Source organism: Somniosus microcephalus, chromosome 4, assembly GCF_052327205.1.
Source record: "Somniosus microcephalus isolate GS21.2 chromosome 4, FLI_Smic_1.0, whole genome shotgun sequence".
Classification (NCBI taxonomy): domain Eukaryota; kingdom Metazoa; phylum Chordata; class Chondrichthyes; order Squaliformes; family Somniosidae; genus Somniosus; species Somniosus microcephalus.
Genome location: NC_140990.1, coordinates 58,346,824 through 58,476,514, shown reverse-complemented (window position 1 = coordinate 58,476,514; position 129,691 = coordinate 58,346,824). Strand labels below are relative to the sequence as shown.

Genomic DNA, 129,691 nt, shown 5'->3' with positions numbered 1-129,691 from the left:
TGCCTGAAGGGGTGGAGGAAGCAGATTCAAGAGTAACTTTGAACAGAGAATTGGATAAATATTTGAAGGGACTTTGTGCGGTCTTGGGCCAGGGATTCCCAGGTGTCGGTGGGGATGGTGCACTTTTTCAAGGAGGCTTTGAGGGTGTTGTCGAAGTCTCGACTCCCGAGTAAGACTCTTAAACACAAAGTATCGTCAAAGACAGGCTTTATTTGCTTGCAAGGGAAGGGTTGTGTAGTCAAAGGCTACATCAGACCTCTTCAAAGTAATACAGAATTTGTAACATATTTATACAGTACAGAAACAAAACAGGCTTTCTATGCCACATGACATAGTATTGAATCATACCTGATTACAAAGGCACAGACCTTGCGAATTATTGGAACAACGTATTCCAGGCTTCGTTAGAATAACGAACAGAAATACCTTGAGATAAGATTAATTAATCCTTTATTATGGGATCCTTCTGTTCTCCCACTGTACCAACTGAGCCTGTGGGCCGATGTTTACCTTATCCTGTCCTTGGCTATTTGTTTGGTGAATGAGGCTCTTTGTAAGCTTATTACAGATAAGGAGTACGTATGTAGCATTCCCGAATTGTCTAATTCCCTAGAGACTGGTTAGTGAATCATGCTGTCGGCCATTTAAGTTTTTATTCTATGCCCAGGAAGCCATTTTGTGTTTAAGTGAGAAACTGTACTTCCACATTCTTCCCTTTTGTCCTTACAAGGACAACATAACTGAAATTAACCCCTTCCTATCGGTCCTCATACCAAATTTAGATTTTAGCCAAGGATACCGACTTCTTTGCCGTTTTGAACCATCCCCGGGATTTACCTGTATTGATGGTTGACCTTGTCTAAGATCGTCTTTCTTCTGTTTATTTTTAGTGTTTGGGCGTGTTTTCTTGTAGGGGTTTAATTGTGTTTGATTTGATTTCAGGTTTATGTCTTTGTATATTTCTGCAGCTTATATTAGCCTGCAGTGTTCTAATTTTCCCTGCAGCTTATATTAGCCTGCAGTTCTAATTTTCCCTGCAGCTTATATTAGCCTGCAGTGCGGGTGCCACTATGCACTTTCTAAAAGATAGGGAACAGCAGCTTATAGAGGAGGACTAATTCATGGCCCACACAGTTTATAACTAACCTGTGGGGTTCTCCTAAGCACAAGTGCTTCTATGTAAGCCCCCAAAGTGCGGACCAAGTGATATACAAGGTCGACGACACTGGCTTGTTGTTGAAAGGAGTCCTCTCTCTTTTTCCTAGCCTGCAGTTCCCATTTGAGTGGAAAATATGTTTTGCAGAAAGAGGAGAGCATGTGGAGTATATATATGTATATATTTGTGTCTAAGTTTTCTAATCCCTACAATTGTATTTTATTCAATCGTCTCAGTTCCTCATCCAGGGGACCATTCTTTTCCTCTACTGACTTTACTTCTCTCTGTATCATCATATTCATTGCAGGCAAGACTGCCTTGCCTAACCTATTGCAACAACACTTAATCGCTGTGACAAACAGAGCAATGCGTACAATCAGGGCTATCACTATTACTAGTCCATGCAATAATATTTGTCCTACTGATCCCAGCCATCCTCCCAATATCCAGTCAGCCCAGCCTTGGTTCTTTGGGTTTTCATACTGACTGCGTCTAGCATATTCATAAGACATGTACAAAAAGTATTCACGTGTAATTCTCGTTTCTTTCGGGATCTTTCCCCATCTCCTTGGCATATTAGACTCAGTAGTCCGATTAGTATACAAAATATAAGTAACGTCTTCATTGTTAGAGTCTTTCAAAATTCAATTGTCTCTATTCGGTGCCTTCTTGCAGTGGGATGCGTGAATCCAGGAAGATCTTTCCTTGACTTTTACGGCTGTGTTTGTTGTCAGGAGCACTTGATATGGTCCTTCGAAGCGTGGTTGCAGACCGTTCTTCCTTTTAAAAACCTTCACGTAGACGTCGTCTCCAGGTTCCAAGTCGTGGCACTTTCCCTCTGCTGGACTCGTTTGAGCTTCCTTTACCTGTTGGTGAAAGCTGGAAATACATTTAGTTAATGCGATGCAATAGTTTAGCATAGCCTCGTCCATTTTATGAATGTCCATTTGTTTCACCGTAAATGGTGCTGAGAATGGCAGTCTTAGGGGTCGTCCCATAACAATCTCATGTGGAGACAGTCCATTGGTCCTGTTAGTTGCTGCTCGCATTATCATCAATGCTAAGGGTAATAGTTCGACCCATTTAAGTCCAGTTTCATTGCAAAGTTTAGAAAGTTTATTCTTCAGCACTCCATTATGTCTTTCCACCAGTCCTGCAGATTGTGGATGATAACTGCAGTGAAAATGCTGGTTAATCTGCAAAGCTTTACATAGTTCTTTTATAATTGCTCCAGTGAAGTGCGATCCTCTGTCGCTTGAAAGCTGCTTAGGTATTCTAAACCTTGGTATGATTTCTTTTAACAAGCACTTTGCTACTGTTACAGCATCATTCTTTTTACATGGGAAAGCTTCGACCCATCTTGAAAACATATCTATAATTACTAACACATATTTAAATCCTAAACATGGAGGTAATTCAATAAAATTCATTTGTAAATGTACGAAAGGGCCTGATGGATTTGGGTGGGAGGCAGCCTGTACTTTCTCTGTCTTGCCTGGATTCATTTCCTGGCAAATGGTGCACCTTTCACTAATTTGTTTTGCAATTGCCGAAATACCTGGTGCATACCATGTTTGATTAATATAGTCTGCCATCCCCCCTTTGCCCACATGCGTGAACACATGAACGCATCGGGCAATCCATGGGAGTAAAGATTTAGGCGCCACCATGCGGCCGTCATGGTGAACCCATACTCCTTCAGGCGTTTTAAAGCAAAAATCCCTTGCCCAAGCTAACACTTCGTCCGGGTTAGCCTGTGACTGAAAGGCTAAAACATCATTAATAGAAGGTGGGTCATTATCTGATTTTTGTTGACGCAAAACAAAGGCTGAGACCAGTGGCCCTGTGCCCGACAGAGCGGCTGATTTAGCAGCTCTATCTGATCACTCGTTACCCAAGGATATCTGATCCTGACTACCTGTATGAGCCTGACATTTAATAACTGAAATCTTAGTGGGGCACACTAGAGCCTTTAAAAGATTATTGATTTGCTCAGCATTCTTAATAGTTGATCCTGAGGAAGTTAGAAACGCCCTTAATTTCCAGATCTGTCCATAATCGTGAGCAACTCCAAAAGCATACCTGGAGTCGGTATAAATGTTAACAGTTTGATCAGTAGCCAATATACAAGCTCTGGTAAGAGCGAAGAGTTCTGCTTGTTGCGCTGAAAATGACTGAGGTAGTGAGAGCGCTTCCATAACTGAATGATCATCTGAAACGGCATACACAGCCCTAGGTGATCCCTTGTCATCCCTAAGGGCCGATCCATCTACGTAGAATACCAAGTCACTATTAGGAACAGGAGTTTCAGATCGATCTGTTCGGGCCTTGGTAGCTAATTGGGTAACCGTGTCACAGCAGTGCGGGATTCCGTCTTCTTCTGTTGGTAGCAGCGTGGCTGGATTCAAAACTGAACATCTTTGAATTAGGAGATTGGAGTTGGATAACAGTGCAACCTCATATTTGCTGCTACGGGCTGATGTTAGATGCTGAGTGGCGTATTTTGATAACAGAACTTCCACTGAATGTGGTACAAACAAAACAGTTCGGTGATTAAGCGTGATGCCTTGAGCCTGTTGTACAGCGTAATAGGCAGCAGCTAGAATTGGCAGGCATCCAGGCAACCCACGTGCAACGGGATCCAATTGAGTAACTGTCTTTTATAGTCGTGTCTTTTCCCGTGCCTTCATAAAAGGCAGTGCAATGTAGATTCATGTGCCAGCTGTTCTTGTAAAAGGCACATTGTACATCTATCGGTCGGAACGTGTATCTGCAGTCCCTTTTCTGAACAAATTATTGTTGCCTGCATTTTGCACAACAAGTCTCTCCCTAAAAGGTTCATGGGGGCGTCGTCTGATAACAAAAAAGCATGTTGGCCAGAAAAATTATCTGCTCGTATTTGTAACGGTTGTGACCATGTCAGAGTCTGTGAGACACCAGAAAGTCCTATGCAGGTAACATCCTTGTCAGTGCATGGAATTCCTGTAGCGTATTGTTTTGTCAATAGTGAGGTTGTGGGTATTGTTCGGGGCCGTTTCTCCGTGTCATGCTGAATAATTTTGCCCTGGGTATCCGAATTGTCCTTCCGTATTTTGACCTCCCCAAGGATTCCCTGTTGTAAAACCTGCCTGCGGACGAGTGTGAACCTGGGCTTGGGTATTTACATTGTTTGGGGCACCTCCCCATCCTTGATTCTGCTGCTTGGGTAATGGGCAGTCGGACTTCCAGTGTCCGATCTGACCACAGTTAAAACACGGAGAGTTTGCGCCTCTTCCGTTCCACTGGCCTCTGCCAATCCCTCCTCTACTATTTCCTCTAAATCCGCCTCTGTTATACCCTCTGCCTCGTCCTCTGTAGTGGCCCTGATAATAAATGGTAGTCTGGGCGGTCGGGGCTGGAGAAGCTGCTGTATTGATTTCTTTGTGGGTTCAATGATGAGACATTTATGAAAGAAGATGTCTTTTAATCTAAGTCTGTTCAACTCTTTATACAGCATTTACAGGAGACACGATGCTAGTGATGCATCTAGAACGAAACTGAAACTAAACCAAACTGCTTGTCTCTCACATGACCTCTGCTGGTCAGGCATAAGTAATCAATACCTGCAAACATGCTGGTAAGGCATCATAATCAAACAGGCAAATAACATCACTATTTGCTGATATCATTACAGCTGCCTGCTCCATTAACAAAGAAATTTTACTCTGATCTTTATTCCTTTCCTGTATTCCTTTCAAGATTTGTGTCAATTCAGGAATGGTTTTATGTCTCCAGTCAAGGCAAACTAAAGTCAACGGTTCCTTAAGTTCTGTTCTGAGGCCGTTTACAAGGGCGTTAATTAAAGGGATTTGGTAATTTTCTTTTGTCATACCCGAATGCTGTCCCATAACTGTTTCCATTCTTTCTATATAATCCTCAACGTCTTCATCCCTTTTCTGAGTTGTCTCAATTATCTTATCTAGTGTTGATTATATTCTCCTGACTTACAGCACTGGGGTCGGGTGATTCACCACCCGCTGCGCCTTGTTGTTGCACTTCGTATTCAGGAGGCGGGGCTGGTCTTCTGAACCATCCCTGATCCTCGTCATCACTGGAATGAGTCGTGGGCATGGGAGGATATTCACAGGGAGGAGCGGTAGGCTTCGGGTTTTGTCTTAAAGGCATTAGCGTAACCTTTTCTTGTTTAATCAATTTATTCATTAGATCTCTTCTTATTTTTGTTCTCAATTTTACTAGCTAATATGCTGCGTTCCTTACGTTTTTCTGCTTCCCTTTTCCAATCTGAGAAGGCAGACCAATTTACTGACTTTGCACCCCTTCTCCTTGGGTCTCTGCCTGCTAGGCAGTTTTCTAGACACGTGATTCTATCTAGATTAAATGTACCATCCACGGGGAAAGGGTGTCTGTCTTTCTTGGTCCATCTAGCCCACTTAGGTAAATCATTTATGGATATCTGACCATAGTAGGTAAAGACATAAGAAGCGGGAGTTCCCTTTTCTGGGATCTTGCTCTGTGCAGCTCCCATCTTAGTTTGTTTGGTGTTTTTTTTTAAACTAGGCTCTTTTCTTCTAGATCGCAAGTTTCACCCCTTACCCCCTTACGACTGTTACTGACTGTCCAAAGGACCATAAGTGATGAAAAATAACAAGTAATAACAACAGTCAAAGAAATGACAAGTAATGCAGCCACCCAAACAGGCAAACAGACCAAATATTCAGACATTTATCTTATACTCTAAACTAAACAAATAGTCAATTCTCAGTTTGCGTTGTACGCCACTACAAGCTGAGTCCTTAACATTTAACTTATACTTTATGTGAGTGTCTTCTGTCTTAATGTTGTCAATAATCAACGAACAAAATGGAAAACAATGGTTGTGATAATTCTTAACCTCTATGTTCATATAAAATCCTTATGCTTTAATGCGAGGGGCTTGAACCCTCGTAGAAGGTATCTCAACGGAGAATAATCCTGGACCTGATAATACAGATCTTAAAAAAATTACAGTGACAATTCTCAAACGATACTTTCTGCCGCGGGACTCAGCCCCGGCTCAAGGGACCCACCCTTGATACTGCAGTTTTAACTTGGTACCTTATCTGTCTGGGACTCAGCCCTGTCGACTTTCTGTCTGGGACTCAGCCCTGTCGACTTTCCTCTTGCCTTCTTTGCCCGACACTTTCTGTTTTCAAAGACCTGAGTTGTCAGTCTTCCCCTCCTTTCAGTGGTCAACAATAAAAGAAGCAAAAGTTACAGGATTCAACTCAAGTCTGAAACATGAGTCTTAACTTGATCGCAGTACTCCCGTCGGAAGAAACAGACCACACCAATTCAATATCTAATGAGAAATCCTTTTATGTGATAAAACATCACTGTGGCCATTCAGGATCTGTCATTAGAGATTCACGATGCCCTTGTCCGTGACTTACCGAAAGGCAGCAAGCGATCTCGGTGGAACCTCCAAGTAATACTGTCGAAGTCTCGACTCCCGAGTAAGACTCTTAAACACAAAGTATCGTCAAAGACAGGCTTTATTTGCTTGCAAGGGAAGAGTTGTGTAGTCAAAGGCTACATCAGACCTCTTCAAAGTAATACAGAATTTGTAACATATTTATACAGTACAGAAACAAAACAGGCTTTCTATGCCACATGACATAGTATTGAATCATACCTGATTACAAAGGCACAGACCTTGCGAATTATTGGAACAACGTATTCCAGGCTGCGTTAGAATAACGAACAGAAATACCTTGAGATAAGATTAATTAATCCTTTATTATGGGATCCTTCTGTTCTCCCACTGTACCAACTGAGCCTGTGGGCCGATGTTTACCTTATCATGTCCTTGGCTATTTGTTTGGTGAATGAGGCTCTTTGTAAGCTTATTACAGATAAGGAGTACGTATGTAGCATTCCCAAATTGTCTAATTCCCTAGAGACTAGTTAGTGAATCATGCTGTCGGCCATTTAAGTTTTTATTCTATGCCCAGGAAGCCATTTTGTGTCTAAGTGAGAAACTGTACTTCCACAGTGTCCTTGAAGCGTTTCCTCTGCCCACCTGGTGCTCTCTTGCCGTGCCGGAGCTCCGAGTAGAGCGCTTGTTTTGGGAGTCTCGTATCGGGCATGTGGACAATGTGACTTGTCCATCGGAGCTGATCGACCGTAGTCAAAGTTTCGATGCTGGGGATGTTGGCCTGAGCGAGAACACTGACGTTGGTGCACCTATCCTGCCAATTCATTTGCAGGATCTTGTGGAGGCAGCGTTGGTGGTACCTCTCCAGTGCTTTGAGGTGCCTGCTGTACATGGTCCATGTCTCTGAGGCATACAGCAGGGCGGATATCACTGCTGCTCTGTAGACCACGAGCTTAGTGCCGGGTTTGAGGTCCTGGTCTTCAAACACTCTCTTCCTCAGGCAACCGAAGGCTGCACTGGCACACTGAAAGCGGTGTTAGACTTCGTCATCGATGTCTGCCCTTGTTGATAGTAGGCTCCTGAGGTATGGAAAGTGGTCCACGTTGTCCAAGGCCTTGTCGTGGATTTTGATAATCGGGGGGCAGTACTGTGTGGTGGGGGCAGGTTGGTAGAGGACCTTTGTCTTATGGAATGTTTAGTGTGAGGCCCATGCTCTTGTACGCTTCAGTGAAAGCATTGACGATGGTTTGGAGTTCGACCTCAGTATGCACAGACGCAAGCGTCATCTGCATACTGTAATTCGACAACAGAGGATGGGACAACCTTGGATCTGGACTGGAGGTGATGGAGGTTGAACAGTTTCCTGTTTGTTCTGTAAATTAGCTCCACTCCAGCGGGGAGCTCACTGAGGGTGAGATGGAGCATTGCAGCAAGGAAGATAGAGAAGAGCGTTGGTGCGATGACACAGCCTTGCTTGACCCCAGTCCGTACATGAATTGGGTCTGTGGTGGAACCGTTGGTCAGGATCACGGCTTGCATATTGTCGTAAAGCAGGTGGAGGATGGTGACAAACTTTTGAGGGCAGCCGAATTTGAGGAGGACACTCCATAATCCCTCACGGTTGACAGTGTCGAAGGCCTTTGTGAGATCAAAGAAGGCCATGTACAGCGGTTGGTGCTGTTCCCTGCATTTCTCTTGTAGTTGACGCGTGGTGAAGATCATGTCCATTGTGTCCCTTAGTGAGCGGAATCCGCATTGCGACTCTGGGAGGAGCTCTTTGGCCACTGGGAGAAGGCGATTGAGGAGGATTCTTGCGATGATTTTCCCTGTGGCAGACAGCAGGGAAACTCCTCTGTAATTACCGCAATCGGACTTGTCACTTTTCTTGAAGATGGTCACAATTACAGCGTCTCTGAGATCGCCTGGCATGCTCTCCTCCTTCCAGATAAGAAAAGTTACCATGTCCTGAATAATAGATTCTAGCATTTTCCCTTGCATTGATGATTTGGACTTAGGATTAACAAACTCAATTTGCAGATGATACCAAACTAGGGGGTACAGCTAACACTGAGGAAGAATGCAACAAAGTACAAGAAGATATTAAGAAACTTGCAGACTGGGCAGTTAAGTGGCAAATGAACTTTAACATCGATAAATGTGAGGTGATGCACTTTGGTTGGAAAAACAGAAAGATTACCGACACCTTAGAAAATACAAACTGAATGGGATAAAAGAGCAAAGGGATCGAGGGATACAGGTGAACAAATCATTTAAAAGCAGCATCGCAGGTCAGAAAAGCAATTAACAATGTTAACAAAGCAGTGGGATTTATTTCTAGGTGTATAGAATTCAAAAGGAGTGAAGTTATGTTAAACTTGTATAGGACCTGGTCAGGCCACACTTCCCACAGGCGTACTGTGCACAGTTCTGGTCTCCATACTATAAAAAAGAGATCGATAGACGGGAGAAAGTGCAAAAAAGATTTACAAGGATGGGACCAGAACTGAGAGATTACAGCTATCGGGAAAGATTAAACACGTTGGGACTTCCTGAGAAAACTGAAGATTTAGAGGTGACCTGATAGAAGTCTTTAAAATGATGAATGGGTTGGACAGGGTAGATGTGGAAAGAATATTTCCACTTGTGGGATAATCTAAAATTAGGGCCATAAATACAAGAGAGTTACTAATAAATCCAACAGGGAAAGAAGGTGAAATGTCTTTACTCAGGGAGCGGTTAGAATGTGGAAATCGCTGCCGCAGGAAGTGGTAAATAGCTCAGACGCTTTCAAAAAGAAATGAGACGAGTCCAGGAGAGTGAAGGGAATAGAAAGATATGCTGAAAGGCTGAGATGAGGTAGACAGAATGGGAGGAGACTCTTGTGGAGGATAAACAACAGCACCAGAAACTAGTGGGGCCGAATGGCCTGTATCTGGGCTGTATATTCCATGTAAGTCGATTAAAGTCAATGAAACTTCAACCCTGTGATTCCAAGCCCCAGACAGCTGGAGCCGCGCACGCTGGAATCCTCAGGAGCAACACTCGGATACACTCGCAGTGCAGGCCCACCATTACAATTATACACAGCTTCAGAAAATCAATACACTCACAGCGCAGGGCCACCATTACAATTTTACACAGCTTCAGAAAATCAATCCCAAACTGAAATAGTTTATTATTCAGTACAACAAATTGAGTGGCTGATTAGCACGGGCTAGATACAGAGTAAAGCTCCCTCTACACTGTCCCATCAAACACTCCCAGGGCAGGTACAGCACGGGTTAGATACAGAGTAAAGCTCCCTCTAAACTGTCCCATCAAACACTTCCAGGGCAGGTACAGCACGGGTTAGATACAGAGTAAAGCTCCCTCTACACTGTCCCAGCAAACACTTCCAGGGCAGGTACAGCACGGGTTAGATACAGAGTAAAGCTCGATCTACAGGGTACCTCTCCTCCCCTGGAGGTGCTGACTCTCGCTGGGTTCAGTTCTACACTCACTGGTCACCCTCCCTCTCCTCCCCTGAAGGTGCTGACTCTGGCTGGGTTCAGTTCTACACTCACTGGTTCCCCTCCCTCTCCTCCCCTGAAGGTGCTGACTCTGGCTGGGTTCAGTTCTACATTCACTGGTTCCCCACCCTCTCCTCCCCTGAAGGTGCTCACTCTGGCTGGGTTCAGTTCTACAATCACTGGTTCCCCACCCTCTCCTCCGCGGAAGGTGCTGACTCTGGCTGGGTTCAGTTCTACGCACACACGTTCCTCTCCCTCTCCTCCCCTGATGGTGCTGATTCTGGCTGGGTTCAGTTCTACACTCACTGGTTCCCCGCTCTCTCCACCCGTGAAGTTGCTGACTCTGGCTGGGTTCAGTTCTACACTCACAGGTTCCCCTCCCTCTCCTCCCCTGAAGGTGCCGACTATGGCTGGGTTCAGTTCTACATTCACTGGTTCGCCTCCCTCTCCTCCCCTGAAGGTGCTGACTCCGGCTGGGTTCAGTTCTACACTCACTGGTTCCCCTCTCTCTCCTCCCCAGAAGGTGCTCACTCTGGCTGGGTTCAGTTCTACATTCACTGGTTCCCCTCCCTCTCCTCCCCTGAAGGTGCTGACTCTGGCTGGGTTCAGTTCTACACTCACTGGTTCCTCTCTCTCTCCTCCCCTGAAGGTGCTGACTCCGATTGGCTTCAGTTCTACATTCACTGGTTCCCCTCCCTCTCCTCCCCTGAAGGTGCTGACTCCGGCTGGGTTCAGTTCTACACTCACTGGTTCCAGTTCAACACTCACTGGTTCCCCTCCCTCTCCTCCCCTGAAGGTGCTGACTCTGGCTGGGTTCAGTTCTATATACACTGGTTCCCCTCCCTCTCCTCCCCTGAAGGTGCTGACTCTGGCTGGGTTCAGCTCTACACCCATTGGTTCCCCTCTCCTCCGCGAAAGGTGCTGACTCTGGCTGGCTTCAGTTCTACACTCACTGGTTCCAGTTCAACACTCATTGGTTCCCCTCCCTCTCCACTCCTGAAGGTGCTGACTCTGGCAGGGTTCAGTTCTACACTCACTGGTTCCCCTCCCTCTCCACTCCTGAAGGTGCTGACTCTGGCAGGGTTCAGTTCTACACTCACTGGTTCCCCTTCCTTTCTTCCCCTGAAGGTACTGACTCTGGCTGGGTTCAGTTCTATATTCACTGGATCCGCTCCCTCGCCTCCCCTGAAGGTGCTGACTCTGGCTGGGTTCAGTTCTACACTCACTGGTTCCTCTCTCTCTCCTCCCCTGAAGGTACTGACTCTGGCTGGGTTCAGTTCTACACTCACTGGTTCCTCTCTCTCTCCTCCCCTGAATGTGCTGACTCTGGCTGGGTTCAGTTCTACATTCACTGGTTCCCCGCTCTCTCCTCCCCTGATGGTGCTGATTCTAGCTGGGTTCAGTTCTACACTCACTGGTTCCCCTCCTCTGAAGGCGCTGATCTGGCTGGCTTCAGTTCTACACTCAGTGGTTCCTCTCTCTCCCCTCCACTGAAGGTGCTGACACTGGCTGGGTTCAGTTCTACAATAAATGGTTCCCCTCCCTCTCCTCCCCTGAAGGTGCTGACTCTGGCTGGGTTCAGTTCTACACTCACGGGTTCCCCGCTCTCTCCACCCCTGAAGTTGCTGACACTGGCTGGGTTCAGTTCTACACTTAGTGGTTCCCCTCCCTCTCCTCCCCTGAAGGTACTGACTCTGGCTGGGTTCAGTTCTACACTCAGTGGTTCCTCTCTCTCCCCTCCACTGAAGGTGCTGACACTGGCTGGGTTCAGTTCTACAATAAATGGTTCCCCTCCCTCTCCTCCCCTGAAGGTGCTGACTCTGGCTGGGTTCAGTTCTACACTCACGGGTTCCCCGCTCTCTCCACCCCTGAAGTTGCTGACACTGGCTGGGTTCAGTTCTACACTTAGTGGTTCCCCTCCCTCTCCTCCCCTGAAGGTGCCGACTCTGGCTGGATTCAGTTCTACATTCACTGGTTTCCCTCCCTCTCCTCCCCTGAAGGTGCTCACTCTGGCTGGGTTCAGTTCTACATTCATGGGTTACCCTCTCTCTCCTCCCCTGAAGCTGCTGACACTGGCTGGGTTCAGTTCTACATTCACTGGTTCCCCTCCCTCTCCTCCCCTGAAGGTGCTGACTCTGGCTGGGTTCAGTTCTACACTCACTGGTTCCCCTCCCTCTCCTCCCCTGAAGGTGCTGACTCTGGCTGGGTTCAGTTCTACACTCACTGGTTACCCTCCCTCTCCTCCCCTGAAGGTGCTGACTCTGACTGGGTTCAGTTCTACACTCACTGGTTCCCCTCGCACTCTCCCCTCCCCTGAAGGTGCTGACTCTGGCTGGGTTCAGTTCTACATTCACTGGATCCCCTCCCTCTCCTCCCCTGAAGGTGCTGACTCTGGCTGGGTTAAGTTCTACACTCACTGGTTCCCCACCCTCTCCTCTGCGGAAGGTGCTGACTCTGGCTGGGTTCAGTTCTACACACACACTTTCCCCTCCCTCTCCTCCCCTGAAGGTGCTGACTCTGGCTGGGTTCAGTTCTACACTCACCGCTTCCTCTCCCTCTCCTCCCCTGAAGGTGCTGATCTAGCTGGGTTCAGTTCTACATACACTGGATCCCCTCCCTCTCCTCCCCTGAAGGTACTGACTCTGGCTGGGTTCAATTCTACATTCACTGGTTCCCCTCTCTCTCCTCCCCTGAAGGTGCTGCCTCTGGCTGGGTTCAGTTCTACACTCACTGGTTACCCTCCCTCTCCTCCCCTGAAGGTGCTGACTCTGGCTGGGTTCAGTTCTACACTCACTGGTTCTCCTCGCACTCTCTCCTCCACTGAAGGTGCTGACTCTGGCTGGGTTCAGTTCTGCACTCACTGGTTCCCCTCCCTCTCCTCCCCTGAAGGTGCTGACTCTGGCTGGGTTCAATTCTACATTCACTGGTTCCCCTCCCTCTCCTCCCCTGAAGGTGCTGACTCTGGCTGGGTTCAGTCCTACACTCACTGGTTACTCTCTCTCTCCTCCCCTGAAGGTGCTGACTCTGGCTGGGTTCAGTTCTACACTCAGTGGTTCCCCTCCCTCTCCTCCACTGAAGGTGCAGACTCTGGCTGGGTTCAGTTCTACACTCACTGGTTCCCCTCCCTCTCCTCCCCTGAAGCTGCTGACACTGGCTGGGTTCAGTTCTACATTCACTAGTTCCCCTCCCTCTCCTCCTCTGAAGGTGCTGACTCTGGCTGGGTTCAGTTCAACACTCACTGGTTTCCCTGCCTCGCCTCCCCTGAAAGTGCTGAATCTGGCTGGGTTCAGTTCAACACTCACTGGTGCCCCTCCCTCTCCTCCCCTGAAGGTGCTGACTCTGGCTAAGTTCAGCTCTACACTCACTGGATCCCCTCCCTCTCCTCCCCTGAAGGTGCTGACTCTGGCTGGGTTCAGTTCTACATTCACTGGTTCCAGTTCAACACTCATTGGTTCCCCTCCCTCTCCACTCCTGAAGGTGCTGACTCTGGCAGGGTTCAGTTCTGCACTCACTGGTTCCCCTCCCTCTCCTCCCCTGAAGGTGCTGACTCTGGCTGGGTTCAATTCTACATTCACTGCTTCCCCTCCCTCTCCTCCCCTGAAGGTGCTGACTCTGGCTGGGTTCAGTCCTACACTCACTGGTTACTCTCTCTCTCCTCCCCTGAAGGTGCTGACTCTGTCTGGGTTCGGTTCTACACTCAGTGGTTCCCCTCCCTTTCCTCCCCTGAAGCTGCTGACACTGGCTGGGTTCAGTTCTACATTCACTAGTTCCCCTCCCTCTCCTCCTCTGAAGGTGCTGACTCTGGCTGGGTTCAGTTCAACACTCACTGGTTTCCCTGCCTCGCCTCCCCTGAAAGTGCTGAATCTGGCTGGGTTCAGTTCAACACTCACTGGTGCCCCTCCCTCTCCTCCCCTGAAGGTGCTGACTCTGGCTAAGTTCAGCTCTACACTCACTGGATCCCCTCCCTCTCCTCCCCTGAAGGTGCTGACTCTGGCTGAGTTCAGTTCTACATTCACTGGTTCCAGTTCAACACTCATTGGTTCCCCTCCCTCTCCACTCCTGAAGGTGCTGACTCTGGCAGGGTTCAGTTCTGCACTCACTGGTTCCCCTCTCCTCCGCTAAAGGTGCTGACTCTGGCTGGATTCAATTCCACACTCACTGGTTCCCCTCCCTCTCCTCCCCTGAAGGTGCTGACTCTCGCTGGGTTCAGTTCTACATTCACTGGTTCCCCTCACTCTCATTCCCTGAAGGTGATGACTGTGGCTGGGTTCAGTTCTGCACTCACTGGTTCCAGTTGAACACTCTTTGGTTCCCCTCCCTCTCCACTCCTGAAGGTGCTGACTCTGGCAGGGTTCAGTTCTGCACTCACTGGTTCCCCTCCCTCTCCTCCCCTGAACGTGCTGTCTCTGGCTGTGTTTAGTTCTACACTCAATGGTTCTCCTCCCCTGAAGGTGCTGACTCTGGCTGGGTTCAGTTCTGCACTCACTGGTCCACCTCCTTCTCCTCCCCTGAAGGTACTGACTCTGGCTGGGTTCAGTTCTACACTCACTGGTTCCCCTTCCTTTCTTCCCCTGAAGGTACTGACTCTGGCTGGGTTCAGTTCTATATTCACTGGATCCGCTCCCTCGCATCCCCTTAAGGTGCTAACTCTGGCTGGGTTCAGTTCTACACTCACTGGTTCCTCTCTCTCTCCTCCCCTGAAGGTGCTGACTCTGGCTGGGTTCAGTTGCACACTCACTGGTTCCCCGCTCTCTCCTCCCCTAATGGTGCTGATTCTAGCTGGGTTCAGTTCTACACTCACTGGTTCCCCGCTCTCTCCACCCCTGAAGGTGCCGACTCTGGCTGGATTCAGTTCTACATTCACTGGTTTCCCTCCCGCTCCTCCCCTGGAGGTGCTGACTCCGGCTGGGTTCATTTCTACAATCATTGGTTCCCCTCCCTCTCCTCCCCTGAAGGTGCTCACTCTGGCTGGGTTCAGTTCTACATTCATGGGTTCCCCTCTCTCTCCTCCCCTGAAGCTGCTGACACTGGCTGGGTTCAGTTCTGCATTCACTGGTTCCCCTCCCTCTCCTCCTCTGAAGGTGCTGACTCTGGCTGTGTTCAGTTCTGCACTCACTGGTTCCCCTCCCTCTCCTCCCCTGAAGGTGCTGACTCTGGCTGGTTTCAGTTCTACACTCACTGGTTACCCTCGCTCTCCTCCCCTGAAGGTGGTGACTCTGACTGGGTTCAGTTCTACACTCACTGGCTCCCCTCGCACTCTCTCCTCCCCTGAAGGTGCTGACTCTGGCTGGGTTCAGTTCTACATTCACTGGTTCCCCTCCCTCTCCTCCCCTGAAGGTGCTGACTTTGGCTGGGTTCAGTTCTACACTCACTGGTTCCCCACACTCTCCTCCGCGGAAGGTGCTGACTCTGGCTGGGTTCAGTTCTACACTCATCGGTTCCTCTCCCTCTCCTCCCCTGAAGGTGCTGATCGAGCTGGGTTCAGTTCTACATACACTGGATCCCCTCCCTCTCCTCCCCTGAAGGTACTGACTCTGGCTGGGTTCAATTCTACATTCACTGGTTCCCCTCTCTCTCCTCCCCTGAAGGTGCTGCCTCTGGCTGGGTTCAGTTCCACACTCACTGGTTCCCCGCTCTCTCCTCCCCTGATGGTGCTGATTCTGGCTGGGTTCAGTTCTACATTCACTGGTTCCCCGCTCTCTCCACCCCAGAAGTTGCTGACTCTGGCTGGGTTCAGTTCTACACTCAGTAGTTCCTCTCTCTCCTCCCCTGAAGGTGCTAACTCTGGCTGGGTTTAGTTCTACATTCACTGGTTACCCTCCCTCTCCTCCCCTGAAGGTGCTCACTCTGGCTGGGTTCAGTTCCACACTAACTGGTTCCCCTCCTCTGAAGGCGCTGATCTGGCTGGCTTCAGTTCGACACTCACTGGTTCCTCTTTCTCCCCTCCCCTGAAGGTGCTGACTTTAGCTGGGTTCAGTCCTACACACACTGGTTTCCCTCCCTCTCCTCCCCTGAAGGTGCTGACTCTGGCTGGGTTCAGTTCTACACTCACTGGTTACCCTCCCTCTCCTCCCCTGAAGGTGCTGACTCTGGCTGGGTTCAGTTCTACACTTACTGGTTCCCCTCGCACTCTCTCCTCCCCTGAAGGTGCTGACTCTGGCTGGGTTCAGTTCTACACTCACTGGTTCCCCTCCCTCTCCTCCCCTGAAGGTCCTAACTCTGGCTGGGTTCAGTTCTACATTCACTGGTTCCCCTCCCTCTCCACCCCAGAAGGTGCTGATTCTGGCTGGGTTCAGTTCTGCACTCACTGGTTCCTCTCCCGCTCCTCCCCTGAAGGTGCTGATCGAGCTGGGTTCAGTTCTACATACACTGGATCCCCTCCCTCTCCTCCCCTGAAGCTACTGACTCTGGCTGGGTTCAATTCTACATTCACTGGTTCCCCTCTCTCTCCTCCCCTGAAGGTGCTGCCTCTGGCTGGGTTCAGTTCTACACTCACTGGTTACCCTCCCTCTCCTCCCCTGAAGGTGCTGACTCTGGCTGGGTTCAGTTCTACACTCACTGGTTCTCCTCGCACTCTCTCCTCCACTGAAGGTGCTGACTCTGGCTGGGTTCAGTTCTGCACTCACTGGTTCCCCTCCCTCTCCTCCCCTGAAGGTGCTGACTCTGGCTGGGTTCAATTGTACATTCACTGGTTCCCCTCCCTCTCCTCCCCTGAAGGTGCTGACTCTGGCTGGGTTCAGTCCTACACTCACTGGTTCCCCTCCCTCTCCTCCCCTGAAGGTGCTGACTCTGGCTGGGTTCAGTTCTACACACATATGTTCCTCTCCCTCTCCTCCCCTGAAGGTGCTGATCTAGCTGGGTTCAGTCCTACATTCACTGGTTCCCCTCCCTCTCCACCCCTGAAGGTACTGACTCTGGCTGGCTTCAGTTCTACATTCACTGGTTCCCTCTCTCTCCTCCCCTGAAGGTGCTGACTCTGGCTGGGTTCAGTTCTGCACTCACTGGTTCCCCTCCCTCTCCTCCCCTGAAGGTGCTGACTCTGGCTGGGTTCAGTTCTACACTCACTGGTTCCTCTCTCTCTCCGCCCCTGAAGGTGCTGACTCTGGCTGGGTTCAGTTCTACATTCACTGGTTCCCCTCCCTCTCCTCCCCTGAAGGTGCTGACTCTGGCTGGGTTCAGTTCTACACTCACTGGTTCCAGTTCAACACTCACTGGTTCCCCTCCCTCTCCTCCCCTGATGGTGTTGAATTTGGCTGGGTTCAGTTCCACACTCACTGGTTCCCCTCCCTCTCCTCCCCTGAAGGTGCTGACTCTGGCTGGGTTTAGTTCTATACTCTCTGGTTCCCCTCCCTCTCCTCCCCAGAAGGTGCTGACTCTGGCTGGGTTCAGTTCTACACTCACTGGTTCACCTCCCTCTCCTCCCCTGAAGGTGCTGACTCTGGCTGGGTTCAGTTCTACACTCACTGGTTCCCCTTCCTTTCTTCCCCTGAAGGTACTGACTCCGGCTGGGTTCAGTTCTATATTCACTGGATCCACTCCCTCGCCTCCCCTTAAGGTGCTGATTCTTGCTGGGTTCAGTTCTACACTCACTGGTTACTCTCTCTCTCCTCCCCTGAAGGTGCTGACTCTGGCTGGGTTCAGTTCTACACTCAGTGGTTCCCCTCCCTCTCCTCCACTGAAGGTGCAGACTCTGGCTGGGTTCAGTTCTACACTCACTGTTTCCCCTCCCTCTCCTCCCCTGAAGCTGCTGACACTGGCTGGGTTCAGTTCTACATTCACTAGTTCCCCTCCCTCTCCTCCTCTGAAGGTGCTGACTCTGGCTGGGTTCAGTTCAACACTCACTGGTTTCCCTGCCTCGCCTCCCCTGAAAGTGCTGAATCTGGCTGGGTTCAGTTCAACACTCACTGGTGCCCCTCCCTCTCCTCCCCTGAAGGTGCTGACTCTGGCTAAGTTCAGCTCTACACTCACTGGATCCCCTCCCTCTCCTCCCCTGAAGGTGCTGACTCTGGCAGGGTTCAGTTCAACACTCACTGGTGCCCCTCCCTCTCCTCCCCTGAAGGTGCTGACTCTGGCTAAGTTCAGCTCTACACTCACTGGATCCCCTCCCTCTCCTCCCCTGAAGGTGCTGACTCTGGCAGGGTTCAGTTCTGCACTCACTGGATCCCCTCCCTCTCCTCCCCTGAACGTGCTGTCTCTGGCTGTGTTTAGTTCTACACTCAATGGTTCTCCTCCCCTGAAGGTGCTGACTCTGGCTGGGTTCAGTTCTGCACTCACTGGTCCACCTCCTTCTCCTCCCCTGAAGGTACTGACTCTGGCTGGGTTCAGTTCTACACTCACTGGTTCCCCTTCCTTTCTTCCCCTGAAGGTACTGACTCTGGCTGGGTTCAGTTCTATATTCACTGGATCCGCTCCCTCGCATCCCCTTAAGGTGCTAACTCTGGCTGGGTTCAGTTCTACATTCACTGGTTCCCCGCTCTCTCCACCCCTGAAGGTGCCGACTCTGGCTGGATTCAGTTCTACATTCACTGGTTTCCCTCCCGCTCCTCCCCTGGAGGTGCTGACTCCGGCTGGGTTCATTTCTACAATCATTGGTTCCCCTCCCTCTCCTCCCCTGAAGGTGCTCACTCTGGCTGGGTTCAGTTCTACATTCATGGGTTCCCCTCTCTCTCCTCCCCTGAAGCTGCTGACACTGGCTGGGTTCAGTTCTGCATTCACTGGTTCCCCTCCCTCTCCTCCTCTGAAGGTGCTGACTCTGGCTGTGTTCAGTTCTGCACTCACTGGTTCCCCTCCCTCTCCTCCCCTGAAGGTGCTGACTCTGGCTGGTTTCAGTTCTACACTCACTGGTTACCCTCGCTCTCCTCCCCTGAAGGTGCTGACTCTGACTGGGTTCAGTTCTACACTCACTGGCTCCCCTCGCACTCTCTCCTCCCCTGAAGGTGCTGACTCTGGCTGGGTTCAGTTCTACATTCACTGGTTCCCCTCCCTCTCCTCCCCTGAAGGTGCTGACTTTGGCTGGGTTCAGTTCTACACTCAGTGGTTCCCCACCCTCTCCTCCGCGGAAGGTGCTGACTCTGGCTGGGTTCAGTTCTACACTCATCGGTTCCTCTCCCTCTCCTCCCCTGAAGGTGCTGATCGAGCTGGGTTCAGTTCTACATACACTGGATCCCCTCCCTCTCCTCCCCTGAAGGTGCTGCCTCTGGCTGGGTTCAGTTCCACACTCACTGGTTCCCCGCTCTCTCCTCCCCTGATGGTGCTGATTCTGGCTGGGTTCAGTTCTACACTCACTGGTTCCCCGCTCTCTCCACCCCAGAAGTTGCTGACTCTGGCTGGGTTCAGTTCTACACTCAGTAGTTCCTCTCTCTCCTCCCCTGAAGGTGCTGACTCTGGCTGGGTTTAGTTCTACATTCACTGGTTACCCTCCCTCTCCTCCCCTGAAGGTGCTCACTCTGGCTGGGTTCAGTTCCACACTAACTGGTTCCCCTCCTCTGAAGGCGCTGATCTGGCTGGCTTCAGTTCGACACTCACTGGTTTCCCTCCCTCTCCTCCCCTGAAGGTGCTGACTCTGGGTGGGTTCAGTTCTACACTCAGTGGTTCCCCTCCCTCTCCTCCCCTGAAGGTGTTGACTCTGGCTTGGTTCAGTTCTACATACACTGGTTCCCCTCCCTCTCCTCCCCTGAAGGTGCTGACTCTGGCTCGGTTCAGTTCGACACTCACTGGTTCCAGTTCTACACTCAATGGTTCCCCTCTCTCTCCTCCCCTGAAGCTGCTGACAGTGGCTGGGTTCAGTTCTACATTCACTGGTTCCCCTCCCTCTCCTCCACTGAAGGTGCTGACTCTGGCTGGGTTCAGTTGTACACTCACTGGTTACCCTCCCTCTCCTCCCCTGAAGGTGCTGACTCTGGCTGGGTTCAGTTCTACATTCATGGGTTCCCCTCCCTCTCCTCCCCTGAAGGTGCTGACTCTGGCTGGGTTCAGTTCTACACTCACTGGTTCCCCTCCCTCTCCTCCCCTGAAGCTGCTGACAGTGGCTGGGTTCAGTTCTACATTCACTGGTTCCCCTCCCTCTCCTCCTCTGAAGGTGCTGACTCTGGCTGTGTTCAGTTCTGCACTCACTGGTTCCCCTCCCTCTCCTCCCCTGAAGGTGCTGACTCTGGCTCGGTTCAGTGCTACACTCACTTGTTCCTCTCTCTCTCCTCCCCTGAAGGTGCTGACTCTGGCTGGGTCAAGTTCTACATTCACTGGTTCCCCTCCCTCTCCTCCCCTGAAGGTGCTGACACTGGCTGGGTTCAGTTCTACAATCACTGGTTACCCTCCCCCTCCTCCCCTGAAGGTGCTGACTCTGGCTGGGTTCAGTTCTACACTCACTGGTTCCCCTCCCTCTCCTCCCCTGAAGGTGCTGACTCTGGCTGGGTGCAGTTCTACATTCACTGGTTCCCCTCCCTCTCCACCCCTGAAGGTACTGACTCTGGCTGGGTTTAGTTCTACACTCTCTGATTCCCCTCCCTCTCCTCCCCTGAAGGTGCTGACTCTGGCTGGGTGCAGTTCTACATTCACTGGTTCCCCTCCCTCTCCACCCCAGAAGGTGCTGACTCTGGCTGGGTTCAGTTCTACACTCATTGGTTCCTCTCTCTCTCCTCCCCTGAAGGTGCTGACTCTGGCTGGGTTCAGTTCTACACTCACTGGTTCCCCTCCCTCTCCTCCACTGAAGGTGCAGACTCTGGCTGGGTTCAGTTCTACACTCACTGGTTCCCCTCCCTCTCCTCCCCTGAAGATGCTGACTCTGGCTGGGTTCAGTTCTACACTCACTGGTTCCCCTCCCTCTCCTCCCCTGAAGATGCTGACTCTGGCTGGGTTCAGTTCTACACTCACTGGTTACCCTCCCTCTCCTCCCCTGAAGGTGCTGACTCTGGCTGGGTTCAGTTCTACACTTACTGGTTCCCCTCGCACTCTCTCCTCCCCTGAAGGTGCTGACTCTGGCTGGGTTCAGTTCTACACTCACTGGTTCCCCTCCCTCTCCTCCCCTGAAGGTCCTAACTCTGGCTGGGTTCAGTTCTACATTCACTGGTTCCCCTCCCTCTCCACCCCAGAAGGTACTGACTCTGGCTGGGTTCAGTTCTACATTCACTGGTTCCCCTCCCTCTACTCCCCTGAAGGTGCTGATTCTGGCTGGGTTCAGTTCTGCACTCACTGGTTCCCATCCCTCTCCACCCCAGAAGGTGCTGACTCTGGCTGGGTTCAGTTCTGCACTCACTGGTTCCTCTCCCGCTCCTCCCCTGAAGGTGCTGATCGAGCTGGGTTCAGTTCTACATACACTGGATCCCCTCCCTCTCCTCCCCTGAAGGTACTGACTCTGGCTGGGTTCAATTCTACATTCACTGGTTCCCCTCTCTCTCCTCCCCTGAAGGTGCTGCCTCTGGCTGGGTTCAGTTCTACACTCACTGGTTACCCTCCCTCTCCTCCCCTGAAGGTGCTGACTCTGGCTGGGTTCAGTTCTACACTCACTGGTTCTCCTCGCACTCTCTCCTCCACTGAAGGTGCTGACTCTGGCTGGGTTCAGTTCTGCACTCACTGGTTCCCCTCCCTCTCCTCCCCTGAAGGTGCTGACTCTGGCTGGGTTCAATTGTACATTCACTGGTTCCCCTCCCTCTCCTCCCCTGAAGGTGCTGACTCTGGCTGGGTTCAGTCCTACACTCACTGGTTCCCCTCCCTCTCCTCCCCTGAAGGTGCTGACTCTGGCTGGGTTCAGTTCTACACTCACTGTTTCCCCACCCTCTCCTCCGCGGAAGGTGCTGACTCTGGCTGGGTTCAGTTCTACACACATATGTTCCTCTCCCTCTCCTCCCCTGAAGGTGCTGATCTAGCTGGGTTCAGTCCTACATTCACTGGTTCCCCTCCCTCTCCACCCCTGAAGGTACTGACTCTGGCTGGCTTCAGTTCTACATTCACTGGTTCCCTCTCTCTCCTCCCCTGAAGGTGCTGACTCTGGCTGGGTTCAGTTCTGCACTCACTGGTTCCCCTCCCTCTCCTCCCCTGAAGGTGCTGACTCTGGCTGGGTTCAGTTCTACACTCACTGGTTCCTCTCTCTCTCCGCCCCTGAAGGTGCTGACTCTGGCTGGGTTCAGTTCTACATTCACTGGTTCCCCTCCCTCTCCTCCCCTGAAGGTGCTGACTCTGGCTGGGTTCAGTTCTACACTCACTGGTTCCAGTTCAACACTCACTGGTTCCCCTCCCTCTCCTCCCCTGATGGTGCTGAATTTGGCTGGGTTCAGTTCCACACTCACTGGTTCCCCTCCCTCTCCTCCCCTGAAGGTGCTGACTCTGGCTGGGTTTAGTTCTATACTCTCTGGTTCCCCTCCCTCTCCTCCCCAGAAGGTGCTGACTCTGGCTGGGTTCAGTTCTACACTCACTGGTTCACCTCCCTCTCCTCCCCTGAAGGTGCTGACTCTGGCTGGGTTCAGTTCTACACTCACTGGTTCCCCTTCCTTTCTTCCCCTGAAGGTACTGACTCCGGCTGGGTTCAGTTCTATATTCACTGGATCCACTCCCTCGCCTCCCCTTAAGGTGCTGATTCTTGCTGGGTTCAGTTCTACACTCACTGGTTACTCTCTCTCTCCTCCCCTGAAGGTGCTGACTCTGGCTGGGTTCAGTTCTACACTCAGTGGTTCCCCTCCCTCTCCTCCACTGAAGGTGCAGACTCTGGCTGGGTTCAGTTCTACACTCACTGTTTCCCCTCCCTCTCCTCCCCTGAAGCTGCTGACACTGGCTGGGTTCAGTTCTACATTCACTAGTTCCCCTCCCTCTCCTCCTCTGAAGGTGCTGACTCTGGCTGGGTTCAGTTCAACACTCACTGGTTTCCCTGCCTCGCCTCCCCTGAAAGTGCTGAATCTGGCTGGGTTCAGTTCAACACTCACTGGTGCCCCTCCCTCTCCTCCCCTGAAGGTGCTGACTCTGGCTAAGTTCAGCTCTACACTCACTGGATCCCCTCCCTCTCCTCCCCTGAAGGTGCTGACTCTGGCAGGGTTCAGTTCAACACTCACTGGTGCCCCTCCCTCTCCTCCCCTGAAGGTGCTGACTCTGGCTAAGTTCAGCTCTACACTCACTGGATCCCCTCCCTCTCCTCCCCTGAAGGTGCTGACTCTGGCAGGGTTCAGTTCTGCACTCACTGGATCCCCTCCCTCTCCTCCCCTGAAGGTGCTGACTCTGGCTGGGTTCAGTTCTACATTCACTGGTTCCAGTTCAACACTCATTGGTTCCCCTCCCTCTCCACTCCTGAAGGTGCTGACTCTGGCAGGGTTCAGTTCTGCACTCACTGGTTCCCCTCCCTCTCCTCCCCTGAACGTGCTGTCTCTGGCTGTGTTTATTTCTACACTCAATAGTTCTCCTCCCCTGAAGGTGCTGACTCTGGCTGGGTACAGTTCTACACTCACTGGTTCACCTCCTTCTCCTCCCCTGAAGGTGCTGACTCTGGCTGGGTTCAGTTCTACACTCACTGGTTCACCTCCTTCTCCTCCCCTGAAGGTACTGACTCTGGCTGGGTTCAGTTCCACACTCACTGGTTCCCCGCTCTCTCCTCCCCTGATGGTGCTGATTCTAGCTGGGTTCAGTTCAACACTCACTGGTTCCTCTCCCTCTCCTCCCCTGAAGGTGCTGACTCTGGCTGGCTTCAGTTCTACATTCACTGGTTCCCCTCCCCTGAAGGTGCTGACTCTGGCTGGGTTCAGTTCTACACACACTGGTTCCTCTCTCTCTCCTCCCCTGAAGGTGCTGACTCTGGCTGGGTCAAGTTCTACATTCACTGGTTCCCCACCCTCTCCTCCCCTGAAGGTGCTGACACTGGCTGGGTTCAGTTCTACAATCACTGGTTACCCTCCCCCTCCTCCCCTGAAGGTGCTGACTCTGGCTGGGTTTAGTTCTACACTCTCTGATTCCCCTCCCTCTCCTCCCCTGAAGGTGCTGACTCTGGCTGGGTTCAGTTCTACACTCACTGGTTCCCCTCCCTCTCCACCCCAGAAGGTGCTGACTCTGGCTGGGTTCAGTTCTACACTCACTGGTTCCCCTCCCTCTCCTCCACTGAAGGTGCAGACTCTGGCTGGGTTCAGTTCTACACTCACTGGTTCCCCTCCCTCTCCTCCCCTGAAGATGCTGACTCTGGCTGGGTTCAGTTCTACACTCACTGGTTCCCCTCCCTCTCCTCCCCTGAAGATGCTGACTCTGGCTGGGTTCAGTTCTACACTCACTGGTTACCCTCCCTCTCCTCCCCTGAAGGTGCTGACTCTGGCTGGGTTCAGTTCTACACTCACTGGTTCCCCTCGCACTCTCTCCTCCCCTGAAGGTGCTGACTCTGACTGGGTTCAGTTCTACACTCACTGGTTCCCCTCCCTCTCCTCCCCTGAAGGTCCTAACTCTGGCTGGGTTCAGTTCTACATTCACTGGTTCCACTCCCTCTCCACCCCAGAAGGTACTGACTCTGGCTGGCTTCAGTTCTACATTCACTGGTTCCCCTCCCTCTACTCCCCTGAAGGTGCTGATTCTGGCTGGGTTCAGTTCTGCACTCACTGGTTCCCATCCCTCTCCACCCCAGAAGGTGCTGACTCTGGCTGGGTTCAGTTCTGCACTCACTGGTTCCTCTCTCTCTCCTCCCCTGAAGGTGCTGACTCTGGCTGGGTTCAGTTCTGCACTCACTGGTTCCCCTCCCTCTCCTCCACTGAAGGTGCAGACTCTGGCTGGGTTCAGTTCTACACTCACTGGTTCCCCTCCCTCTCCTCCCCTGAAGGTGCTGACTCTGGCTGGGTTCAGTTCTACACTCACTGGTTCCCCTCCCTCTCCTCCCCTGAAGGTGCTAACTCTGGCTGGGTTCAGTTCTACACTCACTGGTTCCCCTCTCTCTCCTCCCCTGAAGGTGCTAACTCTGGCTGGGTTCAGTTCTACATTCACTGGTTCCCCTCCCTCTCCTCCCCTGAAGGTGCTGATTCTGGCTGGGTTCAGTTCTACACTCACTGGTTCCCCTCCCTCTCCTCCACTGAAGGTGCAGACTCTGGCTGGGTTCAGTTCTACATTCACTGGTTCCCCTCCCTCTCCTCCCCTGAAGGTGCTGACTCTGGCTGGGTTCAGTTGTACACTCACTGTTTCCCCTCCCTCTCCTCCCCTGAAGGTGCTGACTCTGGCTGTGTTCAGTTCTACACTCACTGGTTCCCCTCGCACTCTCTCCTCCCCTGAAGGTGCTGACTCTGGCTGGGTTCAGTTCTACACTTACCGGTTCCTCTCCCTCTCCTCCCCTGAAGGTGCTGATCTAGCTGGGTTCAGTTCTACATACAGTGGATCCCCTCCCTCTCCTCCCCTGAAGGTGCCAACTCTGGCTGGGTTCAGTTCTACATTCACTGGTTTCCCTCCCTCTCCTCCCCTGACGGTGCTGACTCTGGCTGGGTTCAGTTCTACACTCACTGGTTCCTCTCTCTCTCCTCCCCTGAAGGTGCTAACTCTGGCTCGGTTCAGTTCTACACTCACTGGTTCCTCTCTCTCTCCTCCCCTGAAGGTGCTAACTCTGGCTGGGTTCAGTTCTACACTCACTGGTTCCCCTCCCTCTACTCCCCTGAAGGTGCTGACTCTGGCTGGGTTCAGTTCTACACTCGCTAGTTCCCCTCCCTCTCCTCCACTGAAGGTGCAGACTCTGGCTGGTGTAGGGGGTTTCTCTTGCTCGTTCTGGTCTCCTGCCAGGTTTCGTGCAATAATTACCCTTGAGTGGTTCGACCCACTCCCCGTATGGTTCTGGACCTTGGACTTAGATGCAGAGAACAGTAGTGCAGAGAAAGAACTCAATAGACCAGGTTAAATAGCACGAAATGGATGCTTTTATTTTTAAACAGTTTGAAGCATTACAAAATACATGTCATAGGCACAGATTAAAGTTACTACAATCATACACAAATTTATGAACTTAACTCTATGGAAATGGGGAACACACGGCACATCGAAAAGGGGGAAACACATTACGATTACCCTTAACTCCCTCCCCTATACCTAAACTAAGTTTCAACCTGGGGAACTTGGGATCATGCTCACCACTCTCGAAATCGCGAAAAAGGGGTTTCGCAGCCTTTTGGCACCGCTTTCCGTCGTCACGTGGATTTGGAAGCTTCTGGCGCAGTCGATATTTTCTCTCCCTCGAGGCGGTGGGGTAGACACAGCCTTGATGAGCGCTCATCAAGGTTGAGATCCACTATTTGGGTTCATGGAGCAGACTTAGATGCAGGCTGCTGAAGAAGTGCATGCACATGGGAAAATCTTTTGGCCTGGATCTCCGGTCCTCCAGAGGGTTTCTTCTCCGTCGGCCTGGGTCGTCGATGATCTCCCGACCTCAGTACCCGGGCCACCCTCGTCGTCTTCTCGTCATGGCCGAGCCTTGTTTGGCTGAACACCGACCACGTTGTCTTTTCACCGAAACCGTCCGTCTTTAAAAAGACGAAAACATTTTCATCGATTCTGCATCTGCCGAAGTGGAAGAGGCGCCGATCCTGGCACCGTCCATCCTTCGTTCGTTCCTTGTAGGAGAAGTCCTTGAAGAAAAGTCAAATTCGAAGTTGTTCCGAGTAGAAGCGAAGTAACGTAGAAGTCGAAGAAGTAGCAACGTAGATGGACTTTCAATCCATAGTTATACTCTTTTGGGACAGTCTTATCTCCCGCCAAATCATAGTCCTGTCTTTGTATTAATTTTGGCGGGCAGAAATCTCTGCAGGGGCGCTTTGTCTTGTAACGGAGCCGGTGATAACTTAAACGGGCCTTCCTGGCCGATAATGTCTTTTAATGTCCTTTTCGTTGTCACCGCGGCTCGGTTCGCATATTGATCGGTCCGGAGATTTTCCTTGATGGCTGCTAAACGGTTTTTCCTTTGTACAATAAATGGGTATAAGTGTTTTTGCATTGTCCGCCCATATCTTGATGGGCCCCATCCTGTACTTAGAATCCATTGAATATGTATGCTGTTTCTCCGAGTTTCAGTTCCCAGATACTGGCTTTCGCGGGCTTACTGTCTTCAATCCACAAGCCTGTCTGGCTTGCAGGAACAGAAATAAAATGGTTCAGAAACTGATCACGGGGCCTGGCGGCCATTCTGTATGCCCTTTTATCAAAGGTTTTTCAGTGCAAGCTTACTTTGGTCAATAAACAGTCTTATTTTATCCAGTTTTCTTGCATGATTTTTGCTGAAAATTTCAAATCTTACAGGCCCCCCTGTGATACTGATAGCTTGCTTAAAGTATCAATAATCCTTGGTGAGCAAATTTTCCCTGATTCCCCACATCCAAACATTCCTGGCACTTAACTATCTATGACCCTCACTGTAAAGTCTGTGGGTTGTGCAGTTAATAAATACACAGACTTCAGAAGTAACAAACAAACAGGTCTTTACTATTCGAAGGTCCGGGCGAATCTGCCCCAGAAATCCTGCTACAACACTTATATACTGGTGTGGTCACTATCGGTATTACAGTATACAGAAGCCAAACAAATAGTGCCACACCTAAAGTAGTTCCCTTAAAGGGGAACGGTTACATTCAATAGTTCCCTTAAAGGTAGACGGGTACATACACTACAATCCTCCCTTTTTAGCTTATTACTTACAGAGTCCCCGTTAAACATACATATCTTCAACTTCCTATAAAACAAATTACAGCTATAATCTCGGTGGAGTCAATGTCATATAAAACAATTTACAAATATAATCTCGGTGGAAACAGTTCACAGGTTCCGTCTCTGCGGAAACAGTTCATAGATTCAGTCTCTGATCTTGACTCATTCCGAACAACATTTCTTTGGGGTAGCCGGTTCACCTGGCTAGCGTGACTCCTCCATAGCCTTTTTCTTGACGTAGCAGCTTGAACTTTCGTCCTGTTGAACCAGCAGTGCGGACTTTGACAACTAACTGGCTGTCTTGACATTTTCCAGTTTTTCAACTAATTTAGCTCCTTTCGTAATGTCCTGCCTGGAATGGTAGGTGCTAATATTTTAGACAGTTATTATCTTCTGCTTCTTCTTTTTCTTTTCTGCCTTTTTGAAACTCTCGGAGCTCCTTTCTCGGCTGCCAGCTGTAGCGCCACCATCTCTCTATGTTCCTTAGACCTTAAGTGCTTCATCCGGATTTCAGCACTTTGAGAGTTTTCATCACAAGCTGGGCAGACCACATCCTCATAATATTCAGTGTCACTCAACAGGTCATGGTAATATTCAGGTTCGTCCTGAGTTAGGCCAGCGAGAGAGACTTCTTCTTCCTCCTCACCTGTCTGGACGTTAGCTGACGGTGGTTCCTTCCCTAAACATCTTTCTTGAAAAGCCTTCTTCATGCATTCATATTCATCCCGCTCTTCCTGGGTTATCTGCCATTCCTTCACGACGGACCTCATTTGTGAGTTCAATACCTTCCTTTCCACCGGTAATTGCGTTATCAGGCTATTTAACCCTTCTACTGAAGTAACGGTTTCCACCTTCTTCTGTTCACCTTGACGTGATTCAACGTACTTTTGGCATCCTTGTAAAATTTGTGTTGCCACCTCAGCTATCTCCGTGACTTTTGAGAGCTCCGAACTCGTTCCCCCTGAAGATTGAAGCTCGTGTTCAGATTGTTCCCCTTGTAGAGTCTTGACCTTCAGCATATGAAGGAGTTGGCCGACCGTTAACTCTTCCCTGGGAACACGGTGGATCAGAGTCTTCTCCATTTCATCCACCTCTTTCTCCAATACTTCCACCTTACGTTCCTCTTGAACTTTGGCTTTCAGCGCTCGGAAAAGTTGCGCCCTGATGCTCTCTAGTTCATGTTCAGGGACCATTCTTACAGTGTCCTGTTCTTCCACTGCAAGGATTCCCAGTTGAATCTGTTCTTCAAGTTGTTGAACCTCAGACATTGCCGCCTCATATTTGTCTTGGGTGTCCTTCAATGTTTTTATAAGTTCTTGGACATCCTGTCTTTCATGCTCTGCCATGATTTTCACCTCTAATTGCTCATCTATGGATGGAGCTTCTATCGATGAGTTTGTCTTGGCCTTGAGCTCAGCAAGAATTTCCTGCAGCCTTTGGACTTCTTGCTCATGTTCATCCTTTAGTTGTTCATATGCTTCTACTGAAACTAGCTTTTCGGAGGCTGCCGAGTTAACCCCCTTCTGAATTGTAGCCTGGGCCTGTTCATACTGTTCTTTCAACTTCTCACACTCTGCTTGTAAGGAGTCGTAAAGAAGAACTGGAATAAAATCCTGGCTCCCTGAAGATTCCTCTTCCTTTGGTTCATTCTGTAAATATTCTAGTTCCTGAACAGCATCAGGGGAATGTGATTGGTATTTGACCATGATGGCTCTATGGTCGCTCTCTGCTTGAGCTAGCTGTCTCTGTAGTCTTTCCAGGTTCCCCCATTCGGTGTCCCAGAACTTTTCCATATTTTTCATCTCCTGTACGAGACGATCACTCAACTGTTCTAATTGTTGTCGTACTTTGACATAAGTTTGCGTCCGAGCTCGGTGTTCTTCCGTCATGGATGAATCCTTTGCTTGAACAGGCTCAGAATTCCCTGTCAACCTGGAGTTCTGCTCTGCAGCATTATTCTTCTTGGTACCATAAGTCCTTCGGCCTGTCTTCATTTTCGACTTGGTCTTATCATCATCCATTTCAGAATCTGAGCTAATAGCTTGCACCGGGTCCTCCCTCATTATGGCTTTTAGGTAATGCCATTCCATGTCTATTTTCTTAATCCACTCCCGTCCTAGAAGTGGTGGTCCTCCCTCAGGTAATACGTACAAGCTCATTCTTGGGTGTTCTTTACCCCTATCTCTCACCTTGACTCTTATTTTCCCCACGGGGTATACGTTATGCCCCGTGTATGTCTGTAATACGAACTTGGTATTTCTTAAAGGTATGTGAGAGAATAGCCGGTGGTAGTCCCTTCGGTTGATGACTGATAGAGCTGATCCAGTGTCCAGCTCCATTCTTATTTGGACTCCAGCTATTTTTAGTATGACCCAGATGGCCTGTAGATCCGTTTCTTTACCCACATTGTGGATTCTCAGACTACCCAGCTCCTGGTTGTTTGGGTCTGAGTCTGAATTCTGTTCGTCTGAACTCTTCTCAGCCACCTTGTGTACCTTGTTGTACTTTTCTGGTGGTGGCTTCCTTTGATTATTGATCTTTTTCCCGGACTGGCATACCTTCGCGATGTGACCCAGTTTGCCACATTTCCTACACTCTTGGTTCTTAAACCAGCATTGATTCTGGTCATGCGTTGTCTTCCCACAACGGTAGCATTTTGTTGTGCTTGAAGTAATTTGGTCCATCCCGAGTGCCGCCGCCTTTAGTTGCATTTCCGCCGTTCCTTTCGCTGCGGCTTCGTGTGATGCAGCTATAAGGACAGCCCTGTCCAGTGTGAGGTCATTCTCTTCCAGTAGTCGCTTCTGCGTCCCTTCTTTGGACAATCCGCATACGAACTTGTCCCGCAGCGCTTCTGTCAGATTCCCTCCGAACTGGCAGTATTTCGCTAGCCTACGCAGTTCAACCAAGTAGTCCGCATTGCTTTCGTCTTTCTTCTGCGTTCTTGCGTAGAATTTGAATCGTTCAGCCAGCATCAGCGGTGTGGGGTTCAAGTGGTCCTTCAGCACAGCCACAATCTCTTCGAAGGTCTGATCCGCTGGTTTATTTGGTGCTATTAGATGCTTCAAGAGCCCGTATGTTTTTGCCCCCATCGAGTTTAGCAATGTTATCGCCTTGTCGTCTTCCTCTATTTTGTTGGCTTCGCAATAGATCTCTATGCGTTCCACGTACGTGGCCCAGTCTTCTATTTCAGAATTAAAGTCGTTAATATTCCCTCGCTTAGGCATCTTTCTTCCCTTGGGAGCAGCACCAGTATTTCTTATTTATTTATTTGTTTCTAAGATGGCGGTTTTCCCGCGAAATCGGCGGTTTCCCGCTCTTTCCTTCTCTCCCCGCCCACTTCAATGGCGGTATGTCAATCAAGATGGCGGTTTTCCTGCGAAAATGGTGGTTTCCCGCTCTTCCTTTCTCGCCCCGCCCACTTCAATGGCGGTTTCCCGCTTCTGGCGTCTTCTCCGCCTAATGGCGGCTTCCCGCGTTTCTTCCCGGTGGAAGGGGTACGCTCCCCCCTCAGCGGACAGGTTCAGCCGCTGGCTGGCTACCGCACAGCTCCCCTTACTCGGCTATGTCTTTTCCTCCCGCCCGCACGGCTCTACCGGCGCTGGGTACACCCCGTTAGCGGAGGACAGTTCAGCCGCTGGACTGGCTCTCGCGCAGTCTCTCTCTCCATACCCGGCTCTGTCTCTCTCACCCACACGTTCGATGCTACCGGCCCTGGGTACCCTGTTGGTGGAGAACAGCTCACCGCTGGACTGGCTCTCGCACAGTCTCTCACCCCGTTTTCGGCTGTGTCTCTCACCCACTCCCGCACGTTCGGTTTTGCCGGCTCTGAGTACCCCGTTGGTGGAGAACAGCTCAGCCGCTGGACCGGCTCCTCGCAGTCTCTCTCTCCGCACCCGGCTCTCACCCGCACGGTTCCCGTTCGCCTCCCCAGCCCTCTCGCAGACCGGTGTTTCCCTCCCCGGCTGCGGCTGGGTATCTCTTCCCGCGCCTACTCGCAGGCTCAGCGCTTCGTGGCTGCGGTCGCTGCCCCGATTGTCCCGCCGATCGCGGTCCGGCTGTCACCCGACGCCGTTGGACCCGACTTTTGGCCGGCACATCTCCCCCTCGACCGAGGTCGAGTGCTCTGCCCTTATCCTCCGGATGCTTCTACACCTTCCCCTACTCACAGTCTCTTCGGCCGCCTTGTTTCTTGCTGGTCGGCTCACTCCGCACCGTGGCAGAAGGGTAGTCAGTGCCTGTTGCTGATACAGCTTTTGTTGTTAGTCTTCCTGCTTTCTGTTGTTGCAGCCTCGTGTTTTCTTTTCGTAGCACGACGAGGGCAGTTGTCTCTCTTCGACGCTCTTCGTTGCTTATGGTAATCTTGCCGCAGGGTACGATCGGACTCGTCGCCACTGTAAAGTCTGTGGGTTGTGCAGTTAATAAATACACAGACTTCAGAAGTAACAAACAAACAGGTCTTTACTATTCGAAGGTCCGGGCGAATCTGCCCCAGAAATCCTGCTACAACACTTATATACTGGTGTGGTCACTATCGGTATTACAGTATACAGAAGCCAAACAAATAGTGCCACACCTAAAGTAGTTCCCTTAAAGGTGAACGGTTACATTCAATAGTTCCCTTAAAGGTAGACGGGTACATACACTACACTCACGACACATGCAGTTCCCATTTCCGAAGAAAACGAAAATTACCTTTTGCACATTTGGACAATCATAGACAGCATATCTTAAACTATAACACATTCACCTGTCAGATGTGCAGGGGTTGATACCCTCTTGCGCCATCTGCATACACCTTTTATTAATCCAAAAAACTTAAGAACGACTAATAACATAACAATACTTATTTCCTTATAACCCAAAACAAACACAAAAAGAAAACGCGAATGGTCAAAAAGAGAAAAATTTTAAAATGGAGGGACGCTTAATCTTATACTAGCAGCTTAAAGTGGGGTGTCTTCTTCCCCCATTCGCACATAGCGTTCTCTCCATTTGCCCGCGTTCTCGTGCCTCTGGAGGCGTTTGCCTCTCTTGCAATGCACGAAGAGCAAAAATATCACAATTAAAACCTGACACACTACTAGGATATGGGATGCTATTCTAATCCAGGCTGGGACTTCTATGTTGGTGAACAAGTCCCACCATGGTGGGACGGTTATGTCCAATATGTCTTTTCCTATCTCTAAAGTCTTCTGCTCCAGTGTGTAGAAATGTTTCTGTGAAACTATAACGGCTTTTAAAATCTTAGTGAGGTGTTCGGGAAGAGGGGGAATGACATAACCAAAATGTGCGACAAATCGTTGTAAGTCTGTGAAATTCTCTTTGATAGTGATGTGTACGGTGGAGGGCGCAGGAATGGGGACAATTCGTTGTTGTGCCACTTGAACCTTGGCCCTGGGTTTGAAACAGAAACTGCTATCACTGATCGAACACCACTCGTGTTGTCCGTATCGGTACTGAGGCGCTGCAGTGGTGACGCAGTATGTCCCACCCCCGATATATGCTACCTGCGGGGGCACATGGTCCTCTGCCATTGCCTCCATGGTGCAATTTACCGGCTTCGCGCTAGCAGTTCTGAACCCGCACTGTGGTTTCAAAAAGGCATTCAAGTGCTGGGGACACAGGATGATGTGTGCTCCCCGGCTCCGACATCCCGAGAGGTCGGTGCCTGTCATCGTACGCTCCCATCTGATGACGTAAGGCGGGACCACTGCGTAACGAATGTGTGCGCCCCCCTGAATGACTCCAATGTTCTCTACTCTGTATACCGGGGCGGGCTTTGCTGCGGGACCCAACACCGGCATTCTTACTACTATTCCCATGATAGTGTGATTCAAATGTCCGCAGTCCACTGGGACTGGGTATGCCTCTGCGGCTAGTCTGAGCTGGCACGGGCTTAATGCATTCTCAAAAGGGTGGAGCGCTTGCAAGTGCTTGTTGCTGATCCAGGACGGGACCAAACCCTGTTTTAAATCCTCAAGATTACTGCGGCCCTCGCCCAGTAACCATGCCCCGTACAGCACACAGGCCTCGTTGTGCGCAGCTTGATCGGACGCATTCCGATCCTCCTTAATGAGCGCATTTACCGTTCTCGCGTGTTTCTCCAGCTCAGCAATTATATCCTTAAAGTGTAGTGTCATGGCCTGGTCCTCATGCAACTCAGAACCCACTACCTTGTTTTCGTCTGTCAGTATGTTTCTTAACTGGGCTTTTAAACCGTTGATCTATGTCTGCAGCTCCACGTTATCTAGAGCGTTGACGACAGATGTCCCGGTATTAAAAGCAGTGAATATGTCATTTACAGTACCCCTTCTTTGCCTCCCGACTCGATCCAAAACTTCTGGTGGTGTGGTGTACAATTTGTCTCTGTCGATGTCGGCAAAGTCAAATTCGTAAAATTGTCTAAACATACGGGTTAACAGGACCTGGTATAATTGTTCCGTTTCTTTGGGACACCACTCCGGCAGTCGTACCTCAGTGAGATTTAAAATCACTGAGGCCACCGCGTAGTGTACCCCTTGGTACAGCACCTGACCGGTGGGTACCAATACTAAACCGTTCCCGGGTCCCTTGGTGGTGGTTGGGCACCCTCCTTTCTGGGCTAGTGCTACCGGAAGCGTGGGCAGGGGCTTGCGTGGGCGGGTGATGAGTTCAGTGGCGTTTACCGGAATAGGGGAGTATGGGGCTCCGCACGCTCGAGTGCTAACATCCCATCTCATCCCCTTCCCTTCATCCTGCCACTGCCTCTGGAAGAAGATGGATACGCCCTTGGGGCAGACGTGTCTCGAACCCCACATACAGACATATATTCCTTCATCTGGTTCCCACCATTTGTCCAAACACACACGTAATTGTCCGTGAGTCCCCGTAATAGTCCGATGGGTATTATTACCCAGTCGCTCCCACTCGACCGTAGAGTTTCTCATGTCCTTTCCCAGCTTTCGTAGCCACCACCATCGCCTTAGTGGTACGTTCCCATTGCACACCAGACAAATCCTCTTTCCCACGGTAACGCTGACTCTGGGTGCAAGGATCCTCACCCGAGGGCACGTTAACGAAGTCTCTTGGTAGGCGAAACCGAAATGGCTGGAATATTCCGTAGAATTCGTTCCCAGCCAACCTGGCCATCTCCCTTGGTGGAAGTAGGTGGCGGTTTCCTCAACCTCTCGCTCCCCTGTCCCATCCGTTGCGATGGGGGCCGTGTCCCCGGAGCACCCGAAAATGATGACATCCTTGGTGCGGCCTCGGTAGGCCCACCCGCACCCGATCGCCACGAACGCGATGAGAATCTTTTCCATCATATCCCAGGTTTCTGTAACCAATAAAATGATGTGGCCGGGCTCCCAATAGGTGCTGGCCTAATTAACTGGATGTGCGGGTTCCTGGACCCCGCTCCCAAACAAAACACACATATCGGGCAGGCTTTGAAAATTGTACTTTTAACACATCTTAACGCTATATACATTTCCTTAAATTATCGCCATAATTACCTAACTTAACTTATGTACAGCGCCGCCCTCCGCGGGGCAGCTTGCCTGATCCCTGAGGTCTGTCGTGCGCCACACCCTGCGGTGGGGCTGCATTGATCTTTGGCTTTGATCCCCCGCAGCCTGTCGCTGCTGAACGGGGATCATGCCTTCCTGGGGCTGCTCTAAACCGTGGTTGGGAAAGATGGGGAGAATCTGGCCAAAATTTTCTGGGCTGGGGCGCTCGAGCCGACCTACGAGGGGCTGCTTTGGGTTGGGCTCCCGGGGCCGATGGACCGGGGGTTGGGACTGTCACCGTCACAGCCTGTGGTTCCTCCACAGCTGCCGGCTCCAGCTCCCCTCCCTCAGGCTCCGCCCCCCCGGGGTCGGGATCTGTGGCTTCTGACTCCACCTCACCTGTCCCTACAGGTAGTGAGTCTCCGCCCCCATTCCCTACCTCCCCCAAGCTTGAGTCGAGGGCGGGATCGTCGTCCTCTGACTCTCCCTCCTCCGGGATTGGGTCTAAAGCGAGGTTGAGCTGTTCGGGCTCTCTCCTGCCTAAATCCCATTCAAAAGATGAGACCTCCCACTCCAATGGGATGGCCTCTCCCTTCACGCAGGCTACTGTTCCAGCCTGTGTGGTCTGTGACCCTGTTACAGGCTGAGGATCTTTGTTCTCAGACCTGGTCCCCTTTGATGGCCCTTGTGCACCCGGTTTAAACAGTTTACACTGGTTGATGTGAAACCATTTGGTACGTCGGGGCATCTTCACTGCATAAACCATGGGGCTGGCCTTGTCCACAATGCTGTAAGGCCCCATGTACAGTGGTTCAAAACTCCCTACCCTGGCGTAGTTTCGGACCATGACCTGGTCTCCGACTACCCACTCTTGTTGTTTCCGAGGTTCCAACAACAGTTTATTTCCCTGGTGCTGTCTTCCCATGTTCCCAGCCGCCTGCCCATAAATCTGTCTCAGGCGCTTCAAAAGGGTTTGGGCGAATTTGTCCCGTTTTACCTCTCGGAGCTGGCCCTCAGTGAGCACCGGGGCTAGTACATGGGTGGGTGTTCGCATGATCCTTCCAGTCATTAATTCGTGCGGGGAATACCCCGTACTTTTGGACTGGCTGGCTCGGATCCCCATGAGGACTAAAGGCAGGACCTCCGCCCATTTCTGGGGCGAGCCCATTGTCTCTTTCCTCAGCTTTTCCTTGAGGGTCCGATTCATACGCTCAACAATCCCGGATGACTGGGGATTGTATGCTACGTGCCACTTCCCCTCAATGTCCAAGAGCATGAGGGCGTTCTGCATTACTTGACCGGTGAACTGACTCCCTTGGTCGGATTCTACAAAACGGGGAAGTCCCCACCGTGAGAACACTTCCCGAATCAAGATTTTAGCAGTACCCAGTGCTGTAGCTGTTCTGCACAGGAAAGCTTCTACCCATTTGGTGAACACATCTACCAGGACAAGGCAGTACTTATAGCCTCCCTGGGCGGCGGGCAGGGGCCCTATGTAGTCGACCTGAATTGACTGCCATGGTCCCTCTACCCTCCTGATGTGCCCCATGGGCACCTTCCTTTTGTGGGGGTCTGGGTTGTTAGCAGCGCACACAAGACAGCTTGTGCAGAACTCGCGGACATCGTCCCGAAGTCCCGGCCACCATCCCGCCTGCTCTACCCGTTGCCAGGTGACCTCAGGCCCGGGGTGCCCCGCTCCTGGACCCTCGTGGGCCAATTGCAGGAATTCCCTCCGGTGCTGCTGCAGCACAACCCACTGCTCCTCTCGGAACAGCATGCCTTCCTTGACTGTGAGGGCTGCCGCACTGTACGGACCTTCTACCTGTTTGCCCTCTGTGATGGCTTTTAGGACTGCTTTTAGGGCAGGATCCAGGGTTTGGACGGTCTTTAGGTCTGGGGGCGGTGTCACCCCTGTGTTCCCTGGAATTCCCTCCCTGCCTTGAATCGCCGCCACGGGTCTGGGTTCATAGGGGTCCCAGAGAATGCCGTTGCGGGCACCCTCCCTGGCTAGCGCATCCGCCTGCTGGTTGCCCTGGCTGCGGGGCTCTGTGGTGGAGTGAGCCTTCACCTTATGGATGAACACCTCCCCTTCCTCACCCACAGCTGCTAGGATTTTTTCCAGCAAGGGCTTAACTGTTAAAGGCCGCCCGTCCGCGGAGGTGTATCCGCGTCGGGACCAGATGGCAAGGTACTCTGTACACGAATTGCATGTGAACATGCTGTCTGAGCAAATCGTGTATGGGGTTGGGAAAATCTCGGGGTGGGTAACCACGTACGCCACCGCGGACAGTTCAGCCTGCTGTGCGCTCATAGTGCTGGGGAGCTTAATCGCCAGGGCAATGTTTGCCGCAGGGTCATAAACTCCACACCCTGTGAGTCGTTCACCAGCAGATACCGTGCTAGAACCGTCTACGTAGATTTCGCGGCCTGTGGGGTGTATCTCGGCCCATAAACCTATGTTGACCTCCCATACCCCTTCTACGGAACATCGATGGGCTGTCCCGGGATATGCCATATTGGCTGCGAGCCTTGGCGCGCAGAGGCCTTTAACTTTGAGATCCATCTGGGAAAGGAGGAGGGTCCAGCGCGCAATCCGAGCGCTGCTTACGGTCCCATCCTTAATCCTTCCATCCAGAAGCATCTTTGTGGGGGTGTGATGGGTGAGGAGCATGATGGGAGAGGTTCCCGTGAAGATCACTGATCTGTTCACAGCCCAATGCGTGGCCAGGAGATGCCGTTCGCAATTGGAGAAACTCCTCTCTACATCCGTGAGCACCCTGGAGGAATAAACCACTGGTCTCAGCTTGCCGTGCCGCTCCTGAAGCAACACTGCGCTCAGGCTGTCCCCACTAGCGGCTACCTCCAGGAAGAACTCCTCTCCCCCATCTATGGCCCCTAGGGCTGGCGCGGTCTGCAGATCTCTTTTCAACTTCTCGAATGCTGCCTGGCACCCCTCATCCCAAGACCACTCGACTCCCTTGTGTAAGAGCCGAAGTAGCGGGGCTGCTGTGGCAGCATAGTCCTCAATGAAATCTCTGCAGTACCCGGTCAACCCCAAAAAGGACCTTACACCCATTACTGTGTTGGGAATTGGCAGATCTTGTATTGATTCCCTTCTGGCCTTATCTATGGCTCTTTCTCCAGCGCGGATGGCCAGACCTAGGAATTTGACTTCCTGCTGGCCGATCTGGGCTTTCTTCGGGTTTACTTTGAAACCCTTCCTTTCTAACAGTTCCAACAATTCGGCTAATAGTGGGCCGTGCTCCTCCCTGGTGTCCGTGAACAGGAGTAAGTCGTCCACATACTGTACTATCTGGTTGGGCTGGCTAAACTCTTTTAAACTCCCCGCCATGCATTGATGGAAAATGCTGGGGCTGTTGTGAAAACCCTGTGGTAAGCAGTTCCAAGTGTACTGTTGCCCTTTGAAAGTAAAGGCAAACTTGTACTGATCCTCCCGCCGCAGCGGGATGGACCAGAAACCGTTCGAGATGTCCAGCACCGTGAACGTGGTCGCCGATGCTGGAATGCTCCCTATTAGGTCTGCAACTGCTGCTACCGTGGGCGCGCAGGCTGGGATGTTACTATTGAGGACTCTGTAGTCCACCGTGGCTCTCCAGGAATTGTCCGGCTTCTTTACCGGCCATAATGGGGAGTTCACGTGAGTGGCTATCGTTCTCAATACGCCCTGCTGCACCAATAAAGATATTGCTGTCTCCATGTCGGGTTCTGCCTCCTTGGGGAAATTATACTGCTTTTGGGGTCGGATCATGGGGTCCCCGTCTACGCTGACTTCAAACCCAGTGACTCTCCCACAGTCGTGCTTGTGGGTGGCAAACGCGGTCAGATTTTCCGACACACACGCCTGCAAGTCCGTTGGGACGTTCGCTACCATGAGCTCGAGATCGTAACCTCCTGACGGCTTCATGGTACATAGGGCCCCCTTTTCTTCCTTCCCTGGGATAACGACTACCTTACCTAAACCGCTCTCGGCTCCCCAGAGACAGTGATTTCTCAGGTCCACGAGGATCCCGTGTTCCACCAAGAAATCAGCCCCGAGGATGCCTTTTCCACCCCCCTCCTTCCACTTTAATAGGATGCACGTCCAGGTGGTGTGGAGTGCTCCCAATTGAATGGAGAGTGGGATGGAGTACGCGCCAGCCTGTTCTCTGCCTGTGAAACCCGCTACTGAGTATGGAGCCTGGGTGGACAGAGGTGAGGCGAAAGGTTTATCTGTGTGGATCACGATACACGAAGCTCCCGTATCCAACAGGTAACTACCCTTTTGCCTTTCCACCTCCATCTCCACCACAGGTCTTCTCCAGGTGTCATAGCGGAGCGGACACAAGTAGACGGGCTGCGCGGGCGTCAGTCATTTAGGTGCTTCGGCTGGGGTCTCGGGAGCGATAGGGCTGTTGGCGACCGCTACCTTCCCCTGCCAGGTCATCAGAGACCGCATAGCCTCCAAGACTGACTCGATCGCAGCGGGATCCACAACCGCACCACCCCCTTTGGTTGGGGCGGGGGCTACGGTCGGGTTCTGGACCGGTGTTGGGGCAGCGGTCTGCACTTGTGCTTGTGCTGGGTAAATGATCGGACCGTGGGCGACTTGGGCTTGGGCTCGATCTTGGGCTGCGGCGAACGCTCTCTCTCTCTTTATCCTTCCATGGATTCCTACAGTCCTTGCGCCAATGACCCTCCTTCCCACACCCAAACAACTGCTATTGGCTTGGGGAGGGCGATTTCCCTCCTGACGCCATTCCCTTTTAGCAGAGGCTGCGGGCCTCACCTCATGCACCTTTCCTTTCACAACAGGCGTTTTCTTGCCCTTGTTGTTCCTATAACTGATCGTTAGCTGGTCTAGTATTGATCCTCCGTGGAGCGGGCGTTAGTGGGGTCAAACTATGCTTTGGCCTGCTCCCTTACTACTGGCAAGCAACCTGCCACCAGGCATCGAAGCCAATGAGCTCTTTGTTCACCATCCAGCCCGGCCCGGGCCGGCCCGCCCGGGCAGCTGCGCCGATACACTGGCCACAACCTGTCGGCGAAAACCCGTGGGGGTTCTCCCTCTAGCTGCACTGTCTTTTCTAAACGGAGGAACGGAATTCCATCCCCCTCTCCCATGATCACCAGAATCTCATCCCGTAGCAACTCATAGTCCCTGTGCCCTCTCTTGCTCTCGTCAGGGAGACACTGGAGGAGCGAACTGTCCAGGGAGAACAGGAGCATTTTAGACTGTTCAACCCCGTCACAGTCATTGACTGCTGCGGTCTGCTCCACGTCCCTGAAATGCACGGAGGGATCTCCTGACTCGGAGAGTTTTGGGATGTGACTTATCATTTCTCTTAGCTGTCGTGCGCTATGGGGCATTACGATCTGACTCTCAAGGGGTCCGTCATCGCCATTCGCTTCATTTGGACCGAGCCTCCGGTGTCTCGTTGGACACATCGGCGCCGGCCCTGACTCTACTATCTGGGGTTGCTCTACCTCAGAACTCTCTTCCTCTACCGTCTCCGTCTCCTGTCCCGGAGTCCAAGACTCCTCATAAGCAGGAGGCGCAGAGGGTTCGGGAGTTGGTACCCCAACTGCCTCTTGTGGGATCGGTCTTTTGGATTCCTTGGCTAGCAATAGCTGACTCGCTGGTGGATTTATGAGACACACCAACCCGTTTGCCTTGGCTAGGGCCGTTCTCAGGTCCTCTTGCTCCGGGCGGCAAGCGCTGTGGTCGGTGCTCTCAGATCTATCCTCCATGGCCATCTTATATGCTGCCCTGGCTCCCAGAAGTTTTTCCTCTTGGGCCTCTATTTGCTTAGCTAGACGGAAACACCTCTCTCTCATTCTACCTTCACTGGCCTTGGCTTCAATGACCTGACATTTTATATATTCTACCCGGGTCTCGTGGCAGCGAATTATGGAGTGGCGTTCCTGATTCAGCGCGTTAAGCGCTTCAATCAGTTGCTGACCTCCCGCAATCTTCTCCTCTACGTCTTTAAGCAAGCCGTTGATCTGGGCTGTCTGTGCTGCAACGACCTGGTCCAAAAGCTGGACTTGCTTCTTGTAGCACATCAGCCAGACCGCCTTCTCTACAGATTTCTTATGCTCTTTACCCGCTGTCCACTTGATGGCTGCGTCTAGCGGGCGCCTATCTCTCAACAGGTCAGATATCCACTGCTTTGTGAGGTTAACTTTTCCAAAAACATAATCGGCTATTCTTGCGTCCATCACATCTCGTTTATTCAGACCTTGATCTAACACACTACTTTCCTGCTGCCAAGGTCCTGCCATGGTCGCCATTTCTGTAGGGGGTTTCTCTTGCTCGTTCTGGTCTCCTGCCAGGTTTCGTGCAATAATTACCCTTGAGTGGTTCGACCCACTCCCCGTATGGTTCTGGACCTTGGACTTAGATGCAGAGAACAGTAGTGCAGAGAAAGAACTCAATAGACCAGGTTAAATAGCACAAAATGGATGCTTTTATTTTTAAACAGTTTGAAGCATTACAAAATACATGTCATAGGCACAGATTAAAGTTACTACAATCATACACAAATTTATGAACTTAACTCTATGGAAATGGGGAACACACGGCACATCGAAAAGGGGGAAACACATTACGATTACCCTTAACTCCCTCCCCTATACCTAAACTAAGTTTCGACCTGGGGAACTTGGGATCATGCTCACCACTCTCGAAATCGCGAAAAAGGGGGTTCGCAGCCTTTTGGCACCGCTTTCCGTCGTCACGTGGATTTGGAAGCTTCTGGCGCAGTCGATATTTTCTCTCCCTCGAGGCGGTGGGGTAGACACAGCCTTGATGAGCGCTCGTCAAGGTTGAGATCCACTATTTGGGTTCATGGAGCAGACTTAGATGCACGCTGCTGAAGAAGTGCATGCACATGGGAGAATCTTTTGGCCTGGATCGCCGGTCCTCCAGAGGGTTTCTTCTCCGTCGGCCTGGGTCGTCGATGATCTCCCGACCTCAGTACCCGGGCCACCCTCGTCGTCTTCTTGTCGTGGCCGAGCCTTGTTTGGCTGAACACCGACCACGTTGTCTTTTCACCGAAACCGTCCGTCTTTAAAAAGACGAAAACGTTTTCATCGATTCTGCATCTGCCGAAGTGGAAGAGGTGCCGATCCTGGCACCGTCCGTCCTTCGTTCGTTCCTTGTAGGAGAAGTCCTTGAAGAAAAGTCAAGTTCGAAGTTGTTCCGAGTAGAAGCGAAGTAACGTAGAAGTCGAAGAAGTAGCAACGTAGATGGACTTTCAATCCATAGTTATACTCTTTTGGGACAGTCTTATCTCCCGCCAAATCATAGTCCTGTCTTTGTATTAATTTTGGCGGGCAGAAATCTCTGCAGGGGCGCTTTGTCTTGTAACGGAGCCGGTGATAACTTAAACGGGCCTTCCTGGCCGATAATGTCTTTTAATGTCCTTTTCATTGTCACCGCGGCTCGGTTCGCATATTGATCGGTCCGGAGATTTTCCTTGATGGCTGCTAAACAGTTTTTCCTTTGTACAATAAATGGGTATAAGTGTTTTTGCATTGTCCGCCCATATCTTGATGGGCCCCATCCTGTACTTAGAACCCATTGAATATGTATGCTGTTTCTCGGAGTTTCAGTTCCCAGATACTGGCTTTCGCGGGCTTATTGTCTTCAATCCACAAGCCTGTCTGGCTTGCAGGAACAGAAATAAAATGGTTCAGAAACTGATCACGGGGCCTGGCGGCCATTTTGTATGCCCTTTTATCAAAGGTTTTTCAGTGCAAGCTGACTTTGGTCAATAAACAGTCTTATTTTATCCAGTTTTCTTGCGTGATCTTTACTGAAAATTTCGAATCTTACACTGGGTCCAGTTCTACACTCACTGATTCCCCTCCCTCTCCCTCTCCTCCGCTAAAGGTGCTGACTCTGGCTCGATTCAATTCTACATTCACTTGTTCCCCTCCCTCTCCTCCCCTGAAGGTGCTGACTCTGGCTGGGTTCAGTTCTACATTCACTTGTTCCCCTCCCTCTCCTCCCCTGAAGGTGCTGACTCTGGCTGGGTTCAGTTCTACACTCACTGCTTCCAGTTCTACACTCACTGGTTCCCCTCCCTCTCCTCCCCTGAACGTGCTGTCTCTGGCTGTGTTTAGTTCTACACTCAATGGTTCTCCTCCGCTGAAGGTGCTGACTCTGGCTGGGTTCAGTTCTACAATCACTAGTTCCCCTCCCTCTCCTCCCCTGAAGGTGCTGACTCTGGCTGGGTTCAGTTCTACATACACTGGTTCCGCTCCCTCTCCTCCCCTGAAGATGCTGACTCTGGCTGGGTTCAGTTCTACACTCACTGGTTCCAATTCTACACTCACTGGTTCCCCAATTCCTCTCCTCCCCTGAAGGTGCTGACTCTGGCTGGGTTCAGTTCTACACTCACTGGTTCCCCTCCCTCTCCTCCCCTGAAGGTGCTGACTCTGGCTGGGTTCAGTTCTACACTCACTGGTTCCAATTCTACACTCACTGGTTCCCCAATTCCTCTCCTCCCCTGAAGGTGCTGACTCTGGCTGGATTCAATTCCACACTCACTGGTTCCCTTCCCTCTCCCTCTCCTCCCCTGCAGGTGCTGACTCTGGCTGGATTCAGTTCTACACTCACTGGTTCCCCACCCTCTCCTCCGCGGGAGGTGCTGACTCTGGCTGGGTTCAATTCTACATTCACTGGTTCCCCGCTCTCTCCTCCTCTGATGGTGCTGATTCTGGCTGGGTTCAGTTCTACACTCACTGGTTCCCCGCTCTCTCCTCCCCTGGACGTGCTGTCTCTGGCTGTGTTTAGTTCCACACTGAGTGGTTCCCTTCCCTCTCCTCCCCTGAAGGTGCTGACTCTGGCTGGGTTCAGTTCTACACTCGCTGGATCCCGTCCCTCTCCTCCCCTGCAGGTGCTGACTCTGGCTGGATTCAGTTCTACACTCACTGGATCCCCTCCCTCTCCTCCCCTGAAGGTGCAGACTCTGGCTGGGTTCAGTTCTACACTCACTGGTTCCCCTCCCTCTCCTCCCCTGAAGGTGCTGACTCTGGCTGGGTTCAGTTCTACACTCACTGGTTCCCCTCTCATCCCCTGAAAGTGCTGACTCTGGCTGGATTCAGTTCCACACTCACTGGTTCCCCTCCCTCTCCTCCCCTGAAGGTGCTGACTCTGGCGGGGTTCAGTTCTACACTCACTGGTTCCCCTCCCTCTCCTCCCCTTAGGGGGCTCACTCTGGCAGAGTTCAGTTCTGCACTCACTGGTTCCCCTCCCTCTCCTCCCTTAATGTGCTGCCTCTGGCTGTGTTTCGATCTACACTCACTGGTTCTCCTCCCCTGAAGATGCTGACTCTGGCTGGGTTCAGATCTACATTCACTGGTTCCCCTCCCTCTCCTCCCCTGAAGGTGCTGACTCTGGCTGGGTTCAGATCTACACTCACTGGTTCCCCTCCCTCACCTCCCGTGAAGGTGCTGACTCTGGCTGGGTTCAGTTCTACACTCACTGGATCACCTCCCTCTCCTCCCCTGAAGGTGCTGACTGTGGCTGGGTTCAGTTCGACACACACTGGTTCCCCTCCCCTGAAGGTGCTGACTGTGGCTGGGTTCAGTTCTACACACACTGGTTCCCCTCCCTCTCCTCCTCTGAAGGTGCTGACTCTGGATGGTTCAAGTTCTACATTCACTGGTTCCACTCCCTCTCCTCCCCTGAAGGTGCTGATTCTGGCTGCGTTCAGTTCTACACTTACTGGTTCCCCTCCCTCTCCTCCCCTGAAGGTGCTGACACTGGCTGGGTTCAGTTCTACACTCACTGGTTCCCCTCCCTCTCCTCCCCTGAAGGTGCTGATTCTGGCTGGTTTCAGTTCTACACTCACTGGTTTCTCTCCCTCTCCTCCCCTGCAGGTGCTGACTCCGGCTGGGTTCAGTTCTACATTCACTGGTTCCCCTCCCTCTCCTCCCCTGAACGTGCTGACTCTGGCTCGGTTCAGTTCTACACTCACTGGTTCCCCTCCCTCTCCTCCCTTAATGTGCTGCCTCTGGCTGTGTTGAGTTCGACACTCACTGGTGCTCCTCCGCTGAAGATGCTGACTCTGGCTGGGTTCAGTTCCACATTCACTGGTTCCCCTCCCCTGAAGGTGCTGACTCTGGCTGGGTTCAGTTCTGCACTCTCTGGTTCCCCTCCCTCTCCTCACTTAATGTGCTGCCTCTGGCTGTGTTGAGTTCGACACTCACTGGTGCTCCTCCGCTGAAGATGCTGACTCTGGCTGGGTTCAGTTCCACATTCACTGGTTCCCCTCCCTCTCCTCCCGTGAAGGTGCTGACTCTGGCTGGGTTCAGTTCTACACTCTCTGGTTCCGCTCCCTCTCCTCCCCTGAAGGTGCTGACACTGGCTGGGTTCAGTTCTACACTCACTGGTTCCCCTCCCTCTCCTCCCCTGAAGGTGCTGATTCTGGCTGGTTCCCGTTCTACACTCACTGGTTCGCCTCCCCCTCCTCCCCTGAAGGTGCTGACTCTGGCTGGGTTCAATTCTACACTCACTGGTTCCCCAATTCCACTCCTCCCCTGAAGGTGCTGACTCTGGCTGGGTTCAGTTCTACACTCACTGGTTCCCCTCCGTCTCTTCCCCTGAAGGTGCTGACTCTGGCTGGGTTCAGTTCTACACTCACTGGTTCTCCTCCCTCTCCTCCCCTGAAGGTGCTGACTCTGGCTGGGTTCAGTTCTACATTCACTGGTTCCCCTCTCTCTCCTCCCCTGATGGTGCTGACTCTGGCTGGGTTCAGTTCTACACTCACTGGTTCACCGCTCTCTCCTCCCCTGAAGGTGCTGACTCTGGCTGGGCTCAGTTCTAGATTCACTGGTTCCCCTCCCTCTCCTCCCCTGAAGGTGCTGACTCTGCCTGGTTTCAGTTCTGCTCACACTGGTTCCCCTCCCTATCCTCCCCTGAAGGTGCTGACTCTGGCTGGGTTCAGTTCTACACTCACTGGTTCCCCTCCCTCTCCTCCCCTCAGGGTGCTGACTCTGGCAGGGTTCAGTTCTGCACTCACTGGTTCCCCTCCCTCTCCTCCTTAATGTGCTGTCTCTGGCTGGGTTCAGTTCTGCACTCACTGGTTCCTCTCCCTGTCCTCCCCTGAAGGTGCTTACTCTGGCTGGGTTCAGTTCTACACTCACTGGTTCCCCTCGCACTCTCTCCTCCCCGGAAGGTGCTGACTTTGGCTGGGTTCAGTTCTACACTCACTGGTTCCCCGCTCTCTCCTCCCCTGAAGGTGCTGACTCTGGCTGGGTTCAGTTCTACACTCACTGGTTCCCCGCTCTCTCCTCCACTGAAGGTGCTGACTCTGGCTGGGTTCAGTTCTACATTCACTGGTTCCCCTCTCTCTCCTCCCCTGATGGTGCTGACTCTGGCTGGGTTCAGTTCTACACTCACTGGTTCCCCGCTCTCTCCTCCCCTTAAAGGTGCTGACTCTGGCTGGGTTTAGTTCTACACTCACTGGTTCCTCTCCCTCTCCTCCCCGGAAGGTGCTGACTCTGGCTGGGTTCAGTTCTACATTCACTGGTTCCCCTCCCTCTCCTCCCCTGAAGGTGCTGACTCTGGCTGGTTTCAGTTCTGCACACACTGGTTCCCCTCCCTATCCTCCCCTCAGGGTGCTGACTCTGGCAGGGTTCAGTTCTGCACTTGCTGGTTCCCCTCCCTCTCCTCCTTAATGTGCTGTCTCTGGCTGGGTTCAGTTCTACACTCACTGGTTCCTCTCCCTCTCCTCCCCTGAAGGTGCTTGCTCTGGCTGGGTTCAGTTCTACACTCACTGGTTCCCCTCGCACACTCTCCTCCCCGGAAGGTGCTGACTTTGGCTGGGTTCAGTTCTACACTCACTGGTTCCCCGCTCTCTCCTCCCCTGATGGTGCTGACTCTGGCTGGGTTCAGTTCTACACTCACTGGTTCCCCGCTCTCTCCTCCACTGAAGGTGCTGACTCTGGCTGGGTTCAGTTCTACACTCACTGGTTCCTCTCCCTCTCCTCCCCTGAAGGTGCTGACTGTGGCTGGGTTCAGTTCTACACTCACTGGTTCCCCTCCCTCCCCTCCCCTGAAGGTGCTGACTCTGGCTGGGTTCAGTTCTACACTCACTGGTTCCCCGCTCTCTCCTCCACTGAAGGTGCTGACTCTGGCTGGGTTCAGTTCTACATTCACTGGTTCCCCTCTCTCTCCTCCCCTGATGGTGCTGACTCTGGCTGGGTTCAGTTCTACACTCACTGGTTCCCCGCTCTCTCCTCCCCTTAAAGGTGCTGACTCTGGCTGGGTTTAGTTCTACACTCACTGGTTCCTCTCCCTCTCCTCCCCGGAAGGTGCTGACTCTGGCTGGGTTCAGTTCTACATTCACTGGTTCCCCTCCCTCTCCTCCCCTGAAGGTGCTGACTCTGGCTGGTTTCAGTTCTGCACACACTGGTTCCCCTCCCTATCCTCCCCTCAGGGTGCTGACTCTGGCAGGGTTCAGTTCTGCACTTGCTGGTTCCCCTCCCTCTCCTCCTTAATGTGCTGTCTCTGGCTGGGTTCAGTTCTACACTCACTGGTTCCTCTCCCTCTCCTCCCCTGAAGGTGCTTGCTCTGGCTGGGTTCAGTTCTACACTCACTGGTTCCCCTCGCACACTCTCCTCCCCGGAAGGTGCTGACTTTGGCTGGGTTCAGTTCTACACTCACTGGTTCCCCGCTCTCTCCTCCCCTGATGGTGCTGACTCTGGCTGGGTTCAGTTCTACACTCACTGGTTCCCCGCTCTCTCCTCCACTGAAGGTGCAGACTGTGGCTGGGTTCAGTTCTACACTCACTGGTTCCCCTCGCACTCTCTCCTCCCTGGAAGGTGCTGACTCTGGCTGGGTTCAGTTCTATACTCACTGGTTCCCCTCCCTCTCCTCCCCTGAAGGTGCTGACTCTGGCTGGGTTCAGTTCTACATTCACTGGTTCCCCTCCCTCTCCTCCCCTGAAGGTGCTGACTCTGGCTGGGTTCAGTTCTACACTCACTGGTTCCTCTCCCTCTCCTCCCCTGAAGGTGCTGACTCTGGCTGGTTCAAGTTTTACATTCACTGGTTCCCCACCCTCTCCTCTGCGGAAGGTTCTGACTCTGGCTGGGTTCAGTTCTACACTCACTGGTTCCTCTCCCGCTCCTCCCCTGAAGGTGCTGACTCTGGCTGGGTTCAGTTCTACATTCACTGGTTCCCGTCTCTCTCCTCCCCTGAAGGTGCTGACTTTGGCTGGGTTGAGTTCTACACTCACTGGTTCCCCCCACTCTCCTCCCCTGAAGGTGCCGACTCTGGCTGGGTTGAGTTCTACACTCACTGGTTCCCCGCTCTCTCCTCCCCTGAAGGTGCTGTCTCTGTCTGGTTTCAGTTCGACACTCACTGGTTGCCCTCCCTCTACTCCCTTGAAGGTGCTGTCTCTGGCTGGGTTCAGTTCTACACTGACTGGTTCCCCTCCCTCTCCTCCCCTGAAGGTGCTGACTCTGGCTGGGTTCAGTTCTATACTCACTGGTTGCTCTCCCTCTCCTCCCCTGAACGTGCGGTGTCTGGCTGGGTTTAGTTCTACACTCATTTGTCCCCGTCTCTCTCCTCCTCTGAAGGTGCTGATTCTGGCTGGGTTCAGTTCTGCACTCACTGGCTCCTCTCTCTCTCTCTCCTCCCCTAAAGGTACTGACTCTGGCTGGGTTCAGTTCTACACTCACTGGTTCCTCTCCCTCTCCTCCCCTGAAGGTGCTTACTCTGGCTGGGTTCAGTTCTACACTCACTGGTTCCCCTCCCTCTCCTCCCCTGAAGGTGCCAACTCTGGCTGGGTTCAGTTCTACACTCACTGGTTCCCCTCACCTCCTTTGAAGGTGCTGACTCTGGCTGGGTTCAGTTCTACACTCACTGATTCCCCTCGCTCTCCTCCCCTGAAGTTGTTGACTCTTGTTGGGTTCAGTTCTACACTCACTGGTCCCCCTTCCTCTCCTCCCCTGAAGGTGCTGACTCTGGCTGGGTTCAGTTCCACACTCAGTGATTCCCCACATTTCGTAAACAGCTTCGGGCACATTGTTAAACACACACACAGTAGAAGCACATTAATCTGATGCGCGATCACTTTCACACAAGCAGGCAGTGGTGTGGAGCCTCCTGAGAGTCTGGCCCCTTTACAGCCCGTATTTACAGGAGCTGGGATATGGAAGAGTCTAATTAAAATCAGTCATATATATTTGTCAATTAAAAATGGTAACTTCATCATTTACAGATGCTCCCTGACCAGTCACTATTTCACCTTCATTCTTCTAAAGGCGGAAGTCACACCCCCATCCACATCAATGGGGCTGTGGTGGAAAGGGTGGACAGCTTTAAGTTCCTCGGAGTCCACATCACAGAAGACCTCTCCTGGTCCCTCAATACCTCCTCTCTGGTGAAGAAGGCCCAGCAGCGCCTATATTTCCTAAGGAGGCTGAAGGGATGTAACCTGTCACCCCTGATCCTCTCTAACTTTTACCGCTGCACAATGGAGAGCATCCTGACAAACTGTATCACAGTATGGTATGGCAGCTGTAGCTACTATGACCGGAAAGCCCTGCAGCGGGTAGTCAAAACTGCCCAACGCATTACCAGCACCCGGCTACCGACCATAGAGCACATATACCAGAAACGCTGTTTACGGAGGTCACGGTCCATCATCAAAGACCCTACCCACCCCAGCCACAGTCTGTTCGCCCTCCTGCCATCTGGGAGACGCTACAAATGCATTTGCACCCATACGACCAGACTTAGGAACAGCTTCTTTCCCAGGGCTGTCATCCTACTGAACTCCACAAATAAACTCTAAAGCCTGCACATCTGCCAATGCACTTTATTATGGTTGTGTTTATGTTAATGTATTACAAGCCAAATGTATGTTGAATGTTTAAATGTCTTAATCTAAATGTACACTCTCAGGAGCCGCAAGCCTACATTTCGTTGTACTGCACTTGTGCACTAATAATGACAATAAAAGTTGATGATGATTATGATTATGATGAGACGTGCCCTGACCAGTCGCCATTTCTCCTCCATTTACAGACGCTTCCTGTCTGTCCCGGAGTTTGGCGCGGGGCCCTTTTGCTGAGCAAATCGGGAAAAACCGGGAAGCGGCGGGCGGATAATGTTGAGTGTTTTAATAATGGGGCCTGAAGCCGCACTCCGGGTGTGAGCAGCCCACGTCCCCCCGGGGTTCATGAACCCGCTCCCTGAGCTCGGGGTGTGAGCGGCCCGCGTCCCCCCGGGGTTCATGAACCCGCTCCCTGAGCTCGGGGTGTGAGCGGCCCGCGTCCCCCCGGGGTTCATGAACCCGCTCCCTGAGCTCGGGGTGTGAGCGGCCCGCGTCCCCCCGAGGTTCGTTAACCCGCTCCCTGAGCTCGGGGTGTGAGCGGCCCGCGGCCCGCGTCCCCCCGAGGTTCGTTAACCCGCTCCCTGAGCTCTCTCACCTGATGTGTCTGCGGCTGCTGCTAAGGTCCGCGCATGCTCAGCTCACACTGCCCGGGTGATTGACGGGAGCTCGGACCAATAGGAAGAGCGGGGCGGGGCTGGAGGACCGTGCGGCAGGCGGGTCCTCCAACCAATCCGGGACAGCGACCCCTTCTGGTCACCAAGGGTAATATCCGCGCATGCCCAAAGGAGACCAAACCCCCCTCCCCCACTCGGAGCTGCGCCTGCGCACTCGGATGCTGTCGGACGGAGTCGGCGCGGGGCATTCCGGGGAAAGGCCTTGTGTCGGGTCCAGAGTCGCGATCGGTGACGCAAAGTGAGTTTTCTCCGGAAGTCTAATTTCAACTCTAATTTCTCTCCACGGATGTTGCCTGGCCGGCTGAGTTTTTCTAGCATTTACTGTTGTTATTGTGAGTTTTCTCCGCTCCGATTGGGTGGAGAATCGCGCAGGGTGGGGGGGAGGGGTGGATCGGGAGAGAATAGAGTCCACGAGACCCCGTACCGAGCGGCGTCAGTTGGACGGTCAACGTGATCTCTTCGGGGACACGTGATCCGGGCCTGCGGCCTGATTGACGGGAGCTTCCGACCAATAGGGAGCGAACCGGCGGCGGGTCCTCCAACCAATCGGGGAGCCCGAGGGGCGGGACTAGCGCCGGCTGATTGTCTGATCCGCAGGGCAGCGAGTTTCTCCAGTCCCTTGTTCAGGGCCCGGGGCCAGGGGAGGCTGTGGGCCTTTATTCCCCTTATTGGACACAAGGCTCTTTGTCTCACAACACACTGGCTCAGGTTTCAATAGAGACTTTTTAAATTCATGAATGAAAACAGATAAACCCCGTGGAACAAAATATTTAATATTTGGGAGTAAAAATACTGTTATTTTTCCTCTGTGGAATTTGTTAGTTTCAGACAATAACAACGATTTGTATTTATATAACGTCTTTAATGTAGTAAAATGTCCCAACACACTTCATGGGAACGTTATAAAACAAAATTTGACACACCAAGCATATTCCCATAAGGAGGAAAGATGGGTCATCCAAAGCTCGAGCCTCCCTGGATGACAAAGGATGTAGAGGTTACAATAAAACAGAAAAAGGAGGTTTACGACAAATGTCAGGTACAGAATACGGTCAAAAACCAGGAGAATAGAGACTGCGGGGGAAATTGAAAAAGAATATATGAAAGACTTGAATTTTATAGCGCCTTTCACGACCACCAGACATCTCAAAGCTCTTTACAGCCAATGAAGTACTTTTGAAGTGGAGTCACTGTTGTAATGTGGGAAACAGGACAGCCAATTTGTGCTCAGCAAGCTCCCACCAACAGCAATGTGATAATAACCAGATTATCTGTTTTTGTTCTGTTGGTTGAGGGATAAATATTGGCCAGGACACCGGGGATAACTCCCCTACTCTTCTTCAAAATAGTGCCATGGGACCGTTTACATCCACCTGAGAGAGCACAAGGGGCCTCAGTTTAAAGTCTCATCAGAAAGACAGCACCTCCGACAGTGCAGCACTCCCTCAGCACTGCACTGGAGTGTCAGCCTAGCTTTATGTGCTCAAGTCCCTGGAGTGGGACTAGAACCCACAACCTTCTGACTCAGCGGTGAGAGTGCTGCCCACTGAGCCACAGCTGACACAAGGGAGAGAATACAAGAAAAGATTAGTGGGTAACGTAAAAGGGAACCCAAAAATCTTTTATAAACATGAAAAGTAAAAGGATAGTTAAAGAAATGGTGGGGACGATTAGGGACCAAATAGGAGCTCATCATACGGAAGCAGAGGGCATGGCTGAGGTACTGAATGAGTACTTAGCATCTGTCTCCACAAAAGAAGAGGATGAAGTTAATGTCGCAGTAGAGGAGGGGGGAGTAGAGAAAGTGGATAAAAATGGATAGAAAGGAGGTGCTAAATAGGTTGTCATCACTCAAAGTTAACAAGTCACCCGGTCCAGGTGGATGTATCCTAGATTGCCGAAGGAAGCTAGTGTGGAGATAGCAGAAGCTCCGACCACAATCTTTCAATCTCCCTCAGCTACATGGGAGTGGTGCCAGAAGACTGGAGGATTGCAAATGTGACACCCTGTTTAAAAAAGGGGAGAGGGATAAACCTGGTAACTACAGGCCAATCAGTCTAATGTCAGTGGTGGGTGAACGACTAGAGACCATTGTCAAGGACAAAATTAATTCAAATCAAATCAAATCAAAATCAAATCAACTTTTATTGTCATTGTTAGTGCACAAGTGTAGTACAACGAAATGTAGGCTTGCGGCTCCCGAGAGTGTACATTTAGATTAAGACATTTAAACATTCAACATACATTTGGCTTGTAATACATTAACATAAACATAACCAAATAAAGTGCATTGGCAGATGTGCAGGCTTTAGAGTTTATTTGTGGAGTTCAGTAGGATGACAGCCCTGGGAAAGAAGCTGTTCCTAAATCTGGTCGTGCGGGTGCGAATACATCTGTAGCGTCTCCCAGATGGCAGGAGGGCGAACAGACTGTGGCTGGGGTGGGTAGGGTCTTTGATGATGGACCGTGAACTCCGTAAACAGCGTTTCTGGTATATGTGCTCTATGGTCGGTAGCCGGGTGCCGGTAATGCATTGGGCAGTTTTGACTACCCGCTGCAGGGCTTTCCGGTCAAAGTAGCTACAGCTGCCATACCATACTGTGATACAGTTTGTCAGGATGCTCTTTATTGTGCAGCGGTAAAAGTTAGAGAGGATCAGGGGTGACAGGTTACATCCCTTCAGCCTCCTTAGGAAATATAGGCGCTGCTGGGCCTTCTTCACCAGAGAGGAGGTATTGAGGGACCAGGAGAGGTCTTCCGTGATGTGGACTCCGAGGAACTTAAAGCTGTCCACCCTTTCCACCACAGCCCCATTGATGTGGATGGGGGTGTGACTTCCGCCTTTAGACTTCCTGAAGTCCACAATGATTTCTTTGGTTTTCTTGATGTTAAGGGCCAGGTTGTTATCGGCGCACCACTTCACGAGATGCTGGACCTCCTCCCTGTAGGCTGACTCATCGTTGTTGGTGATCTGGCCTACTGCCGTGGTATCATCCGCAAACTTGATGATGGTTTTGGAACCATGAACAGCCACACAGTCGTGGGTGAAGAGGGAGTAGAGGAGGGGGCTCAGCACACATCCTTGTGGGGCCCCCGTGTTTAGGGTCAGGGGGGGAGGTGTGGTTACCTAATTTGACAGACTGGGGTCTGTTTGTTAGGAAGTCCAGGGTCCAGTTGCAGAGGGAAGTGTTCAGGCCAAGAGTTTGGAGTTTGGTGGCCAGCTTGTTGGGGACGATAGTGTTGAATGCTGAGCTGTAGTCTATGAACAGCATTCTGATGTAGGTCTCTTTACCATCTAAGTGATTCACTTGGAAAAGCATGGGTTAATAAGAGACAGCCAGTATGGATTTGTTAAAGGTAAATCCTGTCTGACTAAACTGATTGAATTCTTTGTGGAGGGTTGATGAAGGTGGTGCAGCAGATGTATATACGGACCTTCAAAAGGCATTTGATAAAGTACCACATAAGAGACTTACTCGGAAAATAGAAGCACAGGGAATTAAAGGGCTGATGGTAATTTGGGTACAATTGGCTAAGGGAGAGGAGACAGTGAGCAGTGCTGAGCGATGTTTTTCTGACTGGAGGGAAGTATGCAGTGGGTTCCCCCAGGGGTCGGGATTAGGACCATTGCTTTTCTTGTTATATATAACTGACCTGGACTTGGGTATAGGTGTACAAGTTTGAAGTTTACGGATGATACAAAACTTGGCAACGTAGTAAACAGTGAGCATAGTAGTAGCAGACTTCAGGAGGACAGAGACAGACTGTGAAATGAGCAGACACAAGGCAGATGAAATTAAATGAAGATAAGTGTGAAGTGATGCACTTTGGGAGAAACAACAGGGAGAGGCCGTATAATCTAAATGGGACTATTTTGAGGGGGTGCAAGAGCAGAGGGACCTGGGGGTCCATATTCACAAATCTTTGAAAGTGCCACGGCAAGTTGGTGAGGCGGTTCAGAAAGCGTATGGGATACTTGGCTTTGTAAATAGGGCCATTGAATACAAAAACAAGGAAGTTACACTAAACCTTTACAAATCACTAGTTAGGAACATAGGACAGGAGGAGGCCATTCAGCCCCTCGAGCCTGTTCCACCATTCAATGAGATCATGGCTGATCTGTTATCTAACTCCATACACCCCCCTTTGGCCCATATCCCTTAATACCTTTGGGTAACAAAAACCTATCAATCTCAGATTTAAAATTAACAATTGATCTCGCATCAATTGCCGTTTGTGGAAGAGAGTTCCAAACTTCTACCACCCTTTGTGTGTAGAAGTGTTTCCTAATTTCACTCCTGAAAGGTCTGGCTCTAATTTTTAGACTATGCCCCCAAGTCCTAGAATCCCCAACCAGCGGAAATAGTCTCTATCCCTTAATATCCTGAAAACTTCGATCAGATCACCCCTTAGCCTTCTAAATTCCAGGGAATACAACCCTAATTTGTGTAATCTCTCCCCGTAACTTAACCCTTGAAGTCCAGGTATCATTCTGGTAAACCTACGCTGCACTCCCTCCAAGGCTAATATATCCTTCCTAAGGTGTGGTGCCCAGAACTGCTCACAGTACTCCAGCTGTGGTCTAACCAGGGTTTTGTACAGCTGCAGGGTTTTGGCCTCAGCTGGAGTCTTGTGTACAGTTCTGGGTACCACACTTTAGGAAGGATGTCAAGGCCTTGGAAAGGGTACAGAGGAGGTTGACCAGGATGGTACCAGGGATGATGGACTTCAGTTATGTGGAGAGATTGGAGAAGCTGGGATTGTTCCCCTTAGAGCAGAGAAGGTTAAGAGGAGACCTAATAGAGGTGTTCAAAATGATGAGGGGTTTTGATCGAGCAAGTAGGGAGAAACTGTTCACTCTGGCAAGTGGGTCGGTAACCAAAGGTCACAGATTTAAAATAGTTGCTAAAAGAACTCGAGGGGAATGAGGGGAATTGTTTTCACACAGAGGGTTGTTCAGATCTGGAACGCACCATCTGAAAGGATGCTGGAATCAGGTTCCACAGGAACTTTCAAACAGTAATTGGAAATGTCCTTGAAGAGGACTAGTTTGCAGAGTTCTGGGGATAAAGCTGGGGTTTGGGACTAAATTGGGCAGCTCTTTCGAAGAGCCGGCACAGGCACGATGGGCCGAATCACCTCCTTCTGTGCTGTTAGATTCTATGATCAGTGTGAACTTGCTGGTGTCTCTTAAGGATCTTAGAGCTTTTAAAGCTCTTCCCACGGTCAGAACATTTAAAGGGTCTCTCGTCAGTGTGAACTCGCTGGTGTGACAGGAGGGTGGATGACTGAGTGAATCCCTTCCCACACACGGAGCAGGTGAACGGACTGTCCCTGGTGTGACTGCGTGACTGCGCCGTTGAACTTCCAATGCAGACGGGGAACTGAATCCCTTCCCGCCGTCCCCACCTTTACCCGGTTTCTCCCCGGTGTGACGGTGCATGTGTCTCGACAGGTCAGGCGATCGGCTGAATCCGTGTCCACACACCGAACACGTGTGCGGTTTGTCATCGCTGCGATCGCTGCTTTCTCCTTCCATGTGCAAAGGCCGATGATATTCAGGTCCGGATGAATCGAGCGACTCTGTCAGATGTTGACGTGATGTTTAGTTTAAGCTTCCCGCCTGTAACTGCTCCACTTCTATAACCCTGTAAATTGAGTTCAGAAAAGGATCAGAGGCAAACTGTTGTTTAATTTTCCCCTTTCCGAACCCAGGGGCAGTGAAGCTGATTTTCAGGCTCCAGCTGCTGCACAGGTTGGTTGAAAGGATCAGCAGTCATGGCGGCTGTAATACCCACAAGACCCGGCGCTCCAGAAAGCACTCTGTTGACTCTGAGTCCCGCGCATGTGCTCATGGCCCCCGCGCTCTCCCTCCTGCTCCACAATCGCCCATCCCGATCGGTCCACAATGTGCATGCTCAGTGCACAAAACCCCGCGGTTGGAACATCGGGCGCGCATGCGGAGCCGCAACATCTGGTACGCGTGCGCGGCTCAGGTGGGGGTGAGTCGGTGTTTCACCTCAGCCGCCAGGGAGGTGCACATGCGCAGAACGACCCAACATTCTTCCTGTCAGCAATCACTCCCTCGTTTCTTTAATAAAAACAGAAAATGCTGGAAATACTCAGCAGGTCAGGCAGCATCTGTGGAGACAGAAACAGAGTTAACGTTTCAGGTTGATGACCTTTCATCAGAACTGCTTATTCTTTAGTGTCAGCTGTGGCTCAGTGGGCAGCACTCTCGCCTCTGAGTCAGAAAGTTGTGGGTTCAAGTCCCACTCCAGAGACTTGAGCACAAAAATCTAGGCTGACACTCCAGTGCAGTACTGAGGGAGTGCTGCACTGTCGGAGGTGCCGTCTTTTGGATGAGACGTTAAACTCAGGCCCTGTCTGCCCTCTCAGTTGGATATGAAAGATCCCATGGCACTATTTCGAGAAAGACAGGCTTGCATTTATATAGTGCCTTTCATGACCACCAGATGTCTTGAAGTGCTTTACAGCAAATGAGGTACTTTTGGAGTGTAGTCACTGTTGTAATGTGGGAAAGAGCAGGGGAATTATCCCCAGTGTCCTAGCCAATGTTTATCTCTCAATTAACATAACAAAAAGATAGATTATCTGGTCATTAGACAGGGCCTCGGTTTAACGTCTCATGCAAAAATCGACACCTCCGACAGTGCCGCGCTCTCTCAGTACTGCACTGGAGTGCCAGCCTGGAATTTTGTGCTCAAATCACAGAATCACATAATCACAGAAACCCCACAGTGCAGATAGAGGCCATTTCGGCCCATCGAGCCTGCACCGACACATATCCCACCCGATCCCCGTAACCCCTACACCAACACATATCCCACTCTATCCCTGTAACCCCACGTATTTAATCCCCCTAACACTAAGGGTCAATTTATCATAGCCAATCAACCTAACCCGCACATCTTTGGACTGTGGGAGGAAACCGGAGCACCCGGAGGAAACCCACGCAAACACGGGGAGAATGTGCAAACTCCACACAGACAGTCGCCCGAGGCCGGATTCGAACCCAGGTTTCTGGTGCTGTGAGGCAACAGTGCTAACCACTATGCCAGTCTCTGGGGTGGGACTTGAACCCACAACTTTCTGACTCAGAGGCGAGAGTGCTACCAACTGAGCCACTGGACCCCAGTTATTCACAATATATATTAAAGATCTAGACAAGGGAACTAGATGTAATATCTCCAAGTTTGCAGACGACACAAAGCTGGGTGGGCGTGTGTGCTGTGAGGAGGATGCTGAGAAACTCCAGTATGATTTGGACAGGTTGGGTGATTGGGCAGAAGCATGGCAGATGCAGTATAATGTGGATAAATGCGAGGTTATCCACTTTGGTGGCAAAAACAGGAAGGCAGATTATTATCTGAACGGCAATAGATTGGGAGAAGGGGAAGTGCAACGAGAACTGGGTGTCCTTGTGCACCAGTCGCTGAAGGTAAGCATGCAGGTGCAGCAGGTGGTTAAGAAGGCAAATGGTATGTTGGCCTTCGTAGCGAGAGGGTTCGAATACAGGAACAAGGATGTCTTGCTGCAGTTGTACAGGGCCTTGGTGAGACCACATCTTGAGTATTGTGTGCAGTTTTGGTCGCCTTATCTGAGGAAGGATGTTCTTGCCATGGAGGGAGTGCAGTGAAGATTCACCAGGCTGATACCTGGGATGGCAGGAATGACGTATGAGGAGAGATTGGGTCGATTGAGCTTATACTCGCTGGAGTTTAGAAGAATGAGAGGGGATCTCATTGAAACTTATAAAATTCTAACAGGACTAGACAGACTAGATGCAGGAAGGATGTTTCCGATGGCCGGGGAGTCGAGAACCAGGGATCACAGTCTAAGGATAAGGGGTAAGCCATTTAAGACAGAGATGAGGAGGAATTTCTTCACCCAGAGAGTGGTGAACCTGTGGAATTCTTCACAGCAGAAGGCAGTGGAGGCCAATTCATTAAATATATTCAAGAAGGAGTTGGATATATTTCTTAAAGCTAAAGGGATCAAGGGATATGGGGAGATGGCAGGAACAGGGTACTGAATTTGGATGATCAGCCATGATCGCATTGAATGGCGGAGCAGGCTCGAGGGGCCGAATGCCCTGCTCCTGCTCCTATCTTCTATGTTTCTATTATCACATTGCTGTTTGTGGGAGCTTGCTGTGCGCTTATTGACTTCCGCCTTTCCTGCATTACAACAGTGACTACACTTGAAAAAGTACTTCATTGACTGCAAAGCGCTTTGGGTCGTCCGGTGGTGGTGAAAGGCGCTATATAAATGCAAGTCTTTCTTTCTTAACTGGTCTCACCAGCGACCTCTTCTGGCTGTTAGTTGCTTGACAGCCGAGAGTCTGCGCATGCGCATGCGGGATGGTGGTTTGGGCCGAATTCGGCACAGCGACACCTTCCGGTCACCAAGGGTAATAACCGTGCATGCCCAGAGGACACAAGCCCCTTCCCCCACTCGGAGCTGCGCCTGCGCACTCGGATCCTGCCGGACGGAGTCGGTGCGGGGCATTCCGGGGAAAGGCCTTGTGTCAGTTCCAGAGTCGCGTTTGGTGATGGAAAGTGAGTTTTCTCCGCTCCGATTGGGTGGAGAATCGCGCGGGGTGGGGGGAGGGGTGGATCGGGAGAGAATAAAGAGAAATAGAAAAACCTGAGAGTCCGTGAGGCCCCGGACCGAGCGGCGTCAGTTGGACGGTGCACGTGAGCTCCTTGGGGGCACGTGATCCGGGCCCACGGCCCGATTGACCGGAACTTCCGGACAATAGGGAGCGAGCGGGGCGGCGGCAAGTCCTCCAACCAATCGGGGAGGCTGAGGGGCGGGACTAGCGCCGGCTGATTGTCTGATCCGCAGGGCAGCGAGTTTCTCCAGTCCCTTGTTCAGGGCCCGGGACCAGGGGAGGCTGTGGGCCTTTATTCCCCTTATTGGACACAATGCTCTTTATCTCACAACACACTGGCTCAGGTTTTAATAGAGACTTTTTAAATTCATCAATAAAAGCAGATAAACCTCGTGCTTCTGTGGAACAAACTTTCTAATATTTTATAGAATCATAGAATGGTTACAGCACAGAAGGCGGCCATTCAGCCCACTGAGCCTGTGCTGGCTCTCTGCAAGACCACTTCAGCGAGTCCCACTCCCCGCCCTTTCCCCGTAACCCTGCAAATTTCTTTACTTCTGGTACTTATCCAATTCCCTTTTGAATCCCGACATCTCTGGGAGGTTATTTGTGTCCTCCTTTGTGAAGACAGAACCAAAATATGTATTTAATTGGTTTGCCATTTCTTTGTTCCCCATTATAAATTCCCCTGATACTGACTGCAAGGGACCTGCGCTTGACTTCACCAATCTTTTTCTTTTCACATATCTATAAAAGCTTTTACAGTTAGTTTTTATGCTCCCTGCAAGCTTACTCTCATATTCTATTTTCCCCTTCTTAATTAATCCCTTTGTCCTCCTTGTTGAATCCTAAACTGCTCCCAATCCTCAGGTTTACTGCTTTTTCTGGCCAATTTATATGTCCTCTCCTTGGATCTTATGCTATCCCTAATTTCCCTTGTTAGCCACGGTTGAGTCACCTTTTTGTTTTATTTTTATGCCAAACTGGGATGAACAAATTTTGTAGTTCATCCATGCCAAATCATTAATATATATATATATATCAAGAAAAGCAGTGGCCCTAATACCGACCTCTGGGGAACACCACTGTGTACCTTACTCCAGTCCAAAAAACAACCGTTCACCACTATTCTCTGTTTTCTGTCACTTAGCCAATTTCATATCCATGCTGCCACTGTCCCTTTTATTCCATGGGCTTCAACTTTGCCGGCAAGCCTATTATGTGGCACTTTGTCGAACGCCTTTTGGAAATCCATGTACACCACATTAACCACATTGCCCTCATCAACCGTCTCTGTTACCTCATCAAAAACTCAATCAGAATCAGAGCGGCCGGGCCCGGCGGATGTGCAGCCAGGGCCCTGGCACCAGGAAACCCAGGGTGCAGCGCCTCCCCCATCCGAGCCGCCGCTTCACGGTTTCTTCAGCCGCTTCCACCGAGTCTGAATCGAGACAAAAGACAGGAGCCCGGCTCCCAGAATGGCCCGCGGCCCCGGGGAGCATGCGCACTCTCAGCGGGGAAATCAGCGTCCTGGATAGAGCGGTTTCTGGGGCGCGGGGAATTGTGGGTGCTGCAGCCGCCATTAGTCAGCGGCTGTCGGGAAGAGTTTTATTGCAGGCTGACGGAAGTCGCTCCCTGGCCGCCTGTGTAGGTCTTTTTGTTGCTTCAGTTTGAGCTGGCGTGGAGATGGAGGAGGAGCTGCTGGGTTTAACCCCCAGTACTTCTGAGCCCAGAAGGACCCAACAATTTCCAATGTGGGACTGTCAAGGGAGGTGGATTCTACGGGAGATTAGGTTGTTAAACAGACACTGTCCCTACAATGTAAAAGAATATTGTTTTAGGAACAAGTATTTCTGTGGAGGCTTTTAATCCAGTTTACATATACAGATTTGTTTTAATTCATTCTTGGGATGTGGGCGTCGCTCACAAGACCAGAATATATTGCCAACCCCCAGCTTCCCGTTGAGAAGGGGGTGGTGGGCCTTCTTCTTGAACCGCTGCAGTCCGTGTGGTGAAGGTACTCCCACAATGCTGTTGTGTAAGGAGTTCCAGGATTTTGACCCAATGATGATGTAGCAATGGCGATATATGTCCAAGTCAGGATGGTGTGTGACTTGGAGGGGAACTTGGAGGTGATGGTGCTCCCATGCACCTTCTGCCTTTGTCCTTCTAGGTGCTGGAGGTTGCGGGTGTTGGAGGTGCTGTCAAAGTTCTGATAGAGTTGCAGATGTATAAAGTTCCTTTCCTTCACCCCCTCCCACTCCCACCTCTCTCTCTCTCTCTCCTCCCATAGAGGCTAGAGTCGTGTGTAGGCCCAGACCAGGTGGCAGATTCCCTTCCCTGAAGGACATTAGTGAACCAGTGGGATTTTACAACAATCCGGCAGCTTTCATGGTCACTTTTTTCTGGTGCCAACCCCACAAATGACCAGATTCATTGAGTTCAATTTCACAACCTGCCTCTTTAGTGGGTTCTCTCTCACGCTCCCTGTTTTAAATTAATTTTACAGGGTATTAGAAGGGGAGAACTTGCAGATGGGAAACTCAAACCACACATCACATCAAGATCTGACAGTCAGTCAATTCATCAGGAACTGAATATCATCGGCCTCTGAACATGGAAGCAAAAAGCACCGTTCACAGTGGGGAGAAACCGTACATGTGTTCTGTGTTTGGACGAGGCTTCAGCCGATCCTCTGGCCTATCGACACACAAGCGCATTCACACCGGGGAGAGGCCATTCACCTGCTCTGAGTGTGGGAAGGGATTCAGTCGTTCATCCAACCTGCTGACACACCAGCACACTCACACTGGGGAGAGGCCGTTCACCTGCTCTGACTGTGGGAAGGGATTCACTGATTCATCCAGCCTGCTGACACACCAGCGAGTTCACACTGGGGAGAGGCCATTCACCTGCTCCGTATGTGGGAAGGGATTCGCTCAGTCATCCACCCTACTGAATCATCAGCGCGCTCACACTGGGGAGAGACCGTTCACCTGCTCCGTGTGTGGGAAGAGATTCACTCAGTCATCCGGCCTGCTGAAACACCAGCGAGTTCACACTGATGAGAGACCTTTTAAATGCTCGGACTGCGGGAAGTGCTATAAAAGTTCTGGGGAACTGACACAGCATCAACGTGTTCACACTGACGAGAGACCGTTCAGATGCTCTAACTGCGGGACTGGGTTCAAGCAATCATCAGAACTCACTGTACACCAGCGAGTTCACACTGGGGAGAGGCCATTCACCTGCTCCGAGTGTGGGAAAGGATTCACAAGTTCATCCGACCTGCTGAAACACCAGCATGTTCACACTGGGGAGAGGCCGTTCACCTGCTCCGAGTGTGGGAAAGGATTCACTCAGTCATCCAACCTGCTGAAACACCAACTTGTTCACACTGATGAGAGACCTTTTAAATGCTCGGACTGTGGGAAGTGCTATAAAAGTTCCGGGGAACTGACACGCCATCAACGTGTTCACACTGGGGAGAGGCCGTTCAGGTGCTCTGAGTGTGGGAAAGGATTCACTCGTTCATCCAGCATGTTGAGACACCAGCGCACTCACACTGGGGAGAGGCCGTTCACCTGCTCCGTGTGTGGGAAGGGATTCTCTCAATCATCCAACCTGCTGACACACCAGCGAGTTCACAAGTGACTGCAGGGGTTGAATTCTGCTGTTATTGCTGCTGTTAATCACATCCAGGTTGAACCATGTTCATTCTGACCGTTGGGGGTTTGTTTCTGCTGATGTTAATAACTCCTGTAACTGGGCTGGCGTTTAATATTCTGGATATATGTCAAATAAACTAGCTTTGTTTTAAACACATTTTTGTAGATTTTCTTCTTTCCCACCTGAGTGTTTAGCATCACCTGGCTGGAGCTCAGAAAGGACAATCTGGGGGAGGATCGTACAGCGGGAACAGAACTTCAGCCTGGACACAGTCCTTCAGGGCCACACTGAGAGGGGCAAACGGCACTTTGGTCTTTCTCATCTCTCTTCACTGACAGCAAAGTCCCCGTGCGGGTTAATCTCGAGGCGTGTGAGAAATGTGTCCCAGCCGCTCTCTGCCATGGTTCAGAGCTCCTGGGCACGGAACAGAAGGATCCTTTAGGAATCTACCCCAGTGCTTTTTTTTTAATGGCCTTATTAACCTGTGTCGTTACTTTTAGTGATTAGTGTAACTGTATCCCTGGATCCCTCTGCTCCTCCAGCCCATTTAGACTCTTAGGGGAAAATTCGGTGGCGCCCCCTTTGGGTCGTTAACGTCGCCGGGGCTAATTTTAGCCCCCCGAAAAAGTTAGCGCCCCTGTGCATTAAATTCAGTGGTAGCGCCCCAGGCAGGAGACGGGGTGCTACTGGAAGCGCTTCCCTCCCTCTTGAGGCGCTACCAGTGAATTTTGCGGCACTTTGTGTAACAGCGCCACGCCCGTCGGCTCATAGCTCCGCGTCACAGCAGACCTCCCTCCCTGATTAAAGGGGAGGGGCCTAGCACTGCGCACACCAGGGCTCTGCTGGACCACCGGGGAGCGGGGTGTCGGATCAAGAGGAGCACCAGGCTGAGCGATCGCGGCTGACACCCCGAAGAAGAAAGGGGAAGGGGGCAGGTGCTGGCAGTCGGCCAAAATAAAAAGTTGCCGCCCGACACCTGCCCTTTAAGTGGCGCTGCCGCGGCTGCAAGAACGACCCCTGACCCTGTCGGACATATCGTCCGGCGATAGGTCAGGGGTCGCAACCCAAGGTTGCAGCCGGGGCGCTGCGCACGGTGATGACGTCATTGCCGGCGGTTCAGTGCCGCGGGGAGCTACTGGCTACCGCCACCGCTAACCTCCCGCTGAATATCGCAGGAGGCACAAAGCAACCCAATTTCACCCCCTTGTCCAAGTAGTGTGTGGCCTCCTTATTCTTCCCACCAAAACACACCACCTCACACTGATCTATAGTGAAATCCATTTGCCAATTACACGCCCATTCTGAAATTTATTAATGTCTTTTTGCATTTTGTCTTCCTCAGTATTAACTCTACCTCCCAATTTGGTGTTATCGACAAATTTTGAAATTGTTCTTCTGATTCCCGAGTCGAAATAGTTTCTGTAAATGGTGAACAACAGTGATCCCAGCACTGATCCCTGTGGAACACCACTTCCCACCTTTTGCCAGTCTGAGTAGCTACTCCTAACCCCTACTCTCTGTTTTCTGTTTTGTAACCAGCTTGCTATCCATAAACAGTTTGTAAGATCGACAAGATGACCCAGGTCAGGCCTTGTGGAGTGAAGGGCCAGGCAGCAGAATGGATGGAAAGCTGGCTACATAACAGAAATCAGAGGGTTGGAGTTCAGGGAAGTTTGTTGCGATCTTTCCATCCATTCTGCTGCCTGACCTTTGACTCCACACGGCCTGACCGTGATCATCTTGTAGACCGTACATACTGCAGACACAGTGCAGCAGTGGTGGAGGGGGTGGATATTGAGTCCTGTGGCAGGGGCGCTGATGAAGTGGATTTCTCTGTCCGTGAGTTTTGAGGCATCGCTAGTGGTGTTTTTCACCTCTTTCCACCTTTAAAAACAACCTTGCTGCCAGTTTATTAAAGCCATTAACAGCCGCTCGGGTGGGACACACCAATAAATGAGGCCTTGTTTCCCTCACAATGACAGGCCTGAACCCGAGTTAGAAAACATTTAGTAATGAAACCAGACTGGGCGGGGCCTGAGGTGCGAGTTAGTAACGGAAAATTGGTGGCCAGCGTACTTCACCCCAGGGCTGAGGACCCAGGGATTCAGGTTTCTGTATCATTTATTGATTCATTTAGTTTATTGCCCAATCTCAATCAGACTGGTGGGTCATCTTGCTGTCTGGCAGAGGTGAGGTTCCCCAGTGGAGGGCTCTCTATGCGGGGGTCCTTCCCTGCACCATTGGGGATCTGGGGTGGAGACTGTTACAAGGAGCTGTCGTGTGCAACAGTTTTTAAGCTCCTTTCCGGACTCCAAGGCCAGATGTGGTTTCTGCGGCCTAGAAGAGTCTATGGGCCGTGTATATATTCAGTGTGAGAGGTTGCAGCCCCTGTATAGTTACCTGAAGGGGCTGCTCCTCAACTCTTGGTTACACTTTAGCCCCACGCTCCTAATCTTTGCCCGCGCGGTGCGGAGGGGGGTGGGTAAGTCGGAGGATCTTCTCCCGGACCTGCTCTTGGGCCTGGTGAAAACAGCAATTTGTAGGCCCAGGATGGGCGGGGCCCATGGGGGGTCACTCTGGCTGCCTGCCTCTCTCCCGCGGTCTTGTCCCTGCCCAGGTGGCCCTGGAGAGGGAGCAGGCGGTGTCCACCGGTTCACTTGATACCTTCCTCGACCGGTGGGCACGGAAGGTTAAAGAGACGATAATCGATCCTCACAATCACATTGTGATTTAATTATTAATTGTGTGTGTGTCACAAATACATTTCTTCTATTTTTACACAAAAGCTCTACTAGACATGTAAAACTACTCGTTATTTAATCAGGGCTGCAGCTGCTGAAAGGTTGACTGTACCGAGGTTTGTGGCCAGAGCTGGCAGACGTGTTGTTCTGAAGTCTGATGTCTCACACCTGAAGAGTCTGTTTATGTCGTGTTGTAATGACCTTTTTCTGTTGCCTGGTGCCAGAAATAGAAATCAAAGGGAGATGATGCCCCACTCTGTTAATCAACTCTTTGACACATTTCCATACATTTCCTTTCTTAATTTACAAAGATCACAACTCCATTAGTGAACAATGGATTGCCAGTCTGCCACTTTTTAGTGAGGCTTGAATGGATTCGCTGTGAAGCTACACCTGCCCATCTGCCTGTGTGTCACTGTGTTTGGATTGTGTTAGACAACAGTCCTAATATCTCACCTACATCCATTACAATTTTTGAAATGTTAGATTGTACTTGGAAGAAGTTGAGTTTGAATCTGACAATTCTGAAATTGGGAGCTGTTAATGATTTCTGTTTTTCACGTAACTATATAGTGATGTGATCAGTCAAAGCAAATTAAAAGATGCTGCTATTTACTGAACACAACTGAATAATTCTACAAGGATGTTATTGCAGTCTTCCTCAGTATTAACTACACCCCCCAATTTAGTGTCATCCGCAAATTTTGAAATTGTACCTCTGATTCCCGAGTCCCAATCATTCATGTAAATGGTGAACAACAGTGGTCCCAGCACCGATCCCCGTGGAACACCACTTCCCACCTTCCGCCCGTCTGAGTAAATACCTTTAACTCATCCCGTCACTATAACTGGACTTGTCTCCATTCCCGTGCCGAGAGGATTGCTGTACCAGACGGAAGGGGCAACATTTGGGGATTCTCGATTCTCCAGCAATTCCCATTCCCCTTCTTTCTGGTGGATAATGGAGGTGCCACTGTGTGTAATGTGCAAGTCAGTAAGAATTGTCAGCGAGGATTAATCAGCACTTTCTAATTGGAGATGTTAATCAGTGGAACCTTTCAGACACTGAATTGTAGATTTTGTACCAACTTAGGATTGAAGTAAAAGTTCATAATTTTATTGTAAAATAATTTCTAATGAGAGTCCCTGAATTAAGGGGAAAGATCACAGACAGCGGTTCTTAAAGGGACACTGCAGCCCCGAGAATACAAACAGCTATATATCCAGAATATTAAGCTTCAGCCCAGTTATAGGGTTATTAACATCAGCAGAATCATAGAAATTTACAGCACGGAAGGAGGCCATTTCACCCCATCGTGTCCGCGCCGGCCGACAAAGAGCTCTCCAGCCTAATCCCACTTTCCAGCTCTTGGTCCGTAGCCCTGTCGGTTACGGCACTTCAAGTGCACGTCCAAGCACTTTTTAAATGTGGTGAGGGTTTCTGCCTCTACCACCCTTACAGGCAGTGAGTTCCAGACCCCCACCATCCTCTGGGTGAAGACATTTCCCCTCAAATTCCCTCTAAACCTCCTACCAATTACTTTAAATCTATGCCCCCTTGTTGTTGACCCCTCTGCTAAGGGAATAGGATCTTCCTGGCCACTCTATCTAGGCCCCTCATATTTTTATACACCTCAATAAGGTCTCTCCTCAGCCTCCACTGTTCCAAAGAAAACAGCCCCAGCCGATCCAATCTTTCCTCGCAGCTAAAATTCTCCAGTCCTGGCAACATCCTCATAAATCTCCTCTGTACCCTCTCTGGTGCAACCACATCGTTCCTGTAATGTGGTGACCAGAACTGCACACAGTATTCTAGAGCTGTGGCCTAACTACTCGCTATGTAAAAAAAAAAATTTCCTCAAGTCGCCTCTGTGTTTAATCTGTGTTACAAAAGCAAAATACTGCAGATGCTGGAAATCTGAAATAAAAACAGAAAATGCTGGAAAAACTCAGCAGGTCAGGCAGCATCTGTGGAGAGAGAAACAGAGATAACGTTTCAGGCCACTGACCCTTCGTCAGAGCTTTAACCTGTGTTCTCTGGTTACCGACCCTTCTGCCACTCAAAACAGTTTCTGCTTATTTACTCTATTAAAACCGTTCATGATTTTGAACACCTCTATCAAATCTCCTCTTAACCTTCTCTGCTCCAAGGAGAACAACCCCAGCTTCTCCAGTCTCCGCACGTAACTGTAATCCCTCATCCCTGGAACCATTCTAGTAAATCTCTTCTGCACCCTCTCCAAAGCCTTCACATCCTTCATAAAGTGCAGTGCCCAGAATTGGACACACTGCTCCAGCTGAGGCCGAACTAGTGTTTTATAAAGGTTCATCATAACTTCCTGGCTTTTGTACTCAATGCCTCTATTTATAAAGCCCAGGATCCCAATTGCTTTATTAACTGCCTTGTTAACCTGTCCTGCCACCTTCGAAGATTTGTGCACAAACACCCCCAGGTCTCTCTGTTCTTGCACCCCCTTTAAAACTGTCCATTTAGTGTGTACGGTCTCTCCTCATTCTTCCCACCAAAATGTATCACCTCACACTTTACTGTGTTGAATTTCATGTGCCGTGTGTCCGCCCATTCCACCAGCCTGCCTATGTCCTCTTGAAATCTATCACTATCTCCCTCACTGTTTACTACAGTTCCAAGTTTTGTGTTATTTGCAAATTTCAAAATTGTGCCCTTTACCCACAAGTCCAAGTCATTAATGTCTATCAAAAAGCAGTGGTCCTACTACTGAACCCTGGGGGTAATATCGTAACATGGATAGAGGGTTGGTTAATGGACAGAAAACAGAGAGTAGGGATAAATGGGTCATTTTCAGGTTGGCAGTCTGTAACTAGGAAGGTGCTGCAAGGATCACTGCTTGGGCCTCAGCTATTTACAATCTATATTAATGACCTAGATGAAGGGACCAAGTGCAATGTGTCCAAGTTTGCTGATGATACAAAGCTAGGTGGGACAGTAAGCTGTGAGGAGGACGCAAAGAATCTGCAAAGGGATATGGACAGGTTAAGTGAGTGGGCAGTAAGGTGGCAGATGGAGTATAATGTAGGGAAATGTGAGGTTATTCACTTTGGTAGGAAGAATAGAAAAACAGAATATTTTTGAAATGGTGAGAAACTTTCAAATGTTGGTGTTCAGAGAGATTTGGGTGTCCTCATGCAAGAAACACAGAAAGCGAGCATGCAGGTACAGCAAGCAATGAGGAAGGCAAATGGCATGTTGGCCTTTATTGCAAGGGGGTTGGAGTATAAGAGTAAGGAAGTCTTGCTCCAATTGTACAGGGCCTTGGTGAGACCACACCTGGAGTACTGTGCACAGTTTTGGTCTCCTTATCTAAGGAAGGATATACTTGCCTTGGAGGCGGTGCAACGAAGGTTCACTAGATTGATTCCTGGGATGAGAGGGCTGTCCTATGAGGAGAGATTGTGTAGAATGGGCCGATACTCTCTGGAGTTTAGAAGAATGAGAGGTGATCTCATTGAAACATACAAGATTCTGAAGGGGATTGACAGGGTAGATGCTGAGAGGTTGTTTCCCCTGGCTGGAGAGTCTAGAACTAGGGGGCATAGTCTCGGGATAAGGGGTCGGCCATTTAGGACTGAGATGAGGAGGAATTTCTTCACTCAGAGGGTTGTGAATCTTTGTAATTCTCTGCCCCAGAGGGCTGTGAATGTTGAGTCTTTGAGTATATTCAAGGCTGTGATCGATAGATTGTTGGACTCTAGTGGAATCAAGGGATATGGAGATCGGGCGGGAAAGTGGAGTTGAGGTCGATGATCAGCCATGATCTTATTGAATGGCGGAGCAGGCTCGAGGGGCCGTATGGCCCACTCCTGCTCTTATTTCTTATGTTCTTATGTTCTAACACCACTGTATACCTCCCTCCAGTCCAAAAAATAGCCATTCACCACAACTCTCTGTTTTCTATCCTGTAACCACGTTTGTATCCATGCTGCTACTTCCCCCTTTATCCCATGGGCCTCAATTATGTGAACAAGCCCATTATGTGGTACTTTATCAAATGCCTTTTGAAAGTCCATATACACAAAATCAATTGCTCCTCCCTCATCCACCCTCTCTGTTCCCGCATCAAAAACTCAATCCAGTTAGTCAAACACGACTTGCCCTTAACAAATCCGTGCTGGCTCACCTTTTAGTCCATGCTTGTCCGAGTGGCTTTTAACTTTCTCCCGGATTATTGTTTCTAAAAACTTCCCCACCACCGACGTTAAACTGACTGCCCTGTAATTTCCAGATTTATCCTTCTCCCCTTTTTCGAACAAGTGTGTAACATTTTCAATCGTCCAGTCCTCTGCCATCACCCCGGTATCTAAGGAGGATTGGAAAGTTGTGATCAGCACCTCCACAATTTCTACCCATCACTTACCTCAGCAACCTGGGATACCTCCCATCCGGACCGGGTGACTTATCCACTTTAAGTACTGCCAGCCTTTCTCATACCTCCTCTATATCTACCTTTATCTCATCCAGTATCCCAGCAACCTCCTCAGTTACCGTGGCTTTGGCGAAGTCATCTTCCTTGGTGAACACCTTGGTAAAAGGAACACGAGTTATTAAGATTGTTGGAATAAGTTCACCTATAAGTCAATCAGCTGCGAGAAAATTGACTAAAATAAATTGGTGTGATGCAACAAACATGGAATACACAAACAATGACCATTTGTATTACATCACCAGCAGATCTACCAAGGCACGGCTCATCCTGGGCCAGAGGATCTGCTGTTTTACAACCGTAGGGGTGTTACGCGATGTAACGGACCATTTATCAGAGCCACTGACTTACGTTGGCAAAATATGTGTATTTCCATGTTTATTGCATGGAAATTATAGCAGTGATTGGGAGACCAAATTCCAGACAGAAGCACAGACGTGCCGAGAATCTACAGTGTTAATGTGGGGACTGTTAATGCTCCTGTGAAAGAAAGAAAGACTTGCATTTATATAGCGCCTTTCACAACCTCAGGATGTCCCAAAGCGCTTTACAGTCAATGAAGTACTTTTGAAGTGTAGTCACGGTTTTAATGTAGGAAACACAGCAGCCAAATTGCGCACAGCAAGCTCCCACAACAGCAATGTGATAATGACCAGATAATCTATTTTTTCTGATGTTGATTCAGGGATAAATATTGGCCAGGACACTGGGGATCACTCCGAAGGCCTTGGGACATTTTTTCTACATTATAGACGCTATATAAATGCAAGTTGTTGTTGTTGTTGTTGACAGTGGGAATGGATTCAGTTGCCCGTCTGAGGTGGAAACTCATGGATACAGTCACACCGGGGAGAGGCTGCACACCAGCTGAGTGTAGAAAGAGATTCACTCGCACATCTCACCTACTGACATGTAGCTTTAATGAGCTCTTGTAATAATTTGTCCGTGACTACACAAACCACTCTGGGTCCAGGTATATTGTGTATCAGTAACACAGTCCGTGACTACACAAACCACTCTGGGGACAGGTCTATTGTGTATCAGTAAAACAGTCCGTGACTACACAAACCACTCTGGGTACAGGTATATTGTGTATCAGTAAAACAGTCCGTGACTACACAAACCACTCTGGGTACAGGTACATTGTGTATCAGTAAAACAGTCCGTGACTACAAAAACCACTCTGGGTACAGGTATATTGTGTATCAGTAAAACAGTCCGTGACTGCACAAACCACTCTGGGTCCAGGTATATTGTGTATCAGTAAAACAGTCCGTGACTACACAAACCACTCTGGGTACAGGTATATTGTGTATCAGTAAAACAGTCTGTGACTACACAAACCACTCTGGGTACAGGTATATTGTGTATCAGTAAAACAGTCCATGACTACACAAACCACTCTGGGAACAGGTATATTGTGTATCAGTAAAACAGTCTGTGACTACACAAACCACTCTGGGTCCAGGTATATTGTGTATCAGTAAAACAGTCCATGACTACACAAACCACTTTGGGTACAGGTATATTGTGTATCAGTAAAACAGTCCCTGACTACACAAACCACTCTGGGTACAGGTATATTGTGTATCAGTAAAACAGTCTGTGACTACACAAACCACTCTGGGTACAGGTATATTGTGTATCAGTAAAACAGTCCATGACTACACAAACCACTCTGGGTACAGGTATATTGTGTATCAGTAAAACAGTCCATGACTACACAAACCACTCTGGGTACAGGTATATTGTGTATCAGTAAAACAGTCCATGACTACACAAACCACTTTGGGTACAGGTATATTGTGTATCAGTAAAACAGTCTGTGACTACACAAACCACTCTGGGTACAGGTATATTGTGTATCAGTAAAACAGTCCATGACTACACAAACCACTCTGGGAACAGGTATATTGTGTATCAGTAAAACAGTCCGTGACTACACAAACCACTTTGGGTACAGGTATATTGTGTATCAGTAAAACAGTCCATGACTACACAAACCACTCTGGGAACAGGTATATTGTGTATCAGTAAAACAGTCCCTGACTACACAAACCACTCTGGGTACAGGTATATTGTGTATCAGTAAAACAGTCCGTGACTGCACAAACCACTCTGGGTACAGGTATATTGTGTATCAGTAAAACTGTCCGTGACTGTGGTAAACCACTGTTATTGTTTTCATTGTTGTTCACTGTCGTTCACTACCGTTATCGTTATTGCACATTGTTACCTCTTGCTACTCACTGTGTACCTATGCATGCCTCAGCTGGCTCCACCTACATGACCTGGTATAAAGGTGGCTGCCCGGCAACCCACTTCCTTCTTGGAACCAGTCGTCCACGAGAGGCATGCTCTGTTCTTTAGTTAATAAAAACCTTTTCATTACTTTCCTAATTCATCGCCTTTTATGGAGTAATTGATCAGCGTATCAATTTTATTAACTAAAAGTAAAATGTCCGGAACTGAGCAGCAACAACAGCAGGCGTTGCTGCGAGCCCTCAGACCAGCATGCCTGGACCTCCACCCCCAAGCGGCGGGTTCAGCTACCAATTTCGAACACTGGCTGAGCTGCTTTGAATCCTTCCTAGAAGCCTCCGCCGTGACATCGGAGGAGAACAAATTAAAAGTCCTGACCGCCCAGGTGAGCCCTCAAGTATATACACTCATCCGGGACGCTACTATGTACACGGCGGCTCTCGACCTGCTAAAAGGACAATACAAGTGCCCAGTGAATACGATTTACGCCAGACACCTCCTGGGATCCCGCAGGCAGCAACCGGGGAATCGGTAGAGGCATTTTTACGGGCGTTACAGACGCTCTGCAGGGACTGCGACTGTAAGGCGGTAACTGCTGCGGCGCACGCGGAGGGACTTACCTGTGATGCCTTCATTAAGGGCCTCCAGTCCGACTACTCCCGGCAGAGACTGCTCGAAAGCAAGGAGCTCGACCTGAAGACGGCCGTAGCCCTCGCGCTCTCACTCGATGCGGCCCACCGAAACCTCGAAGCATACGCACGTAACGGGGCCGCGCCATGGTCATCGCGACCTTGGGACATGGGACCGCCGCCCCCGGTACCAACTACTGCAGCGATGTCCCGAAAGCAACCGGGACCGCCGCCCCCGGTACCAACTACTGCAACGATGTCCCGTAACCAGGCCCAAAAATGCTATTTCCGTAGCCAGTTAAAACACCCCAGAGCGCGCTGCCCGGCGAAGACCGCTACCTGCTCTGGCTGCGGGAAGAAAGGCCATTACGCCAACGCCTGCAGAGGGAAACCCGCGAACGCCAGCAGCGCCGCGTGTGAACCGTGGGGGCAGCCATCTTCTCCGCCATTTTGTGCACCTCCGGCCGCGTGGGGATCGGAATCATGGCCGCCGCCATTTTGCCCGCCACACTCAACCGCCAATTTGTCTCCGGACTCGACCACCGTCTCGTCGGACGACCATATCAGCTCACTCAGCCATACACTGGCCTCCGTTACGCTGGATCAAGCCCTCCCTCATCATCTGTCCAGGTCCATGATGGACATTACGGTAAACGGCCGCGCCACTACTTGTCTGTTTGACAGCGGGAGCACGGAGAGTTTTATTCACCCCGACACGGTGCGTAGCCACTCCCTCACGGTCCTGCCAACGCGCCATCGGATTTCTATGGCGTCCAAGTCCCATTCAACGGACGTCGGCGGCTACTGTGTGGTGACCCTTTCGGTTAGGGGCACTGAATATAAAAATTTTAAACTTCTTGTCCTGCCCCGTCTTTGCGCTGCTGTTCTGCTAGGGTTGGATTTTCAGTGCCACCTCAAAAGTGTCACATTGGCATACGGTGGACCCCTTCCCCCACTCACAGTCTGCAACCAACAGCTTTTAAATTGCCCGCCGCGCACCACTTGCAGCCTTTCCACACTCAAATTCCCCCCCCTCCCTTGTTTGCTAACCTCACCCGCGACTTTTAACCCATCGCTACCAAGAGCAGGCGGTACAGCGCCAGGGACAGAGCTTTTATTAGCGCTGAGGTGGAGCGACTCCTGAAGGAGGGCATTATCGAAGGGAGCACCAGCCCATGGCGAGCCCAGGTTGTAGTCGTTAAGACCGCCGATAAACGCCGCCTGGTCATCGACTACAGCCAAACCATAAACCGGTACACCCAGCTGGATGCATACCCCCTTCCCCGCATATCTGATATGGTCAATCAGATTGCGCAATACAGGGTATTCTCCACCATTGACCTTAAGTCAGCATACCACCAACTCCCTATCCGCCATGAGGACCGCCAGTATACTGCCTTCGAGGCAAACGGCCGCCTCTACCACTTCCTTAGGGTCCCCTTCGGCGTCACCAACGAGGTTTCGGTCTTCCAAAGGGAGATGGACCGGATGGTTGACCAGAACGCGCTGCAGGCCACCTTTCCCTATCTGGGTAACGTCACCATCTGCGGCCACGACCAGCAGGACCATGACGTTAATCTAGCAAAATTCCTCCGTAAGGCCCAACGGCTGAATCTAACATACAATAAAGAGAAATGTATGTTTCACACCACGCGCCTTGCCATCCTCGGCTGCGTAGTGGAGAACGGAGTCATCGGGCCCGACCCCGACAGAATGCGCCCCCTTATGGAGCTCACACTCCCCCACTGCCTAAAAGCACTGAAGAGATGCCTGGGGTTTTTCTCTTACTATGCTCAGTGGGTGCCCAACTATGCGGACAAAGCCAGACCCCTCATCAAGTCCACCTCCTTCCCCCTGACATCAGAGGCGGGTGCTGCCTTCACTCTTATCAAGAGTGATATTGCGAAGGCCACAATGCACGCAGTGGATGAGTCCATCCCTTTCCAAGTGGAGAGCGATGCATCCGACTTTGCCCTAGCTGCAACCCTTAACCAGGCGGGGAGACCCGTGGCCTTTTTCTCAAGGACCCTCCAGGGCCCCGGGATTCGACACTCCTCTGTCGAAAAGGAGGCCCAGGCTATTGTGGAAGCGGTGCGACACTGGAGGCATTACCTGGCCGGAAAACGATTTACCCTTCTCACTGACCAGCGTTCAGTTGCTTTTATGTTCAATAATAAGCAGAGGGGCAAAATCAAGAACGACAAGATCTTGAGGTGGAGAATTGAACTCTCCACCTACAATTACGATATCTTGTACCGGCCCGGGAAACTCAATGAGCCCCCAGATGCTCTATCACGAGGTACATGCGCCAACGCGCAAGTTGATAGACTGCGGACCCTCCACAATGACCTCTGCCACCCCGGGGTCACCAGATTCTGCCACTTCATTAAGTCCCGCAACCTGCCCTACTCCATCGAGGAGGTCAGAACTATGACCAGGAACTGCCAAATCTGTGCCGAATGCAAACCGCATTTTTATAGGCCAGACAGAGCAAGCCTGATCAAGGCCACTCGCCCCTTCGAGCGCTTGAGCATCGACTTTAAAGGGCCCCTCCCTTCCTCTGACCGCAACGTGTACTTCCTCAACATTGTTGATGAGTACTCCCGATTCCCGTTTGCCATCCCTTGCACAGACATGACCAGTACCACGGTCATCAAATGTCTGAATGACCTCTTCGCCTTGTTCGGGTTCCCCAGCTATATACATAGCGACCGGGGCTCATCTTTCATGAGCGATGAACTTCGTCAGTACCTGCTCGCGAGAGGTATTGCTGCGAGCAGGACCACCAGCTACAACCCCCGGGGGAACGGCCAGGTGGAAAGAGAGAACGCGACGGTTTGGAAGGCCGTCCTCTTAGCCTTAAAATCTAAGGGCCTTCCGACCTCTCGCTGGCAGGAGGCCCTCCCTGTGGCGCTCCACTCCATCCGGTCACTGCTTTGTACTGCCACTAATGCCACCCCTCATGAGCAACTGTTCGTTTTACCCAGGAAGTCCACATCGGGAACCTCGCTACCGACATGGCTGACTTCTCCTGGGCCTGTCCTACTGCGGAGGCACGTGAGGACCCATAAAACGGACCCCCTGGTCGAGAGGGTGAACCTCCTACATGCCAACCCCCAGTATGCCTATGTGGCATACCCAGACGGGTGGGAGGACATGGTCTTCATACGAGACCTCGCACCCTCGGGCACCCCTGAATCACCACCGTTATTATCCACCACTTCTCCCAACCCAACCCCTGTAGACAGCATGCCGGAGCCCCAGGACCCTTCGTCGACCACTCAGACATCAGACTCGACGTTGGATACTGCAGCACCGCCGCCGCTGCTACGACGATCAGGACGGCATACAAGGCCTCCTGATAGACTTACCTACACGAACTTTTAGTACACTTCACCCCGCCGGACTCAATTTTAAACAAGGGGTGAATGTGGTAAACCACTGTTATTGTTTTCATTGTTGTTCACTACTGTTATCGTTATTGCACATTGTTACCTCTTGCTACTCACTGTGTACCAATGCATGCCTCAGCTGGCTCCGCCTACATGACCTGGTATAAAGGTGGCTGCCCGGCAACCCACTTCCTTCTTGGAACCAGTCATCCACGAGAGTCATGCTCTGTTCTTTAGTTAATAAAAACCTTTTCATTACTTTCCTAATTCATCGCCTTTTATGGAGTAATTGATAAGTGTATCAGTGACTACACAAACCACTCTGGGTCCAGGTATATTGTGTATCAGTAAAACAGTCCGTGACTACACAAACCACTCTGGGTCCAGGTATATTGCGTATCAGTAAAACAGTCCGTGAATATACAAACCACCCTGGGTACAGGTATATTGTGTATCAGTATAACAGTCCGTGAATATACAAACCACCCTGGGTACAGGTATATTGTGTATCAGTATAACAGTCCGTGACTACACAAACCACTCTGCATCCAGGTATATTGTGTATCAGTAAAACAGTCCGTGACTACACAAACCACCCTGGGTACAGGTATATTGTGTATCAGTAAAACAGTCCATGACTACACAAACCACTCTGGGTACAGGTATATTGTGTCAGTAAAACAGTCCATGACTACACAAACCACCCTGGGTACAGGTATATTGTGTATCAGTAAAACAGTGCCTGACTACACAAACCACTCTGGGTCCAGGTATATTGTGTATCAGTAAAACAGTCTGTGACTACACAAACCACTCTGGGTACAGGTATATTGTGTATCAGTAAAACAGTGCCTGACTACACAAACCACTCTGTGTACAGGTATATTGTGTATCAGTAAAACAGTCTGTGACTACACAAACCACTCTGGGTACAGGTATATTGTTTATCAGTAAAACAGTCCATGACTGCACAAACCACTCTGGGTACAGGTATATTGTGTATCAGTAAAACAGTCCGTGACTACACAAATCACTCTGGGTACAGGTGTATTGTGGATCAGTAAAACAGTCGATGAGTACACAAACCACTCTGGGTGCTGTTATATTGTGTATCAGTAAAACAGTCCGTGTCTACACAAACCACTCTGGGTACAGGTATATTGTGTATCAGTAAAAAAGTCCGTGTCTACACAAACCACTCTGGGTACAGGTATATTGTGTACTAGCTGGGGAGCCCCGCGTTGCGAGGGCAATTTTGGGGCGCTTGGCCTCCCTGCCCCTGTGTGTCCCCCCTCTCCCTGTCATGTCCTCTCCCTGTCCTATCCCTCCCTCCCCTCCCCTCTCTCCCTCCCCTCCTCTGTCTCCCTCCCTCCCTCCCCTCCCCCACCCCCACACCTACCCTCCCCTCCCCTCCCCCACTCCCCTCTGTCCCTCTCTCCGGCCCCTACCCCTGCCTAGCGCCTGAGGTCCGGTGCCGTTGCGATAGTGGCCATGCGGGGCCTAGCGCTTAAGGCGCGGTCGGGTTCTGAGGCCGGGACGGACCGGAGCTGAGGTCCCCCGCGTATCACGCGGCTGATGGACGGCCGCTGCGGGCGGGCGGCGCATGCGCGGTCAGTGCGCGCGGCGCATGCGCGGTCAGTGCGGGCGGCGCATGCGCGGTCAGTGCGGGCAGCGCGAGGCGGCCCGCGGGGAGCAGGCAAGGGTGGCTTGGCGGCCGTTAGCGAGCGGGAAACTTCGGGCGGCCCGCCCGCGCTCCGTCCGCGACACCGTGAAACCTGAGAGGGGGAAGTAGAGAGAGACAGAGAGGGAAGAGGAGAAGGAGAGAGAGGGAAGAGGAGAGAGGGAAGAGGAGAAGGAGCGAGAGGGAAGAGGAGAAGGAGAGAGAGAGAGGGAAGAAAGAGAGAGAGAGAGAGAGAGAAATTTTTTGAGCTTCAGGCCCCGAGTCCCCCCTGCGCGAGGGTGAGGAGGAGGGGGGGTTGCTAAACACAATATAAAACTCAAATAAATTGTTAATTAATTCCCTAACACATAATTCAAATATTTACCTTACCTCCCTAACACACTGAAAGTGTGGGGAAAAAATCGTGAAAAATCAAGATGGCGGCCACTCACCTCGGTTCAGAAGGATAAGGCCCGCCCACACACGCACCGATTGGTCGACCGGTCAGGTCACCGAAGCGTAGGATTGGTCAATCGTCGAGTCACTCGACACTCAACTGTAGGACGGAACCCGCCGTCCGATTGGTCGACCTCGACGTCACACGGTCGCTAATGAGATGCTAATGAGCGGAAGGCTGAACGTTTTTCGGATACTGCGGGCGGGATTTTTGTGTGGCTGAAACATAAATATGCCTATGACTGGTCCGGAATCGCAAGCTTTCTTTTGAGGTGACGCGCGCGTCGGTACGCTCTGTAACTTTCAAACGTATAGAGAACGGACAGACAGACAGACAGACAGACAGACATCGGGACAGACAGACAGAAGAGCCGCTTTATATATATAGACTAGCTGGGGAGCCCCGCGTTGCGAGGGCAATTTTGGGGCGCTTGGTCTCCCTGCCCCTGTGTGTCCCCCCTCTCCCTGTCTTGTCCTCTCCCTGTCCTATCCCTCCCTCCCCTCCCCTCTCTCCCTCCCCTCCTCTCCCTGTCCATGACTACACAAACCACTCTGGGTACAGGTGTATTGTGGATAAGTAAAACAGTCCATGACTACACAAACCACTCTGGGTGCAGTTCTATTGTGTACCAGTAAAACAGTCCGTGACTACACAAACCACTCGGGGTACAGGTATATTGTGTCAGTAAAACAGTCCATGACTACACAAACCACCCTGGGTACAGGTATATTGTGTATCAGTAAAACAGTCCGTGACTACACAAACCACTCTGGGTCCAGGTATATTGTGTATCAGTAAAACAGTCTGTGACTACACAAACCACTCTGGGTACAGGTATATTGTGTATCAGTAAAACAGTGCCTGACTACACAAACCACTCTGGGTACAGGTATATTGTGTATCAGTAAAACAGTGCCTGACTACACAAACCACTCTGGGTACAGGTATATTGTGTATCAGTAAAACAGTCTGTGACTACACAAACCACTCTGGGTACAGGTATATTGTGTATCAGTAAAACAGTGCCTGACTACACAAACCACTCTGGGTACAGGTATATTGTGTATCAGTAAAACAGTCTGTGACTACAGAAACCACTCTGGGTACAGGTATATTGTGTATCAGTAAAACAGTCTGTGACTACACAAACCACTCTGGGTGCAGGTATATTGTGTATCAGTAAAACAGGTTTATTAAGCATTAAACATCCAGTACCAAAAAGTAATACTGAACAAGAAGATAGGCACAGTCTGTTCATTCGAGTGACCGCGGCACAAGCCTCCTGATGTATGTTGCTGTGTTCTGTTGACTGAAGCCCGCTTACTTGGGATCTTGCTATGTTCTTTTGACCGAAGCTCCTATCAATCTCTGGTTACACGGTGCGCACTTACGATGTTCAAAACCTGTTTTTTTGTACCCTTTTTCCTCTCGTTTTGCTTACGTGGCAGTAATTAACCCTCTGACACCTGGTAAAAAGTCTTGCTTCCCTCGTTAGCCATCTTATGACCTTGTTGATCCTTCTGACTTTTTCTCTATGCATAACAAAGTACCCTTATCTCAGATCTTCACTTTTCACAGAACATTTCCTAGAATGTTTTCTAAATAGTCGGTCCATCCTATAGCTGTACCAATGAAGGATGTCTCCAACTCCTATCTCTTTCTCTAGTTTTTATCTCTTTAAGCATAATATTACTGAATTCCTCATCTCCATAAACTTAGCACTACATTCTGTTACTTCGGTAATTGGAAACACAGCAGTTTTTTTTTAGTCAGGTTGGCATATTTCCCATCCTGCTTTGCTCTCAGCAATTCGCCATTTTATGCAGGCTTTTAGGCTTTTAACATACAATTTCACATATTATATTTATATAAAAATGCTTATAGAATCTTAATAATGTTTACTAAATCCTACAGGTGCACCCTAGCCTACAGACACAATAGCATGTTCACACAGAGGAGAGGCCATTCACCAGCTGTGTGTGTGGAAAGGGATTCATTCGATCATCCCATTTACTGACACACCAGAGAGAGATCGGTTAGATACTTCACGTATGGGAAGGAATTTACTCAGTTTTCCCACCTATTAACACTCCAGCGTTAAAAGGCCAAAGCATTTGAGACACAATACTGAAGAAAAGCTGTTTAAATGTGTGCGTGGGAAGAAATTCACTCGTTCACCTACCTGCTGAAACACCAGCGAGTTCACAAGTGACTGCAGGGGTTGGATTCTGCTGTTGCTGATGTTAATCACATCCAGGACAGAACTATAGCGGATGGCCCGTGCAGTTGGGTTTCTGTATAATTTGCTTCCTAATTTTATTGCTTGGCCCTCCGGCCCCAATCTCACGCCTATCACAGATAGTAATTATCTATATGCTAATATGGTCTCTCAATGGCGAGGCTTTTACCCAACATTCCCCGCGGGGACGAATGTGCCCTATCGACACTACAGGAGCCCAGTGCGCAAGCGTAGCATCGGACAGCGATGGAGCATGCGCAGTGCGAGTATTGGAGAAGGACAAAGGCTGGAAAGTCGCATCGGCAGCGGGTAATGGATGGCGGGACTCGGGGAGTAATGAAACCAACATATGGGCGGATAGGCTTCATAAACACCTGGAGTAGGCCGCAAGCCCTGATTAATAAGCTAATGTTCCCGCGATTGCTGCTGCGGGGCTTTTTCCCGGTAATAGGCCCAGGTTAACGGCCGCCATCCTGGTAAAGGAGAGTGGGTAGCTTCACTGGGCGGCCATCTTGGTGCAGGAATGACGAGTGGGCGAGGCAGCAGGGCACCTGTTCCCAACCTGATCCAAGTGCCCCGGGAGTGAAAACCATTGGTAGATTGTGTGTCACGTGTGTGTCCAGCTGCGGGTTTGATTGGTCAGTTACCCAGGGTTTTAAAGTCACAGCAGGCTTGTGTATAAGAACAGGCCATTTAAGCCGTTGTCAGTTGCAATAGACTCGAAAAGATCGCACGCGAATCCACTGCACTTCTATTCTCCAGATTGAGGGAATTATCACCCGATCTGTGTTATGCAGTGCTCTTAATAAAGCCTGGAGAGAAAAAAAAGTCACAGCAGGGCGCATGCGTGGCCACCTTGGAACAGGAACCAGGAAGAGAGAATGTTCTCAATTTCTATCCTGGACTCAATTCAATTCAAATCGCTTTATTGGCATGATAAGGTACATCTTATGTTGCCAAAGCATCACAGGTTTGGCTTTTGTAAACTGAGAGTGTGCAGCTATCGGGAAAGATTGAACAGGTTGGGGATTTTTTCTTCAGAAAAGGGAAGACTTAGAGGAGACCTGATAGAGCTCTTTAAAATTATAAATGGCTTGGACACGGGGATCGGGTGGGATATGTGTCGGTGCAGGCTCGATGGGCCGAAATGGCCTCTATCTGCACTGTGGGGTTTCTGTGATTCTGTGATTCTGTGACAGGATAGATGTGGAGAGAATCCAAAACTAGGGGCCATAAATACAAGATAGTTACTAATAAATCCAACAGGGAAATGAGGAGAAATGTCTTTACTCAGAGAGTGGTTAGAATGTGGAACTCGCTAATACAGGAATAAAAACAGAAAATGCTGGAAATACTCAGCAGGTCAGGCAGCATCTGTAGAGAGAGAAACAGAGTTAACGTTTCAGGTCAATGACCCTTCGTCAGAACTGGAAAAAGTTGGAGATGTAACAGGTTTTAAAGCAAGTGTAGGGGCAGGGAGAGGGGGGAGGGGAGGAAAGAACAAAAGGGAAGGTCTGTGATAGGATGGAAGGCAGGAGAGATGAAGAGACAAAAGGGATGATGGTGCAAGGCAAAAGGAGATGGTAATGGGACAAGTTAAGAAACAAAAGATGACTCTAGATGAAGTGTAAATGGCAATGGCAGAATCATCAACAGCTGCCATGTGAGAGAGAGAAAAAGTGATTGGGGCAGAGGTTATGGCCTGAAATTGTTGAACTCGATGTTGAGTCCGGAAGGCTGTAAAGTGCCTAATCGAAAGATGAGGTGCTGTTCCTCGAGCTTACGTTGAGCTTCATTGGAACAGTGTAAGAGGCCGAGGACAGAGAGGTCCGAGTGGGAATGGAGCGGAGAATTAAAATGACAGGCGACCGGAAGCTCGGGGCCACCCTTACGGACTGAATGGAGGTGTTCCGCAAAGCGGTCACCCAATCTGCGTTTGGTCTCCCCAATGTAGAGGAGACCGCATCGTGAGCAGCGAATACAGTATACTAAATTGCAAGAAATGCAAGTAAATTGCTGTTTCACCTGGAAGGGGTGTTGGGGCCCTGGACAGTGGGAAGGGAGGAGGTAAAAGGGCAGGTGTTCCACCTCCTGAACTTGCACGGGAAGGTGTTGGGGGAAGGGGTGTTGTGGTGATAGAGGAGTGGACCAGGGTGATGCAGTGTGAGCGGTCCCTTTGGAATGCTGAAAGGGGAGGTAAGGGGAAGATGTGTTTGGTGGTGGGATCACTAATACAGGAAGTGGTTGAGGCAAATAGCTTTGATGCTTTGAAAGGAAACGAGATGAGTACATGAGAGAACAGAATAAAAACATATGCTGAAAGGGTGACATGAGGTAGATGGAGTGGGAGGACACTTGTGTGGTGTATGAACACACAGCACAGACTAGCTGGTCCGAATGGCCTGTGCTGTATTCTATATAATTCTATATAAACTCCTTTTACAGGATATTAGAATGGGAGGATTTGCAGGCGGGAAGCTCAAACCAGACATCACATCAAGATCTGACTGAGTCACTCGCTTTATCAGGACCTGAATATACTCAGCCTTTGATTGTGGAAGGAGAAATGTTTGCCTGTTCTGTCTGTGGGAAAAGATTTCAAACATCAGTGTGATTGGAAAAACACTGAGGCACACACACGCGAGTGAGAGTGTTCCACTGACTGTGGAAAGAGCTTTAACCAGTTACGCAGCCTGAAAAAACATTGCACCATTCACAGCGGGGAGAAACCGTACACGTGTTCTGTGTGTGGACGAGGCTTCAACCAATTGTCCAACCTGGAGAGACACAAGGACAGCCGCACCATGGAGAAACCGTGGAAATGTGGGGACTGTGGGAAGGGATTCAATTACCCGTCTGAGCTGGAAACTCATCGACGCAGTCACACCGGGGAGAGGCCGTTCACCTGCTCCGTGTGTGGGAAGGGATTCACTCAGTCGTCCAACCTCCAGATACACCTGAGAGTTCACACGGGGGAGAGGCCGTTCACCTGCATTGAATGTGGGAAGGGATTCACTACTTTATCCAGCCTGCTGAAACACCAGGGTATTCACACAGATAAGGGACCTTTTAAATGTTCTGACTGTGAGAAGAGTTTTAAAAACAGAAACAAACTGCTGACACACCAACGTATTCACACTGGGGAGAGGCCGTTCACCTGCTCCACATGTGGGAAGGGATTCACTCAGTCATTCAACTTGCTGTCACACCAGCGTGTTCACACTGGGGAGAGGCCGTTCTCCTGCTCTGAGTGTGGGAAGGGATTCACTTGGCCATCCCACCTGCTGAGACACCAGCGAGTTCACACTGGAGAGAAACCGTTCACCTGTGCCATGTGTGGGAAGGGATTCACTCGTTCATCCGAGCTTCTGATACACCAGCGAGTTCACACTGGGGAGAGACCATTCACCTGCTCTGTGTGTGGGAAGGGATTCACTCGATTATCCACATTGCTGACACACCAGCGAGTTCACACTGGGGAGAGGCCATTCACCTGCTCCGTGTGTGAGAAGGGATTCACTGATTCATCCAACCTGCGGACACACCAGCGAGTTCACACTGGGGAGAGGCCGTTCACCTGCTCCGTGTGTGGGAAGGGATTCAATCAGTCATCCAACCTGCTGAAACACCAGCGAGTTCACAAGTGACTGCAGGGGTTGGATTCTGCTGTTATTGCTGCTGTTAATCACATCCAGGACAGAACCATGATCATTCTGTCATTTATACGAACAGGAGGAGGCCATTTAGCCCCTCGAGTCTGTTCCACCATTCAATGAGATCATGGCTGATCTGTGAGTGAACTCCACATAACTGCTTTTGCCCCATATCGGTTATTACCTTTCACCGAGCCCTGGGATCCAGGGAGGACACAGGCTTTACAAACACCAAGTACGGCCCCAGGCCCTAATCTAAAACAGTGAATATTCAGGAGAGGGAGAGGAACCAGTGATTGTAGAACTGAACCCAGCCAGAGTCAGCACCTTCATGGAGGAGAGGGAGGGGAACCAGTGAGTGTAGAACTGAACCCAGCCAGAGTCAGCACCTTCAGGGGAGGAGAGGGAGGGGAACCAGCGAGTGTAAAACTGAACACAACCAGAGTCAGTACCTTCAGGGGAGGAGAGGGAGGGGAACCAGTGAGTGTAGAATTGAACCCAGCCAGAATCAGCACCTTCATTGGGAGGAGAGAGAGGGGAACCAGTGAGTGCAGAACTGAACCCAGCCAGAATCAGCACCTTCAGGGGAGGAGAGAGAGGGGAACCAGTGATTGTAGAACTGAACACAGCCAGAGTTAGCACCTTCAGGGGAGGAGAGGGAGTGGAACCAGTGAGTGTAGAACTGAACCCAGCCAGAATCAGCACCGTCAGGGGAGGAGAGAGGGGAACCAGTGATTGTAGAACTGAACACAGCCAGAGTCAGCACCTTCAGGGGAGGAGAGGGAGAGGAACCAGTGAGTGTAGAACTGAACCCAGCCAGAGTCAGCACCTTCAGGGGACGAGAGAGAGAGAGGAACCAGTGAATGTAGAACTGAACCCAGCCAGAGTCAGCACCTTCAGGGGATGAGATGGAGGGCAACCAGTGAATGTAGAACTGAACCCAGCCAGAGTCAGCACCTTCAGGGGAGGAGAGGGAGGGGAACCAGTGAATGTAGAACTGAACCCAGCCAGAGTCAGCACCTTCAGGGGATGAGAGGGAGGGGAACCAGTGAATGTAGAACTGAACCCAGCCAGAGTCAGCACCTTCAGGGGAGGAGAGGTACCCTGTAGATCGAGCTTTACTCTGTATCTAACCCGTGCTGTACCTGCCCTGGGAGTGTTTGATGGGACAATGTAGAGGGGGCTTTACTCTGTATCTAACCTGTGCTGTACCTGCCCTGGGAGTGTTTGATGGGACAGTGTAGATAGAGCTTTACTCTGTATCTAACCCGTGCTGTACCTGCGCTGGGATTGTTTGATGGGACAGTGTAGAGGGAGCGTTACTCTGTATCTAACCCGTGCTGTACCTGCCCTGGGAGTGTTTGATGGGACAATGTAGAGGGAGCTTTACTCTGTATCTAACCCATGCTGTACCTGCTCTGGGAGTGTTTGTTGGGACAGTGTAGAGGGAGCTTTACTCTGTATCTAACCCGTGCTAATCAGCCACTCAATTTGTTGAACTGAATAATAAACTATTTCAGTTCAGTGTTTATTTTCTGAAGCTGTGTATAATTGTAATGCTGGGCCTGCGCTGTGAGTGTATTGATATTCTGAAAGTGTGTATAATTGTAATGCTGGGCCTGCGCTGTGAGTGTATTGATTTTCTGAAGCTGTGTATAATTGTAATGGTGGGCCTGCGCTGTGAGTGTATTGATATTCTGAAAGTGTGTATAATTGTAATGGTGGGCCTGCGCTGTGAGTGTATTGATATTCTGAAAGTGTGTATAATTGTAATGGTGGGCCTGCGCTGTGAGTGTATTGATTTTCTGAAGCTGTGTATAATTGTAATGGTGGGCCTGTGCTGTGAGTGTATTGATTTTCTGAAGCTGTGTATAATTGTAATGTTGGGCCTGCGCTGTGAGTGTATTGATTTTCTGAAGCTGTGTATAATTGTAATGGTGGGCCTGCGCTCTGAGTGTATTGATTTTCTGAAGCTCTGGTGTTCTGGCCAATATTTATCGCTAAAATAAAACACATTATCTGATCATTATCACATTGCTGTTTGTGGGAGCTTGCTGTGCACAAATTGGCTGCTGCGTTTTCTACATTACAACAGTGACTACGCTTCAAAAGTACTTCATTGGTCATGAAAGAGGCTGTATAAATGCAAGTCTCCTCTGTACTCTGCATTGTGTCTGTAATGAAAATAACTGAAGATTAGTCCCAGTGTAACCTTTGCTGCCATGAAATGAGTGTGTCTTTTAATCAGCCTCACGTCCTTGCTCATGTCGGCTGCAATTGTGTAGAAAGGGGATGTGTAAAGAGATGGTCTGTGTATGGAGATGTGAAAGTTTGTTCTACAGAAGCACGGGGTTGATCTGCTTTTACTGATGAATTTAAAAAGTCTCCATTAAAACCTGAGCCAGTGTGTTGTGAGACAAAGAGCCTTGTGTCCAATAAGGGGAATAAAGGCCCACAGCCTCCCCTGGCCCCGGGCCCTGAACAAGGGACTGGAGAAACTCGCTGTCCTGCGGATCAGACAATCAGCCGGCGCTAGTCCCGCCCCTCGGGCTCCCCGATTGGTTGGAGGACCCGCCGCCGGCTCGCTCCTCCAGTCCCGCCCCACTCGCTCCCTATTGGTTGGAACCTCCTGTCAATCAGGCCGAGGGCCCGGGTCACGTGTCCCCGAGGTGAACACGTTCGCCGTCCAACTGACGCCGCTCGGTCCGGGGCCTCGCGGACTCTCAGGTTTTTCTATTTCTCTTTATTCTCTCCCGATCCACCCCTCCACCCCCCCACGCAATTCTCCACCCAATCGGAGCGCAGAAAACTCACTTTGCGTCACCGATCGCGACTCTGGAACCGACACCAAGGCCTTTCCGCGGAATGCCCCGCGCCGACTCCGGCAGGATCCAGTGCGCAGGCGCAGCTAGTTGTGGGGGAGGGGTTTGATGGCCTCTGGGCATGCGCAGTTATTACACTTGGTGACCGGTAGGGGGCGCTGTGCCGGACTAGGCCCAAACCGCCGAACCGGCGGCGCATGCGTGGACTCTCGGCTGTCAATCAACCGTCAGCCAGAAGAGGTCGCTGGTGAGGCCAGTGAAGAAAGATTGTCTTGCATTTATATAGCGCCTTTCACCACCACCGGACGTCCCAAAGCGCTTTACAGCCAATGAACTACTGTTTGAAGTGTCGTCACTGTTGTAATGTAAGAAACGCAGCAGCCAATTAGCGCACAACAAGCTCCCACAAACAGCAATCTGATAATCTATCATTTTGTTATGTTAATTGAGGGATAACCATTGAAACATAGAAGATAGGAGCAGGAGTAGGCCATTCAGCCCCTCGAGCCCGCTCCGCCATTCAATGCGATCATGGCTGATCATCCAAATTCAGTACCCGGTCCCTGCCTTCTCCCCATATCCCTTGATCCCTTTAGCTTTAAGAAATATATCCAATTGTTTCTTGAATATATTTAATTAATTGGCCTCCACTGCCTTCTGTGGTAGAGAATTCCACAGGTTCACCACTCTCTGGGTGAAGAAATTCCTCTTCATTCTTCTAAACTCCAGTGAGTATAAGCCCAATCGACCCAATCTCTCCTCATATGTCATTCCTGCCATCCCAGGTATCAGTCTGGTGAATCTTCGCTGCACTCCCTCCATGGCAAGAACATCCTTCCTCAGATAAGGCGGCCAAAACTGCACACAATACTCAAGGTGTGGTCTCACCAAGGCCTGAACAACTGCAGCAAGACATCCTTGTTCCTGTACTCAAACCCTCTCGCTACGAAGGCCAACATACCATTTGCCTTCTTAACCGCCTGCTGCACCTGCATGCTTACCTTCAGCGACTGGTGCACAAGGACACCCAGGTCTCGTTGCACTTCCCCTTCTCCCAATCTATTGCCGTTCAGATAATAATCTGCCTTCCTGTTTTTGCCACCAAAGTGAATTCAGAACAGATCTAGCAGCTCAAAATTAGGCATCTATGAGGCACTGTGGGCCATCAGCAGCAGCCTGCATGGGCTCCAGAATCAATGCTGAGGACTCCCAGGGCCACTCCTTTCCGGACTGTACATCACTGTGCAAACACCCCTGGTGGGTCTGTCCTGCTGGTGGGACAGGATATATCCAGAGATGGTGATGGAGGAATCTGGGACATTGGCTGAAGTGCAGAGGGAGCTTTACTCTTTATCTAACCCGTGCTGTACCTGCCCTGGGAGTGTTTGATGGGACACTGTAGAGGGAGCTTTACTCTGTATCTAACCCGTGCTGTACCTGCCCTGGGAGTGCTTGATGGGACAGTGTAGAGGGAGCTTTACTCTGTATCTAACCCGTGCTGTACCTGTCCTGGGAGTGTTTGATGGGACAGTGTAGAGGGAGCTTTACTCTGTATCTAACCCGTGCTGTACCTGTCCTGGGAGTGTTTGATGGGACAGTATAGAGGGAGCTTTACTCTGTATCTAACCCGTGCTGTACCTGTCCTGGGAATGTTTGATGGGACAGTGCAGAGGGAGCTTTACTTTGTATCTAACCCGTGCTGTACCTGCCCTGGGAGTGTTTGATGGGACAGTGTAGAGGTAGCTTTACTCTGTATCTAAGCCGTGCTGTACCTGTCCTGGGAATGTTTGATGGGACAGTGTAGAGGGAGCTTTACTCTGTATCTTACCCGTGCTGTACCTGTCCTGGGAATGTTTGATGGGACAGTGTAGAGGGAGCTTTACTCTGTATCTAACCCGTGCTGTACCTGCCCTGGGAGTGTTTGATGGGACAGTGTAGAGGGAGCTTTACTCTGTATCTAACCTGTGCTGTACCTGCCCTGGGAGTGTTTGATGGGGCAGTGTAGAGGGAGCTTTACTCTGTATCTAACCCCGTGCTGTACCTGCCCTGGGAGTGTTTGATGGGACAGTATAGAGGGAGCTTTACTCTGTATCTAACCCGTCCTGTATCTGCCCTGGGAGTGTTTGATGGGACAGTGTAGAGGGAGCTTTACTCTGTGATGCACTATCAATTGCTACAAAAGACTGGAGATTGAGAAAGTAATAAACAGGCTTTTATTACCAAAGAACAGAGCATGCCTCTTGTGGTTGCCTGGTATCCAAAAGGGCCGGAGGCTTCTGAGCAGCGACCTTTATACCCAGCCATGAGGGTGGAGCCAGGGGCGGAGTCAGCTGAGGCATGCACAGACAAGTACAACAATATGCAAGAGTGAACAACAGTACTAACAGTGAACAACAGTACTAACAACAGTGGTGAACAACAATACTAACAACAGTGGTTTACCACATTCACCCCTTGTTTAGAATTGAGTCCGGCAGGGTGAAGTGCACTAAAAATTTGTGTACTGAAGTCTATCAGGAGGCCTTGTAAGCCGTCCTGAGCGTCGCAGCAGCGGCGGTGATGGTGCAGCATCCAACGTTGAACCCGGTGTCTCGTTCAGAGGAGGTGTAGCAGGTGGCGGACCCTGGGGCTGCTGCATGCCGTCTACAGGGGTCAGAGCATGGGTAATGGGAGGTAGCGATGGTGGTCTCTCAGAGGCACCCGAAGGTGCGAGGTCTCGTGCGGGGACTGTGTCCTGGGGTTAGGCAGGAGTAGCGGTGGGTGGCGAAGAGGGTGTTTCAGGAGCACCTGCAGGTGCGAGGTCTCGAATGGAGACTGTGTCCTCCCGCCCGTCCGGGTACACCACGTAAGCATACTGCGGGTTGGCGTGGAGGAGGCTCACCCTCTCGACCAGGGGGTCTGCCTTATGGGTCCTCACGTGCTTCCGCAGTAGGACGGGACCTGGAGAAGTCAGCCATGTTGGTAGCGAAATCCCCGACGTGGACTTCCTGGGGAAGGAGAACATTCTCTCGTGAGGAGTGGCATTGGTGGGTGTACAGAGCAGCGACCGAATGGAATGGAGCGCCGCAGGGAGGACCTCCTGCCAGCGGGAGGTCAGAAGGCCCTTAGATTTTAAGTTTAAAAGGACTGCCTTCCAGACTGTCGCATTCTCCCTTTCCACCTGGCCGTTACCCCGGGGGTTGTAGCTGGTGGTCCTGCTTGTAGCAATGCCTCTCGCGAGCAGGTACTGCCGAAGTTCGTCGCTCATAAAAGATGAGCCCCTGTCGCTATGGATATAGCTAGGGAAACCGAACAAGGCGAAGAGGTCATTCAGACATTTAATGACCGTGGTACTGGTCATGTCCGAGCAAGGGATGGCAAACGGGAAACGGGAGTACTCATCAATTATATTGAGGAAGTACACATTGCGGTCAGAGGAGGGGAGGGGCCCTTTAAAATCGATGCTCAGCCGCTCGAAGGGGCGCGTGGCTTTGATCAGGCTCGCTCTGTCTGGCCTATAAAAATGCGGCTTGCACTCAGCACAGATCTGGCAGTTCCTGGTCATGGTCCTGACCTCCTCGATGGAGTAGGGCAGGTTACGGGATTTGATAAAATGGAAGAACCTGGTGACCCCCGGGTGGCAGAGGTCATTGTGGAGGGTCTGTAGTCTATCAACCTGCGCATTGGCGCACGTACCACGTGATAGGGCATCTGGGGGCTCATTGAGTTTCCCGGGCCGGTACAAGATATCGTAATTGTAGGTGGAGAGTTCGATTCTCCACCTTAAGATCTTGTCATTCTTGATTTTGCCCCGCTGCTTATTATGAAACATAAAAGCCACTGAACGCTGGTCAGTGAGCAGGGTAAATCGTTTTCCGGCCAGGTAATGCCGCCAATGTCGCACGGCTTCCACAATGGCCTGGGCCTCCTTTTCAACAGAGGAGTGTCGAATCTCGGGGCCCTGGAGGGTCCTTGAGAAAAAGGCCACGGGTCTCCCCGCCTGGTTAAGGGTTGCAGCTAGGGCAAAGTCGGATGCGTCGCTCTCCACTTGAAAAGGGAGGGACTCATCCACAGCGTGCATTGTGGCCTTCGCAATGTCTCCTTTTATGAGAGTGAAGGCTGCACAGGCCTTTGCTGTCAGGGGGAAGGAGGCGGACTTGATGAGGGGTCGGGCTTTATCCGCATAGTTGGGCACCCACTGAGCATAGTAAGAGAAAAACCCCAGGCATCTCTTCAGTGCTTTCTGGCAGTGGGGGAGGGGGAGCTCCATAAGGGGGCGCATTCTATCGGGGTCTGGGCCGATGACTCCGTTCTCCACTACGCAGCCAAGAATAGCGAGGCGTGTAGTACGAAACATACATTTGTCTTTGTTATATGTGAGATTCAGCCGCTGGGCCGTCCGGAGGAATTTCTCTAGATTAACGTCGTGGTCCTGCTGGTCGTGGCCGCAGATGGTGACGTTGTCTAGATATGGGAAAGTGGCCTGGAGTGCGTTCTGGTCAACCATCCGGTCCATCTCCCGTTGGAAGACAGAAACTCCGTTGGTGACGCCGAAGGGAACTCTGAGAAAGTGATAGAGCCGACCGTCAGCTTCAAAAGCTGTGTACTGGCGGTCCTCAGCCCTGATGGGGAGCTGGTGGTATGCCGACTTCAGATCAATCGTCGAGAACACCCGGTATTGTGCTATCTGATTGACCATGTCAGATATGCGGGGGAGTGGATATGCATCCAGCTGGGTGTAGCGGTTGATCGTCTGGCTGTAGTCAATAACTAGGCGCTGTTTGCCGCCAGCCTTCACCACCACCACTTGTGCTCGCCATGGGCTATTGCTGCTCTCGATAATCCCTTCCTTCAGGAGTCTCGCTACCTCGGATTTAATGAAACCCCTATCCCCGGCACTGTAACACCTACTTTTGGTAGCGATGGGCTTACAGTCGCGGGTGAGGTTAGCGAACAAGGAGGGGGGGGGGACTTTAAGGGTGGAGAGGCTGCAAATGGCGCACGGCGGGCGATTTAAAAACTGCTGGCTGCAGACTGTGAGAGGGGGGAGAGGTCCACCATATGCTAAAGTGACACTCTTAAGGTGGCACTGAAAATCCAACCCCAGTAGGACGGCAGCGCAGAGATGGGGCAGGACCAGAAGTTTAAAATTTTTGTATTCAGTACCCTGCACTGAAAAAGTCACCATACAGTAGCCACCGACGTCCGCTGACTGGGCTTTGGAAGCCATAGAGATGCGATGACGCGTCGGCAGGACCGGGAGAGAGTAACTGCGCACCGTGTCGGGGTGTATAAAACTCTCCGTGCTCCCGCTGTCAAAAAGGCAGGTAGTGGCGCGGCCGTTTACCGTAATGTCCATCATGGACCTGGACAGTTGATGCGGGAGAGATTGATCCAGCGTCACGGAAGCCAGCGTATGTTCAAGCGTGTCGATGCGGTCGTCCGATGAGGCGGTGGTGGAGTCCGGGTCCCCCGTAACCGAAGTCGGAGGCGTCCAAGATGGCGGACAAAATGGCGGCGCCCACGGTCCCGATCCCCACGCGGCTGGGGGAGCCCAAGATGGCAGACAAGATGGCTGCGCCCACAGTTCGCACGCAGCGCTGCTGGCGTTAGCAGTCTTCCCTTTGCAGGCGCTAACGTAGTGACCTTTCTTCCCGCAGCCGGAGCAGGTAGCATTCTTCGCGGGGCAGCGTGCTCTAGGGTGTTTAGCTTGGCCACAAAAATAGCATTTTTGTGCCTTGGACATCGCTGCAGCAGTCGGAGGTGGCGGTCCCATGGCCAAAGATTGCGGCGTCCACGGCGCGGGGCGATGAGGGGAGAAAGCGTCCATATTTCTGTGGGCCGCGTCGAGCGAGAGCGCGAGGGACACTGCCTTTGTCAGGTCTATTTCACCCTTCTCCAGCAGCCTCTGCCGGGAGTAGTCGGACCTTAGACCCGCAACGAAAGCGTCTCGTATCAGTCCCTCCACATGTGCCGCGGCCGATACTTCCTTGCAGTCGCAGCCACGTCCGAGTACCCGCAGTGCCCGTAGGAAGGCTTCCACCGATTCCCCGGGCTGTTGTCTGCGAGATCTGAAAAGGTGCCTGGCATAGACGGTGTTAACCGGGCGTGCATACTGCCCTTTCAGTAGGTCGATAGCCGCCGCGTAGGTCGTCGCATCTTGGATTAAAGTATAGACTTGGTGGCTCACCTTCGAGGCCAGGACTTTCAGTTTATTTTCATCAAGAGTCACGGTCGAGGCTTCCAGATACGCCTCAAAGCAACGCAGCCATTGTGCGAATTTAGTCGACGAACCCGCTTCTTGGGGGTCTAGGTCCAGGCATGTTGGTCTGAGGGCTCGCAGCAGCGCCTGCTGCTCAGCGTTTTGCGCCATCGGTTGATCAGCATCCGCAGCCAACATTTAACTTTGGTAATAAAATTGATGCACTATCAATTGCAACAAAAGACTGGAGATTGAGAAAGTAATAAACAGGCTTTTATTACCAAAGAACAGAGCATGCCTCTTGTGGTTGCCTGGTATCCAAAAGGGCCGGAGGCTTCTGAGCAGCGACCTTTATACGCAGCCATGAGGGTGGAGCCAGGGGCGGAGTCAGCTGAGGCATGCACAGACAAGTACAACAATATGCAAGAGTGAACAACAGTACTAACAGTGAACAACAGTACTAACAACAGTGGTGAACAACTATACTAACAACAGTGGTTTACCACACTCTGTATCTAACCCGTGCTGTACCTGCCCTGGGAGTGTTTGATGGGACAGTGCAGAGGGAGCTTTACTCTGTATCTAACCCGTGCTGTACCTGCCCTGGGAGTGTTTGATGGGACAGTGTAGAGGGAGCTTTACTCTGTATCTAACCCGTCCTGTATCTGCCCTGGGAGTGTTTGATGGGGCAGTGTAGAGGGAGCTTTACTCTGTATCTAACCCGTGCTGCACCTGCCTTGGGAGTGTTTGATGGGACAGTGCAGAGGGAGCTTTACTCTGTATCTAACCCGTCCTGTATCTGCCCTGGGAGTGTTTGATGGGACAGTGTAGAGGGAGCTTTACTCTGTATCTAACCCGTGCTGTACCTGCCCTGGGAGTGTTTGATGGGACAGTGTAGAGGGAGCTTTACTCTGTATCTAACCCGTGCTATACGTGTCTTTGGAGTGTTTGATGGGACAGTTTAGAGGGAGATTTACTCTGTATCTAACCCGTGCTGTCCGTGCCTTGGGAGTGTTTGATGGGACAGTGTAGAGGGAGCTTTACTCTGTATCTAACCCGTGCTGTACCTGCCCTGGGAGTGTTTGATGGGACAGTGTAGAGGGAGCTTTACTCTGTATCTAACCCGTCCTGTATCTGCCCTGGGAGTGTTTGATGGGGCAGTGTAGAGGGAGCTTTACTCTGGATCTAACCTGTGCTGTACCTGCTCTGGGAGTGTTTGATCGGACAGTGTAGAGGGGGCTTTACTCTGTATCTAACCTGTGCTGTACCTGCCCTAGGAGTGCTTGATGGGACAGTGTAGAGGGAGCTTTACTCTGTATCTAACCCGTGCTGTACCTGCCCTGGGAGTGTTTGATGGGACAGTGTAGAGGGAGCTTTACTCTGTATCTAACCCGTGCTGTACCTGCCCTGGGAGTGTTTGATGGGACAGTGTAGAGGGAGCTTTACTCTGTATCTAACCTGTGCTGTACCTGCCCTGGGAGTGTTTGATGGGACAGTGTAGAGGGAGCTTTACTCTGTATTTAACCCGTGCTGTTCTTGCCCTGGGAGTGTTTGATGGGACAGTGTAGAGGGAGCTTTACTCTGTATCTAACCCGCGCTGTACCTGCCCTGGGAGTGTTTGATGGGACAGTGTAGAGGGAGCTTTACTCTGTATCTAACCCGTGCTGTACCTGCCTTGGGAGTGTTTGATGGGACAGTGCAGAGGGAGCTTTACTCTGTATCTAACCCGTGCTGTACGTGCCTTTGGAGTGTTTGATGGGACAGTGTAGAGGGAGATTTACTCTGTATCTAACCCGTGCTGTACGTGCCTTGGGAGTGTTTGATGGGACAGTGTAGAGGGAGCTTTACTCTGTATCTAACCCGTCCTGTACGTGCCCTGGGAGTGTTTGATGGGACAGTGTAGAGGGAGCTTTACTCTGTATCTAACCGGTCCTGTATCTGCCCTGGGAGTGTTTGATGGGACAGTGTAGAGGGAGCTTTACTGTGTATCTAACCCATCCTGTATCTGCCCTGGGAGTGTTTGATGGGACAGTGTAGAGGGAGCTTTACTCTGTATCTAACCCATGCTGTACCTGCCCTGGGAGTGTTTGATGGGACAGTGTACAGGGAGCTTTACTCTGTATCTAACCCGTGCTGTACGTGCCTTGGGAGTGTTTGATGGGACAGTGTAGAGGGAGATTTACTCTGTATCTAACCTGTGCTGTACCTGCCCTGGGAGTGTTTGATGGGACAGTGTAGAGGGAGCTTTACTCTGTATCTAACCCGTGCTGTACCTGCCCTGGGAGCGTTTGATGGGGCAGTGTAGAGGGAGCTTTACTCTGTATCTAACCTGTGCTGTAACTGCTCTGGGAGTGTTTGATCGGACAGTGTAGAGGGGGCTTTACTCTGTATCTAACCTGTGCTGTACCTGCCCTGGGAGTGTTTGATGGGACAGTGTAGAGGGAGCTTTACCCTGTATCTAACCCGCGCTGTACCTGCCCTGGGAGTGTTTGATGGGACAGTGTAGAGGGACCTTTACTCTGTATCTAACCCGTGCTGTACCTGCCCTGGGAGTGTTTGATGGGACATTGTAGAGGGAGCTTTACTCTGCATCTAACCCGTGCTGTACCTGCCCTGGGAGTGTTTGATGGGACAGTGTAGAGGGAGCTTTACTCTGTATCTAACCCGTGTTGTACCTGCCCTCGGGATTTTTGATGGGACAGTGTAGAGGGAGCTTTACACTGTATCTAACCCGTGCTGTACCTGCCCTGGGAGTGTTTGATGCGACAGTGTAGAGGGAGCTTTACTCTGTATCTAACCCATGCTGTTCCTGTCCTGGGAATGTTTGATGGGACAGTGTAGAGGGAGCTTTACTCTGCATCTAACCAGTGCTGTAACTGCCCTGGGAGTGTTTGATGGGACAGTGTAGAGGGAGCTTTACTCTGTATCTAACCCGTGCTGTACCTGCCCTGGGAGTGTTTGATGGGACAATGTAGAGGGAGCTTTACTCTGTATCTAACCCGTGCTGTACCTGCCCTGGGTGTGTTTGATGGGACAGTGTAGAGGGACCTTTACTCTGTATCTAACCCGTGCTGTACCTGCCCTGGGAGTGTTTGATGGGACAGTGTAGAGGGAGCTTTACTCTGTATCTAACCCGTGCTGTACCTGCCTTGGGAGTGTTTGATGGGACAGTGCAGAGGGAGCTTTACTCTGTATCTAACCCGTGCTGTACGTGCCTTTGGAGTGTTTGATGGGACAGTGTAGAGGGAGATTTACTCTGTATCTAACCCGTGCTGTACGTGCCTTGGGAGTGTTTGATGGGACAGTGTAGAGGGAGCTTTACTCTGTATCTAACCCGTCCTGTACGTGCCCTGGGAGTGTTTGATGGGACAGTGTAGAGGGAGCTTTACTCTGTATCTAACCGGTCCTGTATCTGCCCTGGGAGTGTTTGATGGGACAGTGTAGAGGGAGCTTTACTGTGTATCTAACCCATCCTGTATCTGCCCTGGGAGTGTTTGATGGGACAGTGTAGAGGGAGCTTTACTCTGTATCTAACCCATGCTGTACCTGCCCTGGGAGTGTTTGATGGGACAGTGTACAGGGAGCTTTACTCTGTATCTAACCCGTGCTGTACGTGCCTTGGGAGTGTTTGATGGGACAGTGTAGAGGGAGATTTACTCTGTATCTAACCTGTGCTGTACCTGCCCTGGGAGTGTTTGATGGGACAGTGTAGAGGGAGCTTTACTCTGTATCTAACCCGTGCTGTACCTGCCCTGGGAGCGTTTGATGGGGCAGTGTAGAGGGAGCTTTACTCTGTATCTAACCTGTGCTGTAACTGCTCTGGGAGTGTTTGATCGGACAGTGTAGAGGGGGCTTTACTCTGTATCTAACCTGTGCTGTACCTGCCCTGGGAGTGTTTGATGGGACAGTGTAGAGGGAGCTTTACCCTGTATCTAACCCGCGCTGTACCTGCCCTGGGAGTGTTTGATGGGACAGTGTAGAGGGACCTTTACTCTGTATCTAACCCGTGCTGTACCTGCCCTGGGAGTGTTTGATGGGACATTGTAGAGGGAGCTTTACTCTGCATCTAACCCGTGCTGTACCTGCCCTGGGAGTGTTTGATGGGACAGTGTAGAGGGAGCTTTACTCTGTATCTAACCCGTGTTGTACCTGCCCTCGGGATTTTTGATGGGACAGTGTAGAGGGAGCTTTACACTGTATCTAACCCGTGCTGTACCTGCCCTGGGAGTGTTTGATGCGACAGTGTAGAGGGAGCTTTACTCTGTATCTAACCCATGCTGTTCCTGTCCTGGGAGTGTTTGATGGGACAGTGTAGAGGGAGCTTTACTCTGCATCTAACCAGTGCTGTAACTGCCCTGGGAGTGTTTGATGGGACAGTGTAGAGGGAGCTTTACTCTGTATCTAACCCGTGCTGTACCTGCCCTGGGAGTGTTTGATGGGACAATGTAGAGGGAGCTTTACTCTGTATCTAACCCGTGCTGTACCTGCCCTGGGTGTGTTTGATGGGACAGTGTAGAGGGACCTTTACTCTGTATCTAACCCGTGCTGTACCTGCCCTGGGAGTGTTTGATGGGATAATGTAGAGGGAGCTTTACTCTGTATCTAACCCGTGCTGTACCTGCCCTGGTAGTGTTTGATGGGACAGTGTAGAGGGAGCTTTTCGCTGTATCTAACCTGTGCTGTACCTGTCCTGGGAGTGTTTGATGGGACAGTGTAGAGGAAGCTTTACTCTGTATCTAACCCGTGCTGTACTTGCCCTGGGAGTGTTTGATGGGACAATGTAGAGGGAGCTTTACTCTCTATCTAACCCGTGCTGTACCTGCCCTGGGAGTGTTTGATGGGACAGTGTAGAGGGACCTTTACTCTGTATCTAACCCGTGCTGTACCTGCCCTGGGAGTGTTTGATGGGATAGTGTAGAGGGAGCTTTACTCTGTATCTAACCCGTGCTGTACCTGCCCTGGGAGTGTTTGATGGGACAGTGTAGAGGGAGATTTACTCTGTATCTAACCTGTGCTGTACCTGCCCTGGGAGTGTTTGATGGGACAGTGTGGAGGGAGCTTTACTCTGTATCTAACCCGTGCTGTACCTGCCCTGGGAGTGTTTGATGGGGCAGTGTAGAGGGAGCTTTACTGTGTATCTAACCCGTGCTGTACCTGCCCTGGGAGTGTTTGATGGGACAGTGTAGAGGGAGCTTTACTGTGTATCTAACCCGTGCTGAACCTGCGCTGAGAGGGTTTGATGGGACAGTGTAGTGGGAGCTTTACTCTGTATCTAACCCGTGCTGTACCTGCCCTGGGAGTGTTTGATGGGACAGTGTTGAGGGAGCTTGTAATGAAATCTGTTTGTCTTGATGCTGTATTCGTTTTGCACTCATGTGTATTACCCTCCCCCACTGTGTATAGTTTCACTTCTTCTTTCCCGACTAACCTGGGAGGTTCCAGGTCTTTGCTCTTGGCTCCGCCCCTGACTTCTCTTACATAAAGATCCCCGGATCTGTATGACTCATTCCTGTGAACCAGTCGGCGTGTTGAGATGTTAGCTCTGATCTTAGTGGTTAAAAGCCAACTTGTTTCAGTCTATAACTTCTAGTTTTGTGGTTATTGAAGGCCCATCAATTTAATCACTAAAGAATACTAGGATGTATCGACTCCTAAAACCAGAGCATCTGGACTTGGATCCACATTCTGCTGAAGCATCAAATCAATTTGGACACTGGCTCAAATGCTTCGAACTCTTCGCAGGGGCCTCATCCACTAGCGAGGTAGATAAACTGAGTCTACTGACTACTCGCGTAAGTCATCGGATTTATTCGTTCATCCGGGACGCCACCTCTTACACGGAGGCCATCACTATCCTGAAGGCCCAATACCAGAGGCCGGTAAACGAAGTGTGCGCCAGACATCTGCTGGCTACACGCAGGCAGCGACCAGAGGAATCAATGGACGATTTCTTACAGGGCCTAAAGGACCTGGTCCAGGACTGTAACTGCAAGGCCGTGACGGCCAATGCGTTTTCTGACGAATTGGTCCGCGATTCCTTCATCACGGGCCTCAAATCGAAATATATCCGGCAGAGACTGCTGGAGAAGGAGGTCCTGGACTTAAAAAAGGCAGTGGCCACTGCGCGATCGCTGGACGTGGCCCAGAGAAACTCTGACTCTTATTCTTCCGGCCATGCAGCCCTCACCGCCTCGTGCGCGCCGAGGGGGCCGCCATCTTGGAATCAGCCATCTTCCCCATCCAGGTCTCAGACCAGCTCTACGCCGCCGGAGTCCCCACACAGAAGTTCACCCAGGAGTCCAACTACAGCGGCAATGTCTCGAGGCCTGAAATGCTACTCCTGCGGCCAGGCCAAGCACCCCAGACAACGATGCCCAGCGAAGGACGCTACATGCTTCAAATGTAAGAAAAAGGGGCATTTTAGCAAAGTCTGCAGGGGGAATCCGATTTCCAACTCCGTCACCGCCTCGTGCGTGCTGTGCGGGCCGCCATCTTGGGATCTGCCATCTTTTCCCGACTCAACGGCTGCCCAGGGCCCAACAGTGGCTTCGATCATGGTGGATCAATCCAGGCCACACCCGTTGACAAAATCCATGATGGACATATAGGTAAAGGGGAATTTAACGAAATGTTTAATTGACTGTGGGAGTACCGAGAGTTTTATCCACCCTAGCCTGGTACGGCGGCACTCATTAATGGTAACCCCTACACGGAGCAGAATTGCTATGGCTGCTAAGCCCCACACTTCGGAAATTTTGGGCTACTGTGTGGTAACAGTGACTGTAAAAGGCACGGACTACAAGGATTTTAAACTCCTCGTGATGCCAGAACTTGTGTTAATGTAATCTTGGGCCTGGACTTCCAGTGCCACCACGAAAGTGTCACGCTAGCATATGGCGGGTCCCAGCCGCCACTCACAGTCTGTGGCCTATCAACCTTAAAAATCAGCCCGCCCTCTTTATTCGCTAATCTCGCTCCGAACTGTAGGCCCATAGCGACCAAAAGTAGACGGTACAGTCTGGAAGACAGACACTTTATCAAGGCAGAAGTGGACAGACTCCTGCGGGAAGGCATTATTGAATGCAGTACCAGCCCGTGGCGTGCCCAAGTAGTCATAGTTAAAAATAGCGAAAAGAAACGGATGGTAATTGACTACAGCCAGACTGTTAATATTTATACCCAGCTGGACGCCTACCCTTTACCCCGCATATCAGAAATGGTCAACCAGATTGCGCAATACCGAGTCTTCTCGACTATCGACCTCAAATCCGCGTATCACCAGCTCCCCATTAGAATGGAGGACCGCCCATACACCGCCTTCGAGGCGAATGGGCGCCTCTACCATTTTCTCAGAGTGCCCTTCGGAGTAACAAATGGGGTCTCGGTCTTCCAACGTGAGATGGACCGCATTGTTGATGAGAATAAACTACAAGCTACCTACCCCTATCTGGACAATGTCACCATCTGCGGGCACAACCAGCAAGCCCACGATCTAAATCTTGCAAGATTTTTAAAAACTGCCCTAAAGCTGAATCTAACCTACAACGAAGACAAATGTGTCTTCAACACAACCCGTCTCTGTATCCTCGGCTGTGTGGTGGAAGATGGGGTAATTGGACCGGACCCTGACCGATTACGCCCCCTAAAGGAACTGCCCCTGCCACACAATCCCAAAGCTTTAAAAAGGTGCCTGGGATTTTTCTCGTATTATGCCCAATGGATGCCCAATTACCCTGATAAGGCCCGACCCCTCATTAAATCGACGTCCTTCCCACTATCAGCTGAAGCTCGGGAGGCTTTCACCAGTATTAAACAGGACATTGAAAGGGCTGCAGTGTGTGCAGTGGACGAATGCATTCCCTTTCAAGTCGAAAGCGATGCGTCAGACTTTGCCTTAGCTGCGACCCTCAATCAGGCTGGGAGACCTGTGGCCTTCTTCTCCCGAACCCTTCAGGGACCTGAAATCAGGCACTCTTCTGTCGAGAAGGAGGCACAGGCTATAGTGGAGGCAGTGCGGCACTGGAGACACTACCTAGCCGGCAAACGTTTCACCCTGCTCACTGACCAGCGGTCGGTGGCTTTCATGTTTAATAACAAACAAAGGGGGAAAATCAAGAATGACAAAATACTCAGGTGGCGGATCGAACTATCCACGTTCGACTATGATATTATGTACAGGCCGGGAGCCCTTAATGAACCCCCAGACGCCCTATCGCGGGGAATGTGTGCCAGCATTCATACGGACAAATTACAGGGTCTCCACAACGACCTCTGTCACCCAGGGGTCACTCGACTATACCATTTTATAAAGTCCCGCAATCTGCCCCACTCCATCGAGGAGGTCAGGGCAATGACCAGAGCCTGCCGCATCTGTGCGGAATGCAAGCCTCGTTTCTACAGGCCTGACCGTGCACACCTTATCAAAGCCACACGGCCATTCGAGCGCCTAAGTCTGGACTTCAAGCGACCCCTTCCCTCTGCCGACCGTAACGTATACTTCCTCAATATCATTGATGAATATTCCCGCTTCCCCTTCGCCATTCCCTGCCCAGACATGACCAGTGCCACGGTCATCAAGTGTCTCTGTAATCTATTCTGCATGTTTGGCATGCCGAACTACATACACAGCGATAGGGGGACGTCATTCATGAGTGACGAGCTGCGCCAGTTCTTGCTCTCGAAGGGGATAGCCACTAGCAGAACCACTAGCTACAACCCCCGGGGTAATGGGCAAGTGGAAAGGGAGAATGCTACTGTTTGGAAGGCTGTCACGTTAGCCTTAAAGTCAAAAGGCCTTCCGACCTCCCGCTGGCAGGAAGTCCTCCCAGACGTGCTCCACTCCATAAGGTCTCTGTTATGTACTGCCACTAACGCTACCCCTCACGAAAAGATATTCGTTTTCCTCTGGAAATCCACCTCGGGCATATCTCTACCCGCGTGGCTGACGTCTCCGGGGACAGTACTATTGCCGAAGCACGTGAGAGGCCATAAAACAGACCCCCTTGTGGAAAAGATACAGCTCCTCCATGCAAACCCTCAGTACGCCTATATCGAATACTCTGACGGGCGAGAGGACACTGTTTCCATAAAAGACCTTGCTCCCTCGGGGAGTGGAGAGAACGTTGGGAGACTACCCGATGAAGACCTACACTACAAAGAGACAGGACGCCCAGAGGTATCAATACCCAACTTTAACCTGGAGGACACTGCAGATAACCTGGAAGACACTGCGGAGGCCCGGACAGCGGAGGAACCAGAATCCACTCCCCTAGAGGCACCCCAACCGGCTTTGCACCGATCACTGAGAACTGCAAAACCTCCTGACAGACTCACTTATACCAACTTTTAAGAAACATCACCCCGATGGACTAAATCTATAGAAGGGGTGAATGTAATGAAATCTGTTTGTCTTGATCCTGTATTCGTTTTGCACTCATGTATATTACCCTCCCCCACTGTGTATAGTTTCACTTCCTCTTTCCCAACTAACCTGGGAGGTTCCAGGTCTTGGCTCTTGGCTCCGCCCCTGACTTCTCTTACATAAAGATCCCAGGATCTGTATGACTCATTCCTGTGAACCAGTCGGCGTGTTGAGATGTTAGCTCTGATCTTAGTGATTAAAGGCCAACTTGTTTAAGTCTATAACTTCTAGTTTTGTGGTTATTGAAGGCCCATCAGTGTCCAATAAGGGGAATAAAGGCCCACAGCCTCCCCTGGCCCCGGGCCCTGAACAAGGGACTGGAGAAACTTGCTGCCCTGCGGATCAAACAATCAGCCGGCGCTAGTCCCGCCCCTCGGGCTCCCTGTTGGTCGGAAGCTCCCGTCAATCAGGCCGCGGGCCCGGGTCACGTGTCCCCAAGGAGATCACGTGCTCCGTCCAACTGACTGCGCTTGGTCCAGGGCCTCGCGGACTCTAAGGTTTTTCTATTTCTCTTTATTCTCTCCCAATCCACCCCTCCCCCCCACCCCGCGTGATTCTCCACCCAATCGGAGCGGAGAAAACTCACTTTGTGTCACTGATCGCGACTCTGTAACCGACACTAAGACCTTTCCCCAGAATGGGCCGCGCCGACTCCGTCCGACAGCATCCGAGTGCGCAGGCACAGCTCCGAGTGGGGGAGGGGGGTTGGTGTCCTCTGGGCATGCGCGTTTATTACCCTTGGTGACCGGGAGGGGTCGCTGTGCCGGACTTGGCCCGTGTGCGCATGCGCGGACTCTCGCTGTCCCCAGTAGGAGCAGGAGTGGCCATTCAGCCCCTCGAGCCTGCTCTGCCATTCAATGAGATCATCGCTGATCATCACCTCAACTCCATTCACCGGCCCGATCCCCACATCCCTTGATCCCTTTAGCCTTAAGAAATATATGTAACTCCTTCTTGAATATATTTAATGAATTGGCCTCTACAGCCTTCTGTGGTAGAGAATTCCACAGGTTTACCACTCTCTGGGTGAAGAATTTCCTCCTCATCTCTGTCCTAAATGGCTTACCCCTTATCCTTAGACTGTGACCCCTGGTTCTGGACTCCCCGGCCATCAGGAACATCCTTCCTGCATCTAGTCTGTCCAGGCCTGTTAGAATTTTATAAGTTTCAATGAGATTCACCTCTCATTCTATTAAACTCCAGCGAGTATAAGCCCAGTTGACCCCATCTCTCCTCATACATCATTCCTGCCATCCCAGGTATCAGCCTGGTGAATCTTCGCTGCACTCGCTCCATGGCAAGAACATCCTTCCTCAGATAAGGCGACGAAAACTGCACACAATACTCAAGGTGTGATCTCACCAAAGCCCTGTACAACTGCAGCAAGACGTCCTTGTTCCTGTACTCGAACCATCTTTAATAATAATAATTCAACTTTATTGTCATTGCACAAGTACATGAACAACAAAATGTGATCCTGCAAGCTCCCATGACTGGGAGAAGCAAAGCCGCTGCATCGGTGCGCGCCGCCATTCCATTTCCACCATTCCTCCTGTCCAACAATCTTCAGCCCACCGCCCAGGCCTGCTCACCAGCCACTCCTCCCGTGACCTTCTCACCAACCGCCCCTCCTCGGGGCTCCTTCCGTGACCTTCTGCACCTGGTTTTTCCTGATGGTCACCCCTCCAAGGTATTAACCAGGCCTGGCTCTGCTTAGCTTGCAAGCCTTGCCATACCATTTGCCTTCTTAACCACCTGCTGCACCTGCATGCTTACCTTCAGCGACTGGTGCACAAGGACACCCAGGTCTCGTTGCACTTCCCCCGTCTCTCAATCTATTGCCATTCAGATAATAATCTGCCTTCCTGTTTTTGCCACCAAAGTGGATAACCTCGCATTTATCCACATTATACTGCATCTGCCATGCATCTGCCCAATCACCCAACCTGTCCAAATCATACTGGAGTTTCTCGGCATCCTCCTCACAGCACACATGCCCACCCAGCTTTGTGTCGTCTGCAAACTTGGAGATATTACATCTAGTTCCGTCATCTAGATCATTTATATATATTGTGAATAGCTGGGGTCCTAGGACCGATCCCACTAGTCACTGCCTGCCACTCGGAAAAAGACCCGTTTATCCCAACTCTTTGCTTTCTGTCTGCCAACCAGTTCTCTATCCAAGTCAGTACCTTGCCCCCAATCCCATGTGCCTTAACTTTACATGCTAATCTCTTATGCGGGACCTTATTGAAAGCCTTCTGAAAGTCCAAATACACCACATCCGCTGGTTCTCCCTTATCTATTCTATCAGTTACATCCTCAACAAATTCCAGTAGATTAGTCAAGCACGATTTACCATATTGTCTTTGTCCGATCCTGTCACTGTTTTCCAAGTGTTCTGCTATTACATCAGGCTTACTGGTCTATAATTCCCCGTTTTCTCTCTACCACTTGACAGTCCCGCCATCCCAGGAATCAATCTCGTGAACCTTTGTTGCACTCCCCCTATGGCAAGTATATCCTTCCTTAGATAAGGAGACCAAAATTGTACACAGTACTCCAGGTGTGGTCTCACCAAGGCCCTATATAATTGGTGTAAGGCTTCTTTAGTCCTGTACTCAAATCCTCTTGTAATGTCAATCAACCATCAGCTAGAAGAGGTCGCTGGTGAGACCAGTGAAGAAAGAAAGTATGAGGTATGAAGGTATGAGAGCGGAATTAATTAGAGTGGACTGGGAAAATAGATTAAAGGGTAAGACGGTACATGGCCAGTGGTGTACATTTAAGGAGTTATTTTACAACTTCCAAAAAATATATATTCCACTGAGGAAAAAAGGGTGTAAAAGAAAAGATAGCCATCCGTGGCTAAGTAAAGTAATTAAGGATAGTATCCGACTAAAAACAAGGGCATATAAGGTAGCCAAATCTAGTGGGAGGATGGAAGATTGGGAAGTCTTTAAAAGACAGCAAAAAATAACTAAAAGATTGATTAAGAAAGGGAAGATAGATTATGAAAGTAAATTAGCAAAAAATATAAAAACAGACATTAAAAGTTTCTATAGTTATATAAAAAGAAAAAGGGTGGCTAAAGTAAATGTTGGTCCCTTAGAGGATGAGACCGGGAAATTAATGGTGGGAAACATGGAGATGGCAAAAACACTGAACAATTATTTTGTATCAGTCTTTACAGTAGAGGACACTAAGAATATCCCAACACTGGACAAACAGGGGGCTCTAGGGGGGGAGGAACTAAATACGATTAAAATCACTAAGGAAGTGGTACTTGATAAAATAATGGGACTCAAGGCGGATAAATCCCCTGGACCTGATGGCTTGCATCGTAGGGTCTTGAGGGAAGTAGCGGTAGGGATTGTGGATGCATTGGTAATAATTTTCCAAAACTCACTGGACTCAGCAAAGGTCCCGGCAGATTTGAAAACTGCTAATGTAACACCCTTATTTAAAAAGGGTAGTAGGCAGAAGGCTGGAAACTATAGACCTGTTAGCCTAACATCTGTGGTTGGTAAAATGTTAAGAGTCCATTATTAAGGAGACAGTAACGGGACATTTGGATAAACATAATTTAATAGGACAAACTCAGCATGGTTTCATGAAGGGGAAGTCATGTTTGACAAATTTGCTTGAGTTTTTTGAGGAAGTAACATACAGGGTGGATAAAGGGGAACCAGTGGACGTAGTGTATTTAGACTTCCAAAAGGCATTTGACAAGGTGCCACACAAAAGATTATTGCTCAAGATAAAAAATCACAGGATTGGGGGTAATATTCTGGCGTGGGTGGAGGATTGGCCCTCTAACAGAAAGCAGAGAGTTGGGATAAATGGTTCGTTCTCAGATTGGCAACCAGTAACTAGTGGTGTTCCGCAGGGGTCAGTGCTGGGTCCCCAACTCTTTACGATCTATATTAACGATTTGGAGGAGGGGACCGAGTGTAACATTTCAAAGTTTGCAGATGATACAAAGATGGGAGGGAAAGCAGTGAGTGAGGAGGACATAAAAAACCTGCAAAGGGACATAGGCAGGCTAAGTAAGTGGGCAGAGATTGGGCAGATGGAATACAATACTGGAAAGTGTGAGGTTATGCACTTTGGCAGGAAAAATCATAGAGCAAGTTATTATCTTAATGGCAAGAAACTGGAAAGTACTGTAGTACAAAGGGATCTGGGGGTCCTGGTGCACGAAACTCAAAAAGTTAGTATGCAGGTGCAGCAAGTGATTAAGAAGGCCAATGGAATGTTGGCTTTTATTGCTAGGGGGATGGAATATAAAATCAGGGAGGTATTGCAGTTGTACAAGGTATTGGTGAGACCGCACCTGGAATACTGCATACAGTTTTGGTGTCCATACTTAAGAAAAGACATACTTGCTCTCGAGTCAGTACAAAGAAGGTTCACTCGGTTAATCCCGGGGATGAGGGGGTGGTCATATGAGGAGAGGTTGAGTAGATTGGGACTCTACTCATTGGAGTTCAGAAGAATGAGAGGCGATCTTATTGAAACATATAAGATTGTGAAGGGGCTTGATCGGGTGGATGCGGTGAGGATGTTCCCAATGATGGGTGAAACTAGAACTAGGGGGCATAATCTTAAAATAAGGGGCTGCTCATTCAAAACTGAGATGAGGAGAAACTTCTTCACTCAGAGGGTGGTAGGTTTGTGGAATTTGCTGCCCCAGAAAGCTGTGGAAGCTACATCATTAAATAAATTTAAAACAGAAATAGATAGTTTCCTAGAAGTAAAGGGAATTAAGGGTTACGGGGAGCGGGCAGGAAATTGGACATGAGTCTAGGTTCGGAATGGTCATGGCCCTGTGGGTAGTGGAGTGGGCCCAGGGGCCGTGTAGCCTTGTTCTGCTCCTACTGTGTTCTAATTCTGTGTTAGATTTCAGGAGATGGTTTTATTCCTGTTCCTGGCTGGGGTGGAGATCGCCTTTACAGAAGGTAAGTACTGTAGAAAATATAGGGACAGAGTGATCTCCTGGAAGAATTTCGATCGCCTAGATGGGTCGGAGAGGAATTTCCCAGATTTTTTTCTCCCAAATTGGCCATTGGGTCTTTATCTGGTTTTTCGCCTCTCCCGGGAGATCACATGGGTTCGGGTGGATGCAGAGTGATAGAAGATTTGAGGTTAGGATCAGATCAGCCATGATCTTATTGAATGGTGGAGCAGGCTCGAGGGGCCGATTGGCCTACTCCTGCTCCTATTTCTTATGTTCTTATGAAAGACTTGCATTTCTATAGCGCCTTTCACCACCACTGGACATCACAAAGTGTTTTACAGCCAATGAAGTACTTTTGAAGTGTAGTCACTGTTGTAATGTAGGAAACGCGGCAGTCAATTAGCGCACAGCAAGCTCCCACAAACAGCAGTGTTATAATGACCAGATAATCTATCTTTTTATGTTGATTGAGAGATAAACGTTGGCTAGGAGACTGGGGATCACTGCCCTGCTCTTTCCCACATTACAACAGTGACTACTTCATTGTAGTACTTTATTGGCTGTAAAGCACTTCAAGACGTCTGGTGGTCATGAAAGGCACTATATAAATGCAAGTCTTTCTTTCTCGAAATAGTGTCATGGGATCTTTTATATCCACCTGAGCGAGCAGACGGGACCTCAGTTTAACGTCTCATCCGAAAGATGGCACCTCCAACAGTGCCGCACTCCCTCAGTACTGCACTAGATTTTTGTGCTCAAGTCTCTGGGCTGGGACTTCAACCCACAACTTTCTGACTCAGAGGCGAGAGCGCTACCAACTGAGTCACAGCTGACACTAAAGAACAAGCAGTTCTGACGAAAGGTCATCGACCTGAAACATTAACTCTGTTTCTCTCTCCACAGATGCTGCCTGACCTGCTGAGTATTTCCAGCATTTTCTGTTTTTATTAAAGAAACGAGGGAGTGATTGCTGACAGGAAGAATGTTGGGTCGTCCTGCGCATGCGCACCTCCCTGGCGGCTGAGGCAAAACACCGACTCGCCCCCACCTGAGCCGCGCACGCGTACCAGATGTTGCGGCTCCGCATGCGCGCCCAGTGTTCCAACCGCGGGGTTTTGTGCGCTGAGCATGCGCATTGTGGACCGATCGGGATGGGCGATTGTGGAGCAGGAGGGAGTGACCACCCCTGTATATAAAACCATAGCAGGCTTCTGTACGTCAGCCTTAAGTTACCCTCTGTTCAGAAATAAAAGAGTACCCTCTGTTCAGTAAATACCTGTTATTATTGTTCTCCTGCAGTCCGTGTATTATTTATACTCGGACACTACATTGGCGACGAACAAGTTCGAACTCACCTGCAGTACTGCATCACCTCACAGGGATCTTTCCCTGAGAAGAAGCTTTTGGAGGTCGAAGTCAGAACAACAGGTGTCGACTGCGGGCAACCGCCCAAGGATCCATTGGAGTTCGGAGAGTTGCAGGAGAGGCTGTGGAGAGCTGGGCTTGGCTCCCCAGTCAAGGTGTTCCAGCAAATTGTGCTGGTAGCAGGTAATGCGCTGTCCCTTCCGGACTGCGGCTGGCTCGAGCTCGATCGAGCAGCTCTGCAAAGGGGCCGCACAGCGTCGTTGGGAGGAAAAGAGAGAGAGGGTGGAGCGCACAGGGCGCAGTCGGTGCTCAAGAACCGGGCAGCGTAGCGAAAATAAAACAAGGGGAAGGAAAAGTGAGACGCGCCGAAGCTGCGGGCCGCCGCCATTACCCTGCAGAACACTAGGAGCAGCGTGGCAGCAAGGGGAAGAAGGAAAAGCGTGGGAGGCGCCATTTTATTCCATTGGGGAAGAAGGAAAAGCGCGGGAGGCGCCATTTTAATCCATTGGTGAAGAAGAAAAAGCGTGGGAGGCGCCATTTTAAATCACCCAAGATGCCAAAAAGTGGCAGTATCACTGCTTTTGACAATGAGGTAGAAGACTGGACCATGTATGTGGAAAGAATTGAAGTGTACTGCAAGGCAAATGAGGTGGCCAATGGAAAGAAGCCGTCGGTATTATTAAATTTGATGGGCGTGAGAACATACGGCCTATTGCGGAATTTAATTACCCCAGCTAAACCAATGGAGAAAAGTTTTGAAGAGATTGTTAATACCTTACAGGAACACCTAAACCCTACACCGCTGCTGATAGCAGAAAGATTCAAGTTCCATAAAAGAAACCAGCACAAAGATGAGAGCAATGCTGACTATCTTACGGAACTACGCAAGTTATCGAAGCACTGCCAGTTTGGCGCAGGACTGGCAGACACCTTACGGGATAAGTTTGTCTGCGGGCTCCAGAGTGAAGGAACCCAGAAACGACTACTTTCGGAAAAGGACCTGACGCTAGAACAGGCTTTCAGCGTGGCAGTATCCTACGAAGCAGCAGCACGGGGAGCTGCAGAAATACAACAGAAACCACAAGAATACAGCGCTAACGAAATGGCGTATGGAGCAGAAAAGTGCTATCGCTGCGGCAGAACAACCCATGATCAGAAGGACTGCTGGTTTAAGGACAAAGTATGCAGGCAATGTGGGAAAATGGGACACATAGCAAGAGTCTGCAAGTCGGGAAAGAAAACCAACACTACAAGAACTACTAAGGAAAAGTACAAGAAAGTAAAGAAATTGACAGACAGTAGTTCGGAAGATCAGGAGAGTGATAAGGACTCCGGGAACAGGAGACTAAGTTGTCTAAAGTTACACAACGTGATCGCAAAGGAGGATCACCGAACCATTTGGGTCACCCTCATGATAGCAGGGTCCCCAGTAAAGATGGAATTGGACACAGGATCAGCCCTAACTGTCATGAATCGACGAGACTATAAGCGGCTATTCCCACACATACCCTTGAAGGACACGTCCATTGTATTGAAGACATACATGGGGCAAAAAGTCTACCCCAGAGGAAAAATAAGGGTGCCAGTTGAATACAACGGCAAGGAAACACAGAAAATGTATCTATATATACTACCAGATGGAGGACCACCATTATTGGGACGTGAATGGATCCGAAAAATACAATTGGATTGGCATTCCATTCAGGCGCTAACTGTGACTGATAAAAAGGATGATGACGTCACACCTGGACGACTGTCAAAGATTCTAACTGACGTGAAAGAGGTGTTCCAACAAGGACTTGGGACTCTAAAAGGAGTAACGGCAATGATAAAAATCGAAGATAACGCAAACCCAAATTTTTTTAAGGCCAGACCTTACGCGATCGCCCAGCCGTTGAAGCAGAGCTGGAGAGTCTGGAGCATTCGAGTGTGCTGTCCAAGGTGGACTGGAGCGAGTGGGCCACACCCATCGTTCCTGTAATGAAGAAATCATTGAGCAGCATGCCTGGGGAACCGAAGAAGGTTCGCATCTGTGGGGACTTCAAGGTAACTGTGAACCCAGTCCTGCACACAGTACAATATCCACTTCCACGGATAGAAGATATTTTCACCTCACTATCTGGAGGGAAACGCTTTGCAAAGATTGATCTGGCCCAAGCGTATCTACAAATGGAGGTGGAAGAAGCATCTAGGAAATACCTCACGATAAACACTCACAAAGGCCTTTACCAGTACAATCGACTGGTATTCGGGGTAGCATCAGCCCCGGCTAAATGGCAGCCAGGAACGATATGCACACAGCAGGGACCACTAATGTACACAGTGGACGTTGGAGAGAGCATCGTGAGATGCCATGCTGACCAGATTCTAGAGTCACAGGAACAAGCCAAACCCATACCACGAGCAGGTGCACCTGGTATTCAACCCGAAGTACAGATTGCATCTACCTCAGATGCAGTGGTATTGAAAGCTGTCGAACCAACCAATGATAATGAACCAGAATCAACTCCGCCGCAAGAACAGGATACTCGAGAAAGGCACTATCCAGTCAGGATCAGGAAGCCTCCTCAAAGACTGAACTTATAAATGATTATTTCAGTTGATGTATATAGTACAGAGAAAATTGTAATTGTAATTAGTTATTATTTAATTGTTAAATGAATGTTATTTACTGTTTATCTAAAAGGGGAGGAATTGTTGTGTATGTACCTTTAAGAGAAGAACTGATTCTATACTGCAGTACCGGCAGTGACCACCCCTGTATATAAAGCCATAGCAGGCTTCTGTATGTCAGTCTTAAGTTACCCTCTGTTCAGTAAATACCTGTTATTATTGTTCTCCTGCAGTCCGTGTATTATTTATACTCGGACACTACAGGAAGAGCTTTAAAAGCCCCAGTATCTGAAGGAACACCAGCTTGTTCACACTGATGAGAGGCCGTTTAACTGTCCTGACTGTGGGAAGAGCTTTAAAAGCTCTGGGGATCTGAAGCAACACCAGCTTGTTCACACTGGAGAGACCGTTTAAATGTTCTGACTGTGGGAAGAGCATTAAAAGCCCCCAGGAGCTCAAGCAACACCAGCGCCTCCACACTGGGGAGAGGTCGTTCATCTGCTCTGAATGTGGGAAGGGATTCACTGAATCATCCCACCCTGCAGACACATCAGCTTGTTCACACTGACGAGAGACCCTTTAAATGTTCTGACTGTGGGAAGAGATTTAAAATCTCCTGGGAGCTGAAGAGACACCAACACCTACACACTAGCGAGAGGCTGTTCACCTGCTCCGTGTGTGGGAAGGGATTCGCTCAGCTCTCCAACCTGCTGGCACGTCAGCGAGTTCACACTGGAGAGAGCCCATTCACCTGCTCCATGCGTGGTAAGGGATTCATTGTGTCATCCACCCTCCTGTCACATCAGCTTGTTCACTCTGACGAGAGACCCTTTAAATGTTCTGACTGTGGGAAGAGATTTAAAAGCTCCCGGGAGCTGAAGAGACACCAACACCTACACACTGGGGAGAGACTGTTCACCTGCTCCGTGTGTGGGAAGGGATTCACTGATTCATCCAACCTGCTGGCACATCAGCGAGTTCACACTGGAGAGAGACAATTCACCTGCTCCGTGTGTGGGAAGGAATTCACTCAGTCATCCAACCTGCTGGTACACCAGCTTGTTCACACTGTTGAGAGACCGTTTAACTGTTCTGACTGTGAAAAGATCTTTAAAAGCTCCAGGGATCTAAAGCGACACCAGCTTGTTCACACTGATGAGAGACCATTTCAGTGTCCTAACTGTGGGAAGAGCTTTAAAAGCTCCGGGGAGCTGAAGAGACATTGGCTCCTCCACACTGGGGAGAGACCGTTCACCTGCTCCGTGTGTGGGAAGGGATTCACTGAATCATCCACCCTCCTGTCACACCAGCTTGTTCACACTGACGAGAGACCCTTTATGTTCTGACTGTGGGAAGAGCTTTAAAAGCTCTAAGAACCTTAAGGGACACCAGCGTCTTCACACTGATCATAGAATCTAACAGCACAGAAGGAGGTGATTTGGCCCATCGTGTCTGTGCCGGCTCTATGAAAAAGCTGTCCAATTTAGTCCCAAACCCCAGCTTTATCCCCAGAACTCTGCAAACTAGTCCTCTTCAAGTACATGTCCAATTACCGTTTGAAAGTTCCTGTGGAACCTGATTCCAGCACCCTTTCAGATGGTGCGTTCCAGATCTTAGCAACCCTCTGTGTGAAAACAATTCTCCTCATTCCCCTCTAGTTCTTTTAGCAACTATTTTAAATCTGTGACCTTTGGTTACCGACCCACTTGCCAGAGTGAACAGTTTCTCCCTACTTGCTCGATCAAAACCCCCTCATCATTTTGAACAGCTCTATTAGGTCTCCTCTTAACCTTCTCTGCTCTAAGGGGAACAATCCCAGCTTCTCCAATCTCTCCACATAACTGAAGTCCCTCATCCCTGGTACCATCCTGGTCAACCTCCTCTGCACCCTCTCCAAGGTCTTGACATCCTTCCTAAAGTATGGTGCCCAGAACTGTACACAAGACTCCAGCTGAGGCCAAAACCCTACAGCTGTACAAAACCCTGGTTAGACCACCCCTGGAGTACTGTGAGCAGTTCTGGGCACCACACCTTAGGAAGGATATATTGGCCTTGGAGGGAGTGCAGTGTAGGTTTACCAGAATGATACCCGGACTCCAAGGGTTAAGTTACGAGGAGAGATTACACAAATTAGGGTTGTATTCCCTGGAATTTAGAAGGTTAAGGTGTGATCTGATCGAAGTTTTCAGGATATTAAGGGGAACAGATACGGTAGATAGAGAGAAACTATTTCCGTTGGTTGGGGATTCTAGGACTGGGGGCATAGTCTAAAAATTAGAGCCAGACCTTTCAGGAGTGAAATTAGGAAACACTTCTACACACAAAGGGTGGTAGAAGTTTGGAACTCTCTTCCGCAAATGGCAATTGATGCGAGATCAATTGTTAATTTTCAATCTGAGATTGATAGGCTTTTGTTACCCAAAGGTATTAAGGGATATGGGCCAAAGGCAGGTGTATGGAGTTAGATCACAGATCAGCCATGGTCTCATTGAATGGCGGAACAGGCTCGAGGGGCTGAATGGCCTCCTCCTGTCCTATGTTCCTAACTAGTGATTTGTAAAGGTTTAGTGTAACTTCCTTGTTTTTGTATTCAATGGCCCTATTTACAAAGCCAAGTATCCCATACGCTTTCTGAACCGCCTCACCAACTTGCCGCGGCACTTTCAAAGATTTGTGAATATGGACCCCCAGGTCCCTCTGCTCTTGCACCCTCTCAAAATAGTCCCATTTAGATTATACGGCCTCTCCCTGTTGTTTCTCCCAAAGTGCATCACTTCACACTTATCCTCATTTAATTTCATCTGCCTTGTGTCTGCTCATTTCACAGTCTGTCTCTGTCCTTCTGAAGTCTGCTACTACTATGCTCACTATTTACTACATTGCCAAGTTTTGTATCATCCGTAAACTTCAAACTTGTACACCTATACCCAAGTCCAGGTCAGTTATATATAACAAGAAAAACAATGGTCCCAATCCCTACCCCTGGGGGAACTCACTGCATACTTCCCTCCAGTCAGAAAAACATCCCTCAGCACTGCTCACTGCCTCCTCTCCCTTAGCCAATTATACCCAAATTACCATCAGCCCTTTAATTCCCTGTGCTTCTATTTTGCGAGTAAGTCTCTTATGTGGTACTTTATCAAATGCCTTTAGAAAGTCCATGTATACAACAGCTACTGCACTACCTTCATCAACCCTCTGTTATTTCATCAAAGAACTCAATCAGGTTAGTCAGACAGGGTTTACCTTTAACAAATCCATACTGGCTGCCCCTTATTAACCCATGCTTCTCCAAGTGAGAATTAATTTTGTCCTTGACAATGGTCTCTAGTCGTTCACCCACCACTGACATTAGACTGATTGGCCTGTAGTTACCAGGTTTATCCTTCTCCCCTTTTTTAAACAGGGTGTAACATTTGCAATCCTCCAGTCCTCTGGCACCACTCCCATATATCTGAGGGAGATTGAAAGATTGTGGTCGGAGCTTCTGCTATCTCCACCCTAGCTTCCCTCAACAATCTAGGATGCATCCCATCTGGACCGGGTGACTTGTTAACTTTGAGTGATGACAACCTATTTAGCACCTCCTTTCTATCTATTTTTATCCAATTTCTCTACTCTCCCCTCCTCTACTGCGACATTAACTTCATCCTCTTCTTTTGTGAAGACAGATGCTAAGTACTCATTCAGTACCTCACCCAGGCCCTCTGCCTCCGTATGATGAGCTCCTATTTGGTCCCTAATCGGCCCCACCATTCCTTTAACTATCCTTTTACTTTTTAATATATTTATAGAAGGTTTTTGGGTTCTCTTTTATGTTACCTGCTGATCTTTTCTCATATTGTCTCTTTGCCCTTCTTATATCCTGTTTCAATTTCCCCGCACTCTCTGTATTCTGCCTGGTTTTTGACTGTATTCTGTACCTGACATTTGTCGTAAACCTCCTTTTTCTGTTTTATTCTAACCTCGATATCCTTTGTCATTGGGAGCTCGAGCTTTGGATGCTCCATCTTTCCTCCTTATGGGAATATGCTTGGTTTGTACCCGAACTATCTCAGCCCTGAAGGCCTGCCATTGGTCATTCACTGTTTTCCTGGACAATCTTTGTTTCCAGTCCACCTGTGCTCAATCCCTTCTCAAATCACTGAAATTGGCTCTCTTCCAGCTGGGTATTTTCACCATTGATTCTTCTTTGTCCCTTTCCATAACTACTTTAAACCTAATGATATTGTGATCACTGTTAACCAGATCCCTCCTGCCCCAGAACCGATGAGAGACCCTTTAAATGTTTTGACTGTGCAAAGAGGTTTCAGAGGTTATCCAACCTGCTGAGCCACCAGCGAGTTCACACGGATCTTCAAAAAAAGGAAGAAGTTTTAGAAAGGCTGGCAGCGCTAAAAGTTCACAGCCATCTCAGAATAGTGTCCCTTTAATTACAATCTCACAGAACAAGAAGAATCACTGTCCCTTTAACTACCACAAATCTCTGTGTGGAGGAGAGGGGGAGATACAGTCTGTCCCAGTAACTGTCGCAGAGCAGAATTAACGACCCTGTCCCATAAGGACTTGACCCTCCCCCACTCCCTGCTTTTCCTCAAGTGTCTGATCCTTAAAATTTTCATCCTTGTTTTCAAATCACTCCATGGCCTCGCCCCTCCCTATCTCTGTAATCTCTTTCAGCCCCTACAACCCCCCCCGAGATGTTTGCGCTCCTCGAATTCTGCCCTCTTGTGCATCCCCGATTTTAATCACTCCACCATTGGCAGCCGTGCCTTCAGTTGCCTGGGCCCTAAGCTCTGGAATTCCTTCCTTAAACCTCTCCATCTCTCTACCTCTCTCCTTCTTTAAGATGCTCCTTAAAACCTACCTCTTTGACCTTTTCTAACACTCCTGTGAAGAGCCTTCGGACGTTTTACTACATTAAAGGCGCTTTATAAATACAAGTGGTTGTTGTTTCCTGAAACTAATACTAAATTCCCCAGAGGGAAAAAAACTGGTATTTTTACTCCCAAATATTAGAAAGTTTGTTCTACAGAAGCACGAGGTTTATCTGCTTTTATTGATGAATTTAAAAAGTCTCTATTAAAACCTGAGCCAGTGTGTTATGAGACAAAGAGCCTTGTGTCCAATAAGGGGAATAAAGGCCCACAGCACCCCCTGGCCCCGGGCCCTGAACAAGGAACTGGAGAAACTCGCTGCCCTACGGATCAGACAATCAGCCGGCGCTAGTCCCACCCCTCGGGCTCCCCGATTGGTTGGAGGACCCGCCGCCGGCTCACTCCTCCAGCCCCACCCCGCTCACTCCCTATTGGTCGGAAGCTCCCGTCAATCAGGCCGTGGGCCCGGGTCATGTGTCCCTCACCGACTTTACAATGAAAGCCTCGCGTGGTCGCCGGGCAGAGCTGCAGGTTGGCGGGAGCGGGGTCGGGAGATTAATAAACTGCGGGTAGGCCGCGCCGCAGGGTTTATAAAGTTGGAGAATGGCCTGAGGCCCGAATGAGATCCAGTGGCCCGGTCTGTGTTCTGCCGGACGGCAGCGGTGAGGCTTTTTCTCGGTGACAGGCCCGGGTTAAGTGCCGTCATCTTGGTGGAGGAAAGACAGACCGGTTCCACCTGCATCACGGCGTATGCGCGGCCATCTTTGTACAGGAACAGAGTGGGCGGGGCTTCAGTGTCCCAGTTACCAGGAAAGACAATCATTGACTCATTGATGTTATTCTCACTCTGCACACAGCGGGTGGAGAACTGAACCCAACCAGAGTAAAGGGAGGGAGAAAACTGGGAGTGGAGGAAAGAAATGTTGGAGATGGTGCGATGGGTTTGGATTTCAGCACAGGGAGGAGGGAGAGTGTGTGGGACGGGGATTTACAGCTTTGGGGGAACAAGAGAGGAAAGAATGTTCAACAGAAACTAGAATCGTCTGTTCTGGATTTCTATCCTGTACTTACAGCGATGACTTTTGTAAACTCCTTTCACGGTGTTGGAAGGGCAGGATTTGCAGATGGGAAACTCAAACCAAACATCACCTCAACATCTGACAGAGTCACTCCATTCATCAGGACCTGAGTATCATCAGCCTTTGAATGTGGAAGGAGAGTGTTTGTCTGTCCTGTCCGTGGAAAAAGATTTCAAACATCAGTGTGACTGGAAAAGCACTGAGACACACACACCCGAGTGAGAGTGTTCCAGTGCACTGACTGTGGAAAGAGCACCATTCACAGTGGGGAGAAACCGTACACGTGTTCTGTGTGTGGACGAGGCTGCAACTGATCGTCCATCCTGGAGGGATACAAGGACACTCGCACCACGGAGAAACCGTGGAAATGTGGGACTGTGGGAAAGGAATCAATTACCCGTCAGATCTGGAAAAACATCGTAGCAGGCACACTGGGAAGAGGCCATTCACCTGCTCCGTGTGTCGGGAGAGATTCACTCAGTCATCCGACCTTCTGACACACCAGCGAGTTCACACTGGCGAGGGCCCATTCACCTGCACCGTGTGTTGGAAGGGATTGACTCAGTCATCCAAACTTCTGAAACACCAGCGAGTTCACACTGGCGAGGGCCCGTTCACCTGCACCGTGTGTGGGAAGGGATTCACTCAGTCATCCAAACTTCTGAAACACCAGCAAGTTCACACTGGGGAGAAGACGTTCACCTGCTCCGCGTGTGGGAAGGCATTCACTCATTTATCCAACATGCTGAAACACCAGCGATTTCACAAGTGAGTGCAGGGGTTGGATTCTGCTGTTAATGCTGCTGTTAATCACATCCGGGACTGATCCATGTTCATTCTGACAGTTGGGGATTGTTTCTGCTGATGTTAATAACCCTATAACTTTCAGGAGTTTAATATTCTGGATATATAGCTGATTGACTTGTTGGGGCTGCAGTGTCCCTTTAAGAACCACAGTCTGTGATTATTCCCGTTAATTCAGGGACTCTCATCAGAAATTTGTTTACAATAAATTTATGAACATTTACTTCAATCCTAAATTTATCTTTGGTACAAAATCTACAATTCAATATCTGAAAGATTCCATTGATTAACATCTCCAATTAGTAAGTGCTGATTAATCCTCACTGACAATTCTTACTGACTTGCACGTTACACACAGTGGCACCTCCATTATCCACCAGAAAGAAGGGGAATGGGAATTGGTGGAGAATCGAGAGTCCCCAAATGTTGCCCCTCCCGTCTGGTACAGCAATCCCCTCGGCACGGGAATGGAGACAAGTCCAAACCAAATAATGGGCTGAGTTTAATCTTTCTGGGCCTGTGGGGTTTGTTTATATCAGACAGGAGGAGATTGGTGTCAGTGACTGTGGGGTTGGTTTATATCAGACAGGAGGAGATTGGTGTCAGTGACTGTGGGGCTGGTTTATATCAGACAGGAGGAGATTGGTGTCAGTGACTGTGGGGTTGGTTTATATCAGACAGGAGGAGATTGGTGTCAGTGACTGTGGGGCTCGATTTTATCAGACAGGATAAACTAGTCAAAGTTGGAGAAGATATGGTATTCCTATATTTAACGACTGGTAGGAAAGATTTTTTTAATTCATTCAGGTGATGTGGGCATCGCTGGATGGCCCAGCATTTATTGGCCATCCCTAATTGCCCTTGAGAAGGTGGTGGTGAGCCATCTTCTTGAACCGCAGCAGTCCATGTGGTGAAGGTACTCCCACAGTGCTGTTAGGGAGGGAGTTCCAGGATTTTGACCCAGCGACGATGAAGGGTCGGCGATATATTTCCATGTCGGGATGGTGTGTGACTTGGAGGGGAGCTTGGAGGTGGTGGTGTTCCCCTGCGCCCGCTGCCGTCATCCCTCTAGGTGGTGGAGGTGGCGGGTTTGGGAGGTGCTGCCAAAGAAGCCTTGGCGAGTTGCTGCAGCGCCTCTTGTCGATCAGAGGTTCTTAACCGGGGTCCGTGAGAAGGTTTCAAGGGGTGGGCCCAGAAACTCTCTCCCTCTTTCATTCTTTCTCCCACAAGCAGCCCTCACACCGGGCGTCGGCTCAGTTCCCATTGAGCAGCCGCGGGGGAAGCGATGTGGGGCGCGATGGGATGAAGGCTGCGGAAGCCGCCCCTCGCTCGCTGCCAATTGGGCTGATCCAGATTCCCATCATCTCCATCCAGCCTGTTGCCCCCATCTCCCCCCTTCCCCCCTACAAATCCAGGCTGGGGTTTATTGGAGGGTGGGGCCATTCCCAATCCCAGGAGCCCAGCCCGTTGAGCACCTTCTCCCACTGGAACAGAAAAAGCAATAATCCTGAGGATTGGGAGCAGTTTAGGATTCAACAAAGGAGGACAAAGGGATTAATTAAGAAAGGGAAAATAGAATATGAGAGTAAGCTTTCAGGGAACATAAAAACTGACTGTAAAAGCTTTTATAGATATGTGAAGAGAAAAAGATTGGTGAAGTCAAGCGTAGGTCCCTTGCAGTCAGAATCAGGGGAATTTATAATGGGGAACAAAGAAATGGCAGACCAACTAAATACATACTTTGGTTCTGTCTTCACAAAGGAGGACACAAATAACCTCCCAGAGATGTCGGGGAACATAGGGTCTGATGAAAGGGGGGAACTGAAAGAAATCAGTGTTTGTAGGGAAATGGTGTTAGGGAAATTGATGGGATTGAAGGCCGATAAATGCCCAGGGCCTGATAATCTACATCCTAGGGCACTTAAGGAAGTGGCCCTAGAAATAGTTGATGCATTGCTGATCATCTTCCAGCATTCGATGGAATCTGGAACAGTACCCATGGATTGGCGGGTAGCTAATATTACCCCACAATTCAAAAAAGGTGGTAGAGAGAAAACGGGGAATTATAAGCCTGACATCGGTAGTGGGGAAAATGCTAGAGTCCATTATAAAAGATGTAATGGCAGAGCACTTGGAAAACAGTGACAGGATCGGGCAAAGTCAACATGGATTTACAAAAGGTAAATCGTGCTTGACTAATCTACTGGAATTTTTTGAGGATGTAACTAGTAAAATAGATAAGGGAGAACCAGTGGATGTGGTGTATTTGGACTTTCAGAAGGCTTTCGATAAGGTCCCACATAAGAGATTAGTGTGTAAAGTTAAGGCACATGGGATTGGGGGCAAGGTATTGAATTGGATAGAGAACTGGTTGGCAGGCAGAAAGCAAAGAGTTGGAATAAACAGATCTTTTTCCGAGTGGCAGGCAGTGATGAGTGGGGTACCGCAGGGATCGTTCCTTGGGCCCCAGCTATTCACAATATATATTAATGACCAAGTCAAGGGAACTAGATGTAATATCTCCAAATTTGCAGACGACACAAAGCTGGGTGGGCGTGTGTGCTGTGAGGAGGATGCCAAGAAACTGCAGGATGATTTGGACAGGTTGGGTGATTGGGCAAAAGCATGGCAGATGCAATGTAACGTGGATAAATGCAAGGTAATCCACTTTGATGGCAAAAACAGGAAGGCAGATTATTATCTGAATGGCAATAGATTGGGAGAAGGGGAAGTGCAACGAGACCTGGGTGTCCTTGTGCACCAGTCGCTGAAGGTAAGCATGCAGGTGCAGCAGGCGGTTAAGAAGGCAAATGGCATGTTGGCCTTCGTAGCGAGAGGGTTTGAGTACAGGAACAAGGATGTCTTGCTGCAGTTATACAGGGCCTTGGTGAGACCACATCTTGAGTATTGTGTGCAGTTTTGGTTGCCTTATCTGAGGAAGGATGATCTTGCCATGGAAGGAATTCAGCGAAGATTCACCAGGCTGATACCTGGGATGGCAGGAATGACGTATCAGGAGAGATTAGGTTGATTGGGCTTGTACTCGCTGGAGTTTAGAAGAATGAGAGGGGCTCTCATTGAAACTTATAAAATTCTGACAGGACTAGGCAGACTAGATGCAGGAAGGACGTTCCCAATGGTCAGGGAGTCCAGAACCAGGGGTCACAGTCTAAGGATAAAGGGTAGGCCATTTAGGACAGAAATGAGGAGGAATTTCTTCACCCAGAGAGTGGTGAACCTGTGGAATTCTCTACCACAGAAGGCAGTAGAGGCCAATTCATTAAATATATTCAAGAAGGAGTTGGATGTGTTTCTTAAGGCTAAAGGGATCAAGGGGTATGGGGAGAAAGCAGGGACCGGGTACTGAATTTGGATGATCAGCCATGATCGCATTGAATGGCGGAGCAGGCTCGAGGGGCCGAATGGCCTACTCCTGCTCCTATCTTCTATGTTTCTATGTTTAACAGGAGCAGTGCGCAGGCGCAGTTTGCGGGACCCACAGCTCCAGCCGCCGCTCGCCCTCACACCAGGCGGCACCACTGAGCAGGACAGCCTGCGGCCCTGGGGATTGGCCCAGTCAAACATCAATCAAAGGCCAGCAACCAATCCGCTTGGCCCAAGTTCCGCCTCCAACCGAAATTCAAAGCGCCGTGAGCGGGAGCTCAAACTGTCAATCAAATGCCAAGCCCGCTCACTGCACCCTGCTCACTCTCCGATTGGTGGATGCGGGGGTGGGCGGGGTGGCAAAGGGCCAATCAGTGCACTCTCAGCCTGGGAGCTGGGCTTTGCTCAGGTGAGCAGATCACGTGGGCTGGAAGGAAGGCGGCCACAAGGCAGCTTGTGAGGTCACTGGGCCTCTTGTATTGGAGAATCAAGGAGCAGGGAGTTTAAAACATACTATTACCGCACTTAATCGCCAAATAACCATTTATTTCAAAAAATAAAGCACAGTGATTTGAAAAGGAATGACTTGCATTTATAGAGAGGCTTCTGTGATCTCAGGATGTCCCAAAGCGCTTTACAGACAATGGATCCTGGCCTCTTAATCTATTTCATTTCCTGTGCTTCTTTAGTCTTCACAAAGGGTTCACCTGAAACGTTGACTCTATTTTCTCTCCACGGATGTTGCCTGGCCTGCTGAGTTTTTCCAGCATTTTCTGCTGTTATTTCGGAATTCCAGCATCTGTAGTATTTTGCTATCGTACAGACAATGAATACTTGTGTTGTGTTACAGGGGGTCCAGGGAATTACTATAACACAGGAGGGGCCTCAGAGAACCCCTGATCTACACTGTCCCATCAAACACTCCCAGGGCAGGTACAGCACGGGTTAGATACAGAGTAAAGCTTCCTCTACACTGTCCCATCAAACACTCCCAGGGCAGGTACAGCACGGGTTAGATACAGAGTAAAGCTCCCTCTACACTGTCCCATCAAATGTTCCCAGGGCAGGTACAGCACGGGTTAGATACAGAGTAAAGCTCTCTCTACACTGTCCCATCAAATACTCCCAGGGCAGGTACAGCACGGGCTAGATACAGAGTAAAGCTCCCTCTACTCTGTCCCATCAAACACTCCCAGGGCAGGTACAGCACGGGTTAGATACAGAGTAAAGCTCCCTCTACACTGTCCCATCAAACACTCCCAGGGCAGGTACAGCACGGGTTAGATACAGAGTAAAACTCCCTCTACACTGTCCCATTAAGCACTCCCAGGACAGGTACATGGACATGTTATCGATAACTCCCCTAGATACATGTTTGACAAATTTGCTCAAATTCTTTGAGGACGTAACAAACAGGGTGGATAAAGGGGAACCAGTGGATGTGGTGTATTTGGACTTCCAAAAGGCATTTGACAAGGTGCCACACAAAAGATTACTGCACAAGATAACAAATCATGGGATTGGGGGCAATATACTGGCATGGGTGGAAGATTGGCTTTCTAACAGAAAACAGAGAGTTGGGATAAATGGTTCATTTTCGGGTTGGCAATCAGTAACTAGTGGTGTTCCGCAGGGGTCAGTGCTGGGACCCCAACTCTTTACAATCTATATTAACGATTTGGAGGAGGGGACCGAGTGCAACATATCCAAGTTTGCCGACGATACAAAGATAGGAGGGAAAACAGTGAGTGAGGAGGACATAAAAAACCTGCAAAAGGACAGGGACAGGCTAAGTGAGTGGGCAAAAATTTGGCAGATGGAATATAATGTTGGAAAGTGTGAGGTTATGCACTTTGGCAGAAAAAATCAAAGAGCAAGTTATTATCTAAATGGAGAGAAACTGCAAAGTGCTACTGTACAAAGGGATCTGGGGGTCCTGGTGCAAGAAACACAGAAGGTTAGTATGCAGGTACAGCAGGTGATCAGGAAGGCCAATGGAATCTTGGCTTTTATTGCAAGGGGGATGGAGTATAAAAGCAGGGAAGTCTTGCTGCAGTTATACAGGGTACTGGTGAGGCCACACCCGGAATATTGCATACAGTTTTGGTTTCCATATTTAAGAAAAGATATACTTGCTCTCGAGGCAGTTCAGAGAAGGTTCACTCGGTTGAGTCTGGAGATGAGGGGGTTGACTTATGATGAAAGGTTGAGTAGGTTGGGACTCTACTCATTGGAGTTCAGAAGAATGAGAGGCGATCTTATCGAAACATATAAGATTGTGAGGGGGCTTGATCGGGTGGAGGCGGTGAGGATGTTTTCACTGATGGGTGAGACTAGAACTAGGGGGCATAATCTTAGAATAAGGGGCTGCCCTTTCAAAACTGAGATGAGGAGAAACTTCTTCACTCAGAGGGTAGTAAATCTATGGAATTTGCTACCTCAGAGAGCTGTGGAAGCTGCGACATTAAATAAATTTAAAACGGAGATACACAGTTTCCTAGCTGAGAAGGGAATAAGGGGTTATGGGGAGAGGGCAGGGAAGTGGACGTGAGTCTAAGTTCGGATCAGCCATGATCCTATTGAATGGCGGAGCAGGCCTGAGGGGCCGTATGGCCTACTCCTGCTCCTACTTCTTATGTTCTTATGCCAAGGCTAGGAGAGGCACCCTGGATGGTATGGGGAGCTGGGACTTGTCCATAAGAGTAACTGAAGGTATGAGAGCTGAAATAATCTAGTGTAATGATCAGGTGTTAGTTGTGGCTCAGTGGGAGCACTCTCTCTCTCTCTCTCTCTCTCTCTCTCTGTGTCTCACTGGGAGCACTCTCTCTCTCTCTCTCTCTCGTCTCTGAGTCAGGAGGTTGTGGGATCTAGTCCACCTCCAGAGACTTGAGAACAAAATCTAGGCTGACACTCCAATGCTGTACTGAGGGAGCATGGCACTGAAAGAGGAGCCGTCTTCGGATGAGACATTCAAGCGAGGCCCCATCTGCCCTCTCAAGTGGACGTAAAAGATCGGATATAAAAGCTGATGCACTATCAATTGCTACAAAAGACTGGAGATTGAGTAAGTAATAAACAGGCTTTTATTACCAAAGAACAGAGCATGCCTCTTGGGGTTGCCTGGTATCCAAAAGGGCCGGAGGCTTCTGAGCAGCGACCTTTATACCCAGCCATGAGGGTGGAGCCAGGGGCGGAGTCAGCTGAGGCATGCACAGACAAGTACAACAATACTAACAACAGTGGTTTACCACATTCACCCCTTGTTTAGAATTGAGTCCGGCGGGGTGAAGTGCACTAAAAATTCGTGTACTGAAGTCTATCAGGAGGCCTTGTAAGCCGTCCTGAGCGTCGCAGCAGCGGCGGTGATGGTGCAGCATCCAACGTTGAACCCGGTGTCTCGTTCAGAGGAGGAGTAGCAGGTGGCGGACCCTGGGGCTGCTGCATGCCGTCTACAGGGGTCAGAGCATGGGTAATGGGAGGTAGCGATGGTGGTCTCTCAGAGGCACCCGAAGGTGCGAGGTCTCGTGCGGGGACTGTGTCCTGGGGGTAGGCAGGAGTAGCGGTGGGTGGCGAAGAGGGTGTTTCAGGAGCACCTGCAGGTGCGAGGTCTCGAATGGAGACTGTGTCCTCCCGCCCGTCCGGGTACACCACGTAAGCATACTGCGGGTTAGCGTGGAGGAGGCTCACCCTCTCGACCAGGGGGTCCGCCTTATGGGTCCTCACGTGCTTCCGCAGTAGGACGGGACCTGGAGAAGTCAGCCATGTTGGTAGCGAAATCCCCGACGTGGACTTCCTGGGGAAGGAGAACATTCTCTCGTGAGGAGTGGCATTGGTGGGTGTACAGAGCAGCGACCGAATGGAATGGAGCGCCGCAGGGAGGACCTCCTGCCAGCGGGAGGTCGGAAGGCCCTTAGATTTTAAGTTTAAAAGGACTGCCTTCCAGACTGTCGCATTCTCCCTTTCCACCTGGCCGTTACCCCGGGGGTTGTAGCTGGTGGTCCTGCTTGTAGCAATGCCTCTCGCGAGCAGGTACTGCCGAAGTTCGTCGCTCATAAAAGATGAGCCCCTGTCGCTATGGATATAGCTAGGGAAACCGAACAAGGCGAAGAGGTCATTCAGACATTTAATGACCGTGGTACTGGTCATGTCCGAGCAAGGGATGGCAAACGGGAAACGGGAGTACTCATCAATTATATTGAGGAAGTACACATTGCGGTCAGAGGAGGGGAGGGGCCCTTTAAAATCGATGCTCAGCCGCTCGAAGGGGCGCGTGGCTTTGATCAGGCTCGCTCTGTCTGGCCTATAAAAATGCGGCTTGCACTCGGCACAGATCTGGCAGTTCCTGGTCATGGTCCTGACCTCCTCGATGGAGTAGGGCAGGTTACGGGATTTGATAAAATGGAAGAACCTGGTGACCCCCGGGTGGCAGAGGTCATTGTGGAGGGTCTGTAGCCTATCAACCTGCGCGTTGGCGCACGTACCACGTGATAGGGCATCTGGGGGCTCATTGAGTTTCCCGGGCCGGTACAAGATATCGTAATTGTAGGTGGAGAGTTCGATTCTCCACCTTAAGATCTTGTCATTCTTGATTTTGCCCCGCTGCTTATTATGAAACATAAAAGCCACTGAACGCTGGTCAGTGAGCAGGGTAAATCGTTTTCCGGCCAGGTAATGCCGCCAATGTCGCACGGCTTCCACAATGGCCTGGGCCTCCTTTTCGACAGAGGAGTGTCGAATCTCGGGGCCCTGGAGGGTCCTTGAGAAAAAGGCCACGGGTCTCCCCGCCTGGTTAAGGGTTGCAGCTAGGGCAAAGTCGGATGCGTCGCTCTCCACTTGAAAAGGAAGGGACTCATCCACAGCGTGCATTGTGGCCTTCGCAATGTCTCCTTTTATGAGGGTGAAGGCTGCACAGGCCTCTGCTGTCAGGGGGAAGGAGGCGGACTTGATGAGGGGTCGGGCTTTATCCGCATAGTTGGGCACCCACTGCGCATAGTAAGAGAAAAACCCCAGGCATCTCTTCAGTGCTTTCTGGCAGTGGGGGAGGGGGAGCTCCATAAGGGGGCGCATTCTATCGGGGTCTGGGCCGATGACTCCGTTCTCCACTACGCAGCCAAGAATAGCAAGGCGCGTAGTACGAAACATACATTTGTCTTTGTTGTATGTGAGATTCAGCCGCTGGGCCGTCCGGAGGAATTTCTCTAGATTAACGTCATGGTCCTGCTGGTCGTGGCCGCAGATGGTGACGTTGTCTAGATATGGGAAAGTGGCCTGGAGCGCGTTCTGGTCAACCATCCGGTCCATCTCCCGTTGGAAGACAGAAACTCCGTTGGTGACGCCGAAGGGAACTCTGAGAAAGTGATAGAGCCGACCGTCAGCTTCAAAAGCTGTGTACTGGCGGTCCTCAGCCCTGATGGGGAGCTGGTGGTATGCCGACTTCAGATCAATCGTCGAGAACACCCGGTATTGTGCTATCTGATTGACCATGTCAGATATGCGGGGGAGTGGATATGCATCCAGCTGGGTGTAGCGGTTGATCGTCTGGCTGTAGTCAATAACTAGGCGCTGTTTGCCGCCAGCCTTCACCACCACCACTTGTGCTCGCCATGGGCTATTGCTGCTCTCGATAATCCCTTCCTTCAGGAGTCTCGCTACCTCGGATTTAATGAAACCCCTATCCCCGGCACTGTAACGCCTACTTTTGGTAGCGATGGGCTTACAGTCGCGGGTGAGGTTAGCGAACAAGGAGGGGGGGGAGACTTTAAGGGTGGAGAGGCTGCAAATGGCGCGCGGCGGGCGATTTAAAAACTGCTGGCTGCAGACTGTGAGAGGGGGGAGGGGTCCACCATACGCTAAAGTGACACTCTTAAGGTGGCACTGAAAATCCAACCCCAGTAGGATGGCAGCGCAGAGATGGGGCAGGACCAGAAGTTTAAAATTTTTGTATTCAGTACCCCGCACTGAAAGAGTCACCATACAGTAGCCACCGACGTCCGCTGACTGGGCTTTGGAAGCCATAGAGATGCGATGACGCGTCGGCAGGACCGGGAGAGAGTAACTGCGCACCGTGTCGGGGTGTATAAAACTCTCCGTGCTCCCGCTGTCAAAAAGGCAGGTAGTGGCGCAGCCGTTTACCGTAATGTCCATCATGGACCTGGACAGTTGATGCGGGAGAGATTGATCCAGCGTCACGGAAGCCAGCGTATGTTCAAGCGTGTCGATGCGGTCGTCCGATGAGGCGGTGGTGGAGTCCGGGTCCCCCGTAACCAAAGTCGGAGGCGTCCAAGATGGCGGACAAAATGGCGGCGCCCACGGTCCCCACGCGGCTGGGGGAGCCCAAGATGGCGGACAAGATGGCTGCGCCCACGGTTCGCACGCAGCGCTGCTGGCGTTAGCGGTCTTCCCTTTGCAGGCGCTAACGTAGTGACCTTTCTTCCCGCAGCCGGAGCAGGTAGCATTCTTCGCGGGGCAGCGTGCTCTAGGGTGTTTAGCTTGGCCACAAAAATAGCATTTTTGTGCCTTGGACATCGCTGCAGCAGTTGGAGGTGGCGGTCCCATGGCCCAAGATTGCGGCGTCCACGGCGCGGGGCGATGAGGGGAGAAAGCGTCCATATTTCTGTGGGCCGCGTCGAGCGAGAGCGCGAGGGACACTGCCTTTGTCAGGTCTATTTCACCCTTCTCCAGCAGCCTCTGCCGGGAGTAGTCGGACCTTAGACCCGCAACGAAAGCGTCTCGTATCAGTCCCTCCGCATGTGCCGCGGCCGATACTTCCTTGCAGTCGCAGCCGCGTCCGAGTACCCGCAGTGCCCGTAGGAAGGCTTCCACCGATTCCCCGGGCTGCTGTCTGCGAGATCTTAAAAGGTGCCTGGCATAGACCGTGTTAACCGGGCGTGCATACTGCCCTTTCAGTAGGTCGATAGCCGCCGCGTAGGTCGTCGCATCTTGGATTAAAGTATAGACTTGGTGGCTCACCTTCGAGGCCAGGATTTTCAGTTTATTTTCATCAAGAGTCACGGTCGAGGCTTCCAGATACGCCTCAAAGCAACGCAGCCATTGTGCGAATTTAGTCGACGAACCCGCTTCTTGGGGGTCTAGGTCCAGGCATGTTGGTCTGAGGGCTCGCAGCAGCGCCTGCTGCTCAGCGTTTTGCGCCATCGGTTGATCAGCATCCGCAGCCAACATTTAACTTTGGTAATAAAATTGATGCACTATCAATTGCTACAAAAGACTGGAGATTGAGTAAGTAATAAACAGGCTTTTATTACCAAAGAACAGAGCATGCCTCTTGGGGTTGCCTGGTATCCAAAAGGGCCGGAGGCTTCTGAGCAGCGACCTTTATACCCAGCCATGAGGGTGGAGCCAGGGGCGGAGTCAGCTGAGGCATGCACAGACAAGTACAACAATACTAACAACAGTGGTTTACCACAAAAGCAAAATACTGCAGATGCTGGAAATCTGAAATAAAAACAGAAAATGCTGGAAATACTCAGCAGGTCAGGCAGCATCTGTGAAGAGAGAAACAGAGTTACCGTTTCAGGTCGATGACCTTTCGTCAGAACTGGAGCCATCGACCTGAAACGTTAACTCTGTTTCTCTCCCCACAGATGCTGCCTGACCTGCTGAGTATTTCTAGCATTTTCTGTTTTTATAAAAGACCCCATGATGTTATTTCGAA

General features: G+C 50.5%; 1 protein-coding gene across 1 annotated transcript; it reads left to right on the top strand.

The window, feature by feature from the left end:
- Nucleotides 1–50,842: 50,842 nt before the first annotated feature.
- LOC147118986 (uncharacterized) lies at nt 50,843–86,537 on the top strand. The gene is made up of 3 exons (XM_085984729.1): nt 50,843–50,951; nt 61,861–63,001; nt 83,580–86,537. The coding sequence occupies exons 2-3, from the start codon at nt 61,968–61,970 to the stop codon at nt 84,505–84,507; spliced, it is 1,962 nt and encodes a 653-aa protein (XP_085840855.1). The 5' UTR covers nt 50,843–50,951; nt 61,861–61,967; the 3' UTR covers nt 84,508–86,537.
- Nucleotides 86,538–129,691: the final 43,154 nt, after the last annotated feature.

Coding starts and splice junctions, on each gene's coding strand:
- LOC147118986 (XM_085984729.1), top strand. CDS start 61,968: ATGGAAGCAAAAAGCACCGTTCACAGTGGGGAGAAACCGTACATGTGT. Junction 63,002..83,579: donor ACACACCAGCGAGTTCACAA/GTGACTGCAGGG, acceptor CACCATTCACAG/CGGGGAGAAACCGTACACGT.